General features: G+C 36.6%; 10 protein-coding genes and 1 long non-coding RNA gene across 16 annotated transcripts; 3 read left to right on the top strand and 8 right to left on the bottom strand.

Annotated features, from left to right (window-relative positions):
* Positions 1 to 6,759: 6,759 nt before the first annotated feature.
* On the bottom strand, positions 6,760 to 11,617 carry acot19 (acyl-CoA thioesterase 19). Its single transcript, XM_039647044.2, has 10 exons — positions 11,315 to 11,617; positions 11,133 to 11,232; positions 10,059 to 10,249; positions 8,816 to 8,985; positions 8,469 to 8,588; positions 8,292 to 8,374; positions 8,093 to 8,186; positions 7,658 to 7,738; positions 7,439 to 7,580; positions 6,760 to 7,243 (listed from the first exon to the last, which is right to left on the bottom strand). Exons 1-10 carry the CDS (start codon positions 11,508 to 11,510, stop codon positions 7,119 to 7,121), a joined length of 1,302 nt encoding a protein of 433 aa, XP_039502978.2. The 5' UTR covers positions 11,511 to 11,617; the 3' UTR covers positions 6,760 to 7,118.
* A 1,182-nt stretch (positions 11,618 to 12,799) lies between these two features.
* On the bottom strand, positions 12,800 to 19,258 carry ubl7a (ubiquitin-like 7a (bone marrow stromal cell-derived)). The gene is made up of 10 exons (XM_039647072.2): positions 18,915 to 19,258; positions 18,173 to 18,292; positions 17,905 to 17,987; positions 17,718 to 17,802; positions 17,578 to 17,635; positions 16,145 to 16,278; positions 15,994 to 16,043; positions 15,737 to 15,913; positions 15,233 to 15,343; positions 12,800 to 13,430 (listed from the first exon to the last, which is right to left on the bottom strand). The coding sequence occupies exons 1-10, from the start codon at positions 19,096 to 19,098 to the stop codon at positions 13,293 to 13,295; spliced, it is 1,140 nt and encodes a 379-aa protein (XP_039503006.2). The 5' UTR covers positions 19,099 to 19,258; the 3' UTR covers positions 12,800 to 13,292.
* Positions 19,259 to 22,735: 3,477 nt separating this feature from the next.
* On the bottom strand, positions 22,736 to 25,887 carry LOC120473709 (uncharacterized). The gene is made up of 2 exons (XR_016150711.1): positions 25,506 to 25,887; positions 22,736 to 23,719 (listed from the first exon to the last, which is right to left on the bottom strand). It is a non-coding gene; the product is annotated as an uncharacterized LOC120473709 (long non-coding RNA).
* A 497-nt stretch (positions 25,888 to 26,384) lies between these two features.
* On the bottom strand, positions 26,385 to 36,116 carry LOC120459118 (inhibitory synaptic factor 1). 2 transcript variants are annotated; one of them, XM_039647073.2, is made up of 3 exons: positions 35,156 to 36,116; positions 34,614 to 34,929; positions 26,385 to 28,701 (listed from the first exon to the last, which is right to left on the bottom strand). In XM_039647073.2, the coding sequence occupies exons 2-3, from the start codon at positions 34,758 to 34,760 to the stop codon at positions 28,132 to 28,134; spliced, it is 717 nt and encodes a 238-aa protein (XP_039503007.2). In that variant the 5' UTR covers positions 34,761 to 34,929; positions 35,156 to 36,116; the 3' UTR covers positions 26,385 to 28,131. The 2 variants fall into 2 exon arrangements, with proteins under 2 accessions (XP_039503007.2, XP_088983834.1); XM_089127708.1 differs by having other exon boundaries at positions 34,614 to 36,116.
* A 4,527-nt stretch (positions 36,117 to 40,643) lies between these two features.
* scamp5a (secretory carrier membrane protein 5a) lies at positions 40,644 to 51,667 on the bottom strand. 2 transcript variants are annotated; one of them, XM_089127704.1, is made up of 7 exons: positions 51,634 to 51,667; positions 44,015 to 44,075; positions 43,693 to 43,812; positions 42,745 to 42,901; positions 42,544 to 42,645; positions 41,233 to 41,350; positions 40,644 to 40,938 (listed from the first exon to the last, which is right to left on the bottom strand). In XM_089127704.1, the coding sequence occupies exons 2-7, from the start codon at positions 44,019 to 44,021 to the stop codon at positions 40,747 to 40,749; spliced, it is 696 nt and encodes a 231-aa protein (XP_088983830.1). In that variant the 5' UTR covers positions 44,022 to 44,075; positions 51,634 to 51,667; the 3' UTR covers positions 40,644 to 40,746. The 2 variants fall into 2 exon arrangements, with proteins under 2 accessions (XP_088983830.1, XP_039502875.1); XM_039646941.2 differs by lacking the exon at positions 51,634 to 51,667 and adding an exon at positions 45,987 to 46,216 and having other exon boundaries at positions 40,645 to 40,938.
* Positions 51,668 to 54,109: 2,442 nt separating this feature from the next.
* Positions 54,110 to 61,984, top strand: parp16 (poly (ADP-ribose) polymerase family, member 16). Of its 2 annotated transcripts, XR_016150686.1 has the most exons (8): positions 54,110 to 54,269; positions 55,218 to 55,414; positions 55,506 to 55,643; positions 56,613 to 56,819; positions 57,065 to 57,236; positions 58,503 to 58,647; positions 60,250 to 61,610; positions 61,647 to 61,984. XR_016150686.1 is itself a non-coding variant. In XM_039646919.2 (7 exons), exons 2-7 carry the CDS (start codon positions 55,226 to 55,228, stop codon positions 60,383 to 60,385), a joined length of 987 nt encoding a protein of 328 aa, XP_039502853.1. In that variant the 5' UTR covers positions 54,110 to 54,269; positions 55,218 to 55,225; the 3' UTR covers positions 60,386 to 61,984. The 2 variants fall into 2 exon arrangements, 1 of the variants encoding a protein (XP_039502853.1); XM_039646919.2 differs by having other exon boundaries at positions 60,250 to 61,984.
* Positions 61,985 to 62,420: 436 nt separating this feature from the next.
* On the bottom strand, positions 62,421 to 67,477 carry LOC120459036 (serine protease HTRA1B). The gene is given in 5 exon segments (XM_039646920.2): positions 62,421 to 62,626; positions 64,415 to 64,469; positions 64,471 to 64,611; positions 64,945 to 65,032; positions 66,913 to 67,477. Coding segments are annotated over 5 exon segments (678 nt in total). The 5' UTR covers positions 67,247 to 67,477; the 3' UTR covers positions 62,421 to 62,566.
* Positions 67,478 to 68,271: 794 nt separating this feature from the next.
* eif3ja (eukaryotic translation initiation factor 3, subunit Ja) lies at positions 68,272 to 72,917 on the bottom strand. Of its 2 annotated transcripts, none has more exons than XM_089127703.1 (8): positions 72,580 to 72,917; positions 72,368 to 72,456; positions 71,851 to 71,899; positions 71,424 to 71,521; positions 70,634 to 70,748; positions 70,398 to 70,562; positions 70,248 to 70,321; positions 68,272 to 69,430 (listed from the first exon to the last, which is right to left on the bottom strand). In XM_089127703.1, exons 1-8 carry the CDS (start codon positions 72,611 to 72,613, stop codon positions 69,299 to 69,301), a joined length of 756 nt encoding a protein of 251 aa, XP_088983829.1. In that variant the 5' UTR covers positions 72,614 to 72,917; the 3' UTR covers positions 68,272 to 69,298. The 2 variants fall into 2 exon arrangements, with proteins under 2 accessions (XP_088983829.1, XP_039502903.1); XM_039646969.2 differs by having other exon boundaries at positions 72,592 to 72,915.
* An 874-nt stretch (positions 72,918 to 73,791) lies between these two features.
* On the top strand, positions 73,792 to 90,051 carry apba2a (amyloid beta precursor protein binding family A member 2a). Of its 2 annotated transcripts, none has more exons than XM_039695142.2 (12): positions 73,792 to 73,966; positions 77,795 to 79,360; positions 80,424 to 80,483; positions 80,594 to 80,633; positions 80,805 to 80,950; positions 82,485 to 82,571; positions 83,847 to 84,029; positions 84,882 to 85,061; positions 86,554 to 86,766; positions 86,845 to 86,964; positions 87,345 to 87,485; positions 89,517 to 90,051. In XM_039695142.2, exons 2-12 carry the CDS (start codon positions 77,825 to 77,827, stop codon positions 89,586 to 89,588), a joined length of 2,778 nt encoding a protein of 925 aa, XP_039551076.2. In that variant the 5' UTR covers positions 73,792 to 73,966; positions 77,795 to 77,824; the 3' UTR covers positions 89,589 to 90,051. The 2 variants fall into 2 exon arrangements, with proteins under 2 accessions (XP_039551076.2, XP_039551077.2); XM_039695143.2 differs by having other exon boundaries at positions 73,793 to 73,966; positions 80,597 to 80,633; positions 89,517 to 90,050.
* A 630-nt stretch (positions 90,052 to 90,681) lies between these two features.
* On the bottom strand, positions 90,682 to 98,035 carry duoxa (dual oxidase maturation factor). The gene is given in 8 exon segments (XM_089127639.1): positions 90,682 to 90,696; positions 94,751 to 95,025; positions 95,028 to 95,263; positions 95,371 to 95,578; positions 95,665 to 95,799; positions 96,106 to 96,163; positions 96,627 to 96,799; positions 97,859 to 98,035. Coding segments are annotated over 8 exon segments (1,221 nt in total). The 5' UTR covers positions 97,980 to 98,035.
* Positions 96,783 to 120,104, top strand: duox (dual oxidase). Its single transcript, XM_039695165.2, has 33 exons — positions 96,783 to 98,404; positions 98,881 to 98,964; positions 99,051 to 99,215; positions 101,221 to 101,402; positions 101,483 to 101,684; positions 102,088 to 102,254; positions 102,437 to 102,497; positions 104,802 to 104,898; positions 105,270 to 105,360; positions 105,607 to 105,709; positions 106,127 to 106,293; positions 106,871 to 107,046; positions 107,130 to 107,248; positions 107,331 to 107,471; positions 108,675 to 108,788; positions 108,873 to 109,075; positions 109,156 to 109,341; positions 109,444 to 109,657; positions 110,391 to 110,484; positions 111,283 to 111,443; positions 111,533 to 111,599; positions 111,685 to 111,768; positions 113,452 to 113,630; positions 113,773 to 114,003; positions 115,561 to 115,660; positions 115,747 to 115,796; positions 115,923 to 116,050; positions 117,392 to 117,545; positions 117,809 to 118,041; positions 118,790 to 118,948; positions 119,041 to 119,196; positions 119,388 to 119,516; positions 119,727 to 120,104. Exons 1-33 carry the CDS (start codon positions 98,341 to 98,343, stop codon positions 119,847 to 119,849), a joined length of 4,584 nt encoding a protein of 1,527 aa, XP_039551099.2. The 5' UTR covers positions 96,783 to 98,340; the 3' UTR covers positions 119,850 to 120,104.
* Positions 120,105 to 124,415: the final 4,311 nt, after the last annotated feature.

Below are 124,415 nucleotides of genomic sequence, written 5' to 3'. Positions count from 1 at the left end.
ATAATAAAAAACGCATGTTAATGCAAGGTGTAAATGCGTTGTGATCGGATCGCGATCGGATCTGCCTGACCACATCTGGAGGTAGTCTGGCTCGCATTGTGACCGGATCTTTACTAGGTGTAAACGCAATCTGGTTGTTGAAACCACATATGTATATTTTACTCCTCCCAACAAGGCAAAAAATAAACGAGTGAGCTTGTTATATAGCCTATATGTCATGTTATAGTCAGATATGACGGCGCTACTGCGACACGGATCACCCATCACCGCAGATGAGCAGCTGAGCGTCTATTCATCGAGCCAACGTGCAAACATCGCAAATAAAAGTGAAAGTAAGTCACAGACGCTTAACACACAATCATCTTCAAGTAAAGAAACGAAATTATCTTACCAGCGCTGTTGCCACTCTTTTATTGATGTCTTTATTGATTTGGAAATTAGCTGATGATCAACGAAATGCAGCTCAAATCTGTTGCTTTTGGTGGCGTGCAATCCATTAAATCTGCATACGCGGGAGTTTAAGATCGGATTTATATCCGTTTTGCAAAAACACATTTATGTGGCCAGGTGTAAATGGAATCGGTACTTATTATCCGGATAACTTATCTGGATACAGATCGCATTTTAATACCAGGTGTCTCGCGCGCCAGAGCGATTGAGCGCACGCACTGAGACGACAGAGGTATGTACTCGTTAGTTAAGTGAATAAGTTTAATATGAAAAATGGTGGAGTATCCCTTTAGGTTGATAGCGATTATATTTAAGTAATATCACACGAGAAAGAGTGCTCTTATTCAGATTATAGTGAACAATTCAATAAACAAGATAGAGTCTGTGGTAATGATGTTTTGCAGGCCAATGCGGAAGTTAGCATCACCCTGGTTCCTTCAACAAAAACCCTGTAGTATTTTTCTAGTTGGCTTTTTCCATTGGATAATTGCACATAATTTGTGGAATAAGAAAGTTTGGCCTACAAAAATATATCAACTCTACAGCACATAATTAAAAGTTTCAAAAAATAAAATTGAAATATGTACATGTGAAGTACAGTATGAAGCAGAACAATTGCTAAACTGACAATGCAGGGATTTGTTCAAACTGGCTATATTAAGAAAACTAAAGAAATATGTTGAAAATGTACTTCTAAACAACTCAGACTTAGAGGATTGGAGTGACATTAAGTGGGAGGGGTGGATTTCCAATCCAAAGTTGGCAAGTAATTTCACTGTCAGCTTCCAGCAATGTCAAAGACATGAGCAGACTTACAGAGAAGCAGGAACACCGATGTCTCCAATCGGATCTGCATAGCTGGGCCTGTAGGATAGATGGGTGCATGAGGGGAGAGAAAACATGGATGAATGAATGGAGGAGGAATGTGATACAAAATCAATGTGAGAAATATGTCTCAATAAACCAAGCCCTTCCCTCAATTACTACCGGTTTAATTAAAGCAAAGTGTCAAAATGAGTAAATGTCAAGTACAGGCAATCAGCTGGACACCTTTGGCGTGTAATTTGATCCTTTTTCTATAGGCTTATCATTTCATCTATGACACACAAAGAAGAGTCTTTTTTTAACAGAGCAGATCATTCAAACTTCATTCAAGAAAATACACAATGCATTTATGTGACTGAAACTTACAGGGCTTCTGTTCAAGTCTTGTGTGTGACGAAACAGCAGTTTAAAACATGCAAACAACAAAATATTAATTCCAGCATTAGTTTGTTTTTAACCAATGCAACAGAAGATCCTGCAACTACAGGAAAAATTGAACATTCATGTAATTGGCATTCAGCCATCAGACAAAATGCATTAAAGTCAATCAAATTGTCCTCAAATTTAATATAATATTACTTATTTTATCTGGAAAGGACAGTTTATCCATTATTTTTCATATGTATTTCAATACATGTTTTTTTTTCACTTTTTATTTTTCACTTTTTTTTATTATTTTTCAGACATACAGAAGTGGCCAAAAGTGTTGTCCAGAAGGGATAATTGTTTTAATGTCCCTTCTAAATAAATAAATAAACCATCAAAATATGAGAAAAATGTTTTATTTTTTATATATGTTGGAAGAACAAAACACAGCTTGGTTAAGGTATTAATCTGACAAAATTATTCGGCTAAAAAAGGCAAACTACAGCTACAGATTTAAGCTCGTAGGAAAAAGCATACTACTACAACATAATCAGTTATTAATATTTTGTTCTCTCTTGTTTTTGCATGTTCATAATTTCTTTGTATGACAGCCATGGCCAAAAATTATGTCCCCACATGTTTTACTGAATAAAATAATTTTTTAAAGCTCAACTACAATATGCTTTAAGAAAATCATATTTATTTTAATAATATTTGAATTAAGGGTGAAGATGTCAGTTTTCTTAGGCCGGACATCACTTTTGGCCACTACAGTCATTTTGCTGAAGTAAAACTAAATTACTATAATAAGTAAAATAAATGTTATTTATGTTATGTTATGTTAAACAACTATATGTATAAACAAGAAAAAGTTACTAAAGTTACTAAAAATAAAACTACTTTTAAAAATGCAGTTGCTAACATAAAAAAATACTCATCAACAATTATAATGTCAATAATTAAAAATAAAATAAATGACTAAACGTTTGCATGTTAACAATTCTTATCTTCTCAAAATATACAGAATTGATCTGATTATTTGAATTACAACCTATCAAAAAAATACTGAACAAAATACTGTATATAGAGCATCCAGAATTATTATAGTTAACTGAAACTAAAATGATAAAAAACTATTTTCATTAACTGAAATAAATGTTAAATAAAATTAAAACAATATTTAAAAAAACGTATTGAACTAAATATAGCTAAAACTGAAATAAAAAGTAAAAAGTAAAATAAAAACTATAATAGTATTTGAATGATACTAAAATAACGTATACTACATAAAGTATACCAAATAAATCACATGATTACTATAACCGAATATTTACACATACCTTAGCAGATATGAAGACAAATAGCATGAGGTAGAAGACGTGACTGAACTTCTACCAGAGATCCATCATAGTCCACTATTCTACAGAGAACGATTCAAAGCGCTGACTTTAACTTTACACCTCATTGTATTATTCTTAATACTGCAGTACAGCTGCTTACACAAAACATGACTCAACGATTGCACATTCTCACTTACACTGACCAGGATGGATAGTTTGATTCAACTGGATCTTCTGCTGATAATCAAAAAGTGTGTTGTGGTCTCGGGCTTGTGTGTGCGTTCCCGTAGCTGCCAGCCAGTAATAACTCTGAAAGTTGAAGCTTGTAAAGACACACCTGAGCTCCCGTGTGTGTGTGAGAGAGAGAGAAGGAAGAAAAGCCCCTAGGCTGTGTGAGAAAAAAGGGATTATGTTGCATTGAAAGCTGATTTATGCTTGTCATGTACACTGCGTTCTGTATGCGATGGAATTATGGGGAGATTCATTGCAGAACACACTCTCTTCACATCAGTGTGTTTGACTAGAAGCTGAATCTGAAGCAACATGAGTTTACTTGCTTAGATTAAATGCTTTACTACTGCTTTAGAAGGTGTGTCTGCTAACAATGCATTTCCTTTAGAAGAAAGAATGTAACGAATGTTTGGGAATTTATCATAGTGAATGATGCAGGCTAGTGGGAACTTGATTAATAATTCAGGACATCTGCCACAAATCATTGTAAAAATCATTCACTGGGAACAAAGCAAACGCTTTAGATAAAATGCTTGGTTGTTTCATGCACTTATTTTTAGTGTCAGTCTTGGTGTCCTAAGGCAACAAATAATAAAAAAAGTAGTGTTAGACGTGTTTTGTAAAGTTTTCATTTAGATGATTGTACAATATGTGCAAACAGCAGTGGCCAAAAGTGATTGGTTTATGTTCAGTTTGATAGTATTTTACAGAACACCGTTTTCAACTAAATACGGAAAACTTTTTATGCGGTTCGGCTGTTCGTTTACATGACGGGGCCTGAAAACGCAAACTTTTTTCAAACTTTTCGTTATCGTCTCCATGTAAACTACCAAAACGCGAATTTGTGAAAATGATGACGTCATGCGCATAAGTATTACATGTTCAGTCGTAGTGTTTCTTTACAAAGTGACATCGCCACCTAGTGGCCTGGCAGCATAATATCGCATTTTTAGTCGTTTTCGCAGATCCGTGTGAACGAACGGTGACGTTTTGATGAGTTGTTGTCTGTACACGAAAAACACAAAGAAAAAACGTTTTGGTGTTTAGAACATCGTTGTCGTGTAAACGTACCCTCAGTTTGGGTTTGGTTACTGTGGTTACCGTGGTTACTGATTTGAGTTACGCACCTGTTTCATGTTCTGTTGAGTATCTACCCTGTTTATTTAAGCCCTTCCTTCTGTTCATTGTTCGGTGTCGTCTTTACTTTGAGTGTGTTCATGCACTTTTGTTTTTCTGTGTATTCTCCTGCATTGTTGGTTTAATCATTAAAAACTTAGAATTAGTACTTCCTCGTGTGTTGAATAGAATACACCAAATAACCTGACAAAATGGAAAATATTTTGGTAAATAAAGGTATTTATGATTACAAATTTAAATTAAAATTTTTAATAAGAAAAATTTGACACTTAGAATAAGACACTTTCATACCTATTTAAATTTATATTGATTTTTATTGTGCTTTTAAAAGTATCTGTAAAGGAAAGAATGTTCTTAAAGGTTAAAGGTCAGCCCAGGGCAAGAGAAAAACACTATTAGGTGTCCTATTCAAACTTTTTCATATTATTTGTAAATGCAACAAAATCCTCTGAAAGGCACTGATACAAAGAGTAGCTATTTATTCAAATTAAATTGTTCTACTTTTTTAAAAAAAAGGCAGATATGAGCTTTTAACTTATTTTGCATGGATTGCTGCAGATATTTTTGGTCACATATGCCATTAGAAAACCCTAATTTTCCACAGCTATGACTGTGTCTTCATCTACATAACTTTTGTAAAAGCAGTTTTAAGGCACATTTAGGACAAGAATCTCTCGAACATCATCTTCTTTATTGCTACAAATTATTACCCGAATAAAATTTTACAGCCAGTGGCTGTGTACCAATACTGATAAACACAGCGCATCTGGGCTACAAATCACAGAAATACATTTTTAAACTTTTCAAAGGATTTTTATGATCTCAAATTTAACAGCTGTGGTTAGCAACCACATACCAATCAGGCCAATACATCTCTCTCTCTCTCTCTCTCTCTCTCTCTCTCTCTCTCTCTCTCCTCGCTCATCCCCTTGAGGGTGTTTTTGGCATCTGTAGACGTTTACAGACCCAGACAAAATGCAAATGTATCAATCAAAAATCTTTGCAGCAAATCTTCTCTGCTATGTTTGGATTGGCAGTTAAGGTATTAAATAAAGTCACTGCCTTGTCCTATTATTTATTATATCAATGCAATAATGTTGACCAGGGCTACACCACAAATTTGCTTAAATGCTAATCATCACAACGTTATTCAGATTACATATCCGACTTGCAGTGAGTTTATTAGTCTTAATCGCCGCTTTGTTGTTTGTTTGCCATCTTACAGTTAGTCAATTATTTGAAGATGCCGTCTGGAATAAGTTAAAAGGTTTTGGATATTTTATGAGACATGATTCTCTCATCTTTTTTAATGCAAAAGCACTTTGGATTACCATCTCACACTTCCATAGCAAATCAAACCCGATGCATGAAGACTGCGGGGTGCGTCTAATCTTGTGTTAAAGAACAATAGACTGTGACTCAGTTCTCAGTTTTTTAAAAAGGCAAGAAAGAAAAATATCCGATAAATGCATTTGACTGTAAACATGAATCAAGTTGGAGGAAAAAAACAGTAATATAGTATTGTAAACACGTAGATCTACACTGGAAACAATTTCCACTTATTTCAGCATAAAAACTGTCAATTTTAAAAACTTTCAAGTCAATTCAACTTATTTTATATTTTCAACTTTTTTCAAAATAAGTTATTTTTTAATTATTTTAAGTTAATGTAAAGATTTTTTTACAGTGTATTGTTCTAAGCTTTCCTCAGTCTGCATTATATGATTAAAATAATATTTAGAATGTATTTTTCTAATTTTTCTAATTTTCTAGTGTTATTAAAATGCTGTCTTAATAGTTTTAAGGAATACTGAATGCTTTTGTGCAAGTGAGATGAGTAAATCCTGCTCACATTTAAAAATGCATTGTGTTGTTGTTTTTTTAAGAAGAAGAAGACACTACAAAAGCACAGCTGTGATAATGAGGTGTCACTCCTGATATCAATCTCATTGTGGACGTTAACAAATATGAGACAAATGTTATCGTTGTTTGGCATCTACATCAATAGCTGCATGTAGTGCAATATCTAATGCTGTGGATCCCGATTTGCTGGTGTAAGATGTTCTGGCAGGCCTGTCTAGACTAGAGCTGGCAGCAGCTTCACACATCGTGCTTTGATCCTCGTCGCAGCGAGAGTTTGTGACAGTTTTTTTGGGTATCAAAAGAAGAAAACACAGAACTTATCAATTGAAGTTCGACAAAAATGAAATAAATAAAAACACATAAGCATTTCATTGATTTGCCCGATATTTTGATGAAGGAGCCCACCGAGACAGCACAGTCTCTGACTGGTTTAGAGGCTGGAAAGGACCCTTGGCGTCCATGCATGAGTGAAACTCAGAGGCCAGTGTATTTCTGAACATGTCTTTCATCACAATTGCCACTCCATGATTAAATCAACGAGCAAAGTAAGCTAGTTATTGGCATTTTTAATTGCACCATTGCACATATAACCTGTTACAGCTGTTGTAATGGATCTTTGATTAACTGAAAATGTCAAAAATGATCAATTGTTTTATTATTTTTATACTTCAGTGCTCTTCAGTGTAAATTACACTTACAAAGTTCTTCAATTAATTGTCTAAATTTAAATATAAATGATTTTGTTTGATAAATTGCGCTTTAATTTGATTGTACATTCCAAGATCAATACATTAGCATAAGTGTAAAAAACATGTAATTTAACATAAAACGTATAATTTGTTATTTTGATTTCTAGTAATTATTTAAATATATCCATATGTGTATAAATATACACACACATGATGATTAGCATGGTGTAACTTCAATGCTGTTGTCACAGAGATGCTTCTCTAGGAAAGCGAGTGTTTTCTGCCAGGACTCCTCCTGAGCTCGACCGTGAGGCGCCGTCTCTCCTCCCCAAACAATCACCACTGCAACACACACCACAGTCACCTCAACATCCTCAAATACAACTCACACATGCCATCCATCCATCTACCTATCTATCTATAAAGTACGTTCAACACAGAAAATAATGATCTTGCCCAGAATTAACCATAATACAAGGGCTAAATAGCTCAAACTCAGACATATTCAGCTGTTTTATTGATGTTTTAGACTTTAACCTTTGGTCTTTGTCTCCAGTAGCTTGAAGTCACTGAATCGGACGTGAGGGCTGTAGGGCGGTTCAATGAGATGACCGGTTCCAGGGTACGAGAGAACAGTTAGCAGATGCACGTTCCCAGCCTTCTCCATCATCTTCTTCATCTGCGGAGGAGGCCATTAGATTTGAGTGTAATGACTGACCTGACAAACATGTTAACGTATGAAACTTATCGACTCACATCCGCTGAAGATTCTGGTGCCGGACAGTTTTGATCATCCTCACCAGCGATCAATAAAACAGGACATTTGATTTTGCCCATCTGGTGAAAACAAAGCCCACCGTATGAACTGTAAGCACATGATGCTTTATAGAAAAAAAAATGCATTTTTCTATACCACACTCTTAGAAGAAATGGTTCTATTTAGAACCAGAAATGGTTCCATCCCCCGCTTCATATATGGAACTCCATTTTTTTGGTAAAAGGTTCTATTGGCCAAGTATGGAAACCCAGGGTTCTATATAGAACCCAGAGGAACCCCCTTTTTTAAGAGTGTCTTTTAAGAGAACCATTTTGGAGTTCCAAATACGTAGCGCTGATAGAACCTTTTAAGGTTCTATATAGAACCTTTTCTTCTAAGAGTGCAGCTTCCCGGCTCAGGAATCATTTTCATACCTCAACCTTCTTGGAAGGGTCAACTGGTATTGGCAACAACAGATCCCGCCAAATTATTCTCTTCTTTTCATCAAAGCGCATTTTTTCTATGTTCCTTGGCATTGACAGTGACCATTGTTAACAGTTCATCATTAACATACAGTTGGTATGACGTAATGCATAATAACCGTGCCCGTAATGGGAAAATTGTGGTTCTTACTGTTGCATTGCTGCATAGACATCCTTCAAAGATCCTTTGAGCGGCATTATGTGACTCCCACTCACACAGACCACACACTTGGGCTGAAAGTTTGTCATTAAAGAACAGAAAACAAATTAAACACAGTGCATCATATCTCCAATGTATTGATGTAAATGAGAACTAAGACGTATTCACCTTCATAATTTCTGAGTTTGCCGTCAAACCCAGAGTTACAAAGACCCCAAATGACATCCCCATCACAGCTACTTTGTCAGGACAAACTTTGGGGTGTTTTTTTAACCATGTAAAGGCAGTCTGAAAATGATTTGACATGCTTTAAATACTTTTAATGTGTAAATTACAGTATATACCTATTACCCCCCGTAATGCATGAATACAATTGTATAAAATGCAAAATTAATGACAAAAAAATTAGATGTAAAATTCATTTTAATCCAAGTTCAAACAGTCACTTTTGAACATTTTAATGCACCATTTGTGTATACAAAATGTGTATTATTTGTTTTGTAGAGCACATGTACCTCAAAGTAGGTGTTGTCCTTGTGCTGTAGTTTTCCTTCCGCATTCAGGAACCCCATGTATTCCAGGGCCAGTGAGACGTAGCCGTGGGAAGCCAGGAGCGCTGAACGATACTCAACATGACCCCCCTGCCAACCCGAAAGGTCCAGCACAGCAGGGAAGGGTCCAGAACCTGCATTACAAACCCACATGCATATAAATGAAGTCCCTTAAGCCTCTATACATGTAGACAGAATGTACAATGATTTCCATTAATCTAAATGTACAAGGTTACAGGGTAGGTTGGTTTTAAAATAAGTGTATCTCTTGTGGCACAAGACAAATACATATTTCATGTGCCGTTTCTGAATGATTTGGATTGAATCCTTCATATAGCACTGTATTTAAACCTCTCTTAAATCATGACCGGATGCTGTCGGTTCGTTCAAATGATTACGATTTAATATGCGACATAAAATAAGTATTAAAAAATAACTTATAAATTATGATAATTATACACTACTGTTCAAAAGAATAAATCTCTTTTGCTCACCAAGGTTTCATTTATTTAATCAAATTAAAAATCCAGTAAAAAAAAGATCGATCATCCAGTAAAAAATCATAATATTGTGAAATATTGTTACAATTTAAAATAACTGTTTTCTATTTGAATATATTTTAAAATGTAATTTATTCTTGTAACGCAAAGCTGAATTTTCAGCATCATCACTCCAGTGTCACATGATCCTTCATTCTAATGTGCTGATTTGCTCCTTGAGAAACATTTCTGATTATTATCTTATTTCTTCTTATTGTAAGGTTGTAATAATCCTTATTATTGTGTTGAAAACAGCTGTTTATTATTTTTGTGAATACAGTTATAAGAAAATGTCAGGATTCTTTGATGAATAGAAAGTTATTTACTGTCATGTTTGATCAATTTAATGCTTCATTTCTAAATAAGTATTAAATTTCTTTTTTTATATATATAAAAAAATACTGACCAAAACATTTGAATGGTGGTGTAAATAAATTTGATAAAATAAATAAATATTAAACAATAAAATAACAATTTTGTGCATTATTATATGTAGCTTATTTTTTATTTTTATATTATCATTTTTATTTTATTTTATTATTATTTTATATTGATAGTAGGCTATAATTAAAGATAAATAAAAATGATTTCACAATACAATTAGCCTATATACTAATGATATATGACCAATATATGGGCAAAGATGACATCTTATCATTAATCCATACCTGGGGGAGTGAAGAGTGTCCCCTTTAACCCGCCCTCTGCGACTTCAACCCTCTGGACATCAGGAGCCACGTACCAGCGTTCAGCATTAGCTGATGTGAGTGGTGTGCGATGCCTGATGCCCTTAGCAAGGTGTCCTTCGTGCACGGAAAACACCACTTTAACTGGTGTCAGGACATTGTTCTTCTGAAATCTGTCAATTCAAATCAAGATACGCTAAATGAGCTTTTACGGTACATTTACACGGGCAAAATCCACTCATATCCATAGATATTCACGTGACCAAGAATTTTGCGTGATGGCGTAAGATTTCCGAGGGTAGGCAACAGGTTTAATTTCGTAGCTCAAATTTTCACTGGTTGGTCAACATGATGAACCTTTGAACATAACAACGTTGATATAACGTTTAATGCTAAATGGTTGAAAACCAATCAGTACATGGCCAACCTTCAACGTTGAAATATGGTTGAAATAATGTCAGTTATTGTTTCAATGTTGAAATTACGTTGGAATAATGTTAAATGCTAAATGGTTAAAAACGGTAAAAAAAAACAACAACAAAAAAAAAAACACTTAGCCTATAAATCAACTTTGATTATTTTTTTCAAAATCTCTGTTGAATCAATTAATGTATGATCAGAATAAATCATTTCTGCCTTTTAAATTATTATTGAGATCATTATTATTATTTCATTATCATTTTAAATTTTTATCATGAACCTTCTGATATAAAATATAAAACATTGCGCTGCTTTACCACAATGAAACAATTCCTATTGGTTATAACCTTATTGCTTTGATCATGATTGGTTAATTCCGGAATTCATTTGCCGCACATGAAATTCCCAAACACGTGGATTCCTATTTTAATGAATGGATTTCTCCAGAGAAAAAAATTCTCAGAAAATTAAATAAATAAAAATAAATAACAGCATGCAGTTTTTGGAACGACATTTGAGGACTAAACAATGGCAGAATTTTCATTTTATGGTGAACTGTCCCTTTAAATAACAAGTTCACTCATGCTATAAATAAGGGTGGTGCGGTTGTTTATCTCTTTCTCTTTATTTACTTACCGGCGAACTGGTTTACTTTCAAGTACTGGTCTCATACTCCACAGCAGAGCCATGGCTTCAACTCCCTCAAATGTTCCACCGAGACTTTTATCTCTGGAAACTGTGTAATAATAATTCAGTGAACCTTTTATGATTAAAAAATGAGTCAAAACAGCATTTGAGTTTAAAATGAAGTACTGTACCCTTAACGGTCCCTGAGGAGTCGCTGGTGTAGTGGCCGAACGCTTCCCAATCGTCTCCATCGTCAGAGTGAATCAGCGCGTGAAGAGTGATTTTGGAATCGGCAGGCAAATGCTGAACTTCCACCTCAAATTTTTCATCAACCAAGCAAGTTGAAGGATGAACGGAAAGTAAAGGACTCGACTCTGTCTTGGCCATTGTATAGGTACCTTTAAAATTTAAACCGGAATCGCTGAATATATCTGAACACAAACTGTGACAACAAAGGCTTTTATAAGACGTTTAACCTGGTTATTGTCCTATAGGGTACCAGTCCACACCAGACAACTCCTTATATGGTTTGTTCTTCGATACAATAAACCCATAAAAACGTAAACGGTTATTGAGACTGATGATAAATGCCTTATATAGGCTAGATAGTTTGACCTAAGTGACAGGATATCTGTCATAAAAAAACCAACCTAATTTTAGAACACTGACATAAGATGCACAATATTATCAGGTTAGGGTTATTAATTTAAGTTTTTCTAGCTTTGTCATGGCGAAATTGTTTGTTATTTACTGCTATCTATAGGCTACCACCTAAAACAAATAAATTAAACTCTTAAACATAATTGACAACACATACTGAATATTGTCTACGTTCTGTACTGTATTTACTGTAGATGTAATTATATCAATTGTATTATTATGGTGACTTTTTGAGATTTCTATATAGTGATACATTTTGTTGAAATTTGTGAAATAATTGGTTAGAAAAACACATTTTACTAGGAATAAAATAGGTGAAAGATGGAATCATATTCTGTTCATTGAAACAGTTCATTGCAACTATTCTTTCAAATATAGAAAGTATGCTTTACTACAATATTCATAATTTGTACTTTAAAAATGTACATTTATTTTTTATTGATATTTATTTTATTGTTGAGTTGTATGCTACTTTCCACTGATCTTCGTCTACCAGTCAGTAAACAGTTAAAATGTTATCTAAAAACCGTCATATTTACTGTTACAAAGTCTGTCATTCTCGGAAGATATGCCATTTTTATGGAAGCCCAGAAAAAAACATACTTTTGCAAATCTTAATTATGACATAAAAAGTCAAAATCATGACATACTAAAGTCATAATTATGAGTTGAATTAAGAAGCTGAAATAATGGCATACTAAGTCATAATTATGAAACTCATATCAACATAATGAGATAAAAAAAATCTAAATGATCACTTTGTCATACATTTCCACTTAGTATGTCATAATTTAGATTTTTTTTATCTCATAATTTTGACTTCATCTCATAAAAGACTTCTGATTTGCAGGAGTTTAATTTTTTTAATGATTTTTCCTAAGTGGGAGAAATGGGCTTCCATAAATTTTAATAAAAAAAAAAAAACATGCATGGATGAATCATTCACAATATGATCATTACGATGCATTTAGAAAATAGATACCGACTTTCTTCCTTACAAATTACAGTGAAACCAATTTTATGGTATTCGTGGAACATTTTAATAAAACAACAAGGATTGTCTGAACAGGCAAATGTTAGCTTTTAGTTATCATTATTTGCCAGGACAGTATATTAACAGTTAACACAGCAGGAAAGGTGATAAATTGTAGCGTAGGCCTCCAACTTATTTCCCCCTGAAAAAATAGATATAATTCTGACATTTTTATCACAATTGTAACTTTATGTCTCGCAATTTTGAGTTTTTAGTCTACGAATTGTGAGATAAAATTCACAACTAACGCAAAAAAGTCTGAAGTATATCTATTTTAAATTTTCACTTCATTTTTTTTTCCCGTGGCGAAAACCAGCTTCCACGCTTACAGTAACTACTCTTAAAACAGCTGATAGCACTGCATTCAATGTACATATTGACAAAAACAACTTAATTATAAGTTAAAGATAAATCACACTATCAAATAGGTAGTTAAAATATTGAACATCATAATAATGTTTCTTCAGAGAACTGACTCATGGAGCACCTCCAGCGAATATGAGCTCCAGGGCTGCTTGGATGTCTCCGCCCGTGGCCTGCAGGGCTCTCAGGATGAGCTCCTCATCACGGATGCCCATGTCCCGCAGCTGCTGGAGCTGCGACTGCCACTGATTCTACACACAGTATGAAAGAGAGTCACTCCAAAATCAGCAACGCTACTTTGTGAGTTCACACTTGCTGTTTGGTTCATTTGGTGTTTTTTTTTTGATGCGGACCAAAACAGAAAATGATAGATTTTTAAGACCAACACTAAAGATACAAGACAAAAAAAAAATATTTTATAATGTATTTCTTTTTTTTAAAGGAACCGTATACAAGATTGTGGCCAATACTGGTACTGCAATCACTTTCAAATGAATGTAGAACGGCGTATCCTCCCACCTTCCCCCTTGACTCGAGGTTGCCAGATCCAGGAGGACCGTAGGCTGCTACAAGAAGCTTCCAAATCATGGCAAGTTACGAGTCCTACACAGTGAGTTTTTTTTTCGTTGTTAATTATTTATTTCGGGCTTTGTCACGAAGTATTTCGGATTCATATCAAGTTTTTTTTTTGGTTTTGCAACGTTAGACATTTTTTATTCGATTCCAAAACGTTTGTATCTGCAGCTGTGGTTTGTTTGTTTGTTTGTTTTTGTCCGCACCACTGATTGGTAGATCGGTGGAGAGTGGAGCATCAGACCAAAACACAACATGACAACATCAACATCAGTTTAGGGCTGCAACTTCACTTGTTAAATGACAATATCCTGGCCGGACTACTGTTGTCAGTGATACATGTATTTGAAATGAACATGATTTCTTAATGTCTAGTGACATATCAGGGAAAATGTATGATTAATTGAAATTAATTTCTAGCATACAGCTCCTTTAACTTGCCAAACATCCAAACGTACATATGTGCCAGGGATGGAAATTAGCACCAGCCACCGTGGCGGATAAATAAAAGTAGTATGCTGTTTCACCGGGACACTTTTAGAGGAGGCACACCTTGGGAATTTACCCTATGGAATAAATGGCTTAAGTATTGTAGATCTTGTAGTATTAAAGGGATACTCCACCGTTTTTTCATATTAAACTATGTTATTCCCTTAACTAAAATGAGTTGATGCATACCTCTCTCGTGTCAATCGCTCTGGCGCGAGACACTTTGATAGCACTTAACTAGCCCAGTTCATTCAATATGGGCAGAGGTGTAGTGGTAAAAAAAGAGGTGGGTGAACTATAAATTCTGGTGGACCACGACGTGGTCACCAGGTAAGGTGGGCCACTGCCTACTGGTGTCTTTGTATCCTGATGACATTGCTATATAGGGAGGGCTCGACATTAAAGGAGTAGTTCACTTTCAAAAAACATTTGCTGATAATTTACTCACTCCCATGTCATCCAAGATGTCCACTTCTTTCTTTCTTCAGTCAAAAAGTGATGAAACCTTTCCAGGATTTTCTCCATATAAAGGACTTCAATGGGAACCAAATGGTTCAAGGTCCAAATGAGAGTTTCAGTGCAGCTTCAAAGGGCTTTAAACGACACCAGACGATGAATAAGGGTCTTATCTAGGACCCTTCGAGTCATGACTCGAAAAAAGATTTGTTCACTTTGATGAACGAGTTTGAACAGGAGAGTCACAAGGCGAGCATTTGAGCTTATAAAATTTTAACTTTTTAATTTATTTTTTTAAATGAGCGATCGTTTCGCTAGATGAGACCCTTATTCATCGTGTGGTGTCGTTTAAAGCCCTTTGAAGCTGCACTGAAACTCTCACTTGGACCTTGAACCGTTCGGTTCCCATTGAAGTGCATTATATGGATCTTGGAGTAAGTTAAAAGTCACTTTCCCCAACGCTGTTTGAACATCTCTAAGTGCTGTAATGATGATGCTGGTCTAAATTGGCACTGGATCTCTGGTGGTTACTCACGTGTAAGCTGGACATGCTGGAGACCTGCAGGGCCTGTTGCAGTGCCTGGTTAAACAGGTCGTTTGTTATTGGAGTGCCTGCAGGAATAGGGGACACTCCTGAAGAGGGACCCTGTCACAGACAATGACATGTTTGTTCTTTTATGAATGTGTGCAAATCTCAAACATATGGAAGCAAGTTTCCACCATTGCATAAAAAAGGTAATTGCGTCTTTTTATCTCACAATTCTGTCTTTTTCCCCTTGCAATTCAGACTTCCTAGTCTAAGTTTATGAATTGCAAGATATGAACTCAAAATTGCGAGGCAAAAAAAAAAGAAATGACCTTTTTATTTTTTCTTATTCTGTGGCAGAAATAAGCACTGCAGTGTTGCACAGTGATAAATAGGACCGTGAAGCAGTCATAGCCATGTTTTATCATGAATAAAGCTATTGACCAATCAGAATTAAGGACTGGAACTAAGCGTTTTATAATGCTGTGAATAGTCTATTGAAATGCACTGTACCTGGTTTCCAGTAGTTGGTGTAACAGCACTGCTCTCGGGGGTGCTGGCAAGGGCTAAAGCCGTGGCCAGCTCACTTTGAGTGATGGGTCTGGGGCCGACGGCTCCATTGTAACCGAGAGTTGCTGGCCTCATGCCGGCAAAACCACTCGCAAGAGTGGACGGCCCACCACGATTCACCTACGGATGATAAAGCAGCCTTAGGATCCAATATCGCAAATGCACATACTCTTAATGAAAAACAGTAAATCATAACAAACCGACTGGAAATCTTCCTCATCATCCGACATGCCTTCAAAGAGGAAACCTCCTGTAGATTAAAAAAAAAGTTTATGCATTAAATCTACATTGGATCGCCAAAATGACCTCACACATTATGTTAATGGTGAGCAATTTTTTATGGACACCAACCTGGCATGTCACTGTAAGAGCTAGAAGACACATTTCTGGAGGAACTGGCGCTCTGCTGGGGCGGCACACTGCCAGCCACCGAGTGCAACACCAGGATGATGGCATTTACCAGTGCCGGGTGGGAATTGGCCAAACTGGTGAGACAGTTAAGATGGGGCGGGTATTTTTATCTCTAACCTAAAGTGCAGTATATGATTCACATTTTGAGGCGGATAAACCACAGGTTCAACAACATCTATGGCATTCACAACCCCTTTTACTCATAAGCCAAAACGAAATGATGAAGTATTATAAAGACAATCACTGCCAGTCGAAAAACTTTACAAACTTGCCTTATGCTTAAATGCTTGAAATTTGTTTAATATACAAATATAAATTTAAAAAATGAATTTATTTTTAAAAATGACAGTTTTAAAATAATATTATATTTTAAGTTAATCATTATTATATTATCAATTATTATTGATGTATTATTGTTATATTAAGATTGGTTAGTTAATTAATAAAAACATTACTGATTTATTGTTGTTTTTATTATTACTATTATTCTTATTTACAATATAATAAATTGCATAAAATAGTATTGATTTATTATTGTTATTATTGAAACTGCAGATGCTGCTGCTTATAAAAATGACTACTATTATATTAACATTGTTTTATAATAATAATAATTATTATTATTATATACATGAAGTTAATCAATAATTATTTTATTATATATAAATTGATTAATGATGATATTATTGATTGATTATTATATTATTATTATATGAATAACGTTGTTGATTATTATTACTATATACATTAAGTTATTTAAAAATTATTTTATTATATATAAATTGATTAATGATAATATTATTGATTGATTATTATTTTATTATATGAATAACACTGTTGATTTATATTTATATAATTGTTGTATTAATATTGATTAGTTAATTGACAAAAACGGTAATTAAAATAATATTAATTATTTTTAAATTAATATTAATATGTATTTATTATTTTTAATAATTATTATTAATTGTTATAACTATAAATATAATCAGTAATAAAAGAATAGAATAAATATGAATAAATAATACATATTTATTATTATTATTAACCATAATAACATAAAATCATTGATTTATTATTATTGTATTATTATCAATACCACTACTACTAATAATAATTATTATATTTATCCTGAATAGTTAATATAACAATAGATTTTTTTATTATTTGAGTTTTATTATCACCATTATTATTATCCTCATCATTATTATTGATTACATTTAATATTATGTATTTACTTTTTTCTTATTATTAATATTAATACTACTACTATTAATAATAATAATAATAATAATCATTTATTAGTATTTTTGTGGGGCAGTTCGTAAAGAAAAAGCAGCGATTTAATTCTGACTGTAACGAGGCTCACTCACGTGTCAAGCATGCTTGGGTCTGTGAATTGTATGAAGAGGTCTTTGTCTTGAAGAACCCCTGAAAACGCAGTCAATAAACAGAAGTACAGTAAGTCTTCGACACGCCTCGCATCGCAAATCATTTCTGCTTCTGAACGCACCAAGAGCCACAGGATCGCTGCTCAGCCCTGGAGTTGCCACGATGATCTGGTCGAGGGATTCCTTGTTGTTCAGCATCTTAAACACCTGGAATGGGTGAAGAAGTGTGTGAAAAAGTACTCAAGCATCCAGAACCACCAACAGACACTCGCAATCGGGATGCCACTCACTACCGTCTATTGAACCTACCGAATCCCTGTATGCAGTGCTGGTGTGAAGAGCTGCTTGCAAGACTCGAAATTCCCTCGCAGCCGCGACCTTGTCCACTGGCTCTATAGAAGAACATAAAGGGAATAAATAACGGACCATGTTTATGTTGCTTTTTGTCTTTTATGGAGCTTGACAGTTTCTGTCTATACATATTTTCCCTTGTATGGAAAGGAACAGCATGAACATTCTGCCTGACGTCTACTTTTGAGTTCAACAGAAGAACACATACATAATTGCATCGACTCACCAGGGTGGATCACAGGTTCTGGCCATGACCTTCTCAGGATGTGCACAGTGGATCCAGACTGAATCCCATAGGACTCCAGAGTCAAGTCATCCTTTAACTTTCTACCACAGTACACCAATTCTGTCATAGGAGATGATGGGAAAACTGTTTGCAATAATGTCAAGATTCGTCTAGGGTTCATGCCTGGTAACATTTTTATGAATCACAACAATGCATGAACGTGATTAACACACACAAACACACGTCGGTAGCTGGAATAGACACTGGTGACTATTAGGATAGTTACTAGTGATTATGATTAGGAAACAGTTACCTCCAAAATTGGAATTGGTACAACAGTTGGAATATTAATTATTCACTTTTCAATAGTTTGTATCTGACCAACCACATAAATTCAAAGAATTCACTAGCATTATTAGTCAGACTCGGAGTAATTATTATAGTAACTAGCAATATATAATCAATAGTTTTTCAACTTGATTCACTATGGATTCATATAAATACAAGTACAAAATAAATTGTAAACAGATGCAAAGGGGCTTGAATAACGGGCAGACCGCTCAAAATTAATACATTTTAATGGTTTTAATTTGACTTCCAAGTCAAATTACAACATTAAGGGCTCTATTCTTTTTAATTCGTATATAAAAACTGTATTAATTTGAAATGTAGCTGCCATACTGTGCCACCTAATTAATATTGAATGAGTCTTTTATGCGTGTAGTATTATAGGCTATGTTACCTATGAGCTCAGGATCTGGTATGGCATCTGGGATCTGTGCTGACACCAATTGCTTGAGAGTGGAGACCCGATACCCGCCGGGAGGAACATCTCCAGGTTCAGTCTCTGGAAACTGGAGCACCGACTTGGGAAGAGATGGTTGATCCACCAGCTTTAAACACAGACGCCACTCTGATGACGCCATTGATCTAACGTCTTACAGCAGCACGCAGATGCCGTGCTTTCTTTTTTGGCACAGAATCGGTGAATATATCTATCACTCTTGAAAACGCAATCTGTTTTTGCATTGAATTAATAGTATCATCAGCGACTGTTTCCATCCGTGCAACATGACGTCATGCAGGAAAGATGGTGGTTCTGGGAATCGTAGTTTTCCTGGTGTGTTCACAGACTGTAGTACTGTCTTTTGAACAGAGGGGGCAGAGTAGTTTTGAATGACAGAAATACATATCCGACACTTTTGTAGCCTATAATAACTGTTTTGTAATCTTATGATAAACAAACTATTAAAAAATTCCGAGCACAGTAGTAGCTTTCCAGTGGCTCCTACAGCTAAGGAAACTCATTTTAAGTGCATACTATTTTTAAGACAACGGTTTAATTTTGAAGAAAATGCCTTTTTCTTGTGTTTCTTCAAAATACTTTTTGGGAAAATATGTCTTATTGGTTGGAATCAAAGATTCACTCACTGCCTACTTTTGCTAGCAAACATGTTATGTTTGGAATGCTGTTGGACGAGAAAATAAATTAATTTCTTATGTAATGTTGACACTGGGCAAATTTTTCATTCATCCAAATGTATAAAGACAAAACCGTATTTTTCAGTATTTAAAAGAGACTTGATTTGTAATTTCTATCCAGCGTTGGAATCTATGAAAAGTAAAAAGGGCCAGAAATTGGCTGGAATAATAAGAGTCCTTGAGAGGCATAAAGAGACCCCTTTGAATAAAAAAAAGTGTGTCTCGGAGAACCCACGTCCAGGTTTTTTTTTTTTTTTTGTATCTAAAAAAAATTTAACTTAAAATAAAACTTATTTTATTTCAGCTAGTTGACAAGGCAGCATTTAACACCACAACCTGACTTATTTTAAATAGTAAATAAAATATTTCAGTGAAATTATTTATAAAAAAAAAAATAAACCATTAGATATTTGTATTGAAGTCGCCTTAAATACAAATATCAAATGCTTTATTTTTCACCTTTTTGTTTTTGAATTAAAGTTTGAAAGTTGAATGAAAACATGTTGACTTTAAAGTGCACAAGCTAAAAACAACAACATGTAGGCTAGCTCATCTTTGCACAAACCAGCTTGCCAAATATGGGGATACAGGGTTCAAATTTAATGTTAGTGGTTAGGATTTCATTTCTCCTTGATGTCGCCCTGTTAACACATGGATCCCAGGTAAATTGCTATCAAAATCTGCCATTTTTCACTCATCATTAAATCTATGTAGTTACGGCATATACCAGTAGGGGCAAACTAGACCATGCTAACTAGTTTACTAACTTCTCCTTAGTAAATTGAGATAATCAATCTGCTAACAATAATAAATAAGCAATTTGGATCTAGACATGATATAACAACTTTCCATCCAAACGATTGGCCTTTCAAAGAGATTAGAAATCTTCACTCTTAGAAGAAAAGGTTCTATATATCAGTGCTACATATTTGGAACCCCTAAAAGGTTCTATACACTCTTAAAAAAAGGGTTCCTCTTTAGAACCCTGGGGTTCCATACTTGGCCAATAGAACCTTTTACCAAAAAAAATGGTTCTATGAAGAACCATTTTGGAGTTCCATATATGAAGCGGGGGATGGAACCATTTCTGGTTCTAAATAGAACCATTTCTTCTAAGAGTGTTGAATGGTTGTTTGCTTTATATTCTCTCATTCCTTTCCACTATGACCTGAAATGTTTTGTTTGGATCAGTTATTTTCATTCCAAGCCCTCATCTCCATCAGTTTGCGGTGCTAGTCAGGGTTTTAGAGAGGAAGGACTGTATTTGTGCTGTCACGCAGTTATTCGCTATGACAGATGGTCTCTTGGCTGGATACGCTTCTCAGAGAGCGCCAGTCTTCGCTGAGCTCTTCTACTCAGTGTTGCACGCCTGACAGCGCCTGAGGGAATCAGGACACACCAGTTATGACAGGGATAGAGGAGGAAGAGTCCAGGCATTTCACACCCTGCAAAGAGACGCCCCGTTCCAGTGGAACATGGCTCAGCTACAAAGGCTACATTGGGCTTGTTTAAAGATCAAGACAAGTCTGAAAGTCTGTGCGGGGAAGATTAGAGAAACAGTGTCCGCTTCTAAACTACCACCACGGCCGCTCAGACTGGTCATTTTGAAGTGGAAATTAGACGTCCATTTTGTGGCAGGAGACTAAGAGAAATCTTTTACATTTTTAATAAAAACTCACAGGCTAATGGCTACATGTCATCCAGTGTGGCTATAGCCTGCTCAATTTCAACGAAATATGTTGGAGAAAAAGGAAGTACCCTGAAGGAACTTTCGCATTCTTAATTGCAGATTAATTGAGAATTGCAGACCTGTTGTGTTTTATAAGAAAAAAAGTCATACGGGTCAGTAAGTTAGCAACGGCAGAGTTTGTTTGGGGGGGGTTGCTTTGAAGTGTAGCCCTTTGCTTACTGTAGAGAAATATGATATGAGAGTATGTGTATTGTGCAGCGTGTTTGTGATTTGATGGTTAATGGAGTCTCTTCCAGTAAGGTCACTTTATATTCACATCACACAGTACAGCTTGATTAATGGAGAGGCCGAGGAATGGATTCTTTAATTTGATTAATTAAGCTCAAGACCTTGTCTGCGGAGGTCTGATGAGAATTGAATATAAGCATTCTGAAGGGGCTGGAAACCAGCATTAAGGGATCATTATAGATGGAATAAATGAACATTATGTGTCAATCACGAAATTCAATGAATGAAGGAGAGGCTAATGGGTTTGATTACATGCAACCCCATTAAAACTTTTGTCCTAGTTTAGCCCCATGTGCATGAAGAGATTAGTGACTGGGACACAACTAATGGAGTGTCATTATCTCGATAAAGCAAGCTTAATATCATGTGGTGCCAGTGATGCCACAATTATCATCATTAACAATGGGGCAGGGGACCAACGCTTGTGCTGCCAGAGAGCAGGTGAAGAGGAGAAGAGCACTTTTGTGAAGGTTTCTATTTGTTTTCTATTCGTTATAAGTACGTACGCATTTCACAGAATTGAGCAAGGGGGCAAGAACAAGACTTCTTGTGAGGTGGTCTGGCCGTGGCGGGACATACAGTTCATACAGTGCATACGTGTTACAGTTTTTAGAGATAAAACTCTTTACTTTCGATTATCATGAAAACAAATCTCAGAGAACGGTCGACTAGGTAACTATGTGTTATTAGACCAAAGGTTTATTTTGCAGTGGAGTTCTCCTTTAAATCTAATCAAAAATGGTACTAAAATGACACAAGAAATGTAGTCAGGTTGATCCTGTCTTATCTCTCTAATCTTCAACCTCAAGTTTTCCTTTGTTGTACACTGTAAAAAAAGATACACCAAATCTACTCAATAAAAATGAGGCAACAGATTACAAGCAATATTATTAATTAAATTTCACAAGGTTTGGTATTGAGTAAATATTAATTAAACAAGACTCTTAAAAGTTATCCATTTAAAATGAGTAGATTCGAATAGAAAACAGAACAGAATTAATTATAATCTAAACAAAAATGTTGAGTTAATTTGAGTTAATCAATGCAATTAATTAAATCTAAATTTTCCTTTCCTAGAAATAATGGCCCAGAAAGTACAGAACTTAACAAATACTCAAATGAGAATTTTATTAACAATTCACTTTTGTGCTTTCAACGCATTGTAGCACATCATTGTACACTGCATTCACAGTCTCATTTCAAGACAAAAGTAGGATCTTGCATTTCAAACCAGACATTTAAAAAGGACATAATACTGACTTCAAACTATTTAGTAAAAACAAAAATAAATGCCATACACGTGTCCATAAACCTGTTTCCATGCTTTTTCACCTCACATAGCCACTAAATTGGGTCAATAAAGATCTTAAAATAAAAATACTCCATAAATACTCCATAAATCCTTAAAGGTCCCGTTCTCCATGTTTTTTTTTTAAGCTTTGATTGTGTTCATGTTTCGCGTGTAAAAAACACTGTATTTTTCACACAATTTACTTATCTGTATACTGCTGTTTTCACTGTCCAAAAAACGGCCCGATTGACTTACTTGTTCTATGAAGTTTATCATTTTACAGGTATTATTTATGCTCTAACAGCAACATTACACACTAACTAAAGTTTAAAAAATGGAATCGAGAAGAATGGGACCTTTAAAGTGCAATTTGTACAGAGTAAAATACATTTGTACTTTGAATTTACAACAATTGAAATGTCATGACATTCGTGGGAAAAATCAGTACTAACTTACAAACATCAATGTGCAATTCTCAAGTAAGACATTGTGTAGCACAAAAGTCTGCACTGCAATACAGTCTCATTTCAAGCCTGAAGTTTGCTCTTTCTTGAGGGATTGGACTTTGTTGATCCAGTTCCAAGAAACGTTTTTGGAATACCTCAAAGGTGTACAAAGGTGATAATCGAGAATCAGCGCGTAGGTCAAGCCAAGGAGGACAGAGCAAGGCCGCTGCAATATTTCCAAGTCCTGTGATGACGATTCGAATGTTCTTTGGGTAGTTGCTTGTAGAAGCTTCAGGTTTTGGGGTCAGAGTAATGGCCATTATGAACTGTTCCTTCAAGTTCTCAGTGTCCTGCAACATAAAATTGTAGTGTCTTAGTATAAAACTGTCAGAAGTATATTGCAAGCATATAGCAGAACTAGACAATACATTCATTATGGTTTTCATAGCTTATAAATCTATTTTATTATATTTTTTTTTCTCACAGGCCTTGGTCTCAAATTGTTTTCTTCTCTATTTTGATGTTTTTTTCTCTATTTTTTTTTATGTTTGTTGTAGTCTACAAATGTTCTTCCATTGTAATGAGGGATTTATGGTGTTCTACTACTATTATATCCCTCACTATGTAGGCTACAGTATCCATAGACATAATATATACATAGACGCCCTATTGGCCGCTTTGGAACGTTGCTGCGATACGTCAACGGGTCCGCCATTTTGCGGAGGTCAAGACTGCATTGTAATTAAATGTAACTAAACGGGTGAGCTGCGTTTTTCTGGATAAAAACATTCTTGGATAAGAATGCTGAAGATCCCCATACTGAGATATTTAAGTTTGCTCATTGTGGAAAAAGCATTTTATGTGATTAACCAGATTTTAGCAATAACATTGATAACTGATGGATCATTTATGATAATACATATGTTGTGGTACAACTGTAGTGCAATGCAAATAGTAATTATAAAGTGAAAAGTACTAGTAAATAGTTTAGTCAATAAAATAAACAAATAGTATACAGCAAATAAAATGGTAATGAATACATGTAAACATATTGATAATAGTTTATTAATAATTCTATAATAATAGCAATAGAATAAGACATTTCTACAGAATAAACACACACAAAAAATATATTTAATATTTAGCTCTTTGTGCTAAATTTCAGTTTTATTGATCAGTAATAGGCTAGCCATTATAACAGAAGTAGCTTCAGTCAAACATACTGTTAAAATAGCCTAAATATAAAGTTATGAAACTTTACTTTGCCTTCAGCCAAAACTATTTACCAGGGAACCATTACTAGATTAATGAGACCAAAGATAAACACAAATTATACGAATTATATCTCATTTTAACCTCTTGACTAGAGACATCCGAGCCAGCGGCAACCGTCAGAAGCACTGGCCGTGGTACGGCTGTTCCAGGCGGGGGAGACGAGCGCTGGGCGGGGGCGCGGCAACTCCGAAAACTTCAGATCAAATTTTTAAATAGGCTCTATCTTTATAAACAAACCACATATTTGAGCTTTAAACAACTACATTGTCGACTGAAAAACTATTAAAACTACATTGCGTGACACAATAACAGTAGTATTTAATCTCTAAACGTTACTTACTAATTAAATCATGACCAAATACAACCAAAAACAAACGTTCAGTCTTGCTTGTGAAAGGTACTTCCTCGAAAGCTGTTTTCAGTTGTGTGGCGATTTTTACAGCCCCAAGCAGCGGACAAAAGAGGCATTTTTCTCAATTCCCTGTATGAGAGGCATGGGAAAGTTGATCTCCTCAATATGGCGGCGCCATATGGAGTTTAACCGTAGAGACGGAACGGACTATTTTCTTTAGCGGAAGCAATACAATCGTTTTTAAATCAATAAACTCCTTTTTAAATCAGTAAATCGTGTCAAATTATTTATTTATTTGGTAAGTAGCCATGTAATAAGCAGGAAAATATAGAGCAAGGTGGTTGTTATAGCGAATACCCCGTCTTCATCTCCGCTTCGCGTCGGTCATAAATCAGCCTGTCAGGTTTTTTATTTGCCATAACAACGCCTCGCTCGACATTATCCCTTACATATAACCACTACATGCGTTCTTTTTACTAGTCCAGTGAAAACAAAATAAGTTTTCTTACCTTAGTCAACCAGCTGCAAGATGAGCAAGTGGAAGACGACGAACATTCACCGTCTGTAGGCAGCTTAACGTATCTCTTCTGCCGTCTGGTGCACTTTGACAGGAAGTGCTTTTGCCTGATTACATTAATTTGAATTCACTCAATATTCTCTCCATTTGGAATTAAATTAATAAAAATGCTTAAGTTTCATTTAACTACAATGGGTGGTTTTTATTCCAAACATTTTTATTTGAATTAAATTAATAAAAATGTTTAAGTTTTAATTAACAACAATGGGTGGTTTTTATTCCAAACATTTTTATTTGAAATTTAATTAAATATTTGCCTCAAAATCAAAAACACAATTATATTGAATACATTTTAACCAAAAACATTAATTAAAATCTACATCACCACAGAATCATTTGTTACAGTGTAATTAGTCTCTACTTATAGAGGATTAAATATAATATTTCATATAATATAATATACATATACGTATAAAAAGGTATTCCATAAAAATAACTGCACAGTGTCCCTTGAAGGCAGTTTAAGATTGGCTTTTTATTATAGTCTCCAGTTTAAATGGGCCCGAGGTAAAGCTTTATGATTTAGACACCAATTAAATGACCTCACTCACACACTGACAGTTGAACTAAGAAGACCACGGCCTTCGTGAGGTATTTTGAAGGAATGGGCCCACAATGTCAAAGTTCAGATACGCCACGGCTAATGTGTTTGACACTATGGACAGTGAGTCTTAATTACGTCTCTTAATTAATTTCCTCCGTCTACAATGTCTACACTTATGATTAGGCTACAGACTGCTGGGCATTTTATCCTTACAAGATGAACCTTAATGGGACAGTACACCCAAAAATCTAAATTTACTCTGCCATGTCTTTTAAAACATTTATTTTTCTTCAGTAGAACACAAAAGGAGTTATTAGTAGCTGTAAATATATAATCGGATTTATAAATGTCCTAAAGACACTATCTGCGTCCCAATTCGCATACTATCCGTCCTAAATAATATTCGAAAATAGAATTAGTGCGTCCCAAACCGTAGCATGTTGAAATGAGTGTTTCAAAGATACCCGGATGGTCTACTTTTTCCGGTCAGAATCCGAAGTGTAGATCGATTATATTGATATTGCCCACAACCCCTTGCGCGATGCGCGTTGGACGAGGATTCGGTTAGAACTACAAACACGAGTAAAAAGTGTTAAAAAAACTACAGGCACGGAGGTCGCGCGAGTCCCGCGGTTATGTTGAGAGGTTTAGATAAAGAGGTATGAGTGATTTTATCACCATCTAAACTAACGAATATTAATTTATTCAATGTTCTCCACATTATATTGCATCTGCAGCAGCATTGTGAACTTTTGTAAGGATACGTTTAGCCATTACTTTTTAAATGCATCATTATATTTAAATTGCAAAACGCGAGGAAAGTATCCGCATGAAAGACCCATGACTGGCAGATTAACGTGCTCCGATACGGTAGGAAATTAAATTAGATTGAATGGAGGATTTTAACTGTGTCAAGATGATTGACGGCGAGGATGCACGCAGCACGCGACAGAGATCCGTTAAAGATGACGTGATAGTATGTCCCAAAGCTTGCCTACTCTTTTGCTACACACTCTTTTTCTTCAGAAAAAAAAATACATACTTTTAGGGCATAGTATAAGTAAGCAAATTGGGACGCAGGGACTGTGTGTGGTAGTTGCATAGGCATTGTTAAATATTCTGAGTGTTATTTTGGCATTCTGCTGTGTTGTTCCCATGCAGCTAATAAAACTATGTTGTAAAAATGTTTTGCTAAAGGCCGAGGTAAACTTCATTTTCATCTTGACATCCAAAACTAATGGAGAGCCAAAAATCCAAAAGACCCAAACAAAAGAACCAAAAAAACGATGAAGAATGAAATGCTGCTTGGTTTACTGTTCTTGTTTTGAATCGCTCTTTCTGCAGTCAGTTGTCTTGACTCATCTGTCACAACATTCACCTTGTGCATACGCTGTTGTACTGTACCATCCATGCGAGACAAAAATGTGACATTTAAGAAATCCTATTAATATGAAAACCATTTTAGTTTTTTTAACATTTTTGTGGGAACTATGACACACTTCCAGTCAAAGGTTCGGGGTAAGATTAAAAAAAGAAGAAGAAATCAATACTCTGAGAGTGAGAGCAGATCACCGGACTAACTTGAGGTGTGTTGACCATGACGCGACGAGACTCTGCCGGTGGCGTTTACAGGCCAAGCAAGACAACAGAATATCAAAATAAGATTCCATGAAACAGACACAGGGAATCGTGACAATTTCACATTATTACCGTTTTACTGTATTTTTCAGCAAATAAATGCAGTTTTGGATAGCATAACATACTTCTTTCAAAAAACATTTAATCTTAATTATTTCAAACTTTTGACCGGTAGTGTATATTCAGAAGACTTTGAACAAGACATATGATGACTTTTTTTGTCATTATGCAGCTTTTTCATTTTTTTTTTTTTATATCAAGAAATTAAATTTCACCTCCTGTGTTCCACAGAACAAAGAAAGTCATGTAGTTTCGGAACAGCATGAGTGTGAAAAAAATAATTTTGGTTTGCTTTTACATTTTTTGGAAATTTGTTTTAGTATTTGCAGTCACTTGAAGCTCTCTGCTTAGCTGGAATGTATGGGAAGTGAGTTTGTGTGCTTTTATCAGAAACAGTTTGCGTACTGCAGCTACGGAGGGCTCTTTTCTTCGATTCTGGGCTGGAGTAAGTTTTACGTTTACATGTGGGAGTCAAAAACCTTGGAGGTGAAGATGAAAACACAGAATCCGTGGACGACAGCCTTGATGATCTAATTCCACCTCTAAATTCATTGTAATCATCATCACAGCACAATGCATGATATAGCGTCTTGTCGTAAGAATGGATCCTTCCTCCAGATCCAAAGAGCCAGGGCGCTTTAGGGCTGTTTTGAGCCTTTAACGGTCCATTGAGGGCAGGTAAATCTCCACAGCTCCTGCGGTAAAGGTCTAACTCTTGCTTCTTGGCTATGGTTGGGTTACGGAGAGTATTGTGCAGTAAGTGGTTGTCGGATAATGTTTCATTGTGCAAGAGGTCGCCACGGTCCTCGCTGCAGCACACTAGTGTCAGGTCACCCTCTGAGTCAAGGTCGATATCTGATGTTAACTTGTCAATTTGGACCACAACCTGAATGGAAAACGAGAAAATTGAATGAATGTCATGAAATAACTCATATGATATCTGAAGCTTTTGTTCACTCTTAAAAAAATCCCATATTTTAAGGTGGAGCCAATTTTATTGACCAGAATGTTATAGAGATTTTGGGGTGCCCTTTTTTAACCAAGGTCAGTAAACAACCAAAACAGCAGCACTAAAAATCACTTAGCAAGCAAAGCCCAGCAATTCCATTCAACTTTAAACATCTAGTTTCTCAGTGTTGATGAAAAGACCTAGACCTGAATAATGTCAGTAGTTTCATAGTTTATATGCCTGAGCTTAAGCCATAAATGAGTAATATATACAGCATATGGATATGTATCTATCCTTTCTATCTTTATTCCCCCCATCTCACCCCATTTCACCCACTGGCATTGGAATATTTAATATGTTTGTGCTGAAGGGAATTTGTCCTCCTGCTGTGTTAGTAACTGCATCTTACATAAGAACTCAACCATACGCTTATCAATATTCCTCCTCTTGCTTTACCCAGCTCCTTTTCTGAGCAGGGTCTCAAGGCTGGTGCACACAATTCAGAGACAAAACAAAGCACAAGAGTTGCGATACCACAGACGGAAGCCTCTTTGATCAGAAAGTCTGTCTGTAGATTTTATTAAGATTATGTAACATATATATGGTTATCTATGATGGGCTGGCGTTCAGATTTAATACATCTTCAATCAATATTAAGCAGCTTAGTATGCTATTTATGATGCAGTTATGTTGGATTTGGATTTTGATGATAAAGCTCTGCGTTTGGATTAAAGTTATTATTCGTTGCTTCTGATTTTGACGAGCTCAGTGCTTTGCTGCTGACGCATTCAATCCAGGATGTTGCATTATTGAGTGTTTATAATATAGCAGAACGGCTATTCAGCGGCAAGCCATGGGCTTTTGGCTGTTGGTATTCGGTAATGAGCAGTCAAATGTAAACAGGAAAAGCCCAAATGACAGGCATTGAAAAGTCCATATCCATTCAAACGCACCTGCTGCTCGAGAGCGCGCACAATACGTCGTAAACAATCCCACTGTACAAGGACTGTACAAATATAATGTACTGTATTTACGAGTAACACTGCCAAGTATGATAAGCGCTGTGGGGTTATCAGAGAGATACATTTTTGAAGCTCCACTGAAAGGTCCTAGTTCGTTCACTTTGAAATTAATTTTTGATATGTTTTAGCTTACCTCAAAGGCATCCAAGATGTAGGTGTCTTTGTTGTATCTTTGTCAATTTTGACATTTTTCAGTCAAACCGTTGTTGTCTGCCAGTCATATAACGTTAATGCAGGTATGGGGATCCACGTCAAGAGCATGCACAGAGCATCAAAATTAAACATGATTTAATGACTCATAAATGTAAGTACACATTGATGGCCTAAGACACGAAACGAGCGGTTTGTGTGAGAAAACGAACAGTATTTATATCGTTTTTACCTCGTGTAATCACCATAGACAGTCCAAGTGATCTGAATCAGTTGTGCATTGTCCAACTGAACCGAACTGAATCAGTTCAATGTTCCGCCGGAACGGATCGCTTAAGTTGCGTGTGTACGTCACTCAACATTTACACGGAGATTTTACCTTTTACTAAACATATTTAGATATACCAAAATCGTTTACCATTGCGATTTCCTGTATATCTAAATATGTTTAGTGAAAGGTAAAACTTCCAAAATCTCTATATAAACAAAGAGTGAGATAAGCGTGCAAGCGATCACTTCCGGCGCATGCGCAGACCGAAGAGCCCGTGCCGTTAGATCAGTTTGACAAGGTTGGGATTACACGAGGTAAAAATGATATACATACTGTTCGTTTTCTCACACAAACCGCTCGTTTCGTGTCTTAGGCCATCAATGTGTACTTACATTTACGAGTCATTAAATCGTGTTTAATTTTGACTTCTCTGTGCATGCTCTTTGAGGTGAACCCAGGGTGGACCTAAATCTAATTAAATAACTGGTGCAATAAATTCTAAAAGATACCACCCAAATGTTTTTGTTTTTTTTTAATCCGCTTTGTCCCATAGTCATCAAGAACCTCGGGTCTTGGTGTCAGATAATTGCCAAACCCTCCCAGAAGGCTTTTAAATGGAGTGTGTTTGGAACAGAGTGTGAGTCAGAACAAGCTTTTGACAAGCATTGTGAGAGGAAGCCTGATTTGAAAGCAGTAAGAAAGACCCATCACCACTACTGCATGGGCTTCTTTAGCCATTGATTTTATTTTTTTACCTGGAGGCTGGCTGGAGACTCTGAAAAAAAAAAACTATTAGATTTAAAAACAGATTCTATCCTCATACATTTTTCATCAAGCATTGCTGACTTCACATATATTTGCTCTGAAAATAATCTCCATATACATTATCATATCGGTACATATATATTTATGCATTTGGCAGACGTTTTTATCCAAAGCAACTTGCATTCCAGGTATATGCTAACGGGAATGACAAATATCAAAGTTATGAACAAATATTCTTGCAGTAACGTTTATAGAATGGTCATTAAAAGTTGTCTGACCTTTAATAACATTCTAAAAATATTTCCACAAAAAATTATTGATACTTTGGGCTGTTGAGTGCTTGATCTTTCTGATTGGTTGACGAACATTCTAAGGTGTGCAATTATTTTCTGAGAAACACACAGCTAAAGTAGTTCCAGGCAGGTCTTGACCGCATTATAGTTCCATACCTCGCCATTTCAAAGGTCCTTACAGCCAACAATAGCAAAATAAACAAAACCTACAACAACACTGACACTGAACAAAGCAAATACATATTGTAGACAACAGGACAAAAACAACAAATTATTTGCATGCTTTTTGCCACCAAATTATTAAGTTTTATTATGTATGGAAAGCAGTGCACACACTCTTTCTACCGCTCTCTCTTCCACTTAAAGGAGTAGTTCACTTTTAAAAACCCTTATTCTTCGTCTGGTGTCGTTTAAAGCAGTTTGAAGCTGCGCTGAAACTCTCATTTGGACCTTGAACCGTTTTTTTGAAGTCCAATATATGGTGAAAATCCTGGAATGTTTTCATCAAAAACCTTAATTTGTTTTCGACTGAAGAAAGACAGAAATGGACATCTTGGATGGCATGGGTGTGAGTAAATTATCAGCAAAAGTTTTTTAACTACTCCTTTAAACACTGACTCACACAGTATACGGACACACACATAGAAACGTGTTGTCACTGCTGCTCTGACGATTTTATCAGTAAAATAGTTTAACAATTCAAAATCTACATGATATTTGAGGATATATGAGGTTATAGTAACAGCACCGTTGAAAGAGCAGATAAACATACAGTTTCGCTATTGCTGCCGAACACCGTGGAGAGACGCACTGACTGAGGTAATTCACTTTGCTCTCTCTCTCTCCCTCTCCCTCTCTCTCTCTTTGAGTGCATATTAACTGCATTAATATCTTCATTAGTCTGCGATCAGTGGCTGAAGCCTCCGTTAGTATCTCTAAAATGACATTTTGAATTAGTAATGATGGAGGATTGGAATGAGATTGAAAAGACATTAGTCCCACACGAAAGTTTTAAGGACAACACCTGACAAACGTCTTGAAATTCATCATCTGAACAATGCTTTGAAGTGTGATAAATGTAGTATAAGTCGAGTAATTGACTGAATTATTGAAAATGAATGCCACACATTAGGCTATCACCTCGGGTGTGCATTATTTTTCTAATAATTCCCTACAACTAATAAAACTTAGCTAATATTTTCAAAACGTTAGCCTGGCTGATTATAAGAAGCTTGAGGCTTAAAAACCAAGATTTTCAAAAACATTAACCAATATCAACATCAGCGTTCCCATTAGTGTAGTCTACACCACTGTACTGTTAATAATAACAATAAAATAAAAGTCAGTCCGGTTAAAATTGCTTATCTCTTTTTAAGTTGTATTTTATTGTATGTATATATATATATATATATATATATATATATATATATATATATATATATATATACTTATTTGATATTTACAATTGGCCCAGACAGGATTTGTGTAAGTGTGTTTTTGGCGGGAAATCAGAATCAGTGGAATTATATATTATGGATAAAATGCGTTAAATGCAGCTGAAAGTACTACACTTTTATTTCTAGCTAAAGCATGATCAAATTTGCTAAAAATATTCAATTACACATGAAAAGAACTTTTGCATAATTCTGTGTGGCTAGATCAAGCAAAGGCGACATAAGTGAGCAATGTACTGGTTACATTTGGCGGCAAAGAATTCAGATTCGTGACAAATGTTTGGCTGTTATCCATGGAATAAAAGACAGCTGAAAGACAGATGAGCGTGTGGCAAAACTAATAACCATAACAAGATGTCAGTAGTAACAATAAGGCTCTGCTGCAAGGTGTGAGTGACAGATGGAGGTGTTAACTCAGGCAATAGCGGCAGAGCTACCGGTGATGCCTGAACTTGGCCAAGGAGACAAATGAGACAAATCCAGAGGAGCTGTGACTGAGATGATGAGACAAATGCCAGTCTGGGACACTCATAGACTCAGTGACAGTAATGAGGCAGATAGATATCCACCCGAGGAAAGAGATTAATTAAGGAGATGTCCTCTCACATAATGCTGAAAGTAGTCGCCCAGCACAAAGGGAGATAACTGCGAAAGAGATGAGACATTGACAGGTGAGAAGATGAGGAAATCAGATGCGCTCCCGCGCATGTCGGTCCATTGTCTGATTCACCGGGTGTTAATTAGGCATCACAGATGACATCTTGCTTGCATGGGGTGTCAACGGTGTGTGTGGGGGGTGTCATCCTGCAAGCCTTTCTCCTTGTTAATCTATCTGTTGGTTGGTGTTTGGGTGACAAGCTGTCCAGTCAACAGCCCCTAGATGGACATAACCACTGGGGCATGGATGTATTTGTGACCTTGTGTATGATTATGAACCAACTGTATTTGTGTCTATTGGTTTGTGTATAGTTAGTTTGTATTCATTCAGTGGTGGCTTTTAGACCAGAAACCCTGTTTTCCTGAAATGGCAACAAACCCCAGTACACAAGGGGGCAATAGAGTTACCTTCAAACGTCTATGCCAGGGAACTTCGGTTCTGGAGAGCCACTCTTCTACAGAGTTTATTTCCATCCCTAATCAGACACACCTTCTAACCAACCCGGTTTTGATTCGGGATTAAGCTAAACTCTGCCGGATAGTGGCTCTCCTAGACTGGATGTGTCCACACAATGCCATTAAACAGGGTGTAAACTGCTCACAAACATGTCGACCACTTTTACAATGGTAAAGCAACTTTACGAATGTGAACGCATACGTTGGGTTGCATTATGAATTGTTTTCAGCAAAAATTCCCAACATCAATCAATCATACCTAGAGACACTTGCGTACTTGCATATGTTTCACTACAATGTAGGAACCAGTGCCTTGCTCAAGCTTGTAGATCACCCCTTGTGGGGTTAAAAAGGGAGTGACCAATCCTGCTCCTGGAGGGACACTCTCCTGCAGAGTTTAGCTCCAATCCCAATCGAACACACCTGAATAAGCTAATCAAGATCTTCAGGATTACTAGAAACTTACAGGCAAGTGTGTTTGGCGCAGATTGGACTGCCCAACCCTGCTCCTGCCGATCGACTGTCCTGCACAGTTTATCTCCAAACACACCTGAAGCAACCAATTAAGGTCTTCAGGATCACTTGAAAATTAAAGGCAGGTGTGTTTGATTAGGGTTGGAGATGAACTGTGCAGGACATTGGCCCTCCAGGAGTAGGATTGGACACCCATGGATTTAAAGTTTTTGGTTACTAGATCTCATCGTCAGACTGTGTTCGAATACATTTTCATCAAATCAATGCCTATACCAATGTCAAAACATTCCCAGAGTGTGTGCTTTACCTCCCGGAGCTCTTTCGCCACGTCCTTGAGCTCAGCGAGAACTTCCTCCAGCTGTTCCATGACCATCTTAACGTGCCTGCGGATCTCTGCTCTCCGGTCAGGGCTCGTGCTCGGTTCAAATGGTCCTAGCGCGGTGCCGTGAAACATCCTTCACATGGGGATGACAGCAGCAGCGGCAGCCAGGAGGGGACAGGACACTGGACTTCATGTCTGAAGCCCGCCACAATGTTGTTTAAACCTATCTGGATAAAAGACCCATTCTCTGGTCTGAAAAGCTGTTTGTGGCACAGCTGATGTTAGAAACCGCCAGGAACATCTGTCAGTAAATTCAAAAGGAAAACTTTCAAGACGGAAAAGGGCATCAAGAAAATTGGAAAAGTTTCAGCACTGAAGCAAACAGTTCTCGGAAAAGCTTTGTTCTTTTCCGTACGATGTTAATATTAGATAAAATGGAATCATTTTTGGCATGAAAGAACCTTTTGTTCTTAAGACAGCCAGAAAATAAATAATTGAGCTTCTATTTTGAGAGGTGTGTGACGTACCAAAAGTCATCTGTGAATCTTTTCAGTTTCTCCCCATCTATGCATCCTCCATTGCAATTCCAGAAATATTACCATGAAGCATATTGTACATTGAAGAAAAAGCCTTCAGTACAGGGGCCGTCAGTACTTGATGTGAAGAACATATGTATCCAAATAGTGCACTAAGAAAAGTAAAAACAAGTCCCATTGCCACTCGAGCTGACAGAAAACGAACGCATCTGGTGTGACACCTGGGAGGACGAGCCAAAAATTGCTTCTCTCAGAGGACAAAAAAACCCCCCAATACTCTGAGACAAAGAGAGTCCCGGACATCAGCTAACCCACTCCAGAAATCGCTCAGGCTTTCAGTAGCTTGTCTTCTCTTGGCTTTTATGGCTTTGGTCCAGAATTGATGCCGTTTGGACTTTGCTGCTCCATATGTCTATAAAAAGCTTCCGCAGAGTTGCCAGGCTTTTCCCACTGTGCCCCGTACAGTGCAGCGCATCTCCTACCCCATCTGAGCACGCACAGATAACACTAGAGACGGATGCATGCTCAGCACCTCTCTTCCAATGTTGTCCTCTATCAGTCACTGATGCTCAAGCACTTAGGAAACCTCCCCCTTCCCTCTCTCTCCTCAGTCACTCGCATTTATTTCCTATGATCTCTCTTCCATAACTCTTCCCTCCTCTTTCATAGTTGCTCCCGTGCACACACACTACCCTTTAGTCCCACTCACCCTTGTCCTGTCACTTCCATCCTACTTCCGACAAACACATCAATTCATGTACACTTCCGAGCTCGCTCTCTGCTCAGATCTTTTCAACCACTTGCCACCTCAGTTGGGGAAGCAAATTAATTCAATTCAGTGTTGCAGTGCAGGCTCTTGAATCGTGAATGCGACGGCTCTGCAGCAATTGACGCGGACCAGATTATCCCATTTAGATCGGTAATGAATAGAAGACAGACGCAAGTACGTCAGGAAACCTCTCGCCCTACCATAATTATGTGGATGCTTCAGCCTCCTGTGTTCATTTTCCTGTTGCTCTCTTCAAATCACGAATCGACCGGAGGACTGTGTCAGCAAGTTTGAAATTCTAATTTACCTTTCTATAATGATTCTCCAAAACATCCTGCGAGGCTTGTCCCAAACAAAGGCCCTCGTTATTTCTTAGGTGTCTCTGGTGGCAACGCTGATGAGAACGATTCGCTCAAAACAAGCAATTGTCTGAATGGTGTATTCAGGCATACAGTGCCAAAACGGTCGTCTAGAATAGCATATACAATCTGAGATGAAAGTAGGGAGGAAAAGTGTTAAACAAAACACAATCATTTGTGCTTTGAACTTTAATGATATACTATTCACATCAACAATGGAATTGCTGTTACTTTTTGGACCGTTTGGAGGGTAAAATGGGCAAAAACAATGGTATTGTGGCACACAGAATTAGCATGTTCAAGCACTTCTCGCATTTCTTTAGAGAAAGTTTCTAGTTTGTAAGCATTTGACACTTTGAATGATAGCTGGTTCATGGACACTAAAGGCATTGAAGTGCTCCATTATTAAAAACGTTAGAAATAAGGACTAAATGCTGAGATTTTGAGATTTGCAGAAAGAAATGGGAAGCTAATGCAATCCTTATTGCATGTGTGGCAATTCATTCATGCATTTAGGGCTAAGTACTTGCTGTTGGAGCAAACGTATTTCAGGGCCCCAAAATGGTGATGCAAATTGTTTTGTTTTCGTATATACTGACTGAATTATTGTCCTTAATAATTCAACATAATGCTAACTCAGAAACATAATGCTAACTCAGAAGATTGTTGCATTCTGCCCGTCTCATAGTTAAATGCATCTTACGTCTTTTTGAAAAGACTGAAACAAAACACAGTTCCTGATTCAATAGTCTTCACTGAATGTAACTTAAATGTTTTTAATGAAATGAAATATCATATGGTCTTTCATAAATGATAACACTTTATTGTGATGGTCCCCCAACAGACATTCTTCTGACCTAAGCAACCTTAGCAAGTACATCAACTTATTCTAATGAGAGTTAGTGGACATGTAGGTGCGACGTTACCTATAGTCAACAGAAAATGTTAAAGGTACTATCAAAATAAAGTGAACCCAAAACTTGTCGTCGCATTTTCTCGGTTTAGTCACATAATGAGTCAAGGTGCAGAGTTACAATGACAGTGTCAAGACAAGCACATTGCATTGTGGGATATAGTATCCAGTGCATTGTTGAGACCAGATGCAATCCACCCAGGCTTTTGGTGCCATCTACTGGTGGTTGTGCAATTTTAGCTCTGATGGTTCACATCACTGATTTTTTTAAGGTAAAAAAAAACCAAAAAACAAATGGGTGTGGAAATGATGGAAAGTTGAGGGGAGAGGAGGGGTCAGGCACAACAACCCACAACAGACAAACAACATATTCAAATCTACATTCAAATGTGAATGGAAACGGAAAAAAAAGGAGATTTGAAAAAAACAAAAACAAAAAACAAATCAGAACAAGTTCATAAGTTCTTGTATTTTATTTCGGTTAACATCTATTTTATTTAAAAAAATGAAAATAGGTTTTTATGGTTTTATTTTTCATTGACTATAAAGAATTGGAGGGACACCGGATAAACATTATCTGTTTATTATCCATCAGGGAGAGACAAAATAATATAAAAGTAATACAAACTGAACCAAAAAATAAATCATCTCAAACTTCAAAAGCAACCACCTTCAGAAATCACAACTATTGAGCTTCATGTTTGCATGATTGTTTGATTTGTAAGCATAGTTTTTTTCTCTAGAAACCTATGTGGTGTTTACATAGCATTTATTACAAATCAAGTACAAATTAAAATGATGAAGCACACTAAACATAGTGGCTGAAGGAAGAAATATGGCTAAATTGATATCAGTACAAAATAATTTAAATGTTTGACCATTAAAACTAAGGAAAAAAAAAAAAAAAGAAAAACCTGTAAAATGTACCAGACTGTAGTTCTTGTCTCCAAGTCAACAATACATTCCACGGTAGGCTTGACAAAATAATTAACAACTACACACACACATGGCACGAGGTTTGGTTGAATTCACAAATTTACCAAGCACCACACACAACTCACTATACAAAGACAACTATCTGTTTTATGTTACTACTGGCATCTTTCCACTCACTTAACTTTACAGTATGAACAAGGCTTTATCTACTGTTGGAATACATAGGCATGAAGATCAGGGCACAAAAGAACATGGCGGGTCTTGGAAAGGACAGTGACCTTAGCTTTTGCTGGTGCGGCTGAAAAATAGTATTCTTGTCGATTTAATCAAATCATGCATGTCAGATATCGATATTGCTTCTGTCAATGTTTTCTTAGGAGACTATCAGAAAACAAACAGGTTTAAAACATCCACTCCACCAGAGGGCGCAAGAGGAATATTGATTTCAATCAGGGACGAAACGTCAGCCAAGCTTTGCACGGGAAGTCCAATCTTACCAAAAAGCCCCACAACTGTGTACTAAGCATCACACAGTGGAACAATTACGCATAAAACACTGAAATACACACATTAACGAAAGTTTAACAAAAAAATCTTTACATAAACAAAAGAGTACATAGAAAAAGTCCCCAAACATACATGAATAATATCACACATGGCATGGGCGTATTAAACGTTTCACAGTTGAAATGATTAAAAGTATTTTTACAAGCCTTGATAGAGACATTAAGATGACATATTACATATACTGTACACTATTATTTAATCTATATCATTTTCTTTTCTTTATATTCCTTAAACTATGACCCAGTTCTACAGTCAACCATGTACTGATCCCTAACCAGCTCCTCATGGATTAGACTGTAAATTCTGAATTTGAACAACAAATCTAACTAAATGCTCTACTTTATACAAATCCACAATTTTTCAAGTCTGAAAGATGTTAAATCTCTGTCAAATCGATTAATCGCATCTAACATAAGTTTGTAAACATAACAAACTTTTATGTTAGATGCGATTAATCGCAATAATCGATTTGACAGCAGTACTAAATTTATGTAATTAAGGGATTCCACAGAGAAATTGCATGTCGGTGTGTAATAGAGCAAATATTTTCAGGCAAAGTCAAGAAAAATCATCACAAATGGACATCATTTTGGGGTGAGGTACAACTGTACTGTACTGTACATCACTTGTAATCAATAATTAATATGATACAACATATATATTGTACATGTGACAATATTACTTCATAATGTGCTTTAGTTGTAGTTTTTAACCCAGTGGAGAATAAATCACCCAGAAGCCAGAAATGACTGAAATTCAGTCTCAGATTATTTGCAAAACAACAGTTATGATTTCTGTGAAATCAATGACAACAACGCTAAAACATCGGACTCTGCAGCAGATTTTGATCATAACGGGTTGAACTGTGTAACAAGCCTATGGCTAAGAGTAGATTAAATATTTACTCTATTCGAGAGCATTTAAATTAAACTAATGTACAAACATCGAATCAAATTTCGGCTACAGTACATCAGCATTAAAATGAGACGATTAAATCCTGAGGTAAAACAACACAACCACACTCTTAGAAGAAAAGGTTCTAAATAGAACCTTAAAAGGTTCTATCAGCACTACATATTTGGAACCCCTAAAAGGTTCTATACACTCTTAAAAAAGGGTTCCTCTGGGTTCTATATAGAACCCTGGGGTTCCATACTTGGCCAATAGGACCTTTTACTAAAAAAAATGGTTCTATATAGAACCATTTTGGAGTTCCATATATGAAGCGGGGGATGGAACCATTTCTGGTTCTAAATAGAACCATTTCTTCTAAGAGTGTACACATATTAAAACAACCTTTAACGCAAACGAAAATACGCAACAACTAAAACAACGTAAACATATGGCTTTCCTTTGTACCTTCAAAGAAAAGAAAACCAACTTGACAAGACAAAACAAGCTCTCTTTGTACTTGCACTTGATGTAAAGTGCTCAACAGAAACAATGTAATGTTTATAAGCTTTATACCCTTTCATCCGTGAGATCAAGTAAATACCAGTCAATTTATTTACGGTAGCTGATCGTTTCTTCTGTCTGTGACTGTGCATAAAAACCTATGTTTATTCTTAAGACGTGAGAGTAAAGATGTGTCTCCTATGTGTTTTTAAATACTAACAGCCAACCAAAATATATAACTGGCTTGCAAATACCACATAGATGAATCTGACAACCATCCGAGAATCGTTTCTATTTCCTACAGAAACGTAGTGAGCTTCGGAATGTTTCCTTATCTGTGATCTAGTGTTTAAAATACATTAAGTGGAGAAACACTACACAACCGTTAATTAAATCTGCCGTAATACCCCATGGCAAGACCGATCCTTTCCTATTTACCAAAAGCAACTCCTTAAACTATCACACACTTTTAAAACGGTTTAAGAAAAAGCTTATGTATTGTTGTACTGTGGGAACCTATTTGAATTCAAATTGGTCAGATATATCTTTTCTTTTCTCCCTTCCCCAAACTAGTCTTTTACTGACTTTATCCCTCCCAAATACCCTGTTTCTGTCCCCTCCCCCCATTGAGGATGTAAAGGATCTACATTGGATCATCATAGTTGTAGGTTGGTGCAGCGGAGTACTGTTGTTGGCCCGGCATGGCCCCCTGTGCGGCGCCCATAGCTGCCTGCTGAGCTGCCTGCTGGACGTGAGGGTTCTTCCAAGCACCGGTGGTCCATTCTTCCTGAGCCTTGCTCATGCTGCCTCCGCTGCCACGGTAGAAGTTGTGAACCTAAGATAGAAGACATTTTATTACTTGAAGGTTGATCTTTTATAGCTCAGGACATTAATAACTAAGGCCTGTGCCGGTCAACTTGACAACCGCCCCACCGCCGTGATAAAACAGGGATGTGCCTGAGCCATAATGTTCGGGCACATTTAAAAATGTAAAAAGTGGATTTTTTTCTCAGAAAAGTACTGTAAATTCTGTGCAGGATAAACTTTATATTAATCAACAAAAAACATTGAGAACATGAGATCTGTTTATATTCAAAACAATAACGATGGAGAAACAATAAAGAAGTACCTTGGTGAGGGCAATGAAGGAGAAAACAGCCACGACAGTGAACATTATGGTGGGGATCAGCATAACGACGGCAGAGCCAATATTAGTGCTGAAAAAAGTGATGGTGGCGAGCCAGCCACTGAAATAGAAAAACATAAATAAGAGATATTTTTCTCATTAACATGCCACTTGAAAAGTACAGTACATGAAAATATTGTATGCATTCAGAATATTGCATAACATCCTAATATACTCTTAAGTCTAAACAGACCATTCTATGTGTGTGCTAAAAATAATATGTGACGCAAGAGTATATGAGTCATTTGAGTTTCTATAGGGTAACTGAACTGGAACTGAAGCAGCATTGTTCTATGTGTCTCTGTCCATCTATTTATTAGGGGTGTAAAAATATATTGTGCCACAATATATCGCAATACAACAATACGTATTGTGGATAGTGACAATATGTATCCTGGATAGTGACAATATGTATCGTGGATAGTTCCCCCAAAATAATAATTATTGTGTGAGAAAAAAAAAAAAATCAGCTTTTCAGAGTTTACATTAAACTACTATATATAATATTGGTTGTAATGTATAATAATGCAGTGGGGGAATATTTGTGAGTCCTGATAATGCCAAACGTCTGATGTTACCAGTAAAAAGTGGTCGACATTATTTTAAATATATGAAGAGTTCAGATGCAAAAGCCTCTAAGTGCCATTTGAAATTTTCTTCTAGAATGATCATTTTTATCAAGCTTGTATATTTAAGTTCAGTGATTTCACTTAAATGGCAATGATAATTACCTATTAATTGTTATTTAAGTGAAATTACTGAACTTAAATATACAAGTTTGATAAAAATCATCATTAAAGAAGAAAATTTCAAATGGCATTTAGAGGCTTTTGCATCTGAACTCTTCATATCTAGTCAGTGAAAGAGTGCAAGCATATTCATCTAAATAACTCGGCTTTAATTTTCAGCTTCAGAATCATGAATATTTTTATTCTGGTGTCACCATTGCCCTTGGGTTACAAGCACCAAGTCCAAACCTATTAATTTAACCCAATTTGTAATATCAAATTTAGCATTTTAATCAACAGTATATTTTTTGCTAACCTTTTTGTATGATTGGAGGATTCGTAATAATATCGTATCGTGAGTTCAGTATCGTGATATGGATCGAATCGTGACATCTATCTATCTATCTATCTATCTATCTATCTATCTATCTATCTATCTATCTATCTATCTATCTATCTATCTATCTATCTATCTATCTATCTATCTATCTAATTTAATTTCTTAAACACAATGAGCTGTTTTTACCAAACTCCCCATCCTGGGATTCCAACGGCCTGGATGATACTAATCACCACCTGCGCCATGAAGACGAAAAAGAACATCATGAAGTTGAAAGAACTGTCTGTCCTGCAAAAGAAAGAGTGAACTGCATTAGGATCAAGCACAATGAAATGATTACAATTCATAGACTACTTTGAACCATATTTAAACATGAACTTAACTCACTTGAAGGCCTTGTAGATGGGCCTAAACCAGCACACGTATGAGCATGGGGTGAACAGTATCAGCCACAGAATGGCCATACCAAAATTGGTTGCTCCGCCCCCTCCACACATCCATGCTAGACAGCCAATCAGGTTTGCTGCCAGAGTGGCACTATTCACTGCGAGTGAGGAAAAAAAAAATATATATATATATAATTATTAATATTACCTTAAAAGTGTGATGAAAGACCCAACAACTCAAGGTTTTATCGACCATTTGATTTATTTTGAATATTTATTAAAAATAAATTGATTGAAAGTTTATTTTATATAATTATTATATATATAAATTAATTAAAAGTATAACATGGATTTAAAAAAAAATAAAAACTGATTCAATTCTCTTACAAAATGTATCTAATATTGCGTTTGATGCATACTTTAGGGTTGTAGTAGGAGACTACATTACAAGGAACACTAAAATTTCATCTGTTGGAACGGGGTTGGAATTTATGACACACAATGACTAAAGTTCAATAGCTAAGTAAACTAAGTTCGAATCTAACACAACTAATTTATTTCAACAAACACTTACTTTCTCAACTCCCAGACCCATTTCAAAATAGTTCCCAATTAGTGTGCAATAAAAAAAGAGTTTGTAAAAGCAAAAGCAACTCTAACGCTTGTGATACTTAATGATAACCTATTAAACGGTCCAATAACAAGAGTAAATGACATCCCACACTTTTACCCATGGACCGATAGATCAAAACACAAAACCAGTCTCTACAAGTTTTCAGCATCCTGTTTTTTCTCAGTGTTTACAGTGAAAACAAAAGAGACACTGTAATGGCAAATACAGCCACATGATTGCAATCTACTCACTTCACACACACAGTAATGAACAAATGACATGCAGTAAGAATACTTCAAACATATATAATACATGCTGAAATATTAAAGAACATACATATCCATAGGTAATACATTCGCTTGCACATTGAACGCCACTGGTCTGGGATCTCGTTGAAGTCTTGGTAAAAACATGGTTTCAGTGGAATGAACCGTGGTAGAGGAGGGAAATTGTTTTCTGTGGGGGAAAAAAAACAACAAAACAATTTAAAGCTTAACCTCTTAAGTCATGGGTTCAGTAACAAAACTAACACAACATTCCATGGACGTGAAAGGGCTTTTTGGACATGCTATTCATTAAACTGCATTACAGTACCATGTAAATACCATGGTACTTGAATATGGTAACAGTTTGGTTTACGAAAGTCAAAAGTTCTCACCTGCCATTGAGATTCTTTTTTTCTTTCAGATCACCAACGTCAAACTTTAATTTTTAAAAACCTGTAAACACACATTACAGACACAACAAATTCAAACATTGCAATGAAACACGTTGCAACTTAATTTTCCAGGTGAAAGTGAAGCTTGTTCTTTGATATGCACCTAATTTTCAGCAAAATAAAAACAAACAACCAGAAAGCAATGGAATAACTTTAGTTATTAGATCCAGCTGGGTCCTTAATAGAGCGAATGTTAAACAGAACACCTATAAACCTTAAAGGCACAGTGTGTAATTTTCGGTCACTTATTCAAAACGAAGGTGTGGCTTCATGACGCCATGAATGAGCGTGGAATAATGAAAGTTGTCGTCTTCGCCTCTACAGCCGATGGAAAGGAATCCGCCGGAAATCATGTTGCTAAATGACATTTTAAAATATGTTGTAGGATGGAGAATGCTATGTTAGCCACTTGATGGTATGGTAAAAACAGGTTACTATAACCGTGTTGTGCTGTATAACAATGATTCATTTTCTGTTGATCAATGTATCCAAACAGTTGCTCACCTGTCTAATAAAACACATAAAGTGTCTTTGGCGATTACTCTCTACGAAAGTAAAACTGGAAATCGAGGGTAACGCGGATATGATGTCATTGATAGGTGAGACGATGATACGGTCAGTGTCCTGGTTAAACATTTAAATTTTAACGTTGTTGAAAACGTTTGGGATAACGCAACACAAATCAACAAAATTTATATCGCTGTTCTATAGGTATTTGGATATTTTAATCTTGAAATCTTACATATTGTGCCTTTAAGCAGCCCATTATTACATGCACATAAAGTTCATGTTCTGCTGATACAGCAACTTGTTAGTAAAATCCAAAACTAACAATTTCTAAAAATAGAAGATACCTTAACAACAACAACAAAACAAACAAAAAAAACGACAAACTGATGTCATGATGACTATATTTGAATAACTTGATTTTTTTTTAATCCCAAAAATACTTTTGTTCAGAGATACACATCAAATACTTATTTATGTTGAATAGGCTATTACAAATATGATTAATATACCAAATTCTTAACATTACATTAAACTCTTCTGGCCTATGGCAATCAAGTTAATGCATTCACATGAGGCTAAACATTTTTTTAATATAGTTAAATCCCGAGTACGAAATCATTTCGAACATGTAAGCATATTGTCACATAGCTTTAGCTATTGATTGTTATTAAAAGTAACTCTGATTTGACCAGGAATCAGGAATACAGGCCTGATAACTGAATCATCCTTTTTTTTTTGGACTCCGTCCATACAGCTGGACACAACGAGTGTTAGAATGAAGAATGAGAACGATTAATTGTACGTGAACCTAAAAGAATCGTTTCGTAGCGATTATTCGAAACCGTTTATTTGTAGCCAATATTTACAAACGTTTATTCCTAGCGACTATATTTTAACCTAATTCTTTATAAGTTATGATGCACCATTTATCGGTAGCGATTATTATCAACCATTTATTTGTAGCGATTATTTTTGACAGATTAATGTAGCTTTTCCTCGCTCGATTTTAGCCAAACCCAGTTGCAAAGTGAAGGGCATGTCGCTGTGGTGGAATACAGATATGAAAGATAATCTAGTTGTCCTAACGTTATATTTCCTAAATCCAAATGATAAATGTTGTTATAAAACGCAAGATAAGAATGTAAGGAGAAAACATGAGCAAGAGAATATTTTGCGAACACATTTTCATTCATTTGAGAGCGGTAAAGAGGTCGAGCACAGCGCCCTTCAAGGGAAAAGATGGAGCTGAACGGGGAGGTGTTTTATTCAACAGTGCAAGCTAAGACTGCATCCATTTCTGCTTTTCCCTGGCACGTAAGACATATAATTGTGTTCAGGGTACATAGATGTAAAATTCAAGGGTAAGAAGGTGAAAAAAGGCGGAAATCCGTTCCCTTCCTACCTTCTCTCGCGTTCAATCAAGAATATGTTTCCAATGCACGCGCTCAGTTGCATCTACTAAACCGCTTTCCATTCAATGATCGATGCACTTGTGATGGAGATGTCTTCCAAATCCGGTATATTATGAGATGATAATAAGAAAATGGGAGTGAAAACAATCTCGTCACGGTACTCCTACACACACATACGCACGCAAGCGCGTCGACGAGCATCAGTTCCGTGAGGGATGAGATGAGTGTGTGTGATGCTGAATAAATCAGCTGGTGTGTGTGTGTGTGTGTGTGTGTGAGCACTCTACACTCGCGATATTTAATTTTTCACTCGCTCGTCAAGAGATGTGTGTGTGGTGCTCTCCGCGGTACTGAAGCAAAGTCAATAGACTTAGGCTAAGTAAAAAACATTATTTATGTGTAAAAGGTAATACATAAATTAAATGAGTGTGTGTGTATGTATACGCATTAGCCTACGCACACAGACCTTTATTAGCTTTTACACATACAGAATATTATTAGGCTACTTATGCTACTATAGTAATATGTGCGTGTATCATGTATGCAGTTTATACATTTAATATGCATCACATTTTGCACAGAATGTCGTGCTAGACGAATAATCACAAGCCCTGCTTGGGACTCTTGTTTTGTGTTTCTGTTTTGTTTCCTGTTTAGCTAGTCAGTAGTCAGTTTGTAGTTTTCTTTGTGGATTAGCCTAGTTTCATTGATTGTTTCCAGATGTGTCTTGGCCCTCTATTCCTGTTTGTAGTTTCATGGCTATTTGGGTTTCTCTTGTTCAGTATCTGTGTTATTCTTTATTGATGTGACACATTCATAGGTTTCAATTGTTTTTGTTTTTTTGCACCCCGTGTTTGCATTTACTTTTTCCCAATGCCTGGATGTAGGCTACTTTAATTATTTTTTGTTGATAAACATTTTACACTGCATTTGGATCAAATTCTCAATTTGGATAAGTAATGAAATCATAACCAAATTTTATAAAAGAAATACAATTTAAAAGAAATATTAATGTGAGTAAAAGTACAATTAAATAGAAATAAATCCTGTTCGACAAGATCTGAGTATAATACCTACAAGTTGAAGAGAGTAAAGACAACAAGAATCCAAGCTAATTGATCGATCTGAACCCCAATAAAGTTAGGCTACAACATTTTACATCTCTAATCTTAAAATGGCTAAATTAGCGCCCCTTTCTGGATAGATTAGCATTCATCAGGTCATGTCATCTCTAAAAGTCATGGTGATCTTGCCAATTGTGCAGTAGGTTGGAGCAGATAAGCTATGGCGGTTTTAAGATCATGAATTATCATATGTGTGCAGAAATCATCAATATGCGGTCTATTTCTTGTGAATATGAAAAACAGTATGAGCGTGTGTAAATGGAGATGAATGTGTTGCCCTTCTCCAACACAAGAGAGCCCAACTTAACCATTTTATGAATACAAAAAATGTTAGTGATTAAATAAATAATAATAAGTAAAAGGAGGATAAATGCACTGTACGGTAGGAATGTTAATGGTTTTACAGACTTAACTTATAATTTAGAGAAATAAACACTGACAACTAACAATACAGCAGTGATGAAAGCTTTATGAGCAATCAAAGCTAAACACAAGTAGTCGTCCATTAGAAGGTTAATACTTATAAGAAGCTGCACAGTGTCATTCACAGTGTCATTCACACAAACATTATTAAACACCATCATGGTAACACACAATAAACATTCATTTAACAACATTAAATGTAACATAAAACCCTAATGCACATAACTGATTAGAAAAAAAACAAGAAAACTATGAGGAACCATATTATTTCAAGAAAAATACATTAAATGTGAAGTCTCACACAGGGAATTGTGGGAATGTCAATTTACGGTTTGAGTTTTTCTTTTTCACTTCCAAAAACTGTAAATTTAACAGTATTATACAGTAAAATTATATCACAGTTATTTACCATATATAATACAGAAACTTTCTGTTAACCAATTAGTCTTTTACCGTTAAAATCACGATTATATATATATATATATATATATATATATATATATATATATATATATATATATATATATATATATATATACTGTATATACAGGTCCTGAAGTTAACTTTTTCGGCCACCGGCCACTGTGGCAGGTGGATTTAAAAATTCACCTGCCACAGAGACTTTTTACCTGCCATTTTTTTTTTGCCTCATAAAGGTGGGGAAAAAATGGGAATTTCACAATATTGTTCTTTAACTTGTAAGAATACACATTTAAGTGCTTTCAAGTAATAACAACTCTAAGAACAATTGATTTTGACACACACACACTTTTTTTTTTTACACACACACACACACACACACACACACACACACACACACACACACACACACACACACACACACACACACACACACACACACACACATATATATATGAAGAGTTCAGATGCAAAAGCCTCTAAATGCCATTTGAAATTTTCTTCTTCAATGATGATTTTTATCAAACTTGTATATTTCAGTTCAGTAATTTCAGTTAAATAACAATTAATAGGTAATCATCATTGCCATTTAAGTGAAATCACTGAACTTAAATATACAAGCTTGATAAAAATGATCATTCTAGAAGAAATTTTCAAATGGCACTTAGAGGCTTTTGCATCTGAACTCTTCATATATAGTGGCCAGCACCAACACATTAAGGGGGATACACAGACATATAATGGCCACACAATAAACGAATATAAAAAACACCCAATATACATAAACAAACACCCCAAATAATACTACCAAATGACTTCAATTAATAAATATACTTCTTATAAAAGTCCAATGTTTCCACGCGAACCCCTTTTGATGGTGCACCAGCTCACGGGACTCTGCATAGATATAATATATAGACGCCCTATTGGCCGCTTTGGAACGTTGCTGCGATACGTCAACGGGTCCGCCATTTTGCGAAGGTCAAGACTGCATTGTAATTAAATGCAAGTAAACGGGTGAGCTGCGTTTTTCTGGATAAAAACATTCTTGGATAAGAATGGTGAAGGTCCCCATACTGAGATATTTAAGTTTGCTCATTGTGGAAAAAGCATTTTATGTGATTGACCAGATTTTAGCAATAACATTGATAACTGATGGATCATTTATGATAATACATATGTTGTGGTACAACTGGGCATGCAGTGCAATGCAAATAGTAATTATAACATAAAGGGAAAAGTACTAGTAAATAGTTTAGTCAACAAAATAAACAAATAGTATACAGCAAATAAAATGGTAATGAATACATGTAAAAATATTGATAATAGTTTATTAATAATTCTATAATAATAGCAATAGAATAAGACATTTCAACTACAGAATAAACACACACAAAAAATATATTTAATATTTAGCTCTTTGTGCTAAATTTCAGTTTTATTGATCAGTAATAGGCTAGCCATTATAACAGTATATAACAGTAGCTTCAGTCAAACATACAATGTTAAAATAGCCTAAATATAAAGTTATGAAACTTTACTTTGTCTTCAGCCAAAACTATTTACCAGGGAACCATTTATAGATCAATGAGACCAAAGATAAACACAAATTATACGAATATCTCATGTTTAACCTCTAGACTAGAGACATTCGAGCCAGCGGCAACCGTCAGAAGCACTGGCCGTGGTACGGCTGTTCCAGGCGGGGGAGACGAGCGCTGGGCGTGGGCGCAGCAACTCCGAAAATTTCGGATCAAATTTTTAAATAGGCTCTATCTTTATAAACAAACCACATATTTGAGCTTTAAACAACTACATTGTCGACTGAAAAACTATTAAAACTACATTGCGTGACACAATAACAGTAGTGTTTAATCTCTAAACGTTAGGCTACTTGGCTACTAATTAAATCATGACCAAATACAACCAAAAACAAACGTTCAGTCTTGTGTGTGAAAGGTACTTCCTCGAAAGCTGTTTTCAGTTGTGTGGCGATTTTTGTAACCCCATGCAGCGCACAAAACAGGCATTTTTCTCAATTCCCGGTATGAGAGGTATGGGAAAGTTGATCTCCCCAATATGGCGGCGCCGTTGACGTACGCTCCAGCGGCCAATAGGGCGTCTATATATATATATATATATATATATATATATATATATATATATATATAGGGTGCGATTTGTGAAAAAAACAGTGGGGGGGGGGGGGATGTCATGAACTTCATCACTGCATTTGCAGGAAAAAAAATTCGTAATAACTCATTAAGTATCCTAACGCAATATTTTAATAGCTTCCCACACATATATAAACTGTGATCATGCACAACGAAAAAACATGCAATAATTAAATCAATAGATTAATAGGGTAGAGGCTAATTTATATCAGCCTCTTCTGAACCAGGGATTGATTGCAAAGTTAAACCACAATAGAAACAGTTTTACTGCTGCTGTCACGGTAAAGTTATAATGTTAACGTTACATCGCGATGCTGAGCTACAGTGAAATGATAGAAAAGACAGATGCATTATCTATGTTTGTTAATTCGCCTCATTTGCGCCGCAGAACCTCTAGACGCGCGTAAACGCGTCTTGAAATCACTCGCGTCAGATGTTCAAGAGTGAGTGACTAATCAAAAAACCTTTGCTTTAGTCTCAGTTGAGTGAAACACCGTGTGTATAACTTCGGCCATTCTTAGTGACTGGACACTAGCTCTGCTTGTCATCATAGAAACAGAAAATCAGATTGTGATGTTTATTCTGAATAGCTATGCTGCCTTCTTTTCTACAAGCAGCTCCACAGCCCAGCGCGGACCTTCAACCGTCTCGCAAGTGTTGATACAGGCTATAATACGAGGTGTAACCAATCAGATAGCGCCGTGGGCGGGACATTGAGCAAGTCTGCAGACTCGTGCAGAGCGGCAGAGCCAGCCAAAGTAGCGCATTTAAAACTAAAATTAACTTTAATCAAAGCACGGATCCGTGATAAGTTTTCTAATCCGTCTCACCACTAGTGTAGGATCACTGATCACTTTGAGGGGGGGATAAATTTATCCCCCACCGCCCGGGGATAAAAATAATTAAGCAGAGGCAGGGATACATTGACCAGAAAGGGGGAAATCCCACGCACCCCCCCCCCCCCCGGCAAATCGCACCCTGTATATATATATATATATATATATATATATATATATATATATATATATATATATATATATTTTTTTTTTTTTTTTTTTTTTGAGAAAAAAAAAAGGAGAAAAAATCATGCCAGGGGTAAAGTTACAATAATTTAAAGTTACAAAATACTTCATAGGTCTTTCTTGCTTTTTTGTTCTTAATTTTATCTAATGAATTACCATATAGTTTAATCTCTTTCATAAAGTGTTCAAAGCTTGGCTTAGCTTTAGCCCATTTTTTCACATGAATGTGATATTTTCCAAGTAATATGAAAAGTTGTATAAGGAAGCACATGGGTCTATATATATATTATGTCTATGGGACTCTGACCCTGACGTATCAAACAAACAAACAAAAAGAACGGTAAGAATAAACTTAAATTAAACGTAAAAGAGAGTGCGCACTTAACTCCAAACGAAAGTTTAAATAAAGTTTATTAAACCAAAACAATGTTGTTGTGTATTCTTTACTGTAAACAAATTAAAACTCAAACTGACCTGACCCAGGCTCACCAACATCCGCCACAGTCAAGTTGACAGGTCTTAAAGGGATACTCCACTTTTTTGGAAATAGGCTCATTTTACAACTCCCCCAGAGTTAAACAGTTGAGTTTTACCGTTTTCGAATCCATTCAGTTGATTTTCTGATATTTAGAAGAATATCAGTAACCAGACAGTTTCTGGTCTCATTGACTACCATAGTAGGTATACTAGCCTATGTTCAGCTGGCCTCTCAGGGTTCTCAAGTTTGAGCAAAAGCTTGGAGTGAGATCACACGCGGATATGAATAATGAAGCACCGCCCCACCCATCCCCGCCCCCAATTTTACCCATTGTTCATAATTAACCAGAACAAATTAAAATTATAACAATTAGTAAATCTGATAAATGACAGAGCAATTCATCACATCAAATACTCTTTAATGCAGTATTACAAATATAGCTAACCAAAAATATAACAAATTGCTCCAAACAGTTTCTAGTCTCAGCCTCAGACGTCACGCCCACGGAACGTTGGCTAAACGTCTGATGCATATGGTACACTTAACTGGAAACACTTCAGGAATGTCGAAGTCGTCATCTGATTGGTTGAATTTTATCGGATTTCCGGGGGGGGGGGGGGGGGGGCGTCAGTGTCGCGTTTATTTTCGGTCCGCCGGGAAACAAAGCGCAGAAGTGTGATTGCGGAAGAAAAACTGTTGTGTTTATGAGTGACAATGAGCATTAATCAAGATCAGCTAAACGTAGTTGTATGTCCCCTCCTATCAATTATGGAAGATCAAGTGAAGTACTTAATTGCGAAGGGGATATCAGCCGCGTTTGTGGGCAAACATGAAACAACAGACGCTGACATCGCAGCTGGCCGAGATTCAGTATTCATATATAGGGCGCACACTGGATTATAAGGTGCATAAGATACTGCAAAGTCAAACGTTTGACTGCGAGTATTCAATGTGCGGCGGCTCGCTGACAGCTAACGTTACAGCTGGCTGTTTTGAATGAGACGAGCCGGTTACTGTGAACGGGGAGCGCTTTATGAACATAACTGTGACGCACGAGCAGCGCCGGGGACAGTGTGTCTGAGTGAGCGCACGTGATTTACACACATAACCTGATTTATACGAGGTTGAACTGGCCGTGTGACAAAGCGGGCATAAGATGGACATGAGCGCGAGTTCGTGGGTGAATTTAATAACGCGGACCGTTGTTAACGAGCGCCTCCGGTGACTGCGGCTGAGTGACTTGTTGCACGCCGGTCTGATGTTGTGGGGACATTTCCACGCCCCGAAACGTGACGCTGAATGAAACGAACTGTAATTGGTTGTTTGACATGTCGGTCAAACGGCCTTATGGGCGGGCCTTGGCCAAAGAAAGCTGATTGTCTTGACCCATTTCAATACTTTCATTGAAATTGTATCAATTCCCATCCATTGTAGCTCTTGAATTAACTGTTGTCTCTCCCATTCATATGCAGCACATTCTAAAAGAATATGCTGCACTGTTTCTAACTCCCCACACTTATCACATTTTCCTGTATCATGCTTTCCTATTTTATAAAGACTATAATTCAATGCCGTGTGACCAATTCTTAACCTCGTAATAATAACATCTTTCTTCCTATTTCCATATCTTTTCCTCTCATTTCCAACCTTTCGTTGAATTTGATAAAGATGTCTTCCTTTACAGTCATTATTCCATACCTTTTGCCATCTTTTATTAATTTCAATTGCTATTAATCTCTTTATTTCTGATTTACTTAGTGGTACATTCATTTCTATTTGTGAATGATTTAAAGCTTCCTTTGCCAACTGGTCTACCTCCTCATTACCATCCACACCCACATGTGCTGGCACCCAGAGAAAAAATACCAATATCCCTAACTGCTTGGCTCTAAATAAACACTGCAAAACTTCAAATATTAAATCTTGTCGAGATTCCGATTTTCCACTCATAAGGCTAGTAAGAGCAGCCATTGAATCAGTACATATCACAGATCTTACTGGTTGAACTTCTATAATCCACTCTAGTGCTAATATGATAGCTATTACTTCAGTAGTAAATACCGAGGTATGATCCGATATTCTTTTTGCAATTTTAATATTAAATGTAGGAATAAATACTGCTGCTGCAGTTCTTCCAGACTCTGGTTCCTTTGGCCCATCCGTAAATACCTGTAATATGGAATAGTACTCTCGATTTACATACTGTTTAACTACCAATTCAGTTGATATTGTAATTGGTTTATTTATTTCTTTATGTATTTCTAAGTCAATTAATGGCATGGGATACATCCAAGGAGGAATTGCTGGTATTGGAACAGATGGGGCTATTAGATGTTCTTTCAATCCAAAACTATCTGCCTCCTTCCGTACTAACCAAAGCTTGCTATTTCTTTGTATTCATATTCCCAACATTCCTTCAACAATATTTTTACTGGATGATTTTCCAGTACAGTAGGTTGCGACCAAGGTGGTGACAGTGCTAAAGACAAGAGTGGATCGTCATTAAACAAGAAGAAGCGGCTGTTTTCCATTGGCTCTTGGTGTATGGCGCCCTCTGTCGCTGTGGCTCCTGCAGTTCTTGGACACGTTTGCTTCCGGTGTCTGTCAGATGCCTGAACTTCAGGCACGTAAGGTAAGATACATATGTGTATGGCAAATGTTTGATACATATATTTTTTAATGTATTTACCGGTAGAGTGATGAGTACTCGATTAGTGATAGTTTTGGTCTTGAAGCGTGAGTGAATTTCTCCAGTAATGAGATGATAAGCTGTGCTAACCGGCTAACATGGTTAACATGTAAACAAAGTCAGCAGAGACTATAAACGAACTGTTGCACGAAAACCTTAACACACTTTCGAGCATTAGAAGTCCAAGTACGAAAGATATACACGTTTATATTATGGTTTGGCTTGGCCTTCAATAGCTGTTATTTACTATTAGCAGCTAATCTGCTGGCTAAGCTATTTTATGTTTTAATTATGCACTAATTTAATTCTTTGAATTAATTTCAGTCTTCATTTTGTAAACTAAGTTCCATTTTTAGAATTATCACAAGGTGGTAACTATACAAAACATGTAAAGGAAATGTAGTATTGAATTATTACAGTCAATTTACAAATATAATGATTATGTTTTTCCGAACCCGTAAGACTTTTGTTCATCTTCATATGTTTTTGATGAAATCTAATAGATTTCTGGCCCACCGTTGACCACTACGCCATTTTGACGCTTTAAAAAGTTAAAAACGGTTTAAAAGCGGTTTAGTTCAAATTTTCTCAATATAGACAGGGTTTAAATGATGGACAAATTGAATTAGGTTTTTATTCACATATAAACATTCATCAACACACTTCAGTCGTGGTAAATGGTGTCTCATGCATGTTCTCTTGTTATCCGAGAACATGATGACGTTTATTCTCGTGTTACGCAGCACCTTTGAGCTTCTGCAAGAGGTTTGTCCTCGCCTGTCAAGCAAGTTCGGTTGATCACCTGTTTATGTTCTTCTGTTAAAAATGTTAATGTTTTGCATGAATGAATCTCTCTTCTTAGAGTTTATTGGTATGTTAAATGTGTTGTAGTGTTGGGAATGCAGCCGCCTCTCCCCACAGCTGCGGTCAGAGAGCTGGTTTGTTCCTGTCTGCATCGAGACCCAGTAGCGGCGGACCTGCGCTGCAGTCTCTTCGTGGCCGCCGTCCAGAGCTACAAACGCGACTCGGCGCTCAGACCTTTTCCTCCTCGCTACCTTCGAGGAGAGATCAAGGACTTTGAAGATCTGGTAAGACGTTTGAAGAAATTGAGCTCTCCGTTTTGTTGGCTTTCCCAAACAAACTTATTTTATGATTTTGATTCTACTATGTTCCTCACAGCAAAAAGATGTGGATACTTTACCAAACGTGAGGGATCTGGTGCGTCTTGGACATGGTGATGGAGATCATCATCTGGCTCTCGTGCACTGGGTTCTGTCCTCTAAGAGTTTTGCTGTGAAGACCCTGCAGAAAGAGGAGGTATTGCTAATCTTCATTTAGGTCTTTTCACTTGGCAGACGAATCGGATTCTGATTCCTCGTAATGATTCTATAAAGAGTTCTCCTAATTCTTTTAAGGATGAAATGTTTTAGGGAAAAAGATGAAAGAAAGAAATGCGTGTGTATTTGTTCAGATTTCAACTGAAAAAATGCAACAAAACGATACAAATAATTTTTTAATGAAATTATTTCAACAGTAAAAATAACTGATTCGTAAGCCATTATTTCCCGACTCATTAAAATTATTTGTTCAGTTTGAATCAATCCTAGAAGCACTCTATATTTGTGATTCACTAAGAATCATTTGTTCAGTGATGGAGCTCTATGGTTCCGTTTCATTGAAAAGAACCGGCTAAGAATCATTGGCTCAGACTTCACTGGTCACTTTTATCTTTGTGATTCACTAAAAAGAACCGGCTCATAAGAATCATTAGTTCAGTGATGGACCTCTATGTTTCTGATTCATTAAATCGAATTTGCTCATAAGAATCATTAGTTCAGACTACACTGGCTGCACCATATATTTGAAAATGACAAAAAAAGAACCAGTTCATGATAATTATTCATTTGCGAAAAGAAAAAAACACTACAACCAATCCATGTTTCTGATCCACAAAAAGAACCGGTTCATAAGAGTCATTAGTTCAGACTGCACTGACTGGTCACAGTCACACTGTATGTTTATGATTCTGTAAAAAGAACCAGCTCATAGGAGTCATTTGCTCACAAATCAGACTACATTGGTTAAACTGCTTTTTAGATTCACTAATAAGATTCATATGAGTCATTTTAGTTCGGTTTTCAATTTGCATCTGCCAAATAATGTACAAATCGTTAAATAAAAACAGAACAAAACATAATTTTCGGTCCTGGTATTCTGGACTAGTTATTGAGACATTAGTTTTGCACATCCCTGCATGTTCACTGGTGTTCATTCTCACTCCTTCAGTTTGCCAGACTCAGCCAGCTTACCCAAAGCGAGGGTATTTCAGCTCCAGCCCCAGACTTCCTCTTCGAACTGCAGTACTGTGATTTGCTCAACTCCAAGTTTGAGAGGACGCGGGCTGGACGAGATCTCATCTATGCATTCCACGGCAGCAGACTGGAGAACTTCCACTCCATCATACACAACGGATTACACTGTCACCTGAACAAGGTCAGCATGCGTTGGAGGATGATGCTCATTTATACTCGTTTTGGATGCTATCCAGGCAATCATTCTTTGGTTATTATCATAGAGGACTACAAATAATTACGCGACAGATGTGTTTGACTGTCCCTTATCAGTTCATGTTTAGTTAATATGTGTGAAGATGATAATTATAACTACAATGAATGTTATCTGCTCATTGGTTCAGCACAGTAAGCCATTTAATCTCTGATTATGATTTGATATTTCAGACCTCACTGTTTGGGGAGGGTACATACCTGACCAGTGACCTCAGCATGGCCATCCTTTACAGTCCTCATGGGAACGGGTGGAGGGAAAGCGTCCTCGGGCCTCTGATCAGCTGCGTCGCCTTGTGTGAAATCATCGATCATCCTGATGTGAAGTGTCAGGTCAAGAAGAAAGGTAATGTGTCAGATGAACAGCTGAACACATTAATGTTCAAAGGTTTGGGGGTGTTAAAGGGATAGTTCACTTTGAAATTAATTTTTGGTATGTTTTAGCTTACCTCAAGGGCATCCAAGATGTAGGTGTCTTTGTTTCCACAGTATTTTCAATTTTGATATTTTTAGGTCAAACCGTTCTTGTCTATCAGTCATATAATGGAGGTCTATGGTCACCACCTCAAAGAGCATGCACAGAGAAGTCCAAATTAAACATGATTTAATGACTCGTAAATGTAAGTACACATTGATGACCTAAGACACGAAACGAGCGGTTTGTGTGAGAAATTAATTTCAAATTGAACTATCCCTTTAAGATTGTTTAATGGTTTTGAAAGAAGTGTCTGCTGCTCACCAAGGCTGAATTTAGCCTATTTGATTAAAAATATATAGTTAAAACAGTAATATTGTGAAATATTGATTCAATTAAATATATATGTATACATCACACACACACACACATTTATTCATTGTTCCAGTCTTCAGTGTCACATGATCCTTTTGAAGTCATTCTAGCATGCTGATTTGTTGCTCAAGTCACTTTTTATCAATTTAATGTGCTCATTGTTAATCTTCATAAATCAAACTTTTCAGATCTGTGAGCCATTCCCGTGTTCGAATAACACTACGGATACTATGATTGTGTTTGTAATGGAGTACTTGTGTATTTTGCAGTATAGAGGTGTGTGGGGTAAGATGAGCCATTTATTAAGTAGTCCTGTTGGCAATAAAATATAGATAAGTGTATAAATCACAAAGTCCTCTCTTATTATTGTTTATATTTGTATAAACCAGTGAGAAAAAGTTTTAATATTCATGAAAGAATTATAATTCGGGCCAATACTGAAAGTCAATAATTATGTTTTATGTTATTGCTGTTATGCTTTTTTTCCCCCTAAATTAAAAATGAAACGCATAATAAATATGAAGTCACCTCTGTCTGACTGGCCCTTTTTTAAATATATATATATAATCACGTGACAAATTATACGTAGTTTGGCACATCTTACCCCTTACTTATTATGTAAGCAATAAGGTACGAGAGACTGTGCTGGGCGTTGTGCAACCCCTTCAGGCGTGACTTATTCACAATACAGCATGTGCAACATTCTTGTCAACAAAATAAAAGCAAACACTGATTTGATTTTTATTCAAGTTTTGCATAAAAATGACCATCCATTATGATACATGAAGATATCTAAAATTCAGCTCTCCCTTTGTGTTTCAGACTCCGAGAGCATTGACCGCCAGCGCCTGAGGGCCAGGAACAGTGAAGGTGGCGAGGTGCCCGAGAAGTACTTTGTGGTGACCAACAACGAGCTTTTGAGAGTGAAATACCTGATGGTGTATTCTCAGAGACGCTACAGATCACGGTGAGACGTCCTCATTCACATGGACACGATTGGTGCATCTCAGTAGATGACACGCTTTATATAAACACTTTCTTTGCAGGACTTTCATAATTTATAGTCTTAATTTGTTCCTCTATGGAACACAAATGGAGAAGTGTTGTTTGAGCAATGTACCTGACACGTTTTTTTCACAATAAAGCGGAAGAAATGATCAGTTCACGTGCGCTTCGCTTTATCGAATTTAGAAGCTGAGACTTTTTTTAATGTCAGGAGTAACAATGCACAGAGATTACTGAGAATCATTGGATGGGAGGCAAGATACAATCAACAGCATAGACCGAAAGATTGATATTAGAAAGATTAAAAATAGATTTCGGTTCTTCTAATTGAGTATTTGGATGCATTTTTGTCAATTCGATCAAAGTAGTGATGCACGATATATCGGCCGCCATATTGGTATCGGCCGATATATGTTAATTTTTAGTGTTATCGTTATCGGCCTGATAAGAAAATTAGGCTGATATATTAAAGCTGATATGTATTATTTCCTTCAGCTGAGATGCTTCAGATGCACTGTTCAACATGATGGTTTGGAATTGCTTGAAATATGATTGGACAAAAAATGAAAATGCACAAGTCTGTCATATAGTCCATGTAAAATATATGATGTGATTGGGATATGGATTTTAATGGTGAGACTTTTGTTTTTGTAATCAAACTCTCAAAAATGAAATAAAAATTTGGATTTAGGTTTATCGGCCAATATATCGGTTATCGGCTTTCAAGTATAAAGAATTATCGGTTATCGGTATCGGCCAAAATGTTCATATCGGTGCATGCCTAATCACAAGTAGACGTAAACAGGGCCTAAACGTTTTGAGCTTGTCTACTTTCAACTACTTCCAGAGGTATTCGAAAACACATTCGACCGGATTGCTTTCATAGTGTAAACACTCGTGTGGTCGAATGCTTTTAAATAGCCACGGTACTCTCCACCTACCGACCTAATGACAGTGTAAATATTGTGAGAAGTGCGCTAGCCAGACGGGATTTAAACTTTGTCGACTGAAGACCAAAGTTTGGTTTGAAGACGAAAAAAGTACCAAAAACAATGTTTTCTCACCTTTCCTCATTTCTAACACACACTCACACTGTCATCTTACGACTGTCAGAGCTGAAACGAAAGCTGATGCTCTTTGTATGTTTTTCCGTCGTCTCCGGGCCCATTCATGTATGTAAATTGCAGGAGCTTATTTAGAAAGATCTGGAAAAAACCCATAGATTTACCCTCCCATAGAAGAAATCAGGACAGAAGTGGTTGAAAGTGGACAAAAGAGATGGATTAAAACACCAAGTGTAAATGTGTGTGTCTCCCTCGTCTATTTGTGATCCGATCGACCAAAACACATCTTAATACCAGGTGTAAACGGGGCCAAAATGAGAATCAATTAAAATCTAGAATCAGTATTTTTAACCCAGGCCTAGAATGACTTCAAAAGTGTGAGTTAGTCATATGGACCACTTTTAGGATACTTTTGAACCTTTAAAGACTTAAGAATTTGTGTTGTTTTCTACTGGTTAAATGAACTAGCTCTCTAAAAGGATGTTCTGCTCTGATTCCAGACATGCTCAAGGGAGGTCGTGGCTCGTCAGACATCATTTTGCCATCATGATGGGCCTCTATATCCTGCTCCTCGTATTCATCGGTGCCTTCAACTCGTCCGCTTTTCAGTCCTACTGGCACAGAATGTTCCGGTAACCCAGACTGCTCACATCACATTGCTCACGCTCTCGTCCAAAGTGCCTTTTACTCACAAAAGACTATCATGAAAGAGGGAGGAAAGACTCAGGAACTATTTTATCCGCTCAACACGACATTCCTCCACGTATCACTTGATTTTTACACGCTATCCTTCATTTTCTTTACTTTACGTAGATTTCCATAAACACTGTGCATCTGTCAGAAGTAAACCTGCAGAATGAGCACTAATGTTAGCCACCGGGAATGTTACATGTTAGCATGTAGCCTGTTTTAACTTTTTGAAAGGATTCGCTACACTAGTTACAACCAAATGATCAAGACGCTTATATTAATGAAAATAATCATGTAGGGAGATCTGTGTGCTTTTTTTATAATAGTTTTGAGGCAAATATATAAGTTTTCATGATGCTAGGCTATTGTACTGTCTCGATCAAATCAACTATGCAGAAAACCCATGTTATGTTGGTCAGTATCATTAAAACTGTAATGAAAATTAGTCTTGATATTGCATAATTGTCTTCAACTTGAATAATTCAGAGGATCTGAACTGTGAAATGATTTAAATTAAATAGTGCAACGGGATTACAGTGTGTTTCATAAGGGACGGAGTGAAATGCATTAGTAAACTGGCTGTTGTTGTAGTTTATGGCTCTTGGCACACTGAACGTTTTGTCTGGCTTGTTTTTATCAGTCAAAAACAAATGCAGTAAAATTTGAGCGATAACAAAAGCGGCATGTTTTTCATCTTGAGGAGCGGAGACTCATTTGTACGGAAGCCCTGAACCCCTGAACCGCAACGTAAAAAAAAAATCATTAGCACCTGTAGAATTTCTTTTTGTTTGATAAATGTAAAAAGCTACTATATAGATCCATTTCAAAGAAGTACGACTTCACGAGCGCATTTCTTTACAAAAAAATAAACGAAGAAGAACTTCTATGTAAGACTATTCTCAGAATTTTTACTTTTTTCGAAATATGACTTTATTCTCGAAATATTTTGGCTATAATCTCGAAATATTTCAGATATAATGTTGAAATATTTCGGCTGTGATCTGGAAATATTTTGGCTATGATCTCGAAATATTTCGTCAATAATTTTACAAATATTTCGGCTATAATCTCAAAATATTCCGGTTATAATCTCAAAATATTTCGGCAATAATTTCGAAAATATTTCGGCTATGCTCTTGAAATATTTCGGATATAATCTTGAAATATTTTGGCTATAATCTCTAAATATTTCGGCTTTAATCTCGAGGCTATAATCTCTAAATATTTCGGCTATAATCTCGAAATATTTTGGCTATAATCTCTAAATATTTCTACTTTAACCTAAAAATATTTCTGCTTTAATCTCAAAATATTTCCACTTTAATCTCAAAATATTTCCGCTTTAATCTCGAAATGCTAGATTTATTATATTTTTTTACTTTGTGGTTCAGGGCGTCCGTACATTTGTGTGCACCGGAATTTTTATTACATTTTTTTTAAAGTGGTACTTACTTTCTCTTGCATAAAATTAGTTAAATGTATATATTTAAATTACTGTTGATATCATAAAATACTGTTTATTCATTAAAATACATACTTATGTCACGTGACGTGTTGTTTTTCAGGTTTAGAACATTGAAGCATATTCTAAACGAATGAACAGTATTTATTTAATGCCAATGTGTTTAACTTAATTAACATTTCTTTTCTTGATGCAGCTTTATATAAGATAGACATCAAAAGAATTGTGAAGAGGTCGATCTGTTCTGGCTCATGGATAGATGTCTAATTGCACACTCATAAATATATTGTTATTGAGTAACAAGCCAGACAGGGGTGGGAACGTGTCTACGGTGGGCACTTTTCCTAAACGGTCACTTCCCTAAAGGTTAGTCCCTTTTATGAAACAAAAAAAAAATAAAAAAATAATTTAATGACAAAAATATTATTGTAGCCCATAGATTTTAAATGGTTTTTCATGTTGACAACACAGTCTTTTAGATTGTATTTAACAATATAAAAGAGCTGTACAACATTAATGCACATTTATAAATCACACATTTTATTATTGATTTATATTATAACATATTAAAAAATAGTAATGACATGCATTAATAAAAATAGCTGCCTTTTGTGCTACATTTTATAACTGGATTGCATTATTTGAGCTCCTCTTGAAATGTTGAATCAGTTTTCTGCAGTTGGACAGGCAGGAGCCAAACACACAAAGAATCCCTCAGACGTACTCTGTTAAAAGAATAGAAAAGTAATTATACATAATTTACATACAAATATTATAATAACATAAATATATACACTAGAATATATATATATATATATACTGTAATAAAACAACAGATAATTACAAATATGATCAATAAAATAGAATGTTTTGTGTTTGTTATATATAGATATATTATTATTTTAATATAATTATTAATTAAAAAGGATGTATATAAGAATTGTATCAATTTATTATTATTTTTTTGCCAATGTGTGAACAGCTTGTAACGAAACTTAAGAAAACAAGACCTTCCCCGACTTCCCAGGTTGTCTATAAAAATGATTTCAATGATTTCTAAATTCACTTTTTAATGTGAAGGGCACGGGACGTTTTCGCCAAGAAAATCAAAAGGATGTGACGTTACTCTCCCGAGTCTATCCTTTACATTCTATGACATATGAAACAAATGCTTATACAATGTTCAGGATAATGCCGAAAGAGCCTTTCTGTACTGTAATGTCAATGTGTCATGCAAACAAAAGCGATTAATTCAAACTAATAAGGGGCTTTCGCACCGGAGGAACCTTTCATACTTCAACTTGACTTTTCTTCAAGTTCGCAGTGCAGGAATTGGGAACGATTTTAGTTCTAGTAACTCTTTTGGGGGAACTAAATGAGCTCCTACTTCAGAGTCGGGTCTAAACCAGCGCTATAGGAACTATCAGTGAGGTAACTGTACACCGATTGGCCGTACGCACGTGAAAGACCAGCATCTGCCGTTTAAAGCAAAAAAAAAAAACATGGAAACACAGATTATAGCCTATATATTTACTCCAGAAATGTCCGCCGCGCCTTCAAAATAAAAGTCACTACAACAAACGTCTTTTTCCCCCTTAGCGAAGAACAAAAAAGAGCTTCGACGTGAGTATCAGGGCCTTGAGTCACGTTCAGTCTCTTGTGCGTTACGAGTGCGAGCAGTGAGTTGCTGTCTGCAGTTCACTTTATTTCCACTGGTGTCGCTATATAACAAGGCTTTCTGAATTCTACGTGTACCCCCTTTAATATAAGATTAAAGTAATGTATCTTTACTATGGCCCCAAAGTATAGTTTCACAAAAGCATTTTGTTTTAATTAACCCTAAAACCGTATTCTGGACAAATGTGGGCAAAATAGTTTTGATTTATTTTTAAAAAATACTTCCCTTGATCTGAGGGGTACAAGACTTGGCTACTTTAGTTTGCCTCCTGAACACACACAATTTTTCACAAACAGACTCAATTCTACAATGTTAAGTGGGTTAAAAAACTCCTTAATCTTGTATTTGGGTAAAAAATGGGCACCCATAGAAATGAATGGGAAAAACTGTGATTTAGAGCATTCTAAAATAAGCCAAAATAAGACACCAGGTGACAGCAAAGTCACTTAATCTTTAGGTTTTAGCTCTAAGAACTTATTGGAATGATATTTTAATGTTGTTAAAAAAAATTGAAAAATAAAACTACATAGTAATTAATTTACATTGAAATAATTTACATAGAAAATATGGTACTTTTTGAAGTAAATAAATTCAAAAATACCCCCAAAATTTAATAAAGGACCATAAATGGATAGACAAAACTTTATCGAAGACAGTGATATAACATTCATAATAAATAAAGTCCTCTGTGCCCACATTTGTCCACAACTACAGGATTAAGGGCTATAACGTGAATACGGTTTGAGGGCTACAAGAAACAACATGGTAATCATCATAGAAATAAACATTTCATCTTTGTCAAAAAAAAAAAGAGCAACACAGGAGTAAAACTGACCTGTAGGTTTTGGTGGCAGGCAGGTGGATGTGTTTCTTTGGTCATATGACCGCGCACACCTTCCGAAGCGATGCATGCAGACGTGGTCTGTTGGGGAACAGGACTGAGCACAAGATGGAGGTCTGAGAACCAAGCAGCTGGAGCAGGTTGTGTGCTGGCAGTGACCTCCACACTCACGCTTTTCCAGCGATACAGACCTGCAACGGGATAGGTTATTGTAGAATTGAGTCATACAAAATTGTGCGTGTTTTGGAGGCAAACTTAGGAAAAGTAGCCAATTTGTACCGCTCAGATCAAGGGAAGTATTTAAAAAAAATAAATCAAAACTATTTTGCCCACATTTGTCCAGAATACGGTTTTAGGGTTAAGAAATGCGCGTGCATGATCTTTTTTTCATGATGCACGAAACGGGCGAGCTAGCTTGGTTTGTTTGGGATCTCACTTCAAACTCAAACAGAAGTGACGTTACCCACAATCGTTAAATACAAACTTTAAGACGATTCAAATAGAAAAATGGAAGCAGAAGTCACCTTGCTGAGCAGATTTCATTGGGATTGGCCTTGCAGAACTCCCATGTGCACTCCGGTCTGCAAGCGTCTGCTATGAGAACCTCGAGCACTATTGGGAAGTACAAATCCAAAATGCTTTGAAAATTAGCAATAAGGAAAAAATAAATGTGTGGTTTCTTGTGTTGTCAATGCAAGAGTCCAGCACTCTGTATAGTCTCCTCCAGCACATCCCAAAGACTTTCACTGAATTCAAGGTCTGGTGCCAATTCATGTTTGAAAATGATTCTTCATGCTCTCTCACAGAACCATTCGTTCACAATTTGAGCTTGATGAATCTTTACATGAGGTCATATCAACATCTAGATGGTTGTTTAAGAAATGAAAAGCTACACACTCCATCAATTAGGGTCAGAATGGTTGCCAAACATATAAAATGCTAGAAACATAATAATCACAATCCAATCATAGACTTTTTTAAATCCGAACAACAACTTTTTATTTTTTTGACCTGGCAATATTGTGAAATATTGTTCTTCAGGTCAAAGAAAAAAAAAACAGACAATAAAATTGATGGAATCCCGTTACAATACGGATGCAGTTCTTCAGGAAAGGTTGTGGATTTCATCACTGTGTAGATAAGAACAATAAGAGCTTTGCTTTTATGGGGAAGTGCTCCGAGATCAAAGGAATCCTAGACTGCCATATCTCTCGTCACAGTTTATAAATGACATTAACCTTGATGATGCCGTTTTCTTTTCTTTTTTTTTCAAGAGTATGGACCTGAATTTAAAGTTAAAACATACAATCCCATCATGCACATTATGCATGATGGGATTGTAGCACAGGGGTTTTCATACTTTTAGATGGCAAGATCCCCCAAATATGATGATGATCGCTATAGGGAAAAATAAAGGCAGCCAAATAGTTTAATACACAAAGTTCAGTTTATACTGTATTAGCAAAATTATGTGAGAAAAAAATGTAAGTATGGCATTATAAAGACAAAATGTTTTTATATTGTTATATTACAACCAAAAGAAATTAATAAAATATTAAACTATGTAGATGTATTGCAAAATTTAAATATTTTTATATATTTTAAAGATATATGTAACATATTATGTTAGCTTAAGTTGAAGTAAGAAAATAACTAAAATTTAATTAAAAACGATATATATATATATATATATATATATATAAAACAAATCTAATTTAAAATAACACAAATTATAATAGTTTATCAGTGAGATGCATCTATATATTGGCTTTGTTATATTACAAGCAAAATAAATTAATAAAATATTAAACTATGTAGACATATAGCAAAATAGAAATATTGTCAATTAAATTTAAATTTATTTTTTAATTCATTTTCATACATTTTACTATATCATGTCAGATAGATGAATGCAACATTTTATTTTAACTTCAGTACTAGATTTAATTAAAACCTAATAAAAACTGTATAAATATATTCAAAAATAACAAGTTTAAAAAAATACAAAAAACCAAATTATAATAGTATATTAGTGAGATACTATATATATATTGTGTGTTTGTATGAAACTATGAATATCGATAGAATAAAATACAATAATTTTAATAAGGTTATGTTTAAAAGTAATATAAGTATTATTTTTTTCTCTGAAAATTTCTGCAGACCCCCTAGAAACCCTTTTGTGGCTCTTCAGTGGACTCGTATGAAAACCCCTGTTGACTCTTCATATTTGCTTTTGTATAATTCACAGGCTTCTCACTTCTTTTGTCCAACATATAACCATGACTGTTCCACTAATAAATCACTTTAAATTCACTATAAAAATGAATTTGTCCACGAATATATTAATTTCCATGACTTGTCAGGCCTGTTGTCCATGACCATGAGAAACCTGAATTCAAGAACCAACTTTGGACTATAATTTAGACCTTTAGGACTCGATGCAACATGCTGGCAGGGTGACTTGGCATCTCCTCCAGCTTCGGCGGTACCTGATTTGCAGGTTCCCTTGCGTTCCGCCTCTGGTTTTCCATCTGTAGCTTCTTGGTAAACGCAAACCAGCCCTTCGTCGCACTTCCCCAGGTAGTCCCAGGTGCCTCCACAGCTTTCTCCTGCGAGTTTGGCACAGGCTGGACAACAACCGCAAATCCCAGTGGTTATCCCACCCTGACACTGGAGCTTCAGCGCTCTTCGAGGGGAACAGTGAATGCGTTCGCAGGGCGGACAGTGCAAGGCTTGGAGGATTTGCTGGCCCTCTGAGGTGGCCATTTCCACAGCCACTACCAGCCACAAAACGACCAAGATTGGGAAGACGCATGGACTCATGGTTGGACTTCACGTTTCGAGATGGGTCGGCTTGATCGGTGCGCCCCTTTTATATAACGGTCCTCACAACCGAGACCACATTTTACGACCACACACACCTGATTCAACCTCACATCAACGAACCTCCTCCCTTCTTCACAACCAATGGATGATGGGGAATTGCTTTTTTAAGCCTGGATTTGCTGTTAATTATCCCCAAGTCTTATCTTTACAATCACTCTGTTGTTTTCCTTTTGTCTGAAAACCAGTAAGTCGGAATAAGGGGAAAAGACTGGACCCTTTGTGCACAGGTCACATGACCAATAGCGGAGGGTGCAATTCATGGTGTGATCAAGATAATCGGCCATGAGCAACAAGGACAAGATTGGGACATTGGCAGGTTATCTGAGAAGACCTGTGTGTACCGTTTTCATAACCTGCAACGCAATAAAATCTGCTTTCCGTCTGGCTTATATTTTTCAGAACGGTTCTTCAAACAGTCTCAAAGTTCATTAGTGTAGCTAATAAAGTATTAGATGATAAAACGAATGATTAAATCAAATGTGGTATAAAGGCAATTTTAATAAGAATATTTCATGTTAAATGAATGCAAAATATAATAAAAGATTATTGAAAGATGAATTTCTGGTATTATTGTGAATGGCGTAGTGATATATTCAATGAAATGGCACCTTGACCTGTTCTTTATTCAAAATTGTATAAAATGCATCATAGGTGAGTGTTTTTAATATCTCTACAAAAATTCATTTTGATGTATCTTGGGGCGTAAAGTAAAAAAAAAAAAGTCCTGATATTGTAATGATTGTAAAAATATTTAACATTTGATTACCATTTCTTAGAGGGAGAATTATTTTAGCAAAATTGCTTCACTGATTATCAATATTAAAAGACGACGTTCTTAAGAAACACTCTCGCTTTCATAAATTATTAAATGAAATGATATGATAGAGAGCTACTGTAGATCCTCAGTAAACAATGTGCAATGGTTACAGACATACAGACACAAAAAAAGACAGAAAAACTGATGAATTATAAGCAACTTTTATTAAATTAGATCTTTATAAAACAGTGCAGAGTCCTATTATCGGCTTTGCTGATCGTAAGTCTCTTTAGAGCATGTCTACCACACTTTGTTTAAGTTGTCAAGAAAAATGGAAAGCCAAACAACGCCTGAAAAGACCCTACGTCAACTTTCAGTCCCTTATTCATCATCAGCAGAAGAATCGCGCTCTTTCTTTGCTGGCATGGTCGAGGTCAAATGAGCAACTGCATAACGTGCTGCAATGAAAACACCAGTTAGATTTGTAATTATTCACATATTTTTCTCTGCAAAAATTGAGGTAATCCAAATAATGCTGCTATGTCTCTTCAAAACGGTTCATTTGATACTTTTGGTCTTAGACTTTACATGGAATGCAATACGAGCTACAAACGAAAAGGCGTTATCTTCGATGTATTATGCTTACACTAGGTATGCTACACTCTAGATTTACTCATCTAAACAATTGAGCTCACTATCGTCTATGAACAAAAACAAACAAACAAAAAAATGAATCGTTTGATTGTGTAGACATGATTTATGAACCATGTGACTACTTAGATATCATCACTTCAGGTTGTCTTAGTCGGCCTAAAGGAACATCCCATTCAACAAGGAAAACGCCCGAAGCGAATCGAACGACATGGAGATCAATACGGAAAGAAATTTGCATAGAATGTCATTTATTTCCAAGTAGAAGTTACCGAACAATAACACACCGTTCATATAATCCTGGACTGTCACGATTAATTGATCACATTTGCAAGGAAGAGCCCGTTTCATCGGTTTTTTATTCCGACAAACATTGACCTAAATTCACAACAGAGAAAATACCTCAGTTAATTCATTCTCTGCATAAACCTCTTTGGGGGGGGAGAGTGTGCATTGCGTGGGATGGCGTTCAGAGTTTCCTAGCATGATTCTGGTAAGTGGGCCTGACTGTGGGGTAAGGTCATGCTGTTAAGGTGTATGGTTCAGCAACCAGCGAAAGTTATCAATGGGTTAAGCCTTGGTCACATGAAATCCTCGTAGTCTTGTGCATAACCGCCATCAAACTCCCCGTAGTCTGCCAGATCATCTTTCAGCTTGGCTTTAAAACCTCCTCCTGGTATAACTCCCTTCTTTTTCTTTTTACCTTTGTTTGCCTATTGAATAAAAAAAGACATATATTTATGATAAAAAAAAAATGATATTAACACTAAAACCGTATTCTGGACAAAATAGTTTATTTATAAAAAAATAAAAAAATACTTCCCTTGATCTGAGCAGTACAAGATTTGGCTACTTTAACTAAGTTTGCATCCTGAACACCTTTACTCAATTCTACAATGTTAAGTGGGTGAAAAAAACTCCTTAATCTTGTATTTGGGTCAAAAATGGGCACCCATAGAAATGAATGGGAAAAACTGTGATTTAGAGCATTCTAAAATAAGCCAAAATAAGACACCAGGTGACAGCAAAGTCACTTCATCTTTAGGTTTTAGCTCTAAGAACTTATTGGAATGATATTTTAATGTAGTTAAAAAAAATAAAACATAAAAATAAGCATAACTTACAAAGAAAATATGGTACTTTTGGAAGTAAATAAATTCAAAACACCCTCAAAATAAATAAAAAAACATCATAAATGGATAGACAAAACTTTATCGAAAACAGTGATACAACATTTATAATAAATAAAAATTAGGATCACATCTGAGTCCTCTGTGCCCACATTTGTCCACAATTACAGGATTAAGGGCTACATAAAACAATGAACAAATTTGAGATGTTCAATGAACAACATCTCAACTCTAAATTATCAAGGCCGGTCTCATATAGACAGCTGTCTCAAATACATGCCAGTGCATTTCGACGATTTGAGAAAATAAAAGCCTGGGCTACTTTGTGAAGTTTTACAGTAAATATATATCTATAAACAGTTTAGTTAGTTAATGTTTTGGAATTAAATGGATTTCATACCTTTTCTTGCTTCTGCTTTTCGCTTAGTAACACTGTCAGTGAGTTGCTAATTTTCTTCAAGTCTTCAACTTCCACTGCAAAACCGATTGGAATCATGCGTGATTAACATTGAGAATAAATGAAGAACGATCAAAAATGGGGCATACTTACATGAAAGACACAGGTCCCTAAACAGCGTCTCTAAAAAGCTGGAATAGTGTATAGACTTCTCATAGGGAGATATTTTTTCTTTTAGCAACCGCTCAAACTCTGTGAAGTCTTCTTTCGAAGAGGGACTCATCGCGTCAATTCCTGAAACGTTATTTGATACTACACCTACAAAAGAGATTAAAAGTTAAAAATTCAAAATGTAAAAGTGTGGATATGGATATACTGAAAGCACTTACCAAATGCCTCTTTTGCTAGTTCTAAGTCTGAATCCTCCTGTAGTTTTTTCACTCTAAGCTTTTCTGCCTGCTCCTCTTCTGGTGTGAGTTCTGTGCTGTCTTTTGATGACGCTAACTGTTAAAAACATTACAGTTAAACTTACTGAAAGTCTTAATATATGAGACTTTGCTATTAATAAAGGTACGCTTTAACATAATATATATATTTATCTACACAACTGTTAAAAAGTTTGGGGTCATTGTGATTTTTTTTTTTGTTTATGGTTATTAAATAAAGTACAGTAATATTGTAAAATATTATTTCAATTCAAAACAAGTGTTTTCTATTTTATTACATTTATTCAGCATTATCCAGTGTCGCATGATCTCTTTAGAAATCATAATATATGACGATTTGATGCTCAAGAAACATTTCTTATTATTATCAATGTTGAAAACGGTTGTGCTGCTTAATTTTTGTGGAAACCATGATGCAATTTTTTCATGATTCTTTGAGTAATAGAAAGTTAAAAAACAGATTTTATTTGAAATAGGAATATTCTGAAACTTCATAAATGTCTTTGTCACTTGATGATTAAATGCATTAACATACTGCACATATTATTATTTATACTTGCCTCAAACTTTTAACAGTAGCGTATGTATATAAGAAAATTTAAAAATGGGACAGTTACAAAATGCTCTAAATAAAAAAAGCTGTCAGTCACACAATGTAAATTAAATGTTAAACTATTCATAACTTTTTACTGAAAACATTCAACAAATGAAAAACTGCCATGTCTGAACTTACTTGTTTTTTGAGCTCCTCTTGTTTTTTTCTTTCTAAATTTTCCCTTTCTTTTATCTTTTCACTGAGTTTCTTCTTTTCCGTAGGTTTAGCCTCAGTCTCTGTATATGGAAAAATACACAATTGAAACTCAAACTTTCCAATTTGAAATACAGTTGAAGCCTGCTTTGAAAAATAAGCATGTAAATATGTGCATAATTTTCAAGCAGTTTTAAACATTTTTGTAATTCTCTCTTATAAATATGTCTGTAGTTTTGATATCACCAGATTAATTGAGTATGAACAAGAGGAATCTATAATAAGTCATACGCATAACTATACAAGTTAAAACTGCTATAACCAATTACAAGAGGTAAAGATACATAGGCTTCAATATTTTATCCTAAATGTTGACAGTTCACCAAATACCAATTTATTCAGATCACCGTACCTGACTTCTTTTCCTCCTTTTCTTCCTCCTCATCATCATCCCAATTATCCTACATGAGATAAAGATGCATTCAACCCACAAATTAAAAGGGTTCATGGTGGTAGGTAACATACAATGATGACTAGCTGGAGATCTTTCCTTCCACATTAATAAGATCAACCTATCCTCGTATGAAGGCTGACTACTGACATGATCATTTGACATAAGCAACAGATGACATTTAAGGCTTAGTACAGTATTACTAACTGTAAGCAAAGACATAACAGTTACCTTTAGCATAGAATTAGTAAGTATATTTATTAGGACTATGTCTTTAAGCAGGTGAACGCCTATGCTGCTAATACTAACTGGACACAAATTTAGACTCACCATCACCACGCTGTTTTGACACTGTTGAGTTAGCAAGAGTAGCTAGCTAGAGTTAGCTGACTGTAACTTCTTGATAGATTGAGACGTTTTTGAGAAATAAACACACATTTTTGATTTGTGAATGACAAACAATGCATCCGTTACTAACTTTCACGTCGTCGTCTTCATCCTCGCCCTCCCATTTGTCAAGAACTGCCGCGTTTTTGATGGGAGCTTCGGGCTCGAAACTATCGGCATCTAGAAAATAACAGCGTTAAGATTTACTTGGTGACAGCCGTGCTTTAAGGCGACAATTTATTAGAGAAAAGATATTAATACGATTTCGTACGGACAGAAAGGAAAAATAACGGTGAAGTTTACACAATTTCTCACCCCAAGAATCGGCGTCCGCCATGATGTCAGTGTCGCTGAGGGGAACGAGGGAGTGAAGCTGAACGCACTGCTCGAAGACTTCAAGACATTTCAAAATAAAAGCCTATTTTTAGCCCGTCCGTTCGCTTTGAGGCCATCTATGCTAGTTTAATCACCATAAACGTTGACAAAATTAACAGTTAGCCGATATATTTAAAGTTTACAGTCTCTCTCTACAAGAAAAATAATAATGACATGTAGACTCATCCTGCACTACGTTCGTTTTGTCCAGTCAAATTCTCTCTAGAACAGCAGCCATTTGTAGTGGTGTCTGAAACCATAGGCCTTATTCACAGCAGCGCCATCTTTGGTTTTTAACGGGAATGAAAGCGAGGCTGTGAGCACACATCTCTTCAGTGGGTTGTACTTAATGTGTCTGCTGACAAAACACTGCAAACATATCTTTCCAAGGAATTTCAGTTGACCAAAAAATAAAATTGTGAGTGATCTAGGATTTTTACAGCGGATGCCATTGCAAACTATCCCTCACAGTCTCACTTTCACAGCTGTCATGTTGCTGATCTGAATAAGGTGGTCCATAGGGGAAGTAGGCCCTATCCCAAATGGCACCCTAAACACTGGCAGTCTTCCTTTGAGTCTGCACACTGCACAAAAACACCCACAAATTAAGAAAACATCTTCATCAGTTTTACGACACAACATAACCAAATACAGAAATGTGCTGCAAAAGTTCACAACACAACCAAAAAAAGATTTGCTGGTGTTTTTCTTTTTGCATAGAAAACTTCTATTTAAGCTGCAGCGCGTTCAGCTCTCTCGGCTATCATATTATCCACGTATTTTCGAACACCACTATAAATGGCTGCCCTCTGAAATGCTCTGGGTATAAAGGGCAATTTCGGACAGCCCCAATTATATTATATTTGGTATTGCATACTGAAACATACTTTATTAAGTATGCACTACATTGCATAGTGATGTAGTATGCTAGTATGCTGACATTAATGCTATTTGATTGATAAAGATAAGACTATATGTATTATATTTTAAGTTTGTTAACTTCAGACAGGGAAGAGCTCTTGTCACAGAGAAATAGATGATTTTTAAGTCAAGGAAGAATCTGAAGAATTTATTATTTGCTATACTAGCCTAGCCTAGCCTTCGTTGCTTTGATTTTGACTGTCTCTTTAAAAAAAGTCATAAGCGCTTCACTGTCCCGGGATGCTGAGGGTGTGTGTGTGTGTGTATAAGCTACATCCACGTTCCTCAGCATCTGTGGTTCATGAAAGACATGTCCTAATATTTGGTCTGTAAATGTCTGATCAAAACAACGACAGATATATTCATTTGGTTGAGCGACGCCAAACTGGCTTCGGTAAGCACTTCATTTTAAAAGCTGATCCTCGGTCGGTTTTAAAATGATACACGTTTCGATTTTTGTCAGTTTTATAATACCTGCACCAAAAAGACAAAATGCACAATGTGCTGATGTTCATCGCCACATGTTATTTTGTCGTTGTGAGTGAGTGCAGTTTTTAAGCGCGTGCACATTTATGTGGGATCTCAATGACGCTGAAACGGCGACGTATCTTCATATTCTCTGGATATGAGGCGGGCACATGCTCATTATGATGTTATGTGCAGAAACAATAGCATTTTGGCCATGATTTACGGAGTATGGGATGTGTTTGTGATTCATTTGTGCTGTGAGGAGTCCGCGTCGATGGATTTTGCAGTAATTCAATCGATATGGCAAGCTGTTTTGACTTTTAATCATTCACAGGATGTGAATTCTTGATATAAATTATTCAATGTTCACAAGTTAAAATGCTATTTCTTTATCGGGAATTCGATTTCTACTTGTAACAAAGGCATTTTTTAACAGGAATTTTCTTCAGGAATTTATATATATATATATATATATATATATATATATATATATATATATATATATATATATATATATAGGCTAAAAATGTGAATTCTTAATGTCAACAATTACGCAATCACTCCAATATACAAATATATTCTTGATATCAAAAATGAAATTTAAATGAGTAAAAACTATCATTCTTGATATCTGTTATTATATTTTCACTTTTTAAATGTCACCATTGTCTACCATTCAAATTCAGTTGTTATTAAGAATTGATTTAGGCTAGTTGAATTCCAATTTTTGACATTTTCACATCAGAAATAGCCCACTATTCCTACTTGTGAAAATTAAATGACATCAAGAACTGACATTTGCACTAGAAACCACGCAATTACTGATATCAAAAATTATAATTTTTACTAGTAACAATACAATTAAAGATATCAAGAATTAGCCTATAGTTTTTACTAGTTGAAATTTAATTCTTGATATTAAGATTTTGTATTCTTGACTGTGAGTGTGATATCAAGAATTAACATTTTTACTATTGGAAATGTAATTCCTGATATCAAAAATTGCCATTTTTACAAGTAGAAATCTAATTCTGATGTCAAGAATTTGCATTTTATGCTTTAAAATGTAATCGTTTATATGAAGAATTCATGTCCTGGGAATTAATAAATGTCAAAATGGCTTGCCAAAGCTCGAGATCACCGGAAGATTGGATTGTGATGTCCAAAATGCTGGATATGAGGCTTGTTTTGGTGCTGAAAGAGGTTAATTTAGAAACTTTTCAAGAATGTTTTGCGAAGCTGTTGTATAGGGAAATAACTCTATATATCTGAGCATACAATGTGTTATCTGACCATACAACCTTGCTTAAAAAAAAACCTGCTTAAATCAGCATAAACCACTTTTATTGTCTGTTGGGTTGTGGACAATTTTTACCTGGTCAGACCAGCTTGATGACCAGGCTAATCCAACTGAACACCAGTTTGGTCTGGTTGGGAGATGAGTTTAAACCAGTTAAGGCCAACAAAGCTGTGTTTCTGTGTTTAAAATCATAGAAATTAATTGTTCATAATGTGTGTGAACCTTGGAAATGTCATGGAAATGGAATCCTGTGACATTCAAGAACTTAAGGTAATATATTTAAACCTAAATTTTAGTGCATTCAAATACTCTAAATGATGTTTATTTGAAACCTGTTTTATTAAATGAGCTTCACAGAAAAGTAAGTGATGGCACATTTACAGTATGCATTGCTGAATAAGAAAGCTCTACAATTTTGACCAAATGGGAAAAAACCTCTGCAAATTCATTGACCTTAATATAACATTAAGGAAGACAGGTATATTGGCCAGTTTAAAATTGCTTGCTGATGTAATAGCGATACTAATGTGTTCGATTAAATGCTTCAACCACGTTTTCAGCTTAGGCTGGCTGTTTTTTCTTTTAAGGTCTGGGCCAATTTCCACAGTTTATCTGAAGTTGCAAACTGTGAGTTGCCTGATTAATGCGGAATAAGTCAATTTAATCAATTTAATGTGCAAATTTAGATAAATCACATTAAATGCAGATAGATTAGCAAACTTAGCTAATCTTAACAGTGGCCTGTGAAAAAACATTCTGCCACCACTGAGTTCCCATTCTTAAATATTTAGCAATGCAATGGCCTAGCAAAGTATTTGGACACTTAAGTCATGCTTAAAAGGCTGTTTTCAAACTTTGTTCATTTGCTCCGCTTCCGCAGGTTGGTGTTACCCAGAATCCACATTTCCTGATTTTCAGCATTCTGAGAATAAACAAAAAAAAAAAAAATGTGACAATTATGAAGATATCATATCATCTTAAAACAAATCTGGCCATCTGTGTTGAAGCAAGCTTGTGTTGTGTAAAGGGACAAATTAAGTGAGACACATAATCAAAAGCAAGAGGCCGTATGTTCTCTGGGAATCGGATGCCTCTCATCAAGGGAGAAATCCCTGTAGTGCAGGAAAATATCAGCATGTTTCCTGCTGATACACCTGCTGAATTGTGCAGATCTGTCTCCCTGATACTGTGGTGTACTGTGCTAAATGTGGATGGGTTTTTTTCCTCAGAGGTTTTAATACAGCTCAGGAAATTTAATAAAGATCAAGTCAAGGTGTAGATATGTGAAGAATGCCTTATAATCAGTTCTGGATGTTGGCTCATTTTTTCCAGCACTTGCTGGCATGTTTGCACACTTTATTGTACCACATAATGTATAGAGTGCCGAAGTTACGACGTCACTCTGTAGGCCAAAACGTGGAAGTGAGTTAGCATTTTAGCATTACGGTTCCCTCGCTCTAAAGCCTATGGGATTTTTGAATGGGTTTTTGCTAAATCGCCTGAAATAAGGTCTGTGGTGAACAGAGCCTCTAAATATTTTCACGATTTGATCTATGACATAGAACACACAGTTGTAACCTGATTGTGTTTTTTAAAATCTTTATATAGGCTTCAAAATGTATAAATTTTGGATAAACTTGTAAAGATTATCTTACTAGACAAAACGTGTAAGGGTCACAACCCTTTGTTAAACACAGATCTTATTTTTTGCGATTTTCCAAAAGTCTATGCGGAAAATGCATTGCTTTTCGACCGAGGGAATCCATGCGCCGCTAGCTTCCGAGTTGTCCTAGAAAGTGACGTCATCACTTCGGCACTCTATTGTCCCAAACATTAAGTGCGTACATATTGAGAATATCTTTAGCTCTACCTGGCTAATACATGTTTTATTATTGGTTTGTATTTTGCAACTTTTGGACCTGTCAATTGTAGAAACTGTATCTTGCATTATTTGTATTAATAAATGATTTAATCCTTATGATGATTATGTGGCTGTTTTTCCCTACATAAAAGTGCAGTTACATTTACAGTTAAAATTCAGCCATAATTTCAGGGCGAAAGATCAAGTTGGTCACATAGATTTTGACCAACAGAAAGCTGCTTGGTTTGAAAATGCCTTCTGTTTGAGCTGTGCTTCATATTACTGCACTTTGGACAATGGACCTCTTTTGTCCATGAAATTTCACTAATATGACCAGTGACCACATCTTAATTTTGAATAGTTGGTCTTCCAAGACACCTTGTGATTTTGATCTTGATCTTATGAAGAATGTTCCACATCTGGATATCTAGAGGGAAAATAACTTAAAAGGGGTTGTAGATAGGTTATAAAGGTAGGTAAAAGTAGTTAGAAGATGTTTTCTTAGTAGAGGTCCCTGATTTGATTTGATCAACTGTATCACATTAGCAACTACTTGTACTATTTGTACTCACTTTTGGCACTTCTTTTTTCAGGGTTGACAGAATCCCTCTTCTGTGGGTCTGATGAAGCTAGTCATGGCTCTCATGAGAAGAACAGGGACCAGAGCCATTGTTTCAGAGCTCAATCCTTCAGCCTCTAGCACTGCACCGGAGAGAAGTGAAAAGCTCAATGGAGATGGAGCAATTCCTGAGCAACTTCAGGACGACAAGCTGGACATCCAACCATCCTCGCCTACGCCAGCTGGCTCCTTTCTGAGTGATGGGTCTGGGGACGACTCCATCCCAGACGAAAGCCCCCTTCCGCCGGATAGCATGGAAGAAGACTTGCTGTCCGAATATGATAATGTAGGATCTGGGGAAGAAGAAGAAGAGGAGGAGCGTGATTATGAGGAAGATGAGGAACTGCAGACTGAAGCAGATAGGATGACCTACTATGTCCACTGTTGTCCAGAGGATGAAAGCTACATGGAAGGCATGGACTGCCATGAAGGTGCAGATGGTGCCGAGTGTCCAGGCACGTCTCGGGACGTCAGGGACGGCTGTACACCAGAGGAGGCTTGGAAACACTCGGAAAACTTTTCCAAGATCCCACAGAAGGATGCACCAACGATGGTCTACAAACGACCAGAGCCCATCACAGAGACGACCTTCGTACAAGCCCCCATGGCTGAGGATGAGGAGGATGAAGAAGAGACTGAGGAAGAAGTGGAAGAGGACAGTGAAGAGGAGGACAATGATTATTTTCACTATGTAGGGAACAAAGTGGAGTTGAACAACAATGAGGTCCCGCATAAAGTCTTTCTCAGAGACAACAGAAGTCGTCCCCAAGAATCTAGTCATGGTGAATTGTGGCAAGAAAGTGATTCGGTAAATAACTCTAAAAGGAACCAGGACATTTCCAAACACCCAAGGGATTTTCCTCCAGGGTCAAGTTGTTCTCCTATGAATCCAATGGAAAGCGTTCAGGAAGAGTGTGCTAGTGTCTGTCCAAAAGATTGTGATGTCCCAGTGGTTAGAGAATGTAGAGGAGACACTAGACAAACTTTCAGATTTAGAGGGCATAATTCGGAGAGAGTACACAACAGAGACATTGCTTACCAGGACAGTAGCAAGGCCAACAATAAAGCAACATTTGCAGATTCAGAGGACAGAGGTGCTTGGAAAAAAAGACGTCTGCTAAAATACTCTAGAGAGGACGACCGGGACGGAGATGGGAAACATTCACACGAGCAAAGTAAAAGTCCTAGAGACAGCAAAAACAGAGGACATGACCATCCTGTTTGTAATCACAAACCGAAGGGTGAACAAAAGACAAGGAGCTACGGTGATGTTGAGGAAGACCAGATTGTGCTTGGAGTTAAGACCAAACTTAAAATTGCTCCAAATAACTCATGGAGGAACAAAGATCAGACACTTGAGCAGACAAATAATGGGAAAGGGGCTCCTGACAGTTCCAGGGCCTCTTCAACGTCATCAGGCAGGGGAAAGAGCCAATCCAGAGCCCATGTTAATACACCTGTACAGTCCCCAGACAAATGGCTGCATAAAGACGTGGCCAAACCTGTTCAAAAGGAGAAGACAAGGCCTAGTCAAGAACAGGTAACTGTGAATTCTTTGGTACCTGTCAAGAAGTCTTTGCTTCTGCAACATTTGGATTGATTTGACTGGATCTTTGTTATTGTAGTTGCATTTAATCCAGATTGACAATTCCTAAATGCCAAAACATGTGGATGGTTACTTTGCATGTTGATCTGAAAGCCTATTCTTGTCTTATTTGGAGACTCGTAACTACATTGCACCGTACTTCAACCGGTGGTCTGCCTCCTTGTAGACAAGTATCAGACAAGTGTTTCCAATGAGATTTGAAGATTTCCATCCATCCATTCTCCAAATCTCTTGTCCCCTGTTAGAGAAACACTCTGGACAGGTGGCCTTTCAGATATGAAGATTTGCTCTAAACAATAGACTATTCAATTGTTAGTGTTAAAGGGCTAATTAAAAATATATATATAATTAAATTATCGCCATAATTTACTCACCCTCAAGCCATCCTAGGTGACTTTTTTTCTTTCAGCCAAACACAATCGGAGTTATAATAAAAAAAATATATCCCTTCTCTTCCAAGCTTTATAATGGGAGTGAATAGTAACTGGGATTTTGAAGCCAAAAAAAGCACATCCATCCATCATAAAAGGACTCCAGAGGGTTAATAAAAGCCTTCTGAAGCAAAGCGATGCGTTGGGAAAACATCAGAACATTCCTTTATGCTAACTTTTTTGCCATTTGGTTTTAATTATGCTAATGCTAATTGGGCTAATTTAACTATACAGGGGCAGAATTTTAGTGTTGCATTCCCTAAAAATTCTGTTGTTTCATCCCTGCTTATACATATATACGTCTTGAAATGTTTAAACTTCCATGTATACCCTACAAATATTCTAAACAATATTTGGGCTCTTGAAAGATTAAATTGAAACTGCTACAACTAACTAGATATTGGATACTGGCTTTTTAATTCAACAGCACTACCACCCACTAACTTATATTATGGCTTCAGCCTTATGTTTTTATCAATAAGCATGTCTCATCATCATGTCAATTATAAATTGTACCTATATATGAAAATATGATTATTGTCTGTCTGTTTGAATGTTTTCGACAGGTTCCTCAAAGTAGCCCAGTGGACAGTAGTACAGAGCCACCATCTGGACAAAAGAGACCGGCAAGTTACCTAGTTAACAATAATCTCAGCGTCGGTTCTGTCCCTCAGAATACATCATTGGGGCAAGACGTAAGATGTAATCTGTACCTCAATTATCGTTTTCTTTTCAGCAGATCCAGAGAAATCCCTCTTTCCCAAGCTTTGTGGATAGTAAGTTCCGTTTTACGTTAAACCCAATTGAGACACAAACCTTTAAAGATTTGAAATATGCATCTATACATTTGTTGATTGTAAAGTCAGGTTAAGGGTATTAGCTCAGATTAGCTCAGAAGTGTTTTATTAGTCCGGTTGTTTATCCTGGTGTTTGCATTTGTTTTCCAGTCCCTGGTCCATGTGAGCCAGAAGATCTCATCAATGGAATCATCTTTGCTGCAAACTACCTCGGCTCTACCCAGCTGCTGTCCGAAAGGAACCCGTCTAAAAGCGTGCGAATGAAGCAAGCGCAGGAGGCTGTGGACTTCGTTAAGGTATTTTATAAGATTCTCAACACAAATATATTTAAAGGACAAGTTCGATACCTTACACTTAAAGGGTCACTCCACCTCTGGAAAGATGAATGTGTATTTAAAATTGGTCATTTATGTAGAAGAAATGTGATTTTGAGCTTTCTAGACTGAGAAAAGACAGAACATTTATTTTTGTCTTATTTGGATGAAAGACAACAACTCCCAGAATGCACTTGCTGCGCTGCCCTAGGACCGGTAACCGCGCAGTAGGTAAACAACAAGTCTAGGCTACTAGTGAGTCTCCGTGATGAGTTTGCCCGAAAATGTGTTTCGAGATCGCCCCAAAATGTCGGCTTTTGCGTTCTACAGTCGCCATTCATCATGTTTACTGTGGCGAGCGGGACGAATGAGGGCCGCGGGAGAACGGCGCGAGGCCGGTGGCGTGATTACCAATGAGCAACACCTGTGAGACGCACCGGTCTCGTATCTCTCACGAAGGAGCGGGAATTTTCTTAGCAATGTTAAAACGCTCATCAACCGATCACTTGTTTAGCACTCATGTAAACATTACATTCAGATTCACCAATCAGAATGAATTCAGTTAGATTGAAACAAAAGCTGTGCATGTAAACAATGAGCAAAAGCCGGCCGGACATGTGCGGGAAAAAGGACGGTAACCCCTAAAGTTACTATTTAGCTTTCTCCACAGAACAAGAGCCTTTTAGCTTAGCTTCCAAACAAAGATGGCCGACACTATGTGTAATCCCAATCCTCCATAATGCATCCGTCTGCGTATTCAGTACCTTCGTCCATATTTTCAAAACGTTTCTGCTGGTGAAATCAAACGCACTGGCTCTGATCTGTGATTGGTCTGTTAGCGCATTAGGTCCAACCCCCTATGGGCGGGTTTGAAAGGGTGGATCTAGTGCTTGTAGTCTTTACAGAAATCCCCCCTCTTACACTTCCTCCTACAATGACGTAAAAGACGATTTTTGCGTCATTGTAGAAGGAAGTGAAAAAGGTAAATAGCGGATTTCTCTCGTCTCATATTAAAATGAGAGAGTGTTGCACGACCATTTAATAGTATAACTGGGTTTCTAACAATGGAAAGCTTAATGCAAATGGATGGAGCGTCTCTTTAAAGCCTTGTTTTAAGATCATTTCTGATTAAATAGAACGGTTAAGATTGAAATTTGGACACATGCTGCTGTCCCGAGGATTTTCGTTTTCTGTGGTTGCATAGGTGCACTGGAACAGTCCTTCATAAAACGCTTTAAACTTTAGTTGAGTGGTCTGGGGTGTTCACTGATATGCTGATATTTTGCTGATATTTTGGTCAGACTCCATTGACTTGACTTGGACAAAAACTCTGGAAAAAAAATGTGTCTAAATTTCAATCTTAACTGTTCAATTTCATCAGAAATGATCTTAAAACAGGGTTTTAAGTGTAAAATACCGAACTTGTCCTTTAATATCCATTAAAATAGCAGATGGTTTCAGAAGTTCTCTCTCGGTCCACTAGATGACACTGTAACCTTTGTGTAACTGTGTTTAGTCTGAAGAGGGTGAAGCTCAGAGCTTGACTGAGATTGACTTGTTCATCTCAACCAAGGCCATCAAGGTGCTCAATGCTGACACACAGGTGGGTAAAATTCATATAAAACGTGGTAATTGTATCAATAAATGAAGAGTTCAGATGCAAAAGCCTCTAAGTGCCATTTGAAATTTTCTTCTAGAATGGTAATTTTTTTTTTATCAAGCTTGTATATTTAAGTTCAGTGATTTCACTTAAATGGCAATGATAATTACCTATTAATTGTTATTTAAGTGAAATTACTTAACTTAAATATACAAGTTTGATGAAAATCATCATTAAAGAAGAAAATTTCAAATGGCATTTAGAGGCTTTTGCATCTGAACTCTTCATATAGACAGTATTGTGTAGAGCCCGACCAATAAAGGATTTTGAAGGCCGATACCGATACAAATGTTTTTTGGTTTTAAAATCCGATATATCGGCCGATATTTATTTTTTATTTCAGAAACGCGCAATAAAACATTAACAGATTACCCTAACAATGGTTATTTATGAGTTTTAACTAAAATAATATGATAATGCATTTTAAAAACAAACTTGTTTCTTTTATTGTCACAACAGAATAGACTGATGATAGTGGCATTAGCTAGCTTTATGGTTAGCTAGTCTATGATTAGCCATAATTTAGCAATGGATTATGTCATACTGCAAATTGTAAAACATACATTTTCAATATAACAGGCCAAGGAGAGATGGTACGTCTCATTGCTATAACTGTCAGTGTCACGCACTATTAAAGAAATACTTCAGTCACATTGTCAAAAGTTAAAAGGACAGTCAACTACACTCTAACAACGTAACGTAAATATTAATCGCTAATTCCGCTTCACTCTCGGCTTATTTAACAGCAGCAAAACTGGACATTATAGTCACAAATTTTGTCCTGCTTATTTGAGTTAAGAGAACTGATGGGGATGCTCTTTTAATTGTTATTCAAGCAATGTATGTAATGTCTCGTGACCAACTCAACGAGTGTTGCCAACAGGAACGGTGTAGAGTGCCCTCTGGTGGACAAACTATACAACTCCAACCCTCATGACTTAGTTTAAGCGTGTTTCGTCCGTTTTTATTGTATTTTTGAAATATTCATTTATCGGCCATTATAACTGCCGATACCGATAGTTTGGAAAATGCCTAATATCGGCCGACATATCGGTCTGGCTATAGTATTGTGCAGATTCCCAATCCCATTTTCCCCTTCACTATCTCATAAAAAGGCAAATTGCTGTTTTAAAAAGAAAAATGTTGACATTACAGAGCAAGGTGATGGATTTATGCATACAGACTTTTCATTGGCTGACTCCTGATCCTTATTCACAGGAGACGATGATGGACAACGCGCTCCGCACCATCTCATACATCGCAGACATCGGGAGCGTGGTGGTTCTGATGGCCCGCCGGCGTCTGTCGAACTCCTCCTCACTCGACTGCACAGAATCAGACCTCAGCACAGAGAGTCAGAAGCAGTACCGCATGATGTGCTACGTCTTCGAGTCAGAGGATGTGAGGCTTATTTTTATTTTTGGGGAGAAAAGCTGAAGTGTGTCTTCTTTTCCTTCTCGGTTTACATGACATTGTTTACCAGTTTGTTACTTACACACTCAAGCTTGAATCTTAACAGTCAAAAACTGCATAATGAATCTGTCCTCAGATCAGTGTTGAATGGTAGCCTCTAATAACTTGCTATTATGTATTTATCTGTCTCTATATTGTTATAATATACACTCATATTATTAGTCAAAAGCCCGCACTGATTTTATGGGGGGGTTGGGGTTAAATTATTTGAGAGTACTGCGCTTTTATTGTTGGCTGAAAGCTTTATCAAATTATCAAAAACATGCAATGTTTAATATTCAATAAACAAACATTATATACTTATAGGTAACTTACTATATACTATACTATAAACTTACTATATATGGTAACACTTTACTTGAAGGGGTGTGCATAAGACTAACATGACACCTTCATAATCATGGCATGACAAATGTTATGAATATGAAGGAAGTTTCATGCATGTTTGTGAGCATTAGCATTATCAAATTAGCCTAAATAATTACTAAAGGAACATGGAAGAGGCAGGGCATGTACTGGACTGCATGTACAGTGGAGTTCTGCAGGCAAAGATAATTGTGGGTTTGTTGCTCATTGCTCCTCTAACCTCGAGTCAGTTTTCTAGTTATTCGTCATCGTGTCGACAGTGAGCTGTACAATTTAAGTATCTGCTCATGTAATTGTTTTTTTGAGTCAAGCACTCTCTCGCTCTGAGATGTCGTCACGTCTTCAAGTATCCTCCTCTCGCTGAATGGTTCACCTCTCTCTCTCTCTGTCTGTCTGTCCGTCCCCCCTCCACAGGCCCAGCTCATCGCACAGTCCATTGGTCAGGCGTTCAGCATGGCCTACCAGGAGTTCCTCCAAGCCAATGGGATCAATCCCAAGGACCTCAGCCAGAAAGACTACAGTGACATATTGAACACACAGGAGATGTATAATGACGACCTCATCCATTTCTCCAACTCTGAAAACCTTAAAGAGGTAATAATTAAAGCACTGGAAACCTTCGCTCGGAGTTGTTGCTGCTTTATGCAAACATGTAGCGATGCTCCTGCGAGTCGAACATGTTTATTCCAGATCCCCTTCTTCAAGTCTTTCCTAATGTTTTTCTATCACTTTTCATTTTTCTATCTAGTTGTCAACCAGTTTGGGTTTCTCAATGCTGCTGCCAGTAGAATTAAGATCAGGGACTTAATATATACTTATCGCAAATGTAATATATTTAATTTAATTTAACAATTTGATATCTATGGGAATAAATACAAAATAATTTGTATATACACACAAACTGTATATATTATATAGATAATTATAGCAAACATATAACTATAAATGAAATTTATGACGTATTTATTATTAATTATATATATATATATATACATTAGATTACATTTTTATATTATTTATCATATTAATTTTTATTCATATTATTATTAATGTTTATATTATTTTGTAATTAATACAAACATGTATTATACCACCGGTATTTATTTTGTTTTCACAATATTTGCTAACAAATGCTCTCAAAAATGCGAATATTAGAAATCTAAAATGAACTAAAAAGCTATAACTATGACAACAAAAACATGAATTAGTGCATATACACAAACTGTAACTATTATATTAGTGTGTGGGTGAGTATATGTGTGTTTTAATATATACTATATATAAGTAATTATAATTATATAAACATTTAAACATTAATTTAATTAATCAAGTGTTTATTTGTATTTTTTCCCTCAACATTTACTACAAAATGCTCTCAAAAAACAAACAAACATTGAAATATTAGAAAACTAAAATGTGCTAAAAGCGAGCCAGGTTATATCACCTGATGTCCATAACCTCATAATTGCTAAATACCGACCGATTAATAAGCATGGCCAATATATTGGTGTATATGCAAAACTAAATGCAAAAAAAAAACACACACAAATAAAACGTGATCTGAGGATTTGGGCTTGTTCAACATCATACTTAAAGCTACACTGTGTAACTCTTTTAGTTTATTCTTAGATAAAAACACTTAGTTCTTAGTTCTTCAAGTAAAAAAGTATTTTCGTGAGTGTATAATATGCCATTGAAAGTACATACGGGTAAGGGGTTCTAATGTCGGTCGCCATGTTGCCCCTCCATCTTGAAAGTACATTAGCCAAAGAGGGACATACCCGTTAATTCAAGCTTCGCCTTTCGGGTTTACGTTTGAGTTAACACTCATGGACGAGGTCGAACTGGAAGCCATGTTAATCTTGGACTACATTGGCCACCGTAGGAGTTAAAACGAAATCGGAATTGAGAGGAACAGAAACTAATATTCCCTTGATGGTCATATACCTTTTCACCACAAAAATCACACAGTGTAGCTTTAAAATACCACCTGCCACCCCACATTCATTTTATGAGTGAAATATTCTTCGCCTTGAAGTTCTGTCTTTACTTTTAGTCAATTTCGATTTTTTTTTTTTGTAACCAGCTTCAGCTAGAGAAGCAGAAGGGGGAGATACTGGGTATGGTGATCGTGGAGTCGGGCTGGGGCTCAATCCTGCCCACCGTCATCCTGGCCTGCATGCTGAACAACAGCCCCGCCGCCCGCTCCGGCAAACTCAATGTGGGCGATCAGATCATGGCCGTCAACGACACCAGTCTGGTGGGCCTGCCTCTCGCCACCTGTCAGGGCATCATCAAGGTTTGGACATTCTTAGGCCTGTATTCAACACTTGTGTCGTTAGACTGCAGTATTACTGTACATATGTTTGTGTTTCAGGGCTTGAAGAATCACGTTCAGGTGAAACTGAGTGTAGTGAGTTGCCCACCTGTTACTACTGTCCTCATAAAGAGACCAGACCTGCAATACCAGCTCGGTTTCAGCGTTCAGAACGGAATAGTAAGTGTCAAGGATCAAGAAAGACACTAAAATAGTTCAGTAAGATGTGTCACACAGACACTGACAGGTTATGATGTATTGGTTTATGTCAAGGTGTCATGACAAAGACATCTCAAACAATGTCATATTCGCATTAAAACTGTCATAACTGAGCGAATGACACTTAATGACAGTTGTCACAAACATGCATAAAACATAGCATATGTCATGTCATGATTATGAAGGTGTCATGTTAGTCTTTTGCCCAAGCAGTTAGATGCAGTTTTCATTACAATAGCTTATCTAATCGGCTGCTGTGTTTTTGTATTGTTAGGGGACTTTTTGTGTGTATCATGACTTCTTTGCATTCTTACTCTTGTCATCCTGTTGTTGAATCACAGATCTGTAGTCTGATGCGTGGAGGTATTGCAGAGAGGGGAGGGGTGCGTGTCGGACACAGAATAATCGAGATAAACGGACAGAGTGTGGTGGCGATGGCGCATGAGAAAATCGTCCACGCCCTTTCAGTGTCCATAGGAGAGGTACGGCTTTATATACATATGGAACATTAGCAATAATCTAACCTCTGGAAGGGGTGTAAAAGTACACGATACTGTGCCCAATAATTAATAAAATATTAGCCCATTAAAGGTCAAAAATTTCTTAGCCAAAAATTTTCTTTGGTTAAGGTAAAACAGTTTCCACATTTAATTGTGCTTATATATGAGTTTATTTCAGTGTGAATATATATATATATATATATATATTAGGGCTATCAAACGATTAATCGTGATTAATCGCATCCAGAATAAAAGTTTGTGTTTAATAATACATAATATATGTGGGTGCACTGTGTATAATTATTTTATATAAACACACACACATGCTTGTATATATTTAAGAAATATTTTCATGTATTTACTGTATATAGATTTATACATAATTTATATTATATATAAATATAAATATTTTATATATAAATAATATTTTTTTTCTTCCTAAATATACATGCATGTAGGTGTATTTATATATATATATATACAAAATAATAATACACAGTGCACCCACATATTTTATGTAAAACACAAATTTTTATTTTGGATGCGATTAATCGTTTGACAGCCCTAATATATATGAAGAGTTCAGATGCAAAAGCCTCTAAGTGCCATTTGAAATTTTCTTCTAAAATGATCATTTTTATCAAGCTTGTATATTTAAGTTCAGTGATTTCACTTAAATGGCAATGATAATTACCTATTAATTGTTATTTAAGTGAAATTACTGAACTTAAATATACAAGTTTGATAAAAATCATCATTAAAGAAGAAAATTTCAAATGGCATTTAGAGGCTTTTGCATCTGAACTCTTCATAAATGTATTTGCAGTATACATATACACACTCAATGGCACTTTTTTAGGTACACCTTGCTAGTACTGGGTTGGATCCTTTTGCCTTCAGAACTGTCTTAACTCCTCATGGCACAGATTCAACAAGTCGCTGGAAACATTCCTCAGAGATTTGGGTCCATATAGACATGAAATCATCATATAGTTTCTGCAGATTTGTCGGCTGAACATCCAGGATCTGAATTTCCCATTTCTCCACATCCCAAAGATGCTCTATTGGATTGAGATCTGGTGACTGTGGAGTCAGTTTCAGTTTAGTGAACTCATTCATGTTCAAGAAACCAGTTTGAGATGATTTAAGCTTCCCGACATGGCGTGTTATCCTGCTGGAATTAGCCATCAGAAGATGAAACACTGTGGTCATAAAGAGATGGACATGGTCAGTCCATCTCTGTGGCGTTGAAACGATGCTCTGTTGGTACTAAGAGGCACAAAGTGTGCCAAGAAAAATATCCAACACACATTACACCATCACCATTATAAGCCAGAACCGGTAATACAAGGCAGGATGGATTCATGCTTTCATGATGTTTACGTCAAACCATCTGAATGTCACAGCAGAAACGTTTGTCCAATCTTCTATTGTTCAGTTTTGGTTCAAAGTCACTTAAATCATCTTTCTTTCTTCACCATTATGATGTTCAGTTTGATCATGTCTAAAATGCATTGAGTTGCTACCATGAGATTGGCTAATAAGATATTTGCGTTAATGTGGAGCTGAACAGGTGTACCTAATAAAGTAGCCAGGGAACTAAAATTATTTATGACATTTTTCTGAGGAAAAAGTGTGAAACATGCTTTTCATGTATGCGTTGTTATGTAAGTGTGGATGAGCAACATTCCTAAAATAGAAAATTATGACGTGTATCATTTCAACACGGTTGTAAAATTATGAAAAGAAAATGTTAAAAGCAATTAAAAACACTTAATAAAAAATGGAAGCTAATTATATACGTGCTTTTTGATGATGACAGTGTAATTGCGGTTTCAACTGAACTCGAGTACAGTACAAATTCCTCAAAACAATACGCAAGTACTGTGCAGATCTGAGGAATGATTAGTACTTTACACCCCTTTTTGTGTAACCTCAATTATTTTTTATTACGTAATTTATTAATGACATGAATGCTATTAAAACGAGGTGTCTTTTCCTTTTTCTCAACAGATTAGCATGAAAACTATGCCGGCCGTCATGTTCAGATTGTTAACTGGTCAAGAGACTCCGGTGTACATATAAGGAGTTCATGAAACTGACTTTTTCCTGCGACGTAAAAAAAAAAAATTATTACAGCCCCTCCTAAAAAAAAAGCAGAAAAATATTCATCTTGCTTCATGTGGCTGCAGACTGCATGTAAAGATCATTAGAAAGACATAATCACATAATTACTTTATCAAAGGGGGGCTGTTACTTGCTTATTAATGCAATATATACAGTCTTCCATGGCAGACTTGTTAGTTTGTATATATGTTAAATGCCTTTAGTTCAAGCCTTTTGGTTGCACTTTATTTTACTGTGCATGTACTTACAGTCACTTAAAGCGATAGTTCACTTTGAAATAAATTTTTGTTATGTTTTAGCTTACATCAAGGGCATCCAAGATGTAGACGTCTTTGTTTCCGCAGTATTTTCAATTTTGATATTTTTAGGTCAAACCGTTCTTGTCTATCAGTCATATAATGGAGGTCTATGGTCACCACCTCAAAGAGCATGCACAGAGAAGTCCAAATGAAACATGATTTAATGACTCGTAAATGTAAGTACACACTGATGGCCCAAGACACAAAACGAGCGGTTTGTGTGAGAAAACGAACAGTATTTATATCGTTTTTACCTCTTGTAATCACAGTCACGTCCAAGCGCCCCCGCCCTCAGAGTACTTGGATGTGGCTGTGGTTATGTAAGGAAGGCCCCGTCCACACTACTGCGTTTTCGTTTAAAAACGGAGAATTAAAACGAATACGATCTCCGTCCACACCAGCGTTTTATCTGCATATTAGAAATGATCTCCGTCCACATTAAAACGACTGAAAACGCGGATCACGTGACCATTCACCCACACTGGGCATGCGCGTGGGATTGACGAATCAGGGAAGGATACGTCATGACTGATAACACCCAATCATGGAGCCAAGCGTCAGCCCCTGCGTTAGCGTTTCTGAAGTCCTACGTTTTGTCCCGTCTACATTAAAACGCCCTCCGGAGATTCAAAACGGAGCTGCAGCGTTTCTAAACTTCTCCGTTTTAGGCCTTCGTTTTAGTCTGGACGGGAGGTGCAAACGTAGCAAAAGGTCTCCGTTTTTAAACGAAATTTCAGTAGTGTGGACGGGGCCTAAGACCTAAGATCCTGTAAAAGAGATCAAAGGGTCAGAGGGCACCACACAACTGGCCCAACCTGATACCCCCCCCCCCCCCCCCCCCCCCATGTTGTGGTCAATCTTTTGGCTCATTCAGGGCTCATTCAGGGCTCATTCAGGCATGTAAATCTCACAATCCTGCCTCCAGCTGTGTTATGCGAGGGCAAAAGAAATACTTCTGGTGGGAGTGGTAAAATTGTTTCATTCCCGCAGCGGCAGAACAGGCAGAATAAGAAAACAATTACCTGTTCTTCTGTTGTGGGAGATGCCCCAATAAAGATTGTCGATAACCATTGGCTTAATCCCCCAAGCTCAGGCACAACCGCTTTGGTCACGAGAAAGGGTACAACAGAGGCTGAATAAAGATTTTGGGTGATAGATGTTTGTTGTTCTTTTGCTTGTGAATCTAAGGTTTTCCCTTTTCATTTTAAGTGTCTCAGTGCGATTGGTAAAATAGTTTTAATTTCATTGGAAATTGGAGAAAGATTGAGAACTTAGGAGAATCCTGTTCTACTCCATGGGTGATATCTTTTCAAGATTCTGAGACCAGGTGGTACCCCCTAGGGTATAGGAATTGACCCAAAACAAACTCTGAAAGATATTGGTACAACCCTTTTGTTCTGGTCTGGGTATTTAAGGCTAGGTAACAGAGCAGTCTTCGGGAACCTGTAACCAGGAAAACCCCCATACAGTGCCGTGTCAGTGTTTTCTCGGTGGAAAGCACTCACACACTACTGTGTGTCTCTGTCAGGAATGCATTGCTTACTTTTAGAATCATCTTTGAGTAATTGATGTCATGTATTTATTATTTCTGAATTGGCTGTTAATTGCTTGGGTAATTGGCATGATACATTTTTTCCGGACAAATAAATGTTACATCTCGATTTATTCTGAAGTATTCTGACGTTCTTATTTTAGTAAATTATAGGAGGCTGGTGCTACCGCAAATCTCGCAGGATAGGTCAAACTAAAGACACAGATGTGAATCTCCTCTGGAGACCTTTTGATTTCTGTCTATCACTGATTTAGCAAGTTGTATGGAAATGGCTAAAGTAAACTACATTCTTTGTACGAGTGAGCAGTAGGCAACCGACTTAAAGGGATACTCCACTTTTTTTGGAAATAGGCTCATTTTACCACTCCCCCAGAGTTAAACAGTTGGGTTTTATTCAGCCGATTTTCAGATATTTAGAAGAATATCAGTAACCAGACAGTTTCTGGTTTCATTGACTTCAATAGTATATTTTTTTTCCTACTATAGAAGTCAATGGGACCAGAAACTGTCTGGTTACTGTTATTCTTTTAAATATCAGAAAATCGGCTGAATGGATTCAAAAACGGTAAAACTCAACTGTTTAACTTTGGGGGAGTGGTAAAATGAGCCTATTTCCATAAAAAGTGGAATATCCCTTTAAGAAGTATTAGCTAACCCTGCATCTTCTGACTAAATACAGAACCGACAAGGTTTGTGTCCGTGAGAAACATGATACGGCCGACGTGATCTCTGTGCGTGTCCATAATGAATTAATAAGTGAAAGTGTAAGAAACTCTGAATAATCAAAGATCTAAATTAAATCATAATCAATAGTTATGCTTATTTTCTATTAAGAAACACAATCTAAACTTGATCAGCAGTAAAAATTGGAGTCAGATTAACCGTAGAGCTAAAGTAATATTAAACGTAAGTCTAATAAATTAAGTGAACTTCGCTGGAGCGTTAAAAAGACATACACGCATTAGCCGTTGGATTCCGTATTTGGGCCAATGGACGGTCCTTACAGTTACAAGAGGTAAAAACGATATAAATACTGTTCGTTTTCTCACACAAACCGCTCGTTTCGTGTCTTAGGCCATCAGTGTGTACTTACATTTACGAGTCATTAAATCATGTTTAATTTGGACTTCTCTGTGCATGCTCTTTGAGGTGGTGACCATAGACCTCCATTATATGACTTACAGACAAGAACGGTTTGACCTAAAAATATCAAAATTGAAAATACTGTGGAAACAAAGACACCAACATCTTTGCTGCCCTTGAGGTAAGCTAAAACATATCAAAAATTAATTTCAAAGTGAATTTCAAGTACTGGGTAATGTAACTACATGATTTAAGGTTACGTTTAGGTGTAGGTTCAGGGTTAGTACCTAGTTATTATTACTATTAAAAGGTCATAGTATGCATGGGGAACAAGGTCTGTGAAATAAAGTGCTACCAACCCTTTTGAGTTCTTTAAATACTTAGAAGTACTCATGAATGAAAAATACCAAGTGACTGTATGAAAGTTCAGATACTGATGATTTAATCGACAAAGTAGGGCATTATCACTACATTTGATTAACAATACTCATTTCACGAACTCAAAAATTGGACTAAAGCATGCTAAAATCCAAAGATTACTGTTACATGTTTTAAATAGGCTGCATTTCAGTTCTTCTGGCTGTCCTCGGTGTCTGTGTGATAAATGGGTACTGTACACTATGAATGACTCATTTCTGTAGATTACTTGTTCAGCATGCTGGATTTTAAAGATTTACTAATCAGACAACCTGAGCTGCATTCATGTTCATGCATGATATTATAAGTAATAGGATTTGTGAGTCAAAATTTTCTCATGAATCAATGAACCCCATCTGCATTTCAGGTATGTCATTTTAGTGCTTTTCATTTTTTCTCTGGGCATTAAATCCACACATATATAGCAGCGTTATTTTAGTACCAGTGATGTACTATTATAGTTTTTGTTAATATTTTGAATTCGATATTTTGTTTTCATTTGAATAAAATTTTAGTAATTTTGTTGTTTTTTTAGTTTTATCTTGTGTGCTTTTTTATATTTATATAGTTTTTCTGTAGTTTATTTACTTCAATTTAAAGTAAATGAAAATATTTTGAGATTTAAAAAAGTATTGTATTTCAATTTCATTTTATTATTTATTTCAAGTATTGCTGTCAAATCGATTAATTGAAATTAATCACATTTAATATACGCACATATAAACACAAAATTATGTGTGTGTATATATATCTTATAAAAAAATCTTTTCATGATTAGTAATCACAACATTTTTTCTTTTGTGAAATCAACTTAAATAATTTATTTAGTTCAGATAACATATAATTTTGAGTTTCTGATGATTAAATCATTCTCCGTCATTGTATTAACTCACTTTTTCCATTTCAATGAACTTAAAATTTTAAGGCAACCAGGTTACTTACTTTAAGTTAAACCAACAATATTTCTTTGCAGTGTATATGTTCTTCTTTAGTGTATATTCTCTCTCTCTCTCTCTCTCTCTATATATATATATATATATATATACACACAGACACACAACACAAAATATATACATGAATACAATAAAATATATACACACATTTATTATATAAACACAAACTTTTATGTTCGATGCGATTAATCAATTTTTACCGCACTAATTTCAAGTAATGAAAATGATATTTTTATGGTTTTAGTTTCTAGTTGATGATAATAAGTCTAGTTTAATAAACCTTGAATTAAATTACCTGTAAACTTCCACATTCATGTGGTTATGAATTCAATCTTGATATCGCCAAATGTCGTTATTACAATAATGTGTGCATAGTATCTCACTATAAAGTACGTACACAAATAATGAAAATGGACACATTGTAGAATTGGATTTTTACAATATTTTTTTATTTTTTGCGCGTTATTTACATGTATATGACGTAGAACAATAGAAACAGTAACAATTTATATACAGATGCTCCCAGAAAGTTTCAGTCTGCAAGTTTTCAAGTAATAGTTGTGGATGACAACAAACCGCCCTTCAAAGCCTCTGTTAAAAAAACAATAAATATTTCAGTGCATTTTTAAACAATTAATGACACCATTTTTGTATTAGTAGTAATAAGCAGTCGTTGTATGGAAAAGAGCAGCGTGAACATTCTTCCAAACATCTTATTTTGTGTTCCACGGAAATGAGGGTGAGTAAATAACGACCAAATCGTTTGTCTTTCAGCTAATGTTAATGAAAATGCATTCATTTGTATATAAAACATACTGTTAATGAAGTGATCTGCTGAGGCAAAGAGCCATTCCCCGTCTGTGTGATGTCGTCAGAGATCACTCCCTCTAGAAAGCCTGAGTTGAGGTAGCATTCATCGGTATGGCATTCGTCTTCCTCGTAGTCCACACCAACGCTGAACGCCTCCCTCATCCTCGCAGGAAACAGACAATCCAGCAACACCACCACCAAACCAATCACAGCGCACAGTAAACCTGAAAATCAACCGTAATCAATCATGTTATAAAGTACATGCTTTCCAAGTGAAAACCTTTTGAGCATTAGGAGCATTTACCCGTTGCCAAAGCGATCCAGAAGGAGTGGCTGTAGTCTGTCCTTAAGGACTCCGCACCTATACTGAAGTCACATTGGGGCACGTTGTATATAGTTGAGAAGGAAGCCACGGAGAAGAAGATGAAAGCAGCCGTGGCTATCATCATGTACCCGGCGTAGAGGATGACGGGCATTGAGAAGAGGATATTGGCCACCAGCCAGCAGCAAAAAGCCGTCCTGCGGGAGAAGACCATTCTTTACTTAAGCTTGTTTGCATTTGTTGAATAGGACGGAGTTTCTTTACACTACAGTAAGAGATTGGTGGTGACTGTGTGTTGGTTTACCAGAGATTGGCTGAGGCGAAGCGGCCTGAGTATCTGTACTGGAAGATGAGCCCGCAGGCGCTGTTGCGTGTGAACTTCTCTGCGATGTAAAGGATGGGGTCAGGAAGACCCCTCTCGAGCGCGTCGCCGTATTGCTCGTCCACGCTGCTCGACCAACTGAAGATCTCGTTGTAGTCGATGGTCTCGTTTATCTGCGATACTGGCTCGCCTGAAGGAACAGATGTCAAAAGACCCGGTCAGAGTTTCGTGGCTGAAAAAAGTGGGCCTAAAATGTCGCGGACTCGTCTTGTTCACCTCTGAGTGTGATGTTTATTCCGTACAGGCCCACGTGCAGTCCCACCTCAGCGGACACCACTGCGGTACTGAAGGATTTGTAGGTGGCGTTGGCCTTCACGCTGGCTTCAGCCCAGTCTCCGGTAAAATTCAACACTGAAGCAGACAAGAAGAGTTCAGCAGGTCATGAAGGAAAATGTAGGCCATTTAAGTTTAGCAGCTCTTATATAATAATTGAACTTATGTCATTCCATTAAATGAAAGTCATTCCATTACATAACAAATATGTCAAACCAAGTGACATTAAATTTAATGAACGACAATTTCTGGTTATTACTTTGACCTTGGTTAAAGGTCATTGAAAAATTGGTGAAGTAGAGCACTTAACTTGGGAGTGTGAAAATAGTTTTTGAGGCCGCTATACATGATTTCCTAATGAATGGAAATAATTCAAATACTCACCAACTAAAACACCCCCGATAAATAAACTAGTGATTATCCTGAACATCCAGAACAGTCTCTGAAAAAGAGGATATCATATTGTAATGTTAGGCTACTTTTATTTTTATTTTTTTCGCAAATCTGTACACAAAAGAGTTGATGTAAAAAACTTTATACTGTATGTTTATAAGTTAATAAGAGCAAAAAGTGCTTAAGGTCAGAACATTAATCTCAATATTTGTAAAATTATAGCAAGAAATACGATTATAAAAGGCTATGTTTGACAAGTCAGGTGAATTCAAGGTACAAGGAAACTCCTTTTACCTCAGAGTTTACAACAATCAATCAAAATAAAAATGTAAAATAAATGACATTTTTAAAAATGTACAAGTAGCCTAACCATCATAAAATGACATTTAGTCAACATTTCTGCACACATATTAGCTATTTCAGCTCACATTCAACTTTTTTATTTTCCCCTATTGGAGAGCTCTAGAAGGTGTATTGTTTTTGCTTTAGTGTTCTAGATCTCGCTCTCTCACCGATTTGCCACGTATTCCTGGTAGAATGAAGATGAAACTGACAGCCAGAACCGAGAAAACCAGGATCGCGACCAGCAGGCTGATGTCGATGATGAACGGGCTTCTTTGTAGCGAGTAGAACGGGTAAATGCCATCGTAGAAAGTCATCTTCCCTCCACAGGCGAGAACTAAAGCTGAAAGCAGGACAGTGTTGGCAAGAGGCTCGGTTACCTGAGGATTGCAGATAACAGTCTAGAGTGCGAATTATTCAGTGACTTTCAAGGGTATCAAAATTTGACGGCCGCTATTGAGGTACGTCTCGCGCAACCCGTTAGTTTGAGAAATTCCAGATAAATGTGCAATAGATAACCACAACCCCCCTTTGTGTAGTTTAGGAGCTAATTAAGAGCTAAATTATTGCTATTGTAGGTTATGTTTTGTTGAATTATCGTACAGATGTGCTCGAGCAGCCTGTGTTGCTGTTACCTCAGTTCGAATTCGCAAGCGAGTTTCGTTGTAGCCTAATGTTTTGCTAACTTTCGAAATTCGAATTAACTTGTAAAAAAGGTTAAAAGTTTTATTTCATTAATTAATAATTTTTTATTTATGAATGTAATCTGAACGCTAACGTCCAGTTTTATAGCCTACGTTTTAAAATATTAATAGAACTAACATTTTTATTTAGAAAACGATAGGGCCTATCATGATAACTTTAAAAGAACGTTATTTAACGTAGCCTATAACGTTCCTAACTTCAATACAGCCTAAGCTTATATTCAAAGTTCTGAGAACGTTCCATGTTAGCTGGGTGAAAATAGTCTTCATTTCTAAGTTTAGTGGTAAAAATTAGGCATAGGCTAATTCAATCCTGTTGAAACAAATAGTAAAAAAAAAAACAATTAATTAACAATAAAAGAAAATACAAATAAAACAGAGAGAGGCTTTCTAGGCTACTTTTTAGACCTCCCAAAGTCAACTGTCTTCCAGGAGGATTTTAATTAATTACGAGGTTAAACTCCGATAGTTTAACTCCGATAGTTTAACCCATCTAACGTTACTTCTCACATTTTCGAACATATGATCCATCATTAAAACATTTAGCCTCTAGCCTTCACAGAAAACGCTACTCAACAACTGTTCAGGCAAGCGCACATTTTGATTATCATAAATGTATTCTCTTTTTCTCCAAGTCTGACAGAATTAGATGTCGCATAATATATATTTGCACATCTCAGCCCCGCAGTGCAACTCACCTGTGGATGCAACGCGAGCCGCAAAACACGACGGGGAAATATGAGTCCTGCTAATAAGATGATCCGGTCGGCGCTCATCTTTTAAACGATCGCGCTTCCTAATAATAGCTTTGATTTGCATTGATTGGTATGTCCATAGAAAGGTGTCAACCTCATGACCAGCCCTGCATGGTAAACTCTGTGTGCGAAACAGTCAGGTGTGGGTGTGGGTCGGACTCTCATTCCGTCACTCTCTCGGACTCTTCCTTTTATCCCTTTTATTGTCACTGCCATTTCTATCTATGCGCACAGGCGAGGTCTGCTTTCTCCAAAGACAGGTGTGACTGTGTTTTCGGTTTAATTGCCTTAATATTTGTTTCGAGGTCCATGCTTTGTCATTCTTTGAGGAAAGCTCGGTCTACTTGTACACACCGCACTCAGTGTTTTCTCTAGTCTGAAGTGAAGTGCTCTTGGGCGAAGAGGTGCTTCACTGGTTTGCAAGAATGGACTTATGTGAGGTGATCTGGAGGACTTTAACTGCACTGTCTGTTCTCTGTCAAGCTGTTGGTGAGTCTATCTATCTATCTATCTATCTATCTATCTATCTATCTATCTATCTATCTATCTATCTATCTATCTATCTATCTATCTATCTATCTATCTATCTATCTATCTATCTATCTATCTATGTCTGCTTGTCTGCCTGTCTGTCTAATCTATTCTATTTTCAAAAGATAAAATAAATTTGATCCCTCTTTCATCACTCTATTCAGTTTTATTTTATTTTTTCTAATTCTATTAATACAATGTGTATTGTTAAAAACAAAAGTAACAATAATAATAATAAAGGAAAACGATATATAAATATAGAGCAGAATTTAGCATATTTCTCCTTCATTTTACAATCCTAGATTAAAAAAAAATGATGTGACCATCTTGAATGTTCATGCAGTACCGTGAATCATCATATAATGTTTGTTAATGACTTCTTTATGTAAGTTATTACAGTGTTGCCAAACTCCCTTTGATCTTGAACCAAACAGGTGCGAGTTCTGCCATTACCTGGGAAGTTCAAAGGTATGATGGATGGTACAATAATTTGGCATATCATGATCGAGGGGCTGCAGGTGAGTAAATTAAATCTTCTTTTATGCTTTTTACAACAAAAAAAAAGAAGAAATATTTTGTTCTAAACATCATGTTGCCCCTACAGATGCAGCTCTGGTCCGCTTCTTGCCAGCGCAGTACACGGATGGAGTTTATCTTCCCCGACAGGAGCCGTACCTGCCCAACCCTCGCCAGATAAGCAACACGGCCATGAGCGGCCGATCCGGTCTCCAGTCATACAAGAACAGAACTCTTCTCTCCCTGGCTTTCGGTGAGTGCCTCCTTCATTTAAACTAGGTGCAGCCTGTTGATTGAGACACAGCCAAAAACTTTTTTTTTTCACAATTCAGATTTTTTTCTCACTAATATATGGAAGCTTGTTTCTGCCACTGAATAAAAAAAATTATAATAATAATTGCGACTTTTATCTCACAATTGCAAGATATGAAGATTGTGAGAAATAAAGTCACAATTGCGAGATATAAAGTCGCAATTCTGAGAAATAAAGTCAAAATTGTGAGATATAAAGTCGCAATTCAGAGAATTAAAGTCGCAATTGTGAGATATAGTCGCAATTCAGAGAAATAAAGTCGCAATTGCGAGATATAAAGTCGCAATTCTGAGATATAAAGTCGCAATTGTGAGATATAAAGTCGCAATTCTGAGAAATAAAGTCACAATTGTGAGATATAGTCGCAATTCAGAGAAATAAAGTCGCAATTGTGAGATATAGTCGCAATTCAGAGAATTAAAGTCGCAATTGTGAGATATAAAGTCGCAATTCAGAGAAATAAAGTCGCAATTGCGAGATATAAAGTCGCAATTCTGAGATATAAAGTCGCAATTGTGAGATATAAAGTCGCAATTCTGAGAAATAAAGTCACAATTGTGAGATATAGTCGCAATTCAGAGAAATAAAGTCGCAATTGCGAGATGTAAAGTCGCAATTCTGAGAAATAAAGTCGCAATTGCAAAAAAAGACAGAATTGCAAATTTTTATGTCACAATTATGACTTTTTTTCCTCACACTTTTTTTCTCTGATTTTATAACACATAATTGCGAGTTTATATCTTGAAATTCTGACATCTTTTCTCAGAATTTGGAGATACAGTATAAACTCACAATTGCGAGTCGGCCAATATCAGGCCAATTCTAAGGGGGAAAAAGACTAACTTTTTACCCCTCGGAATAGTTTATATCTCACAATTCTGACTTTACAACATGCAATTTCGACTTTATATCATGCATTTCTGACTTTATAACACGCAATTGCGACTTTATATCTCGCAATTCTAACTTTATATCTCGCAATCCTGACTTTATATCTCGCAATTCTAACTTTATATCTCGCAATTCTGACTTTATATCTCGCAATTCCGAGAAAAAGAAAGTCACAATTACCTTTTTTTATTTTTACTTGCGATTGAATTTGTCTCAATTCGTTTTTTTTCCTCAATTTTACACGTTTTTTACAATTTTGACTTTTTTTATCTCAATTAGGAGGTTTTTATCTCACAATTTTGACTTTTTCTTGCAATTGCAAGTGTATATCTCTCGATTCGACTTTTTTTCTCACAATTAAGAGGTTATACCTCCCAATGATGACTTTTTTTCTATTTATTGTGAGATATAGAAATTCTGACTTTTTTTTGCAATTGCGAGTTTTTGTCTTACAATTCATACTTTTTTCTCGCAATTAGTTGGTTATGTCACAATTTTGACTTTTTTTTCACGCAAATTCGAAAGATTATACTGATCACACTTTTCCATGCAATCACAATGAATGGGGACTTTTCATCCCAATCTTTCTACACGCTACAGTGTCACTGTACACTACGCTTTTCAATCCATTCTTAATTTCTTTCGGATCTATCTTATTGTTGGGTTTTCACTCAGATTGAGCCATCAATTCGATAATATACCGATTATTTGTGGTGCATGTGAACATAGATAGGGATTGCAGAGGTTCCCAGGTTAACAGCATGAAAATTACCAGTGAATAATTGTTGAAAATACAGGTTCCAAAATAGAACCCCATAGCCAGATGCTAAAGAAGAACATTTTAAATTCCACTAAGATCTTTTTTTTTTGTTTGCTTAAAATATGCACTGGTGCTATTAAGAATTAAGCACTTTATAGAGTTCTTCAAGAGTTTCACATGCAATGAGATGTTTTTGCAGCTTATTTTCAAAAGATGTGTTTTTGATATTACAAAGGTCAAAGAGAATTTAGTTCCAATGGCCACTTGAACACATGCTCTTTATTACTACATTAGGTTACCATGTGTGGGCTGAGATCTCAGAATCCCGTAGACCAGGTTGCCCACCTGAGTTCATGCATATTGAAGTCCAAAAAGAAGATCCCGTCTTTAGCTCCTCACAACCGGTCCTTCTCCAGTTCCAGAGAGCAGAGTGGGACCCCAGCACAGGCAAAAGTCCCAACAATCCCCGCACACAGGTGCGCATGTAGTCACAATTGACTGTAAGAGATTTGGAATGGGCCTGTTGAGTTTTTGAGCTACCCATAATTCATTTCAGGTGAATCACGTGACCGCTTGGATAGATGGCAGCTCCATCTATGGATCCTCCAGCTCATGGTGTGATGCCTTGAGAAGGTTTTCAAGAGGACTCTTGGCTTCAGGCTCCTCACAGGACATGCCCAGGCGTAGTAGCAGCGGTTACCTCATGTGGAGTGCGCCGGACCCCAGTAGTACAAGTCACGCATCACAGGAACTCTATGGTGAGATTTGGAACAGCTACTTTTTAAAGTTGTAGTACATTGATTTATATCATTCATTCATCATGCATCATTCATTCACAACCAGTAGTTGCATGGCTAATCAGGACATTTTGGTTTGGTAAGACCTGAAATATCAACTATTTTGTAGTCATGCTTTCTTGTAACATTCCAAAAACGCACCAAGGTAAACCAGTTTCCTCCAAGCGATACAGGGTGGAGCGACTTCTTTAGATGTTTTATTTGATTACTGCATTTTCACAGTATTGTATGGTTTATTACTTATTTTTATTCTGTTATGAACACCCTTTAATAAAGTGTTATTTTATTTCGCAAGTGCATTGCAAGAAGCTCATGAAAATGTTGCATGTTGTGGTTTTCAAGTGCATGTTTTGTGTGTTCTCAGAGTTCGGGAATGCCTGGGCCAATGAGAACATCTTTTCGGTCACTGAGGGAATTATTTGGTTTCGTTACCATAATTACCTGGCCTCCAAACTGTACAAGGAACACCCCTCTTGGTCAGACGAAGAGCTTTTCCAAAATGCCCGAAAGAGGGTCATTGCCACATTTCAGGTAAAGCAAATAGTCCTCAATTACTGACTCACTTCATGTAACAGCACAGCTGCCAATTTGGAGGGATGTACCGCAGTATCCTTCACTTCACATTTCCTCTGAACACTAGGATATGAATATAGGGACATTGGTCTAGATTTGAAGATTGAAGGTGTACCTGTATGTGTTTTGTCTTTCTGCAGAACATCGCATTCTATGAGTGGCTTCCGGCCTATATGGGAAAACAAGTGTCTTCCTATCCAGGTGAGTTGTGTTTAAATGTGCACATGTAATCTGTGGTTTGTTTTAGTCTCAGATGGCACACCTACTGAAAGGCACACTAGAATTTAAATTCCATTCTCTTCACCTCAAATCACATAAAAGCACTAATATGCTTTTTCAGATATCTTCCATGTAGTGTGTAATATCGCTGACCATTCAGAACAGAGTAGACCAATCACAACAGACTGGGCCATCTGATCAATCAAAGTAGAGTAGACCAATCACAACAAACTGGGCCATCTGACCAATCAGAACAGAGTAGACCAATCACACCAGACTTGGCCATCTGACCAATCAGAACAGAGTAGACCAATCACACCAGACTTGGCCATCTGACTAAAGCAGAGTAGACCAATCACCACAGACTGGGCCATCTGATCAATCAGAGTAGAGTAGACCAATCACAACAAACTGGGCCATCTGACCAATCAGAGTAGAGTAGACCAATCACACCAGACTTGGCCATCTGACCAATCAGAGTAGACCAATCACAACAGACTGTTCCATCTGACCAGTCAGAGCAGAGTAGACCAATAACAACAGACTGGGCCATCTGACCAATCAGAGCAGAATTTATATAGAATAGAAAAGAACATTCCACTTTACAATTATTTATAGAACTGTTAGTGTATTATTTTGGTATATTGAACAGAATGACTTGTCACTTGACATGTGGGTCAGATGGTCTCTTGCTGTTTAATGGGCGGTTTGAGGGCAGAATATGCTGCAAACGAGAGAAGACTTTATGCGCGAGTCAAAAGGTTGGCTAATTTGTGGTTTGTTAAAATATCTCTAAAAATATGGTTTGCGTAACATGTACATCAGTGTTTCCCAACCCTGTTCCTGGCGGCACACCAACACTGCGTGTATTCTTTGTCTCCCTTATCAAACACACCTGATTCAACCCATCAGCTCATAATCAGGTGGGTTAATAAGCTGATGGGTTGAATCGGGTGTCTTTGATTAGAGAGGCAGTGTTGGTGTGCCGCCAGGAACAGGGTTGGGAAACACTGATGTAGATGACAATCAGTGTTGTGCAAGTTACTTCCAAACTGTAATACATTAGGTATTACTTGTTACTGTTATTTAAAAGTAATTCATTACCTTACAATATTACTGTCCCAGAATTGTAATGCGTTACATTACTCATGTATTACTTTTGAGTTACTTTCACCAAAATAACTAAGTAGAACTTAACTTTTGGGCTGTAACGATATGCAATATGAAACCGAAATTGCGATTCGCCACACGACTCAGATCCACGAACCAACAGAATCGCGACACACCTCTTCCAACTCCAGCGTTATTTTCCTTACCGTCCAGATCCAATGCTGCCTTATCTTTAAATTAGGCTATTAGTATTATTTGAAGTTAACATTATAAAATACGTAGACCTACACCACAAAACTAGTTGAGGATAAATTATTTAAAATTGGGGAAGTCCAGCATTATGGACATGATGACATTTGCAGTCAAAACTTGAAATAAAAATTCTCAGAAAATACATAAAGGACTCCAGACATTAGACAAATATCAGTCTATGTTTTATTTTTAATATTAGGGAAAAGACACACATTCATGCGTGACAAAAAAATAGGAGGCAAAATCGATTTTTTGTAATTCTGTTAATTACACTGCGCAAATCGGATGAGGAAGGGTTGGCTCTCCAGTCTCCATAGAACTTAAAATATTCATTTTATTTTAGTTTTCGTGTTTGCATTTATGAGGAAAAAACAATGTTACAGACGCGACCGCTCTGAACTGGCACTAAAAGACTGCTTTAAAACTTTCACATAGTCTGTTGCCTTTAAGAAGTAAAAGCAGACAATACACTGTAATACAACTGTAATACAAGCCTCACTGAACATGTAACGAGTAAAATATTACTGAAAATTGATTAGTAATGCCTTACACTACTGCGTTACAGCAAAAAGTAATATGTTATATTACTTTTGTAATGCGTTACTCCCAACACTGATGACAACATGCAGTCGAGTCGAAATATACGTCATTACAGGTTAACAGATTGCAAGCATGTCATTTCTGTTGAGTGCAGTAATGCAGTACGTGTAGTAACTGAACTGAATGTTAAGTTACTGTGAAATGTTAAGTTACTTAACGGAATGAATGTTACTGTAAGCTCTACTTCAGTTACATTACTCATTTGTTTTCATTTTGGTTTCTTTTTTTGTGAACAGCAGGGACTAGTAAATAATATACAGAATAATATTAGCTAATAACAGAATATATAATATGAGTTGAATAGTTCGTTCTGTCGTTCTGCAGGTTATCAGAAACATGTCGATCCAGGGATCTCTGCTGAGTTTGAAGCCGCTGCTGTGAGGTTTGGACTGACTCTTGCGCCATCTGGTGTATATAAAAGGTACATATCTCAATTATTCACTTTTGGAAAATGCATCTGAAGTTTATACACTGTTAGTAATATTGAAGTATTTCTATTAAAATCTTAAGTATGACATTTACTACCATTCAAGAGTTTGGAGTTTTGGTTAAGATTTCAGCATCATTACTCCAGTCTTCAGTGCTACATGATCCTTCAGAAATCGCTCAAGAATCAGCTGATATTATTATTATCAGTGCTGAAAACAGTTGTTCTCCCAAATAAGTTTGTGTCCAGGATACGTCAATGAATAGAAAGTTCAAAAGAACAACATTTTTTATGAAATAGAAACGGTATTATACAATCCACAATTGTATCGGTAATTGTGTTGAAATGTGTTTTTGGGGATTCAGAAACAGGACGTGTCACTACAAAAGTGCCGTGAACAACGATGATAGTAAATCCCCTGGCCTGCGTTTATGCAACACCTTCTGGAACCGAAATGTGAGTCAAAACAGATGGGGGTTTGGTTTGGATTACTCGACCATATGATGATAAATTTCATACTTGGTACTAAAATTTTGCCTGAATTTGTCATAAAGGATTTCTTTACTATATATTGTAAAATAAATTTTTATTTATCAATCTAATTAAATGCAATTTTTGTTTAGAAATGAGTGTTTCAATTAAATGATTAAATAACAATATTATCATTAAGTTATATTTCATATGAAGTTGTATATGTTTTAGAATCCAAACCTGCAGTCCAGTCAGGATGTAGATGAGCTAATAATGGGCATGGCTTCTCAGATCACTGAGCGCGAGGACAACGTTATTGTCGAGGATTTGAGAGGTTGGTTTTTCTTTTGATTCATTGAAAGTCGGCATGAAATTGAAGTTGCTGTAGTCTTATATTATTTATATTGTGATTAATATCTGAGTGAAACTGCTTCGTGAACAAGAAAAAAAGGTATGGCGGGGCTTGATTGTCCATCAGGATTTGATTGGATGGTTGTGTTTTGCTATTGGTGGCTCTCATGTGAGTGACAGGTTGCTCCGCCCACATGCCAGAAAACACATCATCAGAGAAGAGAAGATACAGCAAGTTGTTTTGATTAAAGATGGCACATTCGTTATAGGGAGTTTCATTTTTGGGTGAACTGTCCCTTTAAAAAAATGATGTGCACTGTTAATCATTTATGATAAATTGTGTATTTGTATATGCGTGACATCAAGATCTATTAATTGATCTTCTCTATTCCTCCATTAGATTACATGTACGGCCCCTTGCGCTTCCCGCGCTCTGATGCAGTGGCTTTATCCATCCAGAGGGGGCGTGATTTTGGGCTGCCGAGTTATAACCAGATCAGAGCGGCCCTCAACATGCGGCCGGTCAACTCCTGGGAGGAGATCAACCCTAAACTGAATAACACACAGGTGCAGTTTACAGTATCAATAGGGGCTTTCGCACCAGAGGAACCTTTTATTGTTGTTTGCACTTGCAAACGCCACTCATGCAAAATCTTCTCTCTCTGTAGTTAAAATCTAGCCTGGTTAAAACCAGACCATTTTCAATTGTAACTGAGTTAGTTATGGTCTGGCAAAGCGTCATAGACAAATCGTTTCCAGAGGGGCGTCACCAACGGACGTCGCGGGTAGACCTAAAACCAATCAGAGCGATGAAGGAGATGACGTATGCAGAGCGGTGTTTGTTCTTTGCTCGTTTTTTTAACAAAAAGGAAACGTTCAAATCGCTTAAAACAGACCCGATAGCTGATCCGAACGAGTGATGTTCGACGGCGGCGTCCATCTTTGTAATGTAGGCTTCAAAATTTGCTTCAAAATCCCAGTGCTGTCGTCATCGTGTAAAGCCCGCCCCAACGTTTCTGATTGGTGCCGCGATTTCGACGGACTGGAAATGGCCTTGAATGAGCTCTTTGACAGACTAACTTTCAGAGCAAAAGTTGTCAGAGTTTTCCCAAGCTAGTAAAAATCTCCTCTGACTGATTTTCAGTTGTTAAGGGAGCTTGCAGAGTTATATGAGAACGACACCTCCAGACTAGAGCTGTTTGTGGGTGGCCTACTAGAAACAGAGGAAGGACCAGGTCCAGTGTTTTCTGCCATCTTCCTGGACCAGTTTGAACGCATAAGGAACGCTGATCGCTTCTGGTTTGAGAACAGACAAAATGGGTGGGTAAATTTCTGGTGTTAATTACAAAAAAACAAACCAATTTGGTCAGATGAGTACAAGTATCAGCTGCACCTTCTCTCAGGTTGTTCACTGAGGAGGAGATCCGAGCCATACAGAACACAACTTTTCATGATGTCATTCTGGACGTCATCAGTGCAGAGGAGGGCGACATTCAAAAGAACGCGTTCTTCTGGGTGAACGGTAATAAGCAACTCACGCGCATCAACATAGCTAACACACACGAAAAATCATATTGAAAAGTTGTGATTTGTTTTTTGGACAGGTGATCCCTGCCCCCAGCCTCAGCCAATCAGAGCCTCCGATCTTCACCCCTGCACAAAGCCCGTCTCTGTGAGCTACTTTGACAACACCAGCGTAGCTGGTTTTGGCGTAACAGTGGCGGTACTGTTCCTGTTTCCTGTTGGTCAGTGTGATTCATAATTGACTTGTATGTTGTAATTAAAGGAGCAGTAAGTGATTTTTGAGAAACGGGGCTGAAAGTGGTTCTGACCGAGCACTAGTGCTGTAGCGGCGCGTCGATGATTCGACGTCAAAATTGCACAGCTAATTGCACAGGTACAGCTTGCCACACACACGTGGGAGACCGAAACATTGCAGAATAGAGGACGAAGACAACTAGAAGTGAATGTGCTATCCATTAAATGAATCACACACAGTAAACAAACCCTTAAGAAAAAAAAAATGCAATTTAGATGTGCAAACTGGGTGCCGGTGTGGTGAGACGTACAAGCTCGGGCAGATTCGGCTTGAAGTTGTTTCCGGACGCGGCGCCGGGCGCGCTGTTACAAAAAAAAGGCGTAAACACAGCCAGCCACAGTCTTCCTGGTCTTGCGCACCCAACGCGTCATTTTTGCCGTGCGCACATTCGCGCTCGTGCGGACGTGTCGAGTATAAACAAGGCTTTACTCCGTGTCAGCACGCGCTCTGATCAGTAGGTGAACTCCGCCTCCGACTCCGTTTCCCTCTTCAGCTGATATTAATATTTAAACATTCTCTATGATAAAAAATGTTTGTAAAAAATATTTTAATAACACGGTTTTGGCGGTTGTAGAGTTATAATGATGGTGTTCAAATAGATAACATTAGACTAACGTTAGCCAGCTTATAGTATCTTGATTCAGTATGCTAGTATTTTTTGTATTATTTTTTTATTAATTGAGCAGCAGAAAAAATATTCTTTATATTAGTCGTCCAATTAGTCATTAGATTAGTCGACTAATCGATAAAATAATCGCCCAACTAATCGCTTAGTTAATAATCGTTTACCCCAGCCCTACCGAGCACCAAAACACACTTGTAGCCAATCAGCAGAAAGGGGCGTGTCCACTCATGAGGGGGGAGGGGCTTGTACTGCATAGTGTGTTTTTGAATTTAGGGACGGGACTTTCACGATAGGGGTGTGGTCCTTTTGGGTAATTGCGTTTGGTGATTTCAAAATATCAACAGCGTTTCTCAGAAATTGCTTAGTGCACCTTTAAACTATAATTGAATTACAATTTCATGTATTTACCTCAGAGAATTGTATTTGCCAAAAAACTCCCACAAGTTACCTGCTACATGGAACCCAAGCATTTTTCCACACATGCTTTTTCTGATCTCTCGACAGTAAGCTACATGGTAGCGTGTGTGGTTGCTCGTGTTCGGACAGCCAGATACAGACGATTCCAGAAGAAGGTCAAAGGTCCCAAAAAACACAAGGAACCTGCTCTTGGAACCTCTGGTCAGTAACATCACCCGCTGTTTCATGTTGGCCTGATTAACTTCTGGGGGTTTTTTTGGTGTCTGATTTCACTTCTGTGTTCAGCCAAAGAGTGGTTGGGGCACAATAAGGCACCCCGACAAGTCATTCTTGCGTTCAACGAGAAGAAAGTATTCCAGACCTTTGATGAGAACGGCTCTCTTCTCAGCTCTCACAGCTTCGGCAGTCAAGAACATCTGAAAGCGATAATACCCAATGACCATCAGCATCGTGCTCTACTCTTGAAGATCCCCAAAGAGTATGATCTGGTAAGAATCTGGTAGTTTATTCTGCTGTCATCATGCAACAAATGCTCAATGAGGCATTAAGTTGGATTTCTGGCCGAAAGGTTTTGTACTTTGAGGACGTTGGTCAGAGGTCAGAGTTCTTAAATCACATGAGATCTGAGCTGGACGGCAGAATTCAGAGTCTAACTGTGACGGAAATGAGTGAGAAAGAAATCCTTCGAGACGCAGTGACCAGAGAACAGAGGGAACAGATTGTGGAGACGTTCTTCAAGCATGCTTTTTCAAAGGTATATGTTACCTATCTTTCAAGTCATTTTGTCCTTATTCCACTGGCAATGTGTCACAATTTAGTTGAGAGGTAGCATCTTATATGTCTTTTTTGACTCCAGGTCTTGGACATTAATAAAAGTGATGCAGGAGACTTGAGCAATAGGACCCGAGATGCTTTACAGTGTGAGCTCACCCGAGTTGAATTTGCCAGAGTGTTCGGTCTGAGGCCTGACTCGCTCTTTGTAGAGTCTATGTTCACACTGGCTGATAAGGACTGTAACGGATACCTTTCCTTTCAGGAGTTCCTGGATGTTATTGTCATTTTTATGACAGGTGAGGTTGTTGTTCAGATCTTTTAAATGGTAGTTTAGTGTGACTTATCACCTCAGGTCCAAAAATGTTTTACAATATCATTTTACACAACTACAAAGTTAACACAACTACAATGTTACAGTGTTACATTACAATGATACAAGATTACCTTGTTAGGATCTAGTTACAATTGTCCCATTTTAAACTGTATTACTATGATTGGGATGTTACATTTGTACAATTTTACAGTGTAATGTTACAATGTCACATTTTTGCAGTTTTACAGTGTTGGTGTTAGTGTTACTATGGTAAATGCTACAAAATTACCTTTTTGGCACATTGTTAGGATGTTATATTATAATTTTATAGTTCTATTATGTTACAATGTTACAAAGTTGCCTTGTTACATTGTAAAGTGTAAAAATGTGACATCCTAACAGTGTAACAAGGCAACTTTGTAGCATTTTAATATTGTGAAATTGTAACACTGTAACGTAGTAAAACTATAAATGTGACAATGTGACAAGGTAATTTTGTAGAATTTAAAGTCGCACTGTAACAACCGTGTAAAATTGCAAAAATGTGACATTCTAACAGTGTTACAATGTTAAAATGCTACAAAATTCCTTCTTACGTTGTTGGGATGTAACAATTTTGTAATTTTGCAGTGTTATAAAGTTACCTAGTCATGTTGTTAGAATGTAATGTTGATAAGAGGGTTCAAATGTCTGATGTTTTTGGCGTGCAAATTCAGGAACTTCAGAGGAGAAGTCTAAGCTTCTGTTTTCAGTCCATGATATCAAAGGAGACGGCTTCTTGTCCAAGCAAGACTTCACTTCCTTACTCAGGTCGGTTGTTTTTTTTAGCCTTGATGAAAAAAGTTACCAATTTGTGCAATAATCGCCTGGACATTAAAGGGATAGTTCACTCAAAAATGAAAATTCTGTCAGTATTTACTCACCCTCATGTTGTTCCAACCCCGTAAGACCTTTGTTCATCTTCAGAACATGAATTAAGATATTTTTTATTAAATCTGAGAGCTGGATCACTCCTTTATACTAGTCCATAGGCTTCTTGAGGGATTGAAACTTGCCGGCCTCAGAAAGTTATTAAAGACATTGTTAAAATAGTCCAAGTGACTACAGTGGCTCAATCTTAACTTTATCAAACAAAAAAAACAAACATAAATAACTATTAATTTCCTTCTAGTTTAACAGCTTAAGATCTGTTGTAAGTCACACGCATCACACACGACCAGCGTCGGCCAATAGTAAGCCTACAGTACGTGTGACGTCTAACTGACTAGAGGCCCAAAGAGAAGGAGATGAATAGTTGAAATAAAGTCGTTACTTATGTTTGTTTTAGCACACAAAAAGTATTCTCGTCGCTTGATAAAGTTAAGATTGAGCCACTGTAGTCACTTGGACTATTTTAACGATGTCTTTAATAACTTTTCGAGGCCGGCAAGTTTCAATTCAAGTGTCTTACGGGGTTGGAACAACATGAGGGTGAGTAAATACTGACAGAATTTTCATTTTTGGCTGAACTATCCCTTTAAGGTTCAGATGATATCCAATTTTGAGATCCAGATGATATAAATCAATGAAGTTATTTCTGCTGGATGCATTTTCTCCTTTCTTGTGCAGGTCTTTCATTGATATCTCTGGAAGTGCTCTATCTAAGAGTCAGGCTGAGGATGGCATAGCAGCTATGCTTCAGGACGCTGGTCTTTACAACAAGGAATCCTTCTCATGGGAGGACTTTCACTTTCTGCTGCGAGACCATTCCGCTCAGCTCAATATTAAAGGTGAAGGATATATTTTTCATTAGGCTCTGATCTAGCTACACTCAACACAGAGGTATTTTTCTTTGAAACTGCTGTGCATGTATTCTCAGGAATGGAAGTACTTGGTAAGAAAAAACTAGCCAGACAACAGCGAGTGTCTTTCATTAAGAAAAATAGGTAAAGAAAAAAATGTAATACATTGTACTGATTTTAAAAAGCACCATATGAGTTTTCCGTAATCAAGCTGATTTTTCTTTTGCAGTGCTTCAGCGGTGGAAGAGTTTCCTCGCAGCGCTGAGGAGGAGCAAGGCCAGGAACTTCGTCAAAGGCAGACCAAGACGTCAATGTATAATATCTCTGCCGTGGTCATTTTAGAGCGTGTGTTGCATTATGCAACATGTTCTGACATGTGTACCGTCATTAGGAGCTCAGCTAGGTGTTAGATTTAAGCCTTTGTGAAACCCGTCATTTGTTGGTTATCGTGAAATGTGGCAATCAGTATTTGTGGGAACTGATGCCATTCTGTGACATAATGTCCGCCAGGTTTCATTTCAAACGTCATCATCTTCTCGAGTTGACTTTCTATCTAGTTAGGCAAGGCAAGTTTATTTATATAGCACATTTCATACACAGTGGCAATTCAAAGTGCTTTACATGGAAGAAATTAAAATAATCAAAAGAAATCAGAATCATTAAAACAGTTTAGAATAAAATAGAGAAGCCCAGCCCTCTCCATTTTTAAAAAAAAACTGCACGTGCACAAACACAACACTCTTGCTCCCGAGAGCGAACGCCTATTACGCCTTACACAATTATGTTGCAAATTATAAACTAACTCAAAAACATTCATAAAAAAGACAAAATGTCAAATGCCCTTCCGTGTTTTATTTACTTATTATACTGATCGATTGAGAGACCGAGGACTCAAGACATGATATGTACGACCCTTTATCACACGAAATACGTTCTGAGGAAACTATTTTGCAAATCGCAATTACGTTACATGGCAACATATAAGCAATGCTATTACGTTGGTCCTTAACCTGATATGTCTCATTGTTAACACGTAGGTATTAATACGTTAATTTTATACATAGTTGCATATGTAATGGAGAAGTAGCTTGTTGCATTTGTGTAATAATAAACACACAAGGTTTTAGAATATTTCAGCATGATATTTACCATTAGGTCAAAAGGGCTACTTTAGACAAACTGAGATGTTTACCGTGTCTATGCGGTGCATGACTTGTGCCAGGGCTAGCATTGCTAAGTAGCTTGCATTAACTTTTACTAGTGATTTTAAATGGATTTCTCCAAATAGCGTGACAAACTTTACCTGTCTAGTAGAATCTTCGCGACTGCGGCATCAGTGAGAAGCCCAACCTGTGCTTTTAGCGCACGCCAACGTGTGATATTCACTCAAAATCACTCTGGTCTTGTTTCTATATTCTGTGGCCTTTCTCTTCTTATCATACACTTCGTATACATTTTTTCTCTTTCGACCCTCAGCCATTTTCAAAGGAATGGCTGAAACTGTAACTCCGACATAATACACACTTGATGAGCACGTACGACGGCCTTTCGTAAACATATAACCAGAATGATTGACACTTAGGTGGACCAATAGTATAGACTACCCACCCGGAAAAAGAAAATCCTCCGCTATACCTTTAAAACAATTTAGAATCAAACTATTAGTTAGTTAGTTAGTTAGTTAGTTAGTTAGTTAGTTAGTTACCCACCTGTCTGTCTGTCTAACCTACCAAATAGCAAAATACACATACACTATAACGATAAAATCACAAATCTGTTACATATAGTGACCCGAGTCAGAACAGGCTGAAAGACTGTGCCAATATAGCCTTTTTTGGTAACAATTCATGTAATTCATGGCATATATCATGTCATGGTTATGAAGGTGTCATGTTAGTCTTATGCACACCCCTTCAAGTAAAGTGTTACCGCCTTTTTTTTAAAGTTATGTTAAATGTTGTTTTTGCCACGTTATTAAAATGTCCAGTTTCCCCAGAGTTGGCCAAAGCAACGCCAAGGTGTACGCGAGTCCTCAGAGAGAGCGCTACAACCGAAACCCAGTGAAGAAATGGGTCCAGCAGTTCAAGCGCTTCATCGAAAACTACAGGAGGCATATCATTTGCGTAGTCATCATGTACGGGATCACAGCTGGACTAGCACTGGAAAGATGCTACTGTAAGTGTCACCATCTCTTTTCGCCGTCGAATAAGGCCTCTGAATGATTAGTTGTCAATTATTATGATCATGTTGGATTGGTCATGCTTTTTGACACTGGAGTTCCACACTAACGGTTGCAAACCAATAGCAATGTTTTTAGACTATGGTTTACAGGCCCACGCCACTGGCATCCCGGAGGCCTCCATGGTGGGCGTGCTTGTGTCTCGAGGTTCTGCGGCCGCCATCTCCTTCCTGTTTCCCTACATGCTCCTATCCGTGTGCCGTAACCTGATAACCGTGTGCAGGGAGACCTTCCTCAACAGATACATCCCATTCGATGCGGCCATTGACCTCCACCGCCACATGGCTGTAACTGCGGTCATCCTCTCAGGTCGATTCCCTCTACGTGCAAAACGTCATTTAATATTACTTAGGCTACGTTCACACTGCAGCGCTCAATGCTCAATTCCGATTTTTTGGCAAGGCCGTTCACATTTCCGATTAAATGCGACCTTTTGTGATCTCCTGTGTTAACGTGAAATGACCCAGAAGTGACCCGCATGCGGAGAAGAGTAATCAACGGTCAACGACGTCACTTTGCGGAATAATTCTTTTTTTTTCCATTTGTTGCGAGCTTTTGTTTTATTATTACATGGTTATACGTACGACGCTCTACGTCCCTGGGCTAGAGGTCCAGTAGCACCGTAAACCAGCTCAATCTCTTCCATCTCAGATAGGGGTATTACTTTATTTTATTTTATTTTTACTTTTAACTGTTTTTATTTATATTGATTGCATTTACTGAATGAGCACTGTGCCACTGTTCGTCCGACTGTACTATATATTTTATTTTCGATACTGTGTCATTAACCTTTGGAATGAGTATTTTATCTTTACTATTATGATTTTTTTTTTTTAATTTTTTTTTTTATTCTAAACTGTTTTAATTATTCTGACTTCTTTTGATTATTTTAATTTCTTCCATGTAAAGCACTTTGAATTGCCACTGTGTATGAAAAGTGCTATATAAATAAACTTGCCTTGCCTTGCCTATTATTATTGCCACAGCCCACATACAAACACAGACAACAATTATTTTATCGACGGGCAAAGTTTGCACATAAATGTAAGATTTTTCCGATCCTCACTGACCTCGTCATAAACCCCGTTTAATTGATAGTGCCTCGGCGCTCCTTGCTTTGTCACCGGCGGCCATGGTGCGACACAGCCTGGTGGCTGGTGTTGCCAGATTGGGTGTTTTTTCGCTATATTTTAAGGCATGTTTACACGTGTTTTAGCCAGGAAGGCTCTATAGAAATCTGGCACCCTACTCTACGAAGTTAAACTGACAGAGCGCGCACGTTCACAGACACCAGAATGAACGTGTTCACTGTAATGTTCATCAGGCAGTAGTATATGAACGCGTTCATGCACAACAATGTGGAAGAGACACGTCTGCAGCGGCCCATAACAGTGAGGAAACGCGTTGGAGTTAGCGTGCGTGCAATGACGTGCGGGTCGGATATATGTGACCTAGAGGTCGCATTTCAAAAGATTGGATACATATCGGATTTGGACCACATACCCAAGTGGCCTGGGTTGCTGTGTCGTTCAGACTGTCATGAAAAAATCTGATACAGGTCGCATAGGGGCAAAAAAAAAACTGAATTAGGTCGTTTCAGCCTGCAGTGTGAACGTAGCCTTAAACTTCCTTGTGTGCCACATAAACCATTCAGTGGAACTTGTATTCACCATATTTTTGCTTTAACAATTTGTATGTTGCATGAACCAAATCATGGTTCATGGTCAAGTTTATGGCAAATATGACTCAAGGATCAGGTTTCAAAGTTCCACTGTGTATTGTAACTTCCTCAAAGTGATGTGTAATGCATTCATAATTATTTGGTCACTAAATATTTTCTTTATTAAAGTTATTTTTGTGCTACAGTTGTTCACAGTTTGGGTCATGTGGTCAACTTTTACGTTTTCTGCATCAGTGACCTCAGCATTCTTGCCTGCTTGTTTCCTAGAGTGTTCTCCAACAATGGGTAATTCATATTATTGATTTAATTATTGGACTGGTATATAATGTAATATAATTCAAATATATAAATAAAAAAATGATCATTTGCAGGTCTGAGCTTCCATTGAAGTGGACCTACTGGTTTTTCAAGACAGTTCCTGGTATGGCTTCATATTCAAAGTTGTTTATAACCAGTGATTAATTAATAGACCGAATGTATTATTTTTGTGGATGTATGTTTTGTGTGTTCTTTGTAAACCTCTGGGGATTTTTTTTTCTTCTTTCAGGTCTCACTGGGGTCCTTTTGCTGTTGATTTTTGCTTTTATGTACGTCTTCGCTTCACACCATTTCAGACGCATCAGCTTTAGAGGATTCTGGATCACACACCACCTTTATGTGCTCGTCTATATCCTGGTGAGGCACCACTAGTTTCATGAGTGTCAGAGTGTACTGAGAAACCTAATGGGTAACACTGTACTTGAAGGGGTGTTCAGAAGACTAACATGACACCTTCATAACCATGACATGACATATGTTATGAATATGAAGGAGGGTTTATGCATGTTTATTGACAACTGTCATTAAGTGTCATTGCAAATGTTTAAGATGTCTTTGTTATGACACCTTGACATAAACCAATACATCATAACTTGTCAGTGTCTTTGTCATGACAACTTGACATTACTAAGACAACACAACGTAAATCATCTTTAACGCAGATTAATTAGGAATGTTATTTTTATTTGTTTGTTTGTTTTGTTTTTAAAAAGACTAGGCATGTTATTTTTATTTGTTTGTTTTTGTTTTTAAAACGATTGGGAATGTTATTTTTATTTGTTTGTTTTGTTTTTGAAAACGATTGGGAATGTTATTTTTATTTGTTTGTTTGTTTTGTTTTTAAAAACTAAGACTGGGGATGTTATCTTTGATTGTTTGTTTGTTTTGTTTTTAAAAAGACTAGGAATGTTATTTTTATTTGTTTGTTTTGTTTTTAAAAAGACTAGGAATGTTATTTTTATTTGTTTGTTTGTTTTGTTTTTAAAACGATTGGGAATGTTATTTTTATTTGTTTGTTTTGTTTTTTAAAACGATTGGGAATGTTATTTTTATTTGTTTGTTTTGTTTTTTAAAATGATTGGGAATGTTAATTTTATTTATTTGTTTGTTTTGTTTTTAAAACGATTTGGAATGTTATTTTTATTTGTTTCTTTGTTTTGTTTTTAAAAAGACTGGGAATGTTCTTTTTATTTGTTTGTTTGTTTTGTTTTTAAAACAATTGGTAATTTTATTTTTATTTGTTTGTTTTGTTTTTAAAATGACTGGGAATGTTATTTTTATTTGTTTGTTTGTTTGTTTTGTTTTTAAAATGACTGGTAATGTTATTTTTATTTATTTGTTTGTTTTGTTTTTAAAACGACTGGGAATGTTATTTTTATGTGTTTGTTTGTTTTGTTTTTAAAATCAATGGGAATGATATTTTTATTTGTTTGTTTGTTTTGTTTTGTTTTTAAAAAGATTGAGAATGTTATTTTTAGTTTTGAAGTCAAGTGAAACAAAACGGCAACAATGATTCATTTTCGTCTGTTTGGTTTTTTTTTTGGTTGATTTGTTTTATTTCGTTTTTTGTTTCAAAGATTTTGAAATAAAAAGAAACCGCAACAATAGCTAATTTTATTTTATTTGTTCGATTTTTGTTTTGTTTCATTTCGTTTCAAGACACATCTGACTTCCTGTTTCTCTCGTCTCCTGTGACAGATGGTAATCCATGGCAGCTACGCCCTCCTTCAGCAGCCCCGCTTCCACATCTACCTGATCCCTCCGGGCCTCCTCTTCCTCCTGGACAAGCTCATCAGCCTCAACAGGAAGAAGGTGGAGATCCCAGTGGTGAAAGCCGAGCTGCTGCCCTCAGGTAGACGACACTCAGCCTCAGCACAAAGCTCTTTTATCTGCGAGTCTCCCAGGGCACTCACACAGTGCTCTGTCATGTGCTGTACTCCTAATTGCTCTGGCTGTGAAATCATACAGCGTTTTACAACAGGGAATCTCGAGTCAAATTCAAAACGATATAAAACCTGCACAAACAAGTGTCCTTATCACATCTTTGTTGTCAAAAATGTTATCCCGAGTTAACTATGATAACAAACGCGCTTCTCAATTCCTTTGAATTGGCAGATGTAACATACCTGGAGTTTAAGCGTCCTCAAGGTTTCGTCTATCGCTCGGGACATTGGGTACGTATCGCATGCCTGGCGCTGGGCACGGATGAGTACCACCCCTTCACCCTGACCTCCGCACCCCACGAGGAGACCCTCAGCCTTCATATCCGTGCAGTGGGACCCTGGACCAGCAAACTCAGAGAGGCCTACACCCCTGAGAATCTCCAGGAGCTTGGAGGATATCCCAAGGCAAGGATGTACAAGTTTATGTTTGGATTAAATAGATGTGGATAAATTAATCGCATAAAAGTCTGTAAATATATGTGTGTGTATAATCTATGTATGTGCAAATATATATATACAGTATACACACACACACATATATATATATGTATATATAAATATTTTTTATGTTAGATGTAATTAATCGCGATTAATCGTTTGAGAGTACTAATTACACTATAAATGTTATGTGTGGTGACTTTTTTTACACACTCTCAGAAAAAAAGGTACAAAAGCTGTCACTGGGGCTGTACCTTTTCAAAAGGTAAACTTTTGTCCATTTCATGAGCTAATAAGTACATTTAAGTGTTAATATGTACATTTTAGGTGCTAATATGTCCATTTCAGGAGCTTATATGTACATTTTAAGTCCTAATATGTAAATTTTAAGTGTTAATATGTACATTTTAGGTGCTAATATATACATTTTAGGTGGTAATATGTCCATTTTAGGGGCTAATATGTACATTTCAGGTGCTAATATGTACATTTTAGGTGCTAATATGTACCACTAAGGTACCAATATGCAGCCTTTGGGTACAGAAGTGTATCTTTTGAAAAGGTACAGCCCCAGTGACAGCCTTTGTACCTTTTTTTCTAAGAGTGTATATATAAATATATATGTAAAACTATATGGTTTCAATTTAACTAAACTTGCCAGTTTTTTTTTTTAATTATTATTCATTATCTTCATAAAACGACAATTCACACACAGCTGTATCTGGACGGGCCATTTGGGGAGGGTCACCAGGAGTGGACGGACTATGAGGTGTCAGTGCTGGTGGGTGCTGGGATCGGAGTCACACCCTTCGCTTCCATCTTAAAAGACCTGGTCTTCAAATCTTCCGTCAAGGTCAAATTTCAGTGCAAAAAGGTACAGTTTCCTTTGTTTTTGTTTTTTTAAACATACAGTTTTTAAACGTTTCTTGGTTGAAGATTTAAAAGACGCGTGTCCTCCGGCTCCAGGTGTATTTTATCTGGGTGACGCGGACCCAGCGTCAGTTCGAGTGGGTGTCTGACATCATCAGAGAGGTGGAGGACATGGACGGCCAGGAACTGGTGTCAGTGCACATCTACATCACACAGCTGGCTGAGAAATTCGATCTGCGCACCACCATGCTGGTAAACCCATTGGGCCCTAAGTGCACTTGCGCTTTAGACCATGCGCTTAGATCGTAAAAATAGGGCCCATATGAGAATGAGTTTATGACTAAATCCGTTCATAATCCATTCCACTGAACCACTGTGACATAATTTATGGCAGCTGAACAGCTATGAAGTCACATCCGTTTGTTTCTCTTTCTCTTTTCAAGTATGTTTGTGAGCGGCACTTTCAGAAGGTGAGGAACAGGAGTTTGTTCACCGGCCTGCGGTCCATCACACACTTCGGTCGCCCCCCCTTTCTGGCTTTTCTCAGCTCGCTACAGGAAGTTCATCCAGAGGTCAGAAAGACCAGATCTAGATCATTACCAGCTTTATCGTTAAACTCTACACCGTTACATTTTTCTTATCATCCAGTATTAGTAAATATTTGTGATTTGCATGGATTCATGTGAAGGGTTAGTCATTTTATTTCAAATGTAATCAATGTGGGAGTTATATCAACCTCGCATACGCAATTTCTGAGCGGTTCTTTCTACTCTTGCTTAAAGGTGGAAAAGATTGGCGTGTTCAGCTGTGGTCCTCCCGGTCTGACTAAGAATGTTGAGAAGGCCTGCCAACAAATGAACAAACGAGACCAGACACATTTTCTTCACCATTATGAGAACTTCTAGACATTTATTCCTTTTAATGAGTTTTCTTGCTGTTCTCCAGCCAACATGTTGAGGTCAAAGCAGTCATCAAATCAAAAATGAGTTTTAGGAACAAACATATTAGGGGTGCATTTCATTCAAAGAAATTGATTATCTTTAGTTATGCTAAATTAATCATTTTTAAAGCTTTTTTTTCTCTCCGTCTGAATGCAAAAGTACATATGTTATAATTTCTGTAATGGATGATCAATAAATTTAGTATTATTACATTTTTGACTATATTGTGGCTGTCATTTGAGTCTCATTATCATTTAAAATCACTGTCGCTGATATAATAGTTTTAAACATGGAAAATAAATGTATTGCACTGTAAAAAAATTATATGATCAGTAAGTTAAGACAACATATGTGTTTACGTTGCTTTAACTCATCGCAATAAAATGTAATATAACGATAAAAATTTACATTGGCAATAATGCTAAATCAAATCTAGCTGGGATGAATAGAGAAGGTGTTTTCATATCAAAGATTTTAGCGAAACACCCTTTTTATGATTATGTGGAACTGATAAATGAGGGTTGGGTCAGCACGTATGCATCCTGAAATATTATCACACAATTGATTCACTTTCCACAGCAGTGAGATCATTGTCAAATCTCTTGGTAATACCATAGTCCTTTTATAATGCGTTACAACCAGCCTATTGTCTCATACATAGCCTAACATTTAGTCAGGGATGGTCTTATTTTTGTACAATTAAATTCAGTTTAGCTAGCTTGAAATTTTAATAACACATCTAAATTGGTGCCTAAAATAATTGAAAAAAAAAATGGTGAAATATAATAATGAATTGTATGGCATTATTTAGTGATAATGGCGTTATTTTGTGAAATTTCTGTAATAATGGCATTATTTAGTGATGCCATGCACTCAGTCAGAGCGACAGCATGATGTTTATTTAAAATGGAGGATTTAAAGAGATGATAAACTTTATCAACAAGTTTGATGTCTGCAACCATGATGGATACGGATGTTTTCGTGATGTTAAGGTGGCTTATATAGCCTAGTCATATCATTTCGTTTAATTAGTTCCAGAAAGGCTTTAATGACCACATTACAGTTTCATGTCAAATCCAACCGTTTTTGGCCTTAAGGTAGCCTATCAAACTACTCCAAATATTATTCCCTATTATGCAGCATTTAAATGAGCGTTTTATAACTTTCACAATAATTTTAGAACTTAAAATGTACGCGATACTGTAAATCCATTAATGTACAACAACATTTGACCGAAAAGTTAAGCAAGAAGGTACGAGTGTATCGTGAATAAGTAACTCCGCGTCGCGTCGTGCCTACAACGCCCTTCAGCCGTTACTTATTCACGATACAGCACTTGCCTCGAGTACCTTTTTGCTTTTATAAAACGGTTACCACACAATAAAAATATTAAAGTAAAAAAAAAAAATTATTAGTGCAACTTTCATGAAGTAAAATCACTAAAAGCCTTCCTTCCGCTAGAAAAAATAGTCCCTGACTGTGAACAAAAAATCCGATGGGTAGCCTAACGTTAGCATGAATTAACAGAACACCGGCATTGCACCGCAATAACGTGTGTACAACCGAATTTGTGTAGGCATACACTCTCAGTCTCAACCATAGACTGTACACTCTTCAGTCTCAGATATCTGTGTGTTTAGTAACGGGACAAATGAACAGCAGGATCAACAGTCGACTGAAATGCGCCGCCCTCTATTGACAGAGTATGGTACTGCAATCATCACATTTTATGACTTTATATCCAGTAAATATAGGATGAAGTGTGTTAATTATACACTTAGGCTGATGACTCTAATTTAGTCAGTTATGTTTAGATGTCAGATTTCATATACATTTATGTTTTCTAGCAATAGACAGAGCAAACCTAACCTTGTCTGCTTAAGACAAAGCTAATCCTATTACTGTCTGTAAGTACCAAGCACGTATTTTGTGTCTGTCCAGATTGTCCTGCTGTTCCAGACACTTTGGGTGTCACAACGAATGCTGTGTTTACAGGGACAGAGCATGTAGGCATGATCGTGTATTGTTTGTAAAAAAAATATGCACTTTCCTTTCTATGATGGAACTGTTCAAGACGTCTTAGCTGGAATCCTCAATGTGAAGATGTTTGGAAGTGGCACTAAGAAGTGGTTTATCAAGAAGAATAAAAGACAGAGGACTAAAGGAAGAAAGCCTGTCACCAGGAGGAGAAAGAAATGGGTCGCCAAGGTCCTGAAACAGAACAGGGAGATGATTCTGAAGGAACTGGATGTCAACAAGGTGCTGCCGTACCTGGTGTACGACAAAGTGTTTTCTCTCGGGGAATACAAAGAGATTCTGGGTCAAGACTCCAGCAGGAGACGAGCCGAGCTGTTCCTGGATCAGCTGTCCCAGAAGGGCCCGTGTGCATTCAACGCCTTCTGCTCCGTGCTGGAAGAAGTGTGTCCTCACCTGCTTACCTGCTTCCTGCTGGACTGGGAAGGTATAATCAGACTTTTAGAAACTATAGTGAGCTATATATATATATATATATATATATATATATATATAATTTGTTAAAATAAATTATTTAACAAAAAATGTACATAGTCTATATATAAATCTAGGCTATTTATTTATTTAAAAATAAAAAATGCACACAAATATACTGTATTGCATACCGTATGCATTAACACATGTTTGTTTATTTATTTATTATTTACTTTAAAAATTTAAAAAAATGTTTTATGAACATGAAATTTCATTATGAATAATGAAAGAAGGAAAAAAATTAATTACATAATTTATTTACATTCGTAAATTATCAATCATTTTAAAAACTAAATAATATAATTATTATAATAATATACGTATTATATTATATTCCATTTAAATAAATACATATGTTAATTTATTTATTTTTTAAAGAAAGAAAAATAGCTCTTTGTTTTTAAAATATGTATTTCGTTAAAAAAATGATATAATATAAAAAATATATAATATGATTATTGTAATAATATAGTTATTATAAGTATATAAATACAAAGTTTTACTGAAGCATCAGTAGATATAACATGATTTCTCCAGGGTAAAATTACTTAAGTTTTATTTTAATCTTTTTTGTTTTACACAATGAAACTCCTTTTCCATCTTGACAGCACACACACACAAAATCATTACCCTTACCTAATTTATTTATAGAAGACATTTTTAAACACAACTGAATTCAGTTGATTCAAAATAAATCAGTTGAGTTGAGTCAACAACTTTTTTTAAGACTTTATTTTCAAAATAGTGTCATTCATCATTATACATTGTATACTGGTGTCAGTACAGGTTATTGAGTGCCCACATCCCTGAGCACAAGCGCTACTCTTCTAATTTAATTACTCTCCTGATGCTGTCCCATATAAAGCATCCTGGGAACTAGATCCACTGCCCAGAAGAGTTCAATGGAACTTGTGACCATACCATGCTTTTGGGAAACGCACCCCAGGGCAGTGGATATGTAGTTCCCAGCATGCTTTGCAAGGTAAAAAGGAATATTCATGTACTTTTAACTCAGATTAATTAAGTAAAATATATTAGGCTATGGCCCTGGGATTCAACATAATTAAATTAAGTTTAATCAATTACACTGAACAAGAGGCATAACATTTTTGAGTGTGTGTTGTTTTATAATGTCAATTGTGATTTTCACTTTGATGCAACATAATGTGTAATAACCTCAAATCACAGTTGCTCATTGAAGCAAAATTTGCCTCGGTACTTTCACAAACTCCTTTGCGAATCGCTGAGGGTTGTTATCGTAATCTAATCTTAAAGTGTAGTTGTAGGCCCTACGGCACAGAAAGATCAGATTAAGCCAGTGTGTCCCACTAAGAGCTGTCAGAAAATAGCCCGCTTAAAGCCGCCCCTTTGAGGAGATTACCGGCTAGCCTGGACTACAAACCCAGCATATGGCCTCAAACTGTCTAGCCTGTCAGCTAATTTAGCTTAATCTAGCATTTGAATGTATTGTGAGGATGATAAACAGGCCAACATATCAGGATAGCTCAGCTATTACTCAAAGCTAAGGGACGTATGAATTATTCATGTAATTAAACTACAGTCTTTACCCTTATAGAAGACCTTGGTACAAAGTTTTTAGCAGTTAAACTCTCAATCTGGTGTTACAGACGCCTGGTGATTTGGTAGCAGTTTGATTTGAAACCTGAAGGGGGCGCTCTATGTGTATTTATAACAACACACGTAAAGATGTTTGCTAACATTTCACATAACTTTCATTAATTTGCCTACATTAACAAACTATATTTATCTAATCCTTTAGTCAATACGTTCAAAACGTTAGAAATGTACTAGTGAGATGGTGTGTTTGCTTATGTGTTTTATAAATAATGCTCACTTCTTTAAATGACTAGATTGTCCATTGATTTTTGACTAAAGTTGTTCAAATATGATAAGGAAAGAATATCAAAATTAATTCAGGAAGTAAAATAATTTTTATCATAAAATTTTAGACAATTCTTTGCATGAATTGCATTTTAATTATTTTTTTGTTGTTGAAAAAAA

The sequence above is a fragment of the Pimephales promelas genome, chromosome 25, assembly GCF_988280905.1.
Source record: "Pimephales promelas chromosome 25, fPimPro1.hap1.1, whole genome shotgun sequence".
Lineage (NCBI taxonomy): Eukaryota > Metazoa > Chordata > Actinopteri > Cypriniformes > Leuciscidae > Pimephales > Pimephales promelas.
The sequence above is the reverse complement of the archived record's forward strand: the minus strand, read 5'-3'. Positions and strand labels throughout refer to the sequence as shown.

What these genes read in the sequence shown, in the direction of transcription:
- apba2a (XM_039695142.2), top strand. Translation starts at nt 77,825, where the DNA reads ATGAAGCTAGTCATGGCTCTCATGAGAAGAACAGGGACCAGAGCCATT. An exon ending in AGGCTGTGGACTTCGTTAAG is followed by an intron (nt 80,951 to 82,484) that starts GTATTTTATAAG and finishes AACTGTGTTTAG; the next exon opens with TCTGAAGAGGGTGAAGCTCA. An exon ending in TTTCAGTGTCCATAGGAGAG is followed by an intron (nt 87,486 to 89,516) that starts GTACGGCTTTAT and finishes TTTTCTCAACAG; the next exon opens with ATTAGCATGAAAACTATGCC.
- eif3ja (XM_089127703.1), bottom strand. Translation starts at nt 72,613, where the DNA reads ATGGCGGACGCCGATTCTTGGGGTGAGAAATTGT. An exon ending in ACTAGCAAAAGAGGCATTTG is followed by an intron (nt 70,563 to 70,633) that starts GTAAGTGCTTTC and finishes TCTCTTTTGTAG; the next exon opens with GTGTAGTATCAAATAACGTT. An exon ending in AAAAGCAGAAGCAAGAAAAG is followed by an intron (nt 69,431 to 70,247) that starts GTATGAAATCCA and finishes TTTATTCAATAG; the next exon opens with GCAAACAAAGGTAAAAAGAA.
- LOC120459118 (XM_089127708.1), bottom strand. Translation starts at nt 34,760, where the DNA reads ATGTTTCACGGCACCGCGCTAGGACCATTTGAACCGAGCACGAGCCCT. An exon ending in TGGCGAAAGAGCTCCGGGAG is followed by an intron (nt 28,702 to 34,613) that starts GTAAAGCACACA and finishes TTTTCCATTCAG; the next exon opens with GTTGTGGTCCAAATTGACAA.
- ubl7a (XM_039647072.2), bottom strand. Translation starts at nt 19,098, where the DNA reads ATGGCGTCATCAGAGTGGCGTCTGTGTTTAAAGCTGGTGGATCAACCA. An exon ending in GCACTGCATACAGGGATTCG is followed by an intron (nt 17,803 to 17,904) that starts GTAGGTTCAATA and finishes CACCCATTCCAG; the next exon opens with GTGTTTAAGATGCTGAACAA. An exon ending in ATGAGGAAGATTTCCAGTCG is followed by an intron (nt 15,914 to 15,993) that starts GTTTGTTATGAT and finishes TATCATCCGTAG; the next exon opens with GTGAATCGTGGTGGGCCGTC.
- parp16 (XM_039646919.2), top strand. Translation starts at nt 55,226, where the DNA reads ATGCAGCCGCCTCTCCCCACAGCTGCGGTCAGAGAGCTGGTTTGTTCC. An exon ending in TCAAGGACTTTGAAGATCTG is followed by an intron (nt 55,415 to 55,505) that starts GTAAGACGTTTG and finishes TGTTCCTCACAG; the next exon opens with CAAAAAGATGTGGATACTTT. An exon ending in AGACCCTGCAGAAAGAGGAG is followed by an intron (nt 55,644 to 56,612) that starts GTATTGCTAATC and finishes TCACTCCTTCAG; the next exon opens with TTTGCCAGACTCAGCCAGCT.
- duox (XM_039695165.2), top strand. Translation starts at nt 98,341, where the DNA reads ATGGACTTATGTGAGGTGATCTGGAGGACTTTAACTGCACTGTCTGTT. An exon ending in ACTGTTCCTGTTTCCTGTTG is followed by an intron (nt 107,472 to 108,674) that starts GTCAGTGTGATT and finishes ATCTCTCGACAG; the next exon opens with TAAGCTACATGGTAGCGTGT. An exon ending in ATCTGCGCACCACCATGCTG is followed by an intron (nt 119,197 to 119,387) that starts GTAAACCCATTG and finishes TCTCTTTTCAAG; the next exon opens with TATGTTTGTGAGCGGCACTT.
- acot19 (XM_039647044.2), bottom strand. Translation starts at nt 11,510, where the DNA reads ATGGCCAAGACAGAGTCGAGTCCTTTACTTTCCGTTCATCCTTCAACT. An exon ending in AGGACAACACCTACTTTGAG is followed by an intron (nt 8,589 to 8,815) that starts GTACATGTGCTC and finishes AATCATTTTCAG; the next exon opens with ACTGCCTTTACATGGTTAAA. An exon ending in ACTGGAGACAAAGACCAAAG is followed by an intron (nt 7,244 to 7,438) that starts GTTAAAGTCTAA and finishes TGTGTGTTGCAG; the next exon opens with TGGTGATTGTTTGGGGAGGA.
- scamp5a (XM_089127704.1), bottom strand. An exon ending in CCCATCTACAAGGCCTTCAA is followed by an intron (nt 42,646 to 42,744) that starts GTGAGTTAAGTT and finishes TTTCTTTTGCAG; the next exon opens with GACAGACAGTTCTTTCAACT. An exon ending in ATCCCAGGATGGGGAGTTTG is followed by an intron (nt 41,351 to 42,543) that starts GTAAAAACAGCT and finishes TTTCTATTTCAG; the next exon opens with TGGCTGGCTCGCCACCATCA.